Here is a 144,179-nt window from a genome sequence, read left to right as displayed (position 1 = left end):
GATCTGATGGCTGATCTAGAATCCTACATGGGTGGGACTCAGTGATCAAGAATCAGGATTCTCTGATCACAAGTTCCACACATTATGGGTACCGGGGTCAAGAGTCCCATTGGTTGGGACTTTTCGATCAGGGTTACATATCGATGAATTCTGATGTCCGATTGCCCATCGAATTTGGACTCAGTATTTATGAGAGATTTAATTAGTGATTTGATCATTAATTAACTCAATTTGATTGAGTAATTATTTTTGGATCAAGTCCAATTGAATTAGATTCAGTTGGGTTTGACCCGATTAGGTTAAGAGTTGACCTAATCATCGAGATGGTTTGGTCCCTGATTTGATCAGGGGTTGGGCTTAGTCAATTCCTGATTTGATTAGAATTTTATTGAGCCTAATTAAGCCTAATTTAGTTAGATTTAAATTAGTCTAATTGGACCTAAATTATTTGGTTCAATTAGGTTGGTTTAAATAATTAAACCACCTTGACCCAATCTCCATGCGCCACCTCACTTCCATTGCACCCATTTGAATTCATGAGAAGGAACTTCTCATGAATTATTTTCTGATGCCAAGCCCTCTCCACGCCCCACTTTAATGTGCCATATGAATGGATAAAGATGATTGGTTGGCCATTCAAATTCAAAATAAAGTTTGAATTTGAATGGGCAATCAATCTTTGCACCTTATCCCTTTTTTTACGCCCCATTTATTACATGAGAAAAGATTTCTCATGAAATCTCTCCATGCATAATTTAAGTCATGTCTCATGCCTTTAGTGGATAAGGGATGAGTTGGTGTCCATTTGAACTCAAAATTTGATTTGAATTCAAATGTGCAATTACTCATCTTTATCTTTTCTTTTGGATAAGACATTTGATGTTGTTATAAAAAGAGAAGAAGAGTGGGGCGTGCAACAAGAAGAAGATTTTTGGAGAAAAATTTTGGGGCGTGAGAAGTCTTGTGCGTGAGAAGGAAGTCCATATCCTTCCAAGGGAAAAAGAAAGAAAAGAAAGAAAAGTAGGTGCAAGGTTTTCGGTGAGTTCCCTAGAGTTTTAGCCTGGGGTTCGGAAAGAGAGAAAGTGAGCTACGAGTGTCGTGAGCCCACAAAATCTTAGAGAGATCTTCAACATCCTCTCAAGCACATCTGTTGATGATCCAGAGTATCCAAAGAATCGACAGACATCGATCGAAGGAGTTCGATCAGCATCGACCGTCAAAAGGGCTCTACAACGAGCTAGCACTCGTGAGGAGTCGATCAGATCAGGAGCTTCGTGTGGATGATCCGTAGAGGTCAGACACACTGTGTGACTGTATTGCAATGGTCAGACTCTCCCGACAGTGATCACATTACGGCAATCTACTATCCGCACAAAGGTATTGTGTTCTGAACACATTACAGTAAAGTGTTTACTGTTTGAATTTGAAATTCAAATTTAAATGAATGCATACTATATATCATATTTAGATCCTAGTGTAGGATAAATTTATGTTAATTAATTAGATTAATTAATATTTTTTTACTATAAAATCATAATTTTGAAAAAGTTTTAAAATTATCATTTTACCCCTGCACTGAATTTTCCCCACAAATGGTATCAGAGCGGGTTCTTAGATATGATATATATTTGCATGCGTAGATTGTAATCTAAAAGTTTAAATTTAAATTTTGAAATTTAAAATTTAAAATTTGAATTTTGAAAGTTGTTCAAAATTCAAAATTTAAAAATTTAAAATTCAAAATTTAAAATTTGAATTTTGAAATTTGAAATTTGAAATTCAAAATTCAAAAATTTGAAATTTAAAATTTGGTTGAAATTTCAAATTTGAATTTCAAAATTTAAAATTGAAAATTTGAAATTCAAAATTTGAAATTCAAAATTTGAAAATTTAAAATTTGAAATTTGTTTGAAATTTGAAATTCAAAATTTAAAAATTTAAAATTTGAAATTTAAAATTTAAATTTTAAAATTGGTATATTTAGATATACTGGATCCAAGTAGTAAGTAATCGAATTGGGTTGGTTGCCATGGCCGTTCAGTCATAGGAGAAAAGTAGGGTTTAAAGGCCCTCTCCTCCCATTCGATGGGGTCTCCTATGGTGGTAGGGGTGCCGCTGTAATTATATCCCATGCAGATGAAGCAGCGAAAGGAATTAATTGTAAAGGTTCAATTATGAAATTTATCATGAATGTGTTAGATTAGATCTAAAGAAATATTCATGATTTATTTTGATTGAGTTATTTTCTGTTATGTAATTAGCAATAGGATTGCTATTTACGAAATGTGTTGATCTATTTGTGAAATGAGTCAACATATTTGGTGAACAGAAAATAAAACCTTTCAAATTTAAAAATTATTTTCAAAATACCAAACCCTGACCCATCAGCCCAAATACTTAATTAAAAGAATTAAGTATTGTCTAGTAAGTCTAAAATTGTGAATTAAGACCTAAGACAATTGCATAAACTTGTGGGTCAATGGGTTAGATGGATTAGGTCCATAATTGGGTTAGACCTAAGGTTAGCTTAAAGAAATGGACTAAATTAGAGTAATTGGTCAAATCTAATCAAAAGTTGAATTAGATTAGGTCAAGGATACTCTAGACTCAACTCCAATAGTTGTAGTTGAATGGGTCCATATTTTTAACTAGACCAAGATGGACTTAATTCATGGCTACGCGGTGGAACCCTATTTACTAAGTTGATCAAATTAAAACTAATGAACCAGTTGGTGTCTAAGGTAAGTTTGGCAGTTTGACTAGTGGTTTTTAAGCAGGAGCTACTCGCAGTGATTTGATCTCTGACGAGTTAATGGCTTATCCCCACCACTGATCTCACTTACCTGGCAACCTGGTGAATTAGGTTTTGATTAGATCACTTGGTGATTAGGGCTCACCCATGTCATTAGGTAAATCAGTTTGACTGATTTAGGTGCTCCTAATGCCAGCTTTAATTAAATCTTTTTTTTAATCTGACTTGGTGAAGTCAGTGGGAGGATTGAAATTGGTTGGATATTTTTTTCTCATCTATCTTTTAATAAAATCTTCAAAAATTATTAGGTCCCTAAAAATGATTAAGTTATATTGATAACTAAGTCATAGCCTCCCATTAAGTGAGTGATAATGAGTCCATTAGTTTAATAATCATTGGAGGCCCAAAGGCCTGGTGCTTATTGACTAATGGAATTATCATTCATAATATGATAATTTGGTTTGAGTCTTTCTGATGGTGGTCAGGTTGGCCAGCCAAAGTCGGGCCTGATCATTATTGGTCTAATTCACTAAATCAAATCATGTTAATGGTTGGACCTAACCAGATCTTTTCAGTGGAGGCCAAAGCCTACTGATTAGGTTTTGGGGCAAAATCAATTACTAGAAGTTGTTTAGAGAAACAACTGGTTATGAACCTACCCATAGATGCATATGGGTTGACCAACCAAAGTTGGGCTCGTATGTAGTTTGTGTGGATTCTAGTACCCACTAAGGAATTAAAGTAATTCCTCGAATTGGAGGTTGAGGCTACCAGTTCGTAAACATACTGGGAGAAACTTGAGACTAAAGTCCAAGTCTTTAGTATTTATAATTTATGTACTAATAGAGGTCTGATTTTCTTTTATGTAGCTATGGCCACTACCCTGTCGCTCCGGTCATTATTAGATAATGACAAACTCATGGGACCTAATTCAATAGTTGGAATTGAAAATTAAAAATCATCATTGAGCATGAGCAGATCCTTTATGTAGTAACGGATCTGGCACCTGAGGAGCCAGTCCCAAACGTTAGAGGGACGATCCGAGATACTTATCAGAAGTGGCTCAACGACCACACCATCGTTCGGTGCATAATGCTGCGACAATGAATGATGAGTTCAGCCGCAGGTTCGAGAATGCCCAACCTCAGAAGATGCTTCAATTGTTGAACGACTCCTTTGGCACGCCTGATGATGTTGAAAGGCACAAAACTAGTTGTGCCATTTTCAATGCTCGGATGAGGGATGGAGTCTCAGTCACTGATCATGTACTGTACATGATCGAAATGATTGAGCACCTAAGTAAACTGGGTTTTTCCTTGCACGAGCAGCTCGGTAAGGATGTGATCCTTAATTCATTGCCCAAGTCCTTCCTCCCCTTCCTTACTCATTTTCGGATGACAAAGCCTGCAGTGAACTACTACGGATTGTTGGGGTTGCTGCAGAACTTTGAGAAGGATCACCAGCTCCATAAGGAGTCAGTGAATGTTGTGGGAGGATCTTCTTCTGGTTGTCGACTCTTTAATAAAGGAAAGAAGAAGAACAAGAAGAAGAAGAATAAGAAGGTGCAGCTACATGCTGGGATGTCTGCACAGGATCAGACCAAGAAGCGCAAGCCCGACCAGAGCCAGACAGAGTGCTTCTTTTGTAAGAAGCAGGGGCACTGGAAGAGGAACTGTCCTCTATACATTGCCTCCCTGGATCCGAACAGGCCGAAGAAGAAGCAAGGTACTTATATGATAACATCTTGCAATTTTTTTATTTGTGATACTACTGCCTGGGTATTGGATACCGAAAGCCCTTATCATATTTGCAATTTGATGCAGGGTCTGTAGGTCAGTAGGAAATTTGATGAAGGCGAGAGGTTCCTAAACGTTGGAGATGGAAGCAAAGTTCCAGTTCTAGCATTAGAAATCATGAACCTTGTAATCAATTCTCGAAACATAATTCTGAGTGAATGTCACTATTGTCCAAGCTTTTTATTAAATATTATTTCTGTAGGCCTTTTGGCCATGAACGGTTATCAATTTTTAATAAAAAAAAATGTTTGCAATATCATTTTGAATGGTGTTACAATGTTTGTTGGACAACTTAATAATAGAATTTACTTTCTATCACAACCTGTTAATGTGGTTCAAACCTTCGGTAAATGCCCTAGAATAGATAATGTGTCAGAAGTTTACCTTTGGCACTGTAGGCTAGGTCATATCAATAAGAACAGGATAAACAGGTTGGCTCAAGAAGGAATTCTTGAAGTAGGTGATTGTGAATCACTTCCAACCTGTGAGTCCTGTCTTCTTGGTAAAATGACCAAGTCACCTTTTACTGGAAAAGGTGAGCGAGCCAGTGAACTCTTGGGTTTGGTACATTCTGATGTATGTGGACCCCTGAGCTCAAGTGCAAGAGGTGGATATTTCTACTTCATAACCTTCACAAATGACCTATCGAGGTATGGGTATGTCTATTTAATGAAGTATAAGTCGGAGTCATTTGAAATGTTCAAACTATTCCGAAATGAGATAGAAAAATAAACTGAAAAGTGTATTAAAACTCTTCGATCAGATCGAGGAGGTGAATATCTTTCCAATGATTTTCTGACATATCTTGAGGAGAATGGGATTCTCTCTTAGTGGATACCTCTTGGAACACCACAGCATAATGGTGTGTCTGAAAGGAGGAATCGGACCTTGTTGGATATGGTTCGATCCATGATGGGGTTTGCTAGTCTGCCAATCTTCCTCTGGAGATATGCACTCGAATCGGCTTGTTACCTTCTAAATAGAGTTTCAAGTAAGTCTGTAACCAAAATGCCATATGAGATATGGATAGGACGTAAGCCAGTACTCTCGCACCTTAGGGTTTGGGGGTATCCGGCTTATGTTAAACGTTTAATTATGGACAAGCTTGGACCTAGGTCTGACAAGTATAATTTTATAGGGTACCCAAAAGAGACCAAAGGGTATTACTTCTACCTAGCTGATGAGCAAAAAGTATTTGTCAACCTTAAGGCAATCTTTTTGAAAAAGAAGTTCCTTGGTGAAGGGACTATTGCCTCTAAGGTCGAACATGATAAAGTTCGACAGGTGGAAAAACCGACACAAGTTACTGAATCTGAACCGGATTTGATTAGTCAGATCCAGAGCCCATTGTTCAAGCACCCTTAAGGTGATCTGGTAGAGTACCACGTCAACCAGACAGATACTATGGTTTCTTGGTCTGGAATGACGATCCTATCAAACTTGATGAAAATAATGAGGATCCGATCACCTACATGGATGCAATGCAGAGACCCGACTCTGAGAAATGGCTAGAGGTGATGAAATCCAAAATGGAGTCCATGAAGGTCAACGATGTGTGGACATTGGTTGACCCACCCGAAGGAGTAAAACCCATAGGGTGTAAGTGGGTCTTCAAGAGGAAGAGAGGTGCAGACGGAAAGGTGGAAACCTATGAAGCACGTCTGGTTGCCAAGGGATATCGTCAACGTTATGGTATAGACTATGATGAGACGTTTTCTCCTGTGGCAATGTTCAAATCCATTCGGATTATGTTTGCAATAGCTGTTCATCTGGACTATGAAATCTGGCAGATGGATGTGAAGACAGCTTTCCTAAATGGAGAGCTGGATGAAGAGGTGTATATGATACAACCTGAAAGATTCATATCCATAGATGAGTCTAAGGTGTGCAGGCTACAGAGGTCCATTTATGGACTTAAGCAGGCATCACAGAGTTGGAACATACATTTTGATAAGACGATCAAGACGTATGACTTTGTTAAGAATGGAGAAGAGCCCTGTATTTATAAGTGGGCTAATGGTCCAGTAGTAGTTTTCTTGTATTGTATGTGGATGACATTCTCTTAATCAGGAATGATGTCCCTGCATTACAGGGAATAAAGATTTGGCTGTCGTCACAATTCTCTATGAAGGATCTGGGAGAAGCTTCCTACATCCTAGGGATGAGGATCTATAGGGATAGATCTAAAAGGTTGCTTGATTTATCACAGTCCACGTACATTGATACTATGCTGAAGAGGTTCAGCATGGATAATTCCAAGAAAGGCTATCTTTTGATAGGCCATGGAATTTCTCTCTCGAAGAGGGATTGTCCGACAACACCTCAAGAGAGAGAGCGTATGGGTAGGATTCCATATGCTTCGACAGTGGGATCTATCATGTATGCCATGACATGTACACGATCAGGTGTGGCGTACTCACTAGGAGTAGTGAGTAGATACCAATCTGATCCAGGGGAGAATCACTGAAACGTTGTTAAAACCATCCTGAAGTATTTAAGAAATACTAAGGACCAGTGGCTTATTTATGGTGAATCAGACTTGAGACTTATAGGGTTTACAGACTCTAATTTCTAGTCTGATCACGATGACAGCAAAAGTGTATCAAAATTTATTTTTACCTTTAATGGTGGGGCTATCTACTGGAAAAGTTCCAAGCAGCACACAGTGGCTGATTCAGTTTGCGAGGCGGAGTATGTCGCTGCATCAGATGCTGCCAAAGAAGCGGTGTGGCTGAGAAAATTCATCACCGAGCTCGGAGTAGCACCCTCTCTTGTTGGTCCAGTTCTGCTCTACTGTGACAGCTCTGGAGCCATTGCTCAGGCGAAGGAACCAAAGGCACACCAGCGGACGAAGCATATTCTGTGCCGCTACCATCTCATCCAAAAAATTATGGATCGAGGTGACGTCGATCTTCAGAAGATCGATGGGAAGGAGAACCTGACCAACCCATTCACTAAAGCCATTGCGGTGAAGGAGTTCAACAACTATAAGTCGAAGATGGGTATTAGATACTGCACCGATTGGCTTTAGGCCAAGTGGGAGATTGTTGGGAATAGTATCCCAAAGCCAATCGTCAGCCTGTTGATGGTTGTGCTTATTTTTTGTATATATACATGAATTATGAATTAATAAAAATTATTTTATTATTTTTCATCGTAAAATATTTCATCTTCTAATGAACTCCTATATTGTGGTGAAGTCCTTAGGACTATTTAGACTCGACAAAGGAGGATTTGTTGTTTAGTCCTTAAATCTGTTCACGATCAAATGATACGTTGTTACCAAGGATGACAATGTTTATCAAGCATAGGTCGTTGTGTGCCATATAGGTTGGTTGTCCTCTTAACCAATGAGTGTGGAGATATTGGTATGGCATACAGGTGAGATGTAAGGGTACATCTGCACTGAACATGACCGACTCCGAAGCTTTTTCTGCTGTCAAGATTTTCTCCGATGGAATATGGGTATAAATGTCCCTCCGACCTGAGACCGCCACGGTGACTTGCAAATAACTCACTGCACTTAGGCACTGGACTACCTGAATTTCTAGTTCAGTGATGGAAGGCTGCTGGGTGTAGTCAAGTACTTGACTTGTCGGTGCATGTGTCAAGATTGGATTGACCACTTCAGTTTAGGAGCTGTGTACAGTCATGTTTCAATTTAGCAAAACTTTGACCAGGGTAGTCCTTGTGAGGAGTCACAGGACTGTTTGAGTTGAGCATGATTCGGATGATCTGATCAGGGTTGACAGTTTAACCCTGAGTCATCCTAAACACAAGGGTCAAAAGGATGAATTATATAGTAACCATATTCATGTAGGTTCTGAGTGTTGCGATTGTGACTCTTCGACCTATTCGGATGTCGGGTACCATTGCTAGATGGTCGCTTCGATTAGTACAGGAATTGGTTCCTGTGCTACAGGCTTAGGTTCGAACCTGCGGGGTCACACACATTAGAGGTTCTTATCTGATCTGATAGTTGATGTAGAATCCTATATATTTGGGACTTAGTGATTGAGAATCAGGATTCTCTAATCATGAGTTCCACACATTATGGGTACCTGGGTCAAGAGTCCCATTGGTTGGGACTTTTCGATCAGGATTACATATCGATGAATTCTGATGCCCGATTGCCCATCGAATTTGGACTCAGTATTTATGAGAGGTTTAATTAGTGATTTGATCATTAATTAACTCAATTTGATAGAGTAATTATTTTTGGATCAAGTCTAATTGAATTGGATTCAGTTGGGTTTGACCCAATTAGGTTAAGAGTTGACCTAATCGTCGAGATGGTTTGGTCCCTGATTTGATATTGGGTTGGACTTAGTCAATTCCTGATTTGATTAGAATTTTATTGAGCCTAATTAAGCTTAATTTAGTTGGATTTAAATTAGTCTAATTGGACCTAAATTATTTGGTTCAATTAGGTTGGTTTAAATAATTAAACCACCTTGACCCAATCTCCATGCACCACCTCACTTCCATTGCACCCATTTGAATTCATGAGAAGAAACTTCTCATGAATTATTTTCTCACGCCAAGCCCTCTCCATGCCCCACTTTAATGTGCCATATGAATGGATAAGGATGATTGGTTGGCCATTCAAATTCAAAATAAAGTTTGAATTTGAATGGGCAATCAATCTTTGCACTTTATCCCTTTTTTTACGCCCCATTTATTACATGAGAAAAGATTTCTCATAAAATCTCTCCATGCACAATTTAAGCCATGCCTCACGCCTTTAGTGGATAAGGGATGAGTTGGTGTCTATTTAAATTCAAAATTTGATTTGAATTCAAATGTGCAATTACTCATCTTTATCCTTTCTTTTGGATAAGACATTTGATGTTGTTATAAAAGGAGGAAAAGAGTGGGGCGTGCAAGAAGAAGAAGATTTTTGGAGAAAAATTTTGGGGCATGAGAAGTCTTGTGCGTGAGAAGGAAGTCCATATCCTTCCAAAAGAAAAAGAAAGAAAAGAAAGAAAAGTGGGTGCAAGGTTTCCGGTGAGTTTCCTAGAGTTTTAGCCTGGGGTTCAGAAAGAGATAATGTGAGCTATGAGTGTCGTGAGCCCACAAAATCTCAGAGAGATCTTCAACATCCTCTCAAGCATGTCTGTTGATGATCCGGAGCATCCAAAGAATCGACAGACATCGATCGAAGGAGTTCGATCAGCATCGACCATCAAAAGGGCTCTACAACGAGTTAGCACTCGTGAAGAGTCGATTAGACCGGGAGCTTCATGTGGACGATCCGTAGAGGTCAGACACACTGTGTGGCTGCATCGCAATGATCAAACTTTCTCAACGATGATCAGATTATGGCAATCTACTATCCGTACAAAGGTATTGTGTTCTAAACATATTACAGTAAAGTGTTTACTATTTGAATTTGAAATTTAAATTTAAATGAATGCATGCTATATATCATATTTAGATCCTAGTATTGGATAAATTCATGTTAATTAATTAGATTAATTAATATTTTTTTGCTATAAAATCATAATTTTGAAAAAAATTTAAAATTACCATTTTACCCCTGCACTGAATTTTCTCCACAAATAGATACTCATGGTGAAGACATTCTTTGCCTTTCTTCTCTTGGGAGATGCTAAAGATAAAACTTGAGAGAGTTAGCAGGATCAAATCCTAGATTAACTCACCATCCATGATATTGACTTAATCGCATGATTAAGTTAATCAGGATACACTTGACAGTCATACTGTCATCCCCACCATATCTCATATGTAATTTTTTTTTCTTTATAGTATTATCTCTGATCAAATCAGAATCAGAAGAATAGAAGACTATCTTCTATGAGAGAACTATTTTCAAGTTTCTCAACCATTTCATGAAGTTCGATCATTTTAAAAAGTATCAAACATAGCATGCAGTGATAGTGAAGATGCAAATGAATATATAAGAATATAAAAAGACTACTCATGATAAATTTAGATGAGATCTTTTATCTAATTATGTCTCTCACTATTTAGCAAATTTCATAGCTCTCATGTATAAAAAATAAGAAAACCTATCATTTAGTTTCTTAGTAGGGTTGAGATCTCAATTTCTCATAAAAAATCTTGTGGATAGCACAATAAACTTTTATGAGTTTAAAGGTAGGTAACTCTTTACCAATTACATCTCACGGAACTCTCAACATAACTTTTGCCTCTAAAATACCTACAGTCTTGTGGATAGCACAACAAACTATAGTATTTTAGTTAAGTCATATTCTTCAATCTTATATGGTCATATCTGAATAATACTATCCTTGTGGATAGCATAACAAGGTAGCACTACCAAAATATGCCATAAGCATCACTAAATCAACATTATATCAATCCCTATAGCAAGTTTTGTGGACAGCACAATAAACTCACTACAGTTTTTGATATACTCTATTGATTTAGTATGAGCTAAATACTATTAGCTTCATTATACACCAAGATAGTATCAAATCAGTCTCCACAGCAAGCTTTGTGGATAGCACAACAAGCTTACTATGGTTCTGTTGGATGTATGCCCTAGAAGCCAATCTTGATTGACACATATCATATTACTAATACATGATTTTGTACTTATTGGATATTTATATTATCATTTATATTTTATGTGTCCAAGAATCATCCAAGAGATTAATAAGATGATGACGTATATTCTCAAAGAGTTAAAAATTTGAGACATGCATCATTGATGGTTGTTGGGTATAAAATACCCCCCAACCGAAGTTCGAGTCAGGAGTGACCCTCCAGGGATTCTACCGACGTCTGACCTTCGGCGACATCTTTCCGAACCTCTCCAGCGGCCGAGCCTCCGCAACGTTCCCGAGTTTTGTCGATGGATAAACCTCCACCAGTGTCGATCGGATTCTCCACGATGGACAAACTCCATCCAAGTTTCTACGGTGGTCGACCACCTTCTAGACTTCATCCGGGCTCCTACAGGAGCCGGACTTCTTCTCCGAACTCCGACTGCAGGTAGACTTCATCCGGGCTCCTACGGGAGCCAGACTTCTTCCCTGAACAGGTAGACTTCGTCCGGGCTCCTATGGGAGCCGGACTTCTTCCCCGAACAGGTAGACTTCATCCGGGCTCCTACGGGAGCCGGACTTCTTCCCCGAACTTCGACTGCAGGTAGACTTCATCCGGGCTCCTACAGAAGCCGAACTTCTTCCCCGAACAGGTAGACATCGTCCGAGCTCCTACGGGAGCCGAACTTCTTCCCCGGACTCTGGCTGCAGGTAGCCTTCGTCCGGGCTCCTACGAGAGCCGAACTTCCGCCCTGAACTCCTGTTGCAGTTAAACCTCATCCGAACTCCTACAAGGGCCGGACTTCGAGCTTCTACTGCAAGCGATCTACTTCGATCTTCTACTGCAAGCGATCTACTCCGAGCTTCTACTGTAGACTTCGATCGAGCTTCCTCAATAAATGATCCCCATCTGGGCTTCTACGGAGATCGGACTCCAACCGAACTTCTGTAACGGACAGATTTCGGACGAACTCCTACGACACATGGACTCCAGCAGCCAGACCGCTCCAGCGGATGAACCTCTCCAGTGCCGTCCGACATCCACTGCCGGTCGACCCTCTACCGAATTCTGTGTGAAATCAAACTTCATCTACGGAAAGCCTCTGACCGAGCTCCTACAGCAAATGACCCTCGCCTGCAGCATTAACGCCCAAGGCACCCAACGGTAGAAGGCTCGCCAACAACATCCGAGCTCCCCCCAGAGGGATAGCTACCTCTCTCCGCTAAACATCTCAATCGAGCTTCGGCCGACAGGTCTGGACTCCCTGGCAGGCCACAGTAATGGCCACGACTCTGCTCCACTTCCTGCGACAGATTTCGTGCGGCTCCACCACTCTCTGGCAAGTCGCGACAACGGATACTGCTCCACTCCCAGCAACAGGCTCCACGTGGCAGGCCACGGTGATAACCACGACTCCACTCCGCTATTCTTCATAACAAACTCCTCCTGGCCCGAACGGCCCACTACCAGATGGTTACAAATGTCGCTATCAGTCTGTTGCACCCACCACCTATAAAAAGGGGATCCCAGATACGTTGTTCTCTAAGCTCTAATTTCTATCTCAAAACTCTGCTAAAATTTTTGTTCGAGCACTCCATTCTTGTTGAAGCAGAGAACTGACTTGAGTGTCGGAGGGTCTTGCCGGAGCACCCCCAACTCTGATTTAGACTTTCTTTGCAGGTCCCAGCGGAGATCGCGACTCCCTCGACTCCAGCTTCTCCGATGTCAGTGGATTTTTGTACCAACAGGATTGGCGCTAGAGGAAGGGCTTGAACCTTCGCAGTACCCTTGTTCTTAAAGGAGTGCTCAATGGGACCGCCTCCAGTCATCTTCTCCGATATCTTCTCCTCTGATTTCCTGCCTGATCTCCACCTGATGCCTCCTCAAAGGGCATCCTCCAGGCAGTCAATGGCCTCCGCAGCCAGATCCCAGCGAGCTCCGCAAGCCCTGGGCCCATCTTCGATTTTCCAAGCTCCTCTTCCTCCGGCGACAGCAGTCGGCATGGAGCAGTCCGATGATCGGCCTCCGACCGATTTCACCAACACCATCTCGAGAGAATCTCGACAGGGAACAACTGGTGTATTAGCCGGACCTCCCAAGCAACAAAGGATTCAGGAATCCATAACCTTTTCTGAGGAAGATGCTCGGGGAGTTCAATTCCCCCACAATGATGCGGTTGTAGTTTCTTTAAATATAGCTAATTATGATGTGCGCCGTATTCTTGTCGACAATGAAAGTTCGGCCCATATTTTATTCTTCGACTCCTTCTCAAAAATATCCATCCTTGATGGTCGTTTGGGGCCGATTAGCTCCCCTCTGGTAGGGTTTACCAGCGATGCTATCCCGGTGGAGGGGGTAATAACTTTGACTGTAGCTGCGGGTCAATATCCAAGACAATCCAAGGCTTTGGTGGATTTTCTGGTGGTGAAGGCGCCGTCAGCCTACAATACAATCCTCGGCCGAACTGGCCTCAACGCCCTCCGAGCTGTGGTGTCGACCTACCATCTGAAATTGAAATTCCCTACTAACCAGGGGGTCGAAGAAGTCAAGGGAGACCAAGCCCTGGCCAGACACTGCTACAGCATAGCCTTGCAAAGAAGTGACCAATCTGACCTCTGTCCGATCGATGGATTGGACGCCCGCGACGATCTCGCTGAGGAAAGGGGTGGGCCAATCGAAGATCTGGTTTCGATCCCTTTGGGTGATGGAAATACAGAGCATGTGGTGAAGATCGGCTCCAACCTGGGGGAAGAGGTGCGGATGCAGCTCATTGATTTCCTACGAAAGAATGCGGATGTTTTCGCTTGGGTTCCAGCGGACATGCCGGGGATTGACGCAGAGGTCATGGAACATCGTCTGGCCGTTGATCCAAAGCATCGACCGATGAAAGAAAAAATCTGAGGTCATGCACCGGAAAGGCAAAAAGCGATAGCCGAGGAAGTGGATAAACTCTTGAAAGCCGGATTCATTAGAGAGGTCAATTATCCTGATTGGATTTCCAATGTTGTCCTAGTCAAAAAGGCAAACGGCAAGTGGAGGATGTGTTTAGATTTCAAAAAGCTGAATAAAGCCTGCCCAAAGGACAACTACCCTCTACCCAGAATTGATCAACTGGTGGATGCAACCTCGGGCCATGAGCTTCTAACCTTTATGGATGCATTCTCTGGCTATAATCAAATCAGAATGGCACCAGAAGATGAAGAAAAGACTGCTTTTATTACTAACCGTGGTCTTTACTATTATAGGGTCATGCCTTTCGGCCTCAAAAATGCAAGTGCGACCTATCAGTGGCTGGTGAACAAAAGCTTCAAGGAGCAGATCGGCCGCAACATGGAGGTCTACGTGGACGACATGCTCGTGAAAAGCAAATCTTCAACGAACCACGTCGCCAACCTCGAGGAGACCTTCGGCACCCTTCGAAAATATAAGATGAAGCTGAACCCGACTAAGTATGCTTTCAGAGTGACCTTGGGGAAGTTCTTGGGCTTCATGGTATTGGGGTGCGAGATTGAAGCCAATCTGGAGAAAATTCATGCCATCCAGGAGATGGCCGTCCCGAAGTCGATAAAAGAGGTTCAGTGCCTTACAGGGAGGGTGGCAGCCCTGAATTGCTTCATTGCGAGATCGGTCGAACGGTGCTTACCCTTCTTCCAAACCCTCAAGCGATCGAAGAACTTCTATTGGACCGCTGGCGTCAATAGATGTTTGAAGAACTAAAGAGCTACCTCGGCTCGCCTCCGCTATTAGTGAAGCCCGAGCCTGGGGAGGAGTTGTTCTTGTACCTGGCGGTCTCCCCTATGGCCCTCGCAGCAGTTCTTGTCAAGGAAGAAGCAAAAATTCAACGGTCGATCTACTACATCAGTCGCGCGTTGAGAGATGCCAAAACCAGGTATACTAAATTAGAGAAACTAACTTATGCCTTGTTGATTGCAGCCTGGAGGCTCCGACCTTACTTTCAAGGGCACACCATAATGTTGCTCACCGACCAGCCGATTAAGGTGATTCTACACCGGGCGGATGCTTCCAGGAGGATAGTGAAATGGGCGATCGAGCTCACAGAATTCGACATCAACTATCAACCTAGGCCGACAGTAAAAGCCCAGAAATTGACAGATTTTATAGTAGAATGCACTATCTCGGAGGAGGTCAAACCTGAACAAGGTGAAGTTGACGGCCTGAAGTCCCGACTGAACTCCTCTGAAGAAGAAACAGACCCCCCTGATTGTTTTGGGCCCTCTATGCGGATGGATCCTCCAACATATCGGGCACAGGCACGGGCCTGATTTTGATTAGTCCGGAGGGGACCGTCGTGGAGTACGTGCTGTGCTTCGAATTTTCCACAACGAACAATGGAGCGGAATACGAAGCTCTGATCGCAGGATTGAGGATCGCCAAAGAATTAGGGGTAGATCGGCTCCAAGTTTACAGTGACTTCCAATTGGTAGTGGGACAAGTCAGCGGAAACTACGAAGCACGGGAGGACAGCATGGCTAAATATCTTGAAAAGGTAAAGAAGCTCATCTCCGCCTTTAGTAGCTTCAACATCAGGCAGATTCTAAGAACGAAAAATACTAGGGCCGATCTTCTCTCCAAGTTGGCTACGCTGGCTCTGGCTGAATTGCCCAAGGGTGTTCTCTTTGAAGTTCTGAAGTGCCCAAGTACGGAAGAATCACGGCCCGTGATGCAAATTGGCCATGAACCCAGTTGGATCGATCCACTGGTGGTATATCTCAGAGACGGGGTTCTCCCTCATAATGCAAAAGAGGCTCGGAAGCTCAGAAATCAAGCCTCCCGATACATCCTTTATGAGGACAAGTTGTACAAGAGATCATACTCTTTGCCCCTTTTAAAATATCTTCAGCCTTCGGAAGCTGATTACGCCTTGTGGGAGGTGCACGAAGGAATCTGCGGAAGCTATTTGGGGGCTAGATCCTTATCCCACAAGTTGCTCCGCCAAGGGTATTACTAGCCGATAATGTATTATGACTCCATTGAATACGTCCGAAAGTGTGACCGATGTCAGAGATATGCCAACATCTAGAGACAGCCCACCTCCGAGCTTACACCCTTGAGCACCCCATGGCCGTTTGCGCAATGGGGAATGGATATCCTTGGACCCTTTCCCGTGGCATCGGGGCAGAGGAAGCTCCTCCTGGTAGCAATTGACTATTTCACCAAGTGGGTTGAAGTCGAACCGCTGGTGAAAATCACAGAAGCTAAAGTGCAAGACTTCGTCTGAAAGTCCATCATTTGCAGGTTTGGCCTACCGAGAATCCTAATTACTGATAATGGATGGAAATTTGTGGGAGCGAGATTCATCGAATTTTGTGAAGACCTAAACATCTCCCACAACTTCACATCGGTAGCCTATCCTCAGGCCAACGGCGAAGCCGAAGTGACCAATAGAACTCTGCTGCAAGGAACCAAGACAAGGCTCGAAAAAGCGAAGAGAACTTGGGCAGACGAACTTTATCATGTATTGTGGGCATTCCGAACTACTCGAAGATTGCCCACAGGGGAAACCCCCTTCGCTCTAGCCTTCGAAACGGAGGCTGTTATCCCAATTGAGCTCAAACTCCCGTCGGCATGAGTCGTGGCATTCAACGAACATCACAATTCACAAGGTCTTAAAGCCAACCTCGACTTGTTAGAAGAAAAGCAGGAGGTAGCTCAAGTTCGGATGGCAGCCTACAGATAGAAAGTCGCCTGCTATTACAACTCCCGGGTCAAAAACAAAGTCTTTAGAGCAGGAGACCTGGTGCTTCGATGAGCCACTGTCTCGCAACCTCATGATCGATGGAAGCTTGCCCCAAATTGGGAAGGCCCGTACGAAGTCAAGGAGGTAGTCCAGCCTGAAACTTACTACCTCAAGGAGCTCGGAGGAGCAGACCTCCCACGACCATGGAGCTCGAAAAATTTACGAATGTATTATCGATAACTTTACTTTAAATAAAAATTTTATATCCACATGTCTTCTCTCTTGGCACGAGCCTATACCGACAGGACAATCGAAACAAATCATGTCGGGAGCAGGAGGAGAACCTCATCTCGACACAATCAAAGGCCCGATTACCCTTAGACCGGATGGGGGGAGAGGCCCTACAACGCCCATATGTGCCCCCACAGCCCTATTAGGGACAGGAGGAGAACCTCACCCTAACAGGAGCAAAGTCGAAGGTCCGGTTACCCTTAGACTGGATAGGAGGAGAGGCCCTGCAACTCCCATATGTGCCCCCACAGCCCTGTTAGGGACAGGAAGAGAACCTCGCCCTAGCAGGAGCAAAGTCGAAGGCCCGATTATCCTTAGACCGGATGGGGGGAGAGGCCTTGCAATGCCCATATGTGCCCCCACAGCCCTGTTAGGGATAGGAGGAGAACCTCACCCTAACAGGAGCAAAGTCGAAGGCTCGATTACCCTTAGACTGGATGGGGGAAGAGGCCCTGCAACGCCCATATGTGCCCCCACAACCCTGTTAGGGATAGGAGGAGAACCTCACCCTAACATGAGCAAAGGCAAAGGTCCGGTTACCCTTAGACTAGATGGGAGGAGAGGTCCTGCAACGCCCATATGTGCCCCCGCAACCCAATTAGAACAGAAGGAGAACCTCATCCTAACCTGAGCTAAAACCGATTACATCAGAAATAGAGGAAGGACCTCATCCTGACACCAATTAAGGTCTGGTCATTCAAGACTAGATAAGAAAAAGAGAACCTTCTCAGCGGCCCCTCCGCACTCCCGCGACCCCACTAAGAGCAGAGGGAAAACCCTCACTCGAGAAAAGAAAAAGAAAAAGGGGAGGGGGGTTAAAAAGGAAAGCGACGAACTGCATCAGCGACAAATGGAAAATAAATTACATCAAAGATACAGGGAGCCTCGTCTCAGCGAGGATCGGGGTTCTTATCAAAATCTTCGATCTCTAAGAGAGCTCTCAACACAGGCCAAGGATAAGACGGCTTCCTCAGGGCGACGAGAAGCTCAGACCTCCGAGCTCAAACTCTGAAAGGAGGTGTCAAACTCGAATGGTCCCAGACAAATCTGCGGCCATAAACAAAAGGATGGGTCAATGCGACAGTGATCGGATACCTCCGAACGGCATCGATATCAAGCAAGGCAAAAGCTGAAAGAAGCTCGGCAAACGATAATTCAACACGTGAGTAAAAGAGGTAATGGAAAATTTTCTTCTCATATCATTAACTAAGTATGCATTACAGAGCCCTTGAGGCTGAAGAAGAAAGATGACAAGAAAAGCAAGCCGACATGGCGACGACCAGGAACCTTCAAACAACATCGGCATCGAAAAAAAAAAGGGGGAATACAACAATAACAATAGTGGATGAAAGAAGTTTGACAGGCGACAATTTGACGCAAAGTGCGGATAAGGTAACAAAAATCTTCTTTTCATTCTCGATTAACTAGGTGTACGTTACAAAGCCCTGAGGACCGAGGAAAAAAAAACATTACTATAAGACTTGAAAAGAATACATTAGAGACCAATTCAAGCTTTCGACTTCTCCTTCTGGTTCCATCCTTCTCAGCAGTATTTCCCAGTGCGTGTGATGGATCCGTCGGCTCTCACCCCCCCGCCTCGTTCCGCACCATTGCCGAAACCCCAACCCTAGGGGGAAAAGGGGGGGATAGAATTTAATGGGCGGTGGCAGTGACGACAGCGGCAACGACGACCTATATCGGGAAGAACTGAAAGTACACTGGAGGCCGCGATGATGTCGGAGGCATGCACCACCACCGTGTGCTCCCCGACAACCACCATCCTAGGTACTTCGACAAGGTTGGCATGCGCTACTTCCACCGCCCCCGCAACAAGCTCTACTGTCCCGCCGTCAGCGTCGATTGCCTCTGGTCCCTCGACCCCGACGACGTCAAGAAACCTGCCACAGCTTATGACGGCAACTCTACCCCCTTGATCGGTGTCGCCCCATTCAACTACTTCAAAATTCTCAGGCAGGATGCGCTCGCTAGCCGGTTCTGTTATTAAATCCCTGTTGTTCAAGGAATTCTCCCTCGAACCCCCTTCGAAGCTGTGGGAACCCTCGGTGGCGGTTCGACAGCCGTGAACTTGCAGGCCACTGTTCCCCCCCTCCTACTTTTCTCGATCCATAGCATCCTCTCGAGATTGACCTCTGGGGCAGAAGCCTCGGTGGGAGAACTCCTCGAAAGGGCTCGAAAGACTGAAGGCGGCGGGGAGCCAGCGGAGATGGCGAAGATTGGTGCGAAGAATGCTTAGGGTCGAAAAGGGCACCGATGGGTGGCTAAACTCTCAAGCAGAAGAAAGGCGTCGTCTGGACTCTCAGGCGAAATGAAGTCCCTGGAGGGAAGGAGGAGATTTAAATAAGCAACGGGGCCTGGCACAGTTATGGTGGCGGATATCCCTAGGTCAACCAATGCCTGCCATGTGTCCCACTCACCGCGGCGTAGGGCTGGCTGCTGGCGGGACCATTATGGTGTGGTGCTTGGGACTACGCTCCAGCAGAAATTTCGAAAGGACTCTTCGGATCGCCCTAATTGAAAAAAGACTCCAACACACACGCATTAAATGCCAGGATTTTCGAGGGCGGTCGTGCGCAGGATTCAAGGGAGCAACTTCGGCTATAAAAATTTTTCTTTACTTCCTTCATTCGAAACTCAAACTCGAAAGTAGGGGGACTGGTGTTGGGTATAAAATACCCCCCAGCCGAAGTTCGAGTCAGGAGTGACCCTCCAGGGATTCTACCGACATCCGACCTTCGACGACATCTTTCCGAACCTCTCCGACGGTCGAGCCTCCGCAATGTTCTCGAGTTTTGCCGACGGATAAACCTCCACCAGGTTTCTATAGTGGTCGACCACCTTCTAGACTTCGTCCGGGCTCCTACGGGAGCCGGACTTCTTCCTCGAACTTCGACTGCAGGTAGACTTCATCCGGGCTCCTACGGGAGCTAGACTTCTTTCCCGAACAGGTAGACTTCATCCGGGCTCCTATGGGAGCCGGACTTCTTCTCCGAACAGGTAGACTTCGTCCGGACTCCTACGGGAGCCGGACTTCTTCCTCGAACTCCGATTGCAGGTAGACTTCATCCGGACTCCTACGGGAGCCGGACTTCTTCTTCGAATAGGTAGACTTTGTCCGAACTCCTACAGGAGCCGGACTTCTTCCCCGGACTCCGACTGCAGGTAGCCTTCGTCTGGGCTCCTACGGGAGCCGGACTTCCACCCTGAACTACTGTTGCCGGTAGACCTCATCCGAACTCCTACAAGGGCCGGACTCTGAGCTTCTACTGCAAGCGATCTACTCTGAGCTTCTACTGCAAGCGATCTACTCTGAGCTTCTACTGCAGACTTCGACCGAGCTTCCTCGACAAATGATCCCCATCTAGGCTTCTACAGAGATCAGACTCCGACCGAACTTTTGTAACGGACAGATTCCGGACGAACTCCTATGACACATGGACTCCAGCAGCCGGACCCCTCCAACGGATGAACCTCTCCAGCACCGTCCGACATCCACTGCCGATCGACCCTCTGCCGAATTCTGCGTGAAACCAAACTTCATCTACGGAAAGCCTCTGACCGAGCTTCTACAGCAAATGGACCTCGCCTGCAGCATTAATGCCCAAGGCACCCAACGGTAGAAGGCTTGCCAACAACATCCGAGCTCCCCCTAGACGGATAGCTACCTCTCTCCGCCAGACACCTCAACCGAGCTTCGACCGACAGGCCTGGACTCCCTGGCAGGCCACAGTAATGGCCAGACTCTGCTCCACTTCCTGCAATGGATTCTGTGTGGCTCCACCACTCTCTGGCAAGTCGCGACAACGGACACTGCTCCACTCCCTGCAATAGGCTCCATGTGGCAGGCCATGATGATAGCCATGACTCCACTCCGCTATTCTTCATAACAAACTCCTCCTGGCTCCGAACGGCCCACTACCAGACGGTTACAAACGTCGCTATCAGTCTGTTGCACCCTCTGCCTATAAAAAGGGGACCCCAGATACGTTGTTCTCTAAGCTCTAATTTCTATCTTGAAACTCTGCTAAAATTTTTATTCGAGCACTCCATTCTTGTTGAAGCAGAGAACTGACTTGAGCATCGGAGGATCTTGTCGAAGTACCTCCAACTCTGGTTTAGACTTTCTTTGCAGGTTCCGACAGTGACCGTGACTCCTTCGACTCCAGCTTCTCTGACGTCGGTGGATTTTTGTACCAATAATGGTTAATTTCTAAATTACAGTGTAGTGATAGTGGAGCGAGAGTGCAGGTGGTTGTCAGAAAATAACTAGCACTGGACATGACCAACACGAGAAGTCACATGATTGTTTGCTTACTCATTAGTGACTTTCTCGATGCCACAGTAGTGTGACTGGTCCTTTGACCAATGGTGCTACAGCTAATCGTAGTGAGACCGCTGGAGTTTGACTACACATAAATATTGACTTAATGAGTTCTTGTAGTGGATGTTGGCGACAGTTGGTCCACTACAAGAGTAGGGTGTGCATCTTGATGGAATCTATCGAACCTCGCAGAGGAGAGTAGTCCTATAAGATTTAAGAAGCTGAGTTCTTAAGTTTATGACCATAGCAGTGTGATTGATGAAAAAGAATTTTCATCAGAATCATACATAGACTCGAGCTAATTAAATCTATCATATGACTGATGATGAGGTTTGATGATTCATTCATAACCTATCATCTGATCGGAACTCACAATAGAGGGACTGTATCATACGTTAACTGCACCTAAAAGTTCATCACCTTTTATTCTATTGGGTTGCCACTACATACTATTAGGTATCACTGATGGATTGTGAGACCCACTAGCATTATCTCAATGGTCAATGATCTTTGATAGGTAGAGTTGGAATGGATCCCACCTTTTAAAAAGTGTTTTAATGATATTGTGATAGAGATCACAATATATCTCACTACTTGATAAAATAGAATCTATGAGATCACACACAAAGAGACTTTTGACTGATCAGATGGTTGAATTACGATTATGAATCGTGATAGGATTTGATTATCAATTTGATTGATAATTAATCCAATACAAAATTACAATTAAGTAACTCGCTAAAGAGTTAGTGAGTTATAGGAGGATTAATTAGCAATTGGATTGCTAATTGGTTCAATTTGATTGAGTAATAGACTTATATCAAGTCTAATTAAATTAGATTTAATTTAACTCGATATGAGTTTGATTTGATCAAGCCTAATTGGGTTATGAGATAATCAAATCATATGAAAGAATAATTTTTTATTTGATTAGGATTTGGATTGGACTTAATTCTTAGTTAGACTAAGATCTAATGAAGAATGTTTAAGTTTCTATTTAGATTAAGAATTTTTTTCTTCATGGGTGCACTAAATCCTAATTGGATTAGGATTAAATTGAGTTTGACTCAAGCACTAAGAGAGAGTCCAAAAGGACTAGGACTCGTCTAATTAGGTGACATCTAATCTAAATAGTTTGAGCTCCTAATCAGATTTGGATTTCAATATATTTAGGTCTAATCAATTTTTAATATGATTAAAATTGGTTAGAATTTAAATTGATTTAAATCAGCCTCCTAAAGAGGAGTCCCATGTAGATTAAACTCACCCTTTCCATGCACATAAACCAGCCCCATGCCATACCAGATTTTGGACACCTATTTTTCCCTCTTTTGCATGAAGTTTTGTGCATGAAAGGAGTTCATGCCATCTCTTATTTTCGTGTGATATGGGGCACAAATAAGGAGTTGTGGGTGGCATCAAAAAAGCTAGAGTCCACTGGAGTTTGGACTCTTATCTCCTAACTTAACACCTTATCTCTTCTCCTATTTAAACATGGAACATATGAGGGGCATTAGATGGATGATGTGATCAGATTTTGGATGCCCAAAAGGAGAGGAGCATGCATGAAAAATCAAAAGGGAGAGGGCACGACATATGAATGCATGGCGTGAGGTTAGATGGCTTCTATCCCTTCATTCTTACTAACAACCAAAGGTTGGTTGTTAGGACCTCTTCTCTCTCTCTTTTGTCTTAGTTTGGATACAAGTTTTTCTCTTCTCTTTATCCAAAAGTTGGACAAAAATTCTTACATCTCTAGCATAGAGATTTGGTGCATGAATTTTAAAAAGAAAAGAGAAAAAATGGTTCTTCTCATGATCTCTAGCATAGAGATCATCATTCTTCTATTTTTTTCTTCTTCTATAAGATTGTCTTGAGAGAAAAGAAGATTGTTCAATCGTCAAGATGCGATCTCTATAAGGGAGCTAGCATCTCGATGAGATCAAGAATTTTTTAATTAGATCGAAGTCTCATATGGATATCTGTAGAGGTCGGACACTTGTGCAGTTTCAAGAGATCTTCGGATGACATCCATGATCATCAATTCGTGGTGTAGATCGACCCGTGTCAAGGTATGAACTCTATTTATTTTTTTTATTTAATTTTTATATCTGAATCCTATCTCACATATGTAGATCCTATTTATGATTTTAAGATTTGATCTTATGCATGCTTAGATTAAATCAGATTTAATCTAAATTTTTAAAATTTTTATTATGAATTTATTTCAATATTTTTACATGTATGAAATCATAAAATTTTAACAGTGGTATTAAAGCCACGTCATATGCATGAGATTAGGATTTAGATCTAAAATTTATAGGAAAAAATTTTAGATCTAAAAATTTTTGATGTTGTTCTAATATAAGGTTGCTTTGGCATAACTTGTTATGCTGTATGGTTATCCTAGAATGATATTAAAATTTTTAATTAAAATAAAATTTTAAATCTAATTTTTTAATATATATGATATATATTTTATTGTTTAGATCTGAAAAGAGTTTTGAGATATATTTTGATTTGTATATATGATATATGGTAGCATGTTTAGGGCTGAAGTTTGTTTCTATGACCTGAACTTATTCATGTATATGATATATCTTTGTATGTATGATCTGAAAATTATTTTGAGATCAAAACATACTTTTCATGCAAAGAATTTAGATCTAAAAATTTAGATTTAAAATCTGAAATTAGTGTTTGTGCATGAGAGATTGATCATGGGTAGATCAAATTAGGTCATGTAATTGGTTTATATTTAGAATTTTTGATTTGATCATATTGGGTCTAAATCAATTTAGCATTTGATCACATCGAATCATGTATTGATTAGAGTTAGGTCAATAGAGCTTAAGATCATATAATTATTGTTGATCGAATCGATTGACGCTCATATATAGAATCGATTAACCTAAGAACCTAATTCGACTCTATGGCTCGAATCTGATTCACCTAAGCTAACCTATTTAGACCAATTAACTAATTAGTGTTTAAAAAAATAATTAAAAAATAATTATTTAATTAGTTTTGTTTGGAGACCTGGCTAATTTATTGGTGTCTAAGAAAAACAACGGGGGGACCCCCATCGATCTTCACTTACCTGATCAATTTGAAAGATTGAGTCTCAAATATGGTTGCTTGGTGATTTGGTTTAGCCCATGCCAATTAGATTAGTTATGTAATGATTGATTAGATGAGACCTAAATCTAAAATCTCTCTATTAATATTAAGTCCAATGATCTTTCACTATTGTAGATGTGCAGGCGAGCTACTGATGTTGATTGTTCTTGACTGATCACAGTAGTTCAGTTATATCAAGAACACGCAACCACTCTATTAACAAAGAGTTACTCCAGGATAAAGATGGGGTTGGGCCCAATAATTGTTAGGTGAGAAACTCAATGACAGCTTTGCACTTGCTTATGAATGGTGGGTCTGACTTAACTAAGGAGTATGGGCAATAACTGTTAGGTGAGCCCACATGACTTAGAGATCAAGTAGCTACAACATACTTAGAGAAGCATCTGGGCAAAGAGTTGTCCATGCATCGGTGTGCATTTTACTAATAACTGTTAGGTGAGATGCACGGCATCGGTGGGATCACAGCACCTACTAAAAACTCAGTTGTTGCATTAGAATTTTTATTTCTCCACCTAGAGAGTGTGAGAGATCTGATAAAATAGTGAGAGTCTTTTTACATCTAAAAATTTTTAGAATAAATTATAAAATAAGTACAAATATCTAATTAGAATATTTGCTTTCTGCTATTTATTATGTCAGCTTCCAACCCTCTAGCTCAGATTTTAGATATCAACTATTTAACTAAAACCAATTACATAGACTAGCTCACCAACCTAAAAATCATTCTTAATTTTAGAAAATTAAGTAATATTCTCTATTAGATTATTCGAATGTTAACAACCTGTTCAACCCAAAGTCAATGAGCTATACTTGATGAGTGGATGGACAATGACAATAAAGATAGGTGCTATATATTAAAGTCCATGTTAGATGAACTCCAACGTATGCATGAGCACATATTCTCTGCCAATGATGTATAGATTCATCTACAAGTGTTGTGAGGTGATCAGCGTCTTATAGCATATGGGATATACAATGGGTAATCAGTCTATGATCATTATTTGATGATAACTAAGGATATTAAGGAGCTTAAAAGGCTTGACATGACCATGCACAAGAAAAATTGCTTATAGATTTGATCCTGTGATCCCTTTTTAGTTTATATGAATAGTTTATGGTAAATTACCATATAAATGACCTTCTAGGAATCTTATCTGAATTGGTCAAATTGTTGCTAATAAATGAATCTTGAAAAATTCAGAGATATATACTTGGAGAGCTTAAAGAAACAAGGACATACCTTGAGTAGGTATGTCAAAATTGCTCAATACTATTCTTATATTTTTTACTTCTCCCAGTTGAGTTTAGATTCTAGTATTTTTATGCACTTTAGTATAGAGTCTATGGAAAGGTAGAGGGCTAAGAAAGTAACCCTTATAATTGGCAATAGGACAAGAGTTGCTGCTGTGGCCATGGGCATCTATCTTTTGTGATTATCATTTGGATTTAGTTCTTTGAGATGGTCTCTATCATTTGCATGGTGATGCATCTGAGAACTTAATTGAGCAAGCACTGAATGCCATTAGATCTGAGAGATCTAAAATTAAGATAAATCCTTGAGTATTTGTGGAGCCTTAGGCTAAGTCATAAAGAAGAAGAAGAAATTAATTTATAATCATAAATTTTAATCACATTAGATCAATGAATTATAGTTAAAACAAATCCATCAATAAAAATCCTAATCCTTGTTTGAAGCATCCTTTCTATGATTAAAAAATTTACGACCCTACACATATCTAGGTCAACAACCAAGATGGAAGACCCACAATGGCAAATATCTAATAAAATGGTGGTCAGCCCTTGGATCTTGGGTGCATGTATTATATGCAAAAAACTCTAAGTCTTGGCAATATACTTCCAACATATCATTCCAAGGCTTCGCACATCACATGTACTGAATTTACTACTCCATAGAAAATCAGATCATAGGATCTAACTTAAAATTATCTCACAAGTCTAAAGATCATGGAAACTCAAATCCAAGTTTGATCATGGATTGATAACATTTATCGTTAACAAAAGATGCATCAAAAAATATCAATTAAATATCAATCAGCAAATCTGATTTTAACATAATCTGAACTGGATCTTATCCATATCACAATAATAACAGATATTTGATTGAATCAATCAAGGATGGCTCTGATACTACTGTAGGATTTTGATGATGTAGCAAAATATAGATTTCAAAAAAAATTTATTCATTCAACTATTGAAAATAAGTTTACCAATTAAACAGGACTACCGAAACACAAAATCCTAGGATCACCTTGATGATTACAATCAAACAATATAAGCATGCATATTAACAAGGGATCAGATGTCATATATCAAATATAAAGATGAGGATCTAGTAATCGAGTGATCTCCACAAGATTCCAAAGTAGAAGCCCTCCAATGATAATCCGCATGGGATTGATCAGGGATCCTTCCAATTCGATGTAGTGCTACAGCCATCTTCGCAAGTTTACTGCTGATTGTTCTTCTCAAGAATGGATTGCACCACTGCTTGTATGCCTTCGAAACCTCCACTAGGATTACACTAGAAACCATTCTTTACAAGAACTCACCACCTAAACTAGATTTAGATGTTCAATACTTGAACAAACTAAATCTTAGGACAAGCAACAATTGCTTTCCATTTCCCTCTTGATCTCCTTTCTAATTTTCCTCTTCTTTTCTTGTTTTTTCTTTTAGATTTCTTTTCTTTCTTTTCTCACATAATCCCATGCCTAAAGCCTTTTTGGATGAGATCATATCCCATATGGGGCACCCCTTAAATAAGGAAACAAGGGGTGCCACAAACATTCCCAAGGGGAGCTAACTCTTGGCATCCCTAATTCTTTACACGGTGAAAATAAATTCCAGTGTAGAAACCAAAAAGGAATGAGTTAGGCATGAAAAAAGGAGAGTTTCATAAGTAAAAGGACTCCTCTTCTATGCACAAAAACCAAACCACCATCTGATGGTGCTGGGATGAGGGAAAGGGCGTGAAACCAAGAGTCCAAAACAAGATGGACTCTTCCAAAATTTAATGCACAAATGAATGGGGTGTCCCATTTATTTTTAGTGTGTGATTTCCTTCACAGATTAAGAAACTTCCTTCTCTTCTGTGCCCACATATTCTCAAGAGCCATCTGATGGCGTGTGGAATAATGCAACATATGGAAAGATAAGAAGGAATTTAAGAGGAGTAAGCCAGAAGGACTTCTCTATCTTAATGCAAAAATAAATGAGGCACCATTTTCATTTTGGCATGGGACTTGGCATGGATGTAGTAGACCTCTTATGGAACACTTTCATAAAATCAGATAAGCCACCTAATAATTTGATGGATCAAACCTAATCACATTAGGTCAAGGCAACAAGCTTGGGTTTAGCACAAACACCTTTGCATTGAACCAAATTGGAAACTTGAGTTAATTCATGTGCTAGTAATTTAATTGATGCATAAGATTTACAATAAATCTAAATAAATTAGATCAAGATCAAATTTCTATTGTGTGTGATCTATTGAGTTCCATATCTAGCCAGCAATAGACTCAAACTCATGACCTAATCTAATTAGGTCAGCCCAAAGATATCAATCAATCAGAACACCTTCTAATTAATTTTTGAATTAAACTCTTTTAATTCTTACAAGTTTACAAGTCAAAATTGATATCTAGCAATATATCATGACTATCCAGAAGATATGAAATTTGATAAAAATATCAAAATTATCCTTCCATGATGAGTTATCGTGCAATTCAATCCTTCGATCACATAACATCCCAGACAGGCCATGGACATGAAATCATGTCGAGCCCAAATACCTATCTATATGTATCTCAATTTGATGATGATGACTCAGTTGATAAATCAGTAGAAATTTTTTTTACTATTCATCCCTATTCTGACTAGAGACTCTCAGAGTTATCATTCTATGAGATCACATAGGATATTCTCTCCTCCTACAAAGAGTGACCAATTTCTTATTGACCACTCATAATCTCTATGCAAACTTTATCTGATCTAGAATATCCCACACACATCTCAAAATGATATGCTAGGGAACAAACTAAAGTAAGGATCTATATACATAAGGTACCATGGTCATATCAAATCAAAGGATCACTTGCACCACTCTCACTGGAGAATCATTTATCGACATGCTATAAGGCTCCATCAGATGTTCTTCCCATAGATCAGTTTAGTGAACTCATTCTTAAATGAGCATTTATATCCTTGCATTAATATCACCACACAAGTGATTGTGAGATCACCACCCTTTCTATCGAACATACATAGGATGTATCAGTCTTACCAGTATCATCGATCTCCGATTCAATGATCCAATGACTGAGAATATTTTAGATTAAGACTATCAAGATTTTAGATCTCACTAGTATGATCTCATCATGGTCCTAAAATTATTACTCTAATCTATGAGATTTATCATAATCATAAAAATATGATGCAACAAATGATAAAATACAATATCTCATGAATAAAATAACTTATGTCATGTAAATAGTAGGAAGATAACACAAAAAAGTTTCTATCGCATCACCCATACGATTGACTTGTAGAGCACTATTCTTTCAATCTCTCACTTACACTAAAGTCAATCGTCCCTGTACTTGATGTCCATGCAATCAAGATGGCGAACACACTACTGCTATGTTAAGGCTCAGTGAATTGGTCCATTATGCTGTTCTTTATATGAACTCATTTTATGATCAGATCAAGAATGAAATGAAAATGCCATAGGATGTGCGTGGGTTCCTGGAGAGACCACATCTAACTCAGTGATGAACACTTTCATTAGGCAACTTTTCTTAGCAATCTTTACTAACAGCAATTAGCTGAGTCAAGTACAGTTTGCTGTTTGGAACTCTTCCAATTCACTACTCCTCTAGTACTTCTCAAGTACTTTGAGAATACTTTTTATAATTTTCAAAAATCTTATCATGGATCTGCCTGAAATCAAGGATTATATACAAGGAATAAAATACATCAGGCTTGATCAACATGAAATCGATCACTCCTAGTAAGAAGAGATCGCATTCCATGTATTCTCATCCTTAGATGACTTAGAAAAAATCTTTTGGCCAAAAGTAAGAAGAAAATTAGAAAGAGTTTCTAATGCTCCATCATCAAAGTTATCATTGATTAATTGAGAATCAATATGAATATGTATTTGAGTTTGACATTATTCCAAACTTATGAACATATTCAGGATACAGGGATGATTAAAGGATTGAATTGTATGGTAACTTGCCACTGAAGGATATATTTGGTATTTCTATCAAATTTCATATCTTATGGATAGTCATGATACATTACTAGATATCAATCTTGACTTGTAGATTTGAGCGAATTAAAGAGTTGAATTCGATCGTCAATTGGAAAGGATTCTAATTGTTGAACTGGGTTAGCTCGATTGAACTTAAATCAGTTAGATTGAAATCTAATCAAATTCGGTCAACTTACATCTGACCTACTACTAGCTAGATGTAGAACCCAATGGGTCACACATATATAAAAATTGACTAAGAATCCTTTTGATAAGGTTGATTAAAATTTTGGACCTAATCAGGGTTTTCGATAAGCATGCAAGCACATGTGAAAACTCTAGCTCCTTGGGAGATCAATTTGGTCTCATACCTTGCTAATTTGCTAACCCAATTTGGTGAGCAAATGGGTTAGGTCGTGCCACCTAAAAGTAATCCAAAATGAGGTGCCACATCTCAAGTTAACACCATAAATCAAGAGTCCTCTTGGATGAGAACTCTTGGCATAAAAAAGAGTTTATGTGCGCATGTTGGTGTGAGCAGAAGGAAGAGTCCTTCTGGCATAGGATTCAGATGCATGTGATAGCCCATATCACCCTCCATCCTCTGGTACACATCTCAAAGCATGAGATGAATTTTTTTAAAAATTATGGGGTGGAGAAAAAATTGGAAAGGAAGGATCTCTCGCACGCACGCAATGAAGCCTCACGTCTCTTCACATTTTGGAGAGTCCTTCTACAGATCAAACATATTTAAATTAGAATGCCACCTATCAAGTATTGTTCCATATTTAATCAGCTATTTTATGGATAATTTTTTGGAATTTTTCTAGACTTATCAGGAGATCAATCGGATGCAAAAACTCCTCATCCACGCACACATAGTGATAAGGTCTCACGTCAAGAGATGCGAGAACACATCCTTCCATGGGATTTTTTTCTTCCTTATTAGGTGTTCTAGAATTATAATTAAGTCTTCTATCCACATGAAAAATTGTGGATTTTTCTAATTCAAGAAGGGATATGAAAACATCCCTTCTCTGGATGCGCGCGCAGGTGGAGGTGCTAATCAACATATCATTGATAAGAGTCCTTCTGCTTGAAGGATCTCTTATCTTTGATATTTAGATCAGATAAACCTTTTGGATAGGGCATGTCCTTGCATTTGGGTGTCCCTCTGATGGCTATAAAAAGGCTTGGGCATTGGGTGTTTGAGGTATTCAGATCTGCTTTCCAATTCCTCTCCATTGCTCTTCCTTCTTTCTTACAACCTATCTTAGTTTTAGGACAAGGCTTTGGAATTTTAGATAAAGCCTAATCTAACCTAGACAAGGATTGTGAAAGTTCTAAAGAAGGGGATTCAAAAGTTTAGAGGAGGTTCTAAGAGAGTCGAGTTAGGTTTTTGGAGAAATTTGATCGATACAAGACTAGTCGAGTTTTAGGGGCTAGAATTCTTGAAGTAAGGTGAAGGAGGAGTGCTGTCTTTGATTCAATTTCTATGTGGATCATTATTGGAGGGCATACACTTGGATATTTTGTAGAATTTGGATTAGCTCTATAAGTATTCTTCTTATCCAATTTTATATTAATTATACTTTGATTGATATAGTTAAGGATTTCTGGGCATTAGGTTTTCCGGTGCACTAGATATTTTGAATGAAAATTTGAAATACCTAGCCCTTCCGCTACACCATCGGATCCCAATAGTCTTTAGTATTTCTCTAATACTTAAGGATGATCTTTACAACCTTTCAGTAGTTCTCACCTGGATCGGACTGGTATCTACTCACTATCTCTAGTGAGTATGCCATGTCCGATCTCATACATGTCAAGGCATATATAATAGATCCCACCATTGAATCATATGAAATTCTACTCATATGCTCTTTCTCTTGAGGAGTTATCGAACAATCACTCTTTGAGAGAGAAATTCTCTGACCTATCTAAAGATATTCTTTCTTAAAATTCTTCATGCTGAATCGTTTCAGCACAGTATCGATATACGTGGACTGGGATAATCCAAGCAACTTCTTAGATCTATCTTTATAGATTTTCATCCTAAGGATGTAGGATGCTTCTCCCAAGTCCTTCATGAAAAACTATGATGACAACTAAATCTTTATTCCCTGTAATGCAGGGATGTCATTCTCGATTAAGTGAATATCATCCACATATAAAACAAGAAATATTACCATAGAATTATTAACCCATTTATATATGCAAAGTTCTCCATTCTTAATGAAGCCATACGTTCTGATTACTTTATCAAAATACATGTTCCAACTCCGAGAAGCCTGCTTAAGTCCATAAATGGATCTCTGAAGCTTACACACCTTAGACTCATCCATGGATATGAAACTTTCAGGTTGTATCATATACATCTCTTCTTCCAGCTCTCTATTTAGGAAGACTATTTTCATATCTATTTGTCAGATTTTATAGTCTAGATATGCTGCTATCACAAGCATGATCTGAATAGATTTGAGCATTGTCATAGGAGAAAATATCTTATCATAGTCAATACCATAATGCTGACGATAATCCTTGACAATAAAATAGACTTTATAGGTCTCCACCTTCCTGTTTGTGCCCCTCTTCCTTTTGAAGATCCACTGACACCCGATGGATTTTATCCCTTCAGGTGGGTCAACCAATGTCCATACATCGTTGACCTTCATGGACTCTATTTCAGATTTTATGGCTTCTAGCCACTTATCGGAGTCAGACCTCTACATTGCATCTATGTAGGTGATCGGATCCTCATTGTTCTCATTGAGTTCAACTGGATCACCATCCCAGATCAAAAAATTATAGTATCTATCCGACTGATGTGATACTCTATCGGATCTCCTTAAAGATATCTCCACAATTGGTTTTGGATTTGATCTAATCAAATCTGACTCTATGGATTTACTAGATTGTGTCAGTTCTTTTACCGATCGAATTTTATCAAATTCAATCTTAGAGGCATTAGTTTCTTCCTCAAGGAACTCCTTTTTCAAAAAGACTGTCCTATTACTGACGAACATTTTTTGTTCATCAACAATGTAGAAGTAACATCCCTTAGTCTCTTTTGGGTACCCTATGACTAGACATTTATTGGATCTAGGTCCAAGCTTGTCAGTTTTTAAATATTTGACATAAGTCGGACACCCCCAAATCCTAAGATGAGAAAGTACTAGCTTACATCCTGTCCACATCTTATGTGGTATTTTACTTATGAACTTACTCAATTTTATTTAGAATATAACAAGCCAACTCGAATGTATATCCCCAAAAGGAGATCGACAAATTTGCAAAATCCATCATGGGCCGAACCATGTCCAACAGGATTCGATTTCTTCTTTCTGACGCACTATTATGCTATGGTGTTCCAAGAGGGGTCTACTGCGAGAGAATCTCATTCTCTTCTAAGAATGTCAGAAACTCACTGGAGCGCTATTCTCCTCTTTAATCAGATCAAGAAGTTTTAATACTCTTCCCAGTTTGTTTATCTACTTCATTATGGAATTGTTTGAATATTTCAAATGATTCAGACTTATGTGTCATTAAATAGACGTATCCATACCTCGATTGGTCATCTATAAATATAATAAAATAATAATATCCACCTCTAGCACTCTTGTTTATGGATCCACATACATCAATATGTATCAGACCTAGAACTTCACTAGCTCACTCATCTTTTCTAATAAAAGGTGACTTGGTCATTGTTGGGTATAAAATACCCCCCCAAGCCGAAGTTCGTGACAGGAGTGACTCTCCAGGGATTTTACCGACTCCCGACCTTCGGCGACATCTTTTCGAACCTCTCTGGTGGCCGAGCCTCCGCAACATTCCCAAGTTCTGCCGACGGATAAACTCCCACCAGCGTCGACCGAATTCTTCACGACGGATGGACTCCACCCAAGTTTCCACGATGATCGACCACCTTCTAGACTTCATCCGGACTCCTACGGGAGCCAGACTTCATCCCGACTCCAATTGCAGGAAGACTTCATACGAACTCCTACGGGAGCCGGACTTCGTCTCCAACTCCGAATGCAGGTAGACTTCATCTGGACTCCTATGAGAGCCGGACTTCATCCCCGACTTCAACTGCAGGAAGACTTCATACGGACTCCCATGGGAGCCAGACTTCATCCCTGACTCAGAATGCAGGTAGACTTCATTCGGACTCCCACGGGAGCCGGACTTCATCCCCGACTTCAACTGTAGGAAGACTTCATCCGGACTCCTACGGGAGCCGGACTTCATCCCTGACTCCGGCTGCAGGAAGACTTCATCCGGACTCCTACGGGAGCCGGACTTCATCCCCGACTCTGACTGCAGGTAGACTTCATCCGGGCTCTTACAGGAGCCGGACTTTCGCCCTGAACTTCTGTTGCAGGTAGACCTCACCCCGAACTCCTACAAGGGCTGGACTCCGAGCTCCTACCGCAAGCGACCCACTCCGAGTTTCTGCTACAAACGATCTACTTCAAATTTCTACCACGAGCAGTCCATGCCGGATTCCCACCGTAAGCCTTCATCCGAGCTTCCATTGCGGACGAACCTCTCCAGCGCCATCCGACATCCACCACCGGTCGACCCTCTACCGAAGTCTGCGTGAAACTGGACTACGTCTGCGGAAAGCCTCTGACCGAGCTCCTACGGCAAGTGGTCCTCGCCTGCAGCCTTAACGCCCAAGGCACCGAACAGGATTTGCAGCATCTGAGCTCCTCTCAGATGGATAGCTACCTCTCTCCACCAGGCACCTCAACCGAACTTCGACCGACGGCCTGGACCCCCTGGTAGGCCACAGTAACGGCCACGACTCTGCTCCACTTCCTGCGACAGATTCCGCATGGCTCCATCACTCCTTGGCAGGCCACAGTAACGGCCATGACTCTGCTCCACTTCCTGCGATGGATTTCGCATGGCTCCATTACTCCCTGGCAGGCCACAGTAATGGCCACGACTCTGCTCCACTTCCTGCGACGGATACCGCGTGGCTCCTCCACTCTTTGGCCAGTCACGACAACGGATGCCACTCTGCTCCCCGCAACAGACTCCACGTGGCAGGTCATGGTGATGCCACAATTCCACTCCACTACTCTTCATAACAAACTCCTCCTGGCCCCGAACGGCCCACTGCCAGACGGTTACAAACATCGCTATCAGTCTGTTGCATCCTCCGCCTATAAAAGGGGGACCCCAGATACGTTATTCTCTAAGCTCTCATTTTCTATCTCAAAACTCTGCTAAAATTTCCGTTCGAGCACTCTGTTCTTGTTGAGGCAGAGAACTGACTTGAGCGTCGGAGGGTCTTGTCGGAGCACCCCCAACTCCAGTTTAGACTTTCTTTACAGGTTCCGACAGCGACCGCGACTCCCTCGACTCCAGCTTCTCCGACGCAGGTGGATTTTTGCACCAACAAGATTGGCACTAGAGAAAGGGGGCCTGTGTCTTCGCAGTACCCTTGTTCTTAAAGGAGCGCTCAATGGGACCACCTCCTGTTATCTTCTCCGACATCCTCTTCTCCTTCCTCCGCTAGATCTTCGCCTGATGCCCCCCGCAAAGCATCCACTCGGCGATCCACAGCCTCACGGCCAGATCTCAGGCTCCGACCTCACCTCCAGTTTCCCAGGCTCCTCCTCCTCCTCCGGCAATGGCGGTTGGCATGGAGCAATTCGACCTACTGGTTCAGTAGGTCAGAGGCCTCACTGAAGCTGTGCAGGCCATACAGCAGTAGCAGCAACCGTAGGCATCAGTGCGACTGGAGAGAGCATCGCCAGAACTCCAAAATCCGATGGTAGGATGGGCCACTTGGGCCAGTCGCCCCATCTTTCCCGGAAAGATGAATCCGAGGGTGGAGAGCCCTCAGTCGGATCATGATTCTACACCTGAAAGATCTCTACCTCCATTCTGTCAGAAGATCCTCGAGACCCGCAGTCGAGAGGATTTCCTGGATCAAAGGCTCCAGGAGATGAACCGGCGGATCGAGGAACTCTGCCACGCACCCCCCACTTACGGTGAGGACATTTATACTGACCCTCCCTTCTCTCAAATGATCATGCAGGAACTGATCCTGCCAAACTTCAAGCTCCCTCAATTTGAAAGCTACGACGGAACTTCGGACCTAGTTGACCACCTGGAGGCCTTTCAGACGATGATGCTGCTCCACGGCGCACCTGATGCCATCCTTTGCCGAGCTTTTCCATCCACCTTGAAGGGAGCGGCGAGAAACTGGTACTCGATGCTGAAGCCAGGTACCATCTTTTTTTTGATCAGATGAGCCACCAGTTTGTAGCTCATTTTGTTAGTAGCCGGCATCCCCAGAAGGGTTCGAAATCCCTCATCAACATCAAGCAAAGGGAGGGGGAGTCCATTCAGGCTTACGTCAACCGTTTCAATATCGTCGCATTGGAGGTCTGGAACTTGGACCAATCGATCGTGATGGCCGCTCTGAAAGGTGGCCTTCAGAAGAATGACCTTTTATTCACCCTGGAAAAGAAGTACCCCAGGGATTTTGTTGATCTGCTGGCTCGGGCCGAAGGGTACGCTTGAGCAGAAGAAGCCTTCAAAATGAAGGATGAGGAGACCGCGAGAGAGCGGCAAGCGGGAGACTTGAGTAAGCCCGCAGTCGAAAGAGGGCCGAGAGAAGCTTGGCCACATTCTCGAACTTCTCCCAGGCACAAGCGCACCCAGACTCCTCCCCGAGCACGCAGGCAGGGAAGCCCGGAGCGTCGGGTTCGATGGGGCTCTCCCCCAGGAAGATTCTGCAGCTATACCCCCCTCAACGCATCGAAAACCCAGGTGCTGATGGAAGTCAGAGAGCAGCTCCCAAGGCCAGAAAGGATGCGCACGCACCCTGGAAAGTGCAATCCTAATAAGTTTTGCCTCTACCATCGTGACCACGGCCACGACACGGAGGAATGCATTCAACTCCGAGACGAGATCGAGGAGCTCATCAGATGAGGTCGGCTCGACAGGTTCATTCGACGTCAGTCTAAGGGTAGAGAGGATCGACCAAGGGCCCTACCGCAGCCTGAGCCACTGAGGAGGGAAGAGCAGCCTGGAGATCGACCACCAATCGGGATCATCAACTCCATCTCTGGAGGACCTTGACAGGAAGCAGACCTTCTACATCCCTGGGATTTGAAAACTTATAAATGTATTACAAATGACCCCACTTTAAATCAAGAATCTTTTCAGATCTGCACATCTTTCCCTTTTTGGCATGGACTTGTAACGACAGGGGACGACCCCTTCGGACAACAAAAACAAACCCTAATGTGGGCAAAGTTGAAGCCCCGGTTATTTGTAGACCGGATGGGGGGAGAGGCCATACAGCACCCATACAGCACCCATATGCACCCCCACAGTCATGTTAGGGACAGGAGAAGAACCTCGCCCTAACATGAGCAAGGTCGAAGGCCCGGTTATTTGTAGATCGGATGGGGGGAGAGGCCATACAGCGCCCATATGCACCCCCACAGCCATGTTAGGGACAGGAGGAGAACCTCGCCCTAACATGAGCAAGGTCAAAGGCCCGATTATTTGTAGATCGGATGAGGAGAGAGGCCATACAGCACCCATATGCGCCCCCACAGCCATGTTAGGGATAGGAGGGGAACCTCGCCCTAACATGAGCAAGGTCGAAGGCCTGGTTATTTGTAGATCGGATGGGGGGAGAGGCCATACAGTGCCCATATGAGCCCCCGCAGCCCCGTTAGGAACAGAAGGAGAACATCATCCTAACCTGAGCTGAAACCGATTACATCAAAAATGGGGGAAGAACCTCGTTCTGACACCAATTAAGGTCCCGCCATTCGAGACCTAACAAGAAAGAAGAAAATCTTCTCGGCGGCCCTCCTATGCTACCGCGACTCCGTAAAAAGCTCGAGAGAACCCTTGCTTAAAAGGAGGAGAGAGATGTGAAGGAACAGCGGTGGGCTATCCCAGTGAAAAATGGAGGCCGAACTACATCAAAGACACAAAAGACCTCGTCTCCATGAAGAAGGAGAAAGAGAAAGAGAGATCTACGGGCACGAGCGGAAAGGCGAATCGACACGGCAATGACTAGGAACCCTCAAATGGTGTCGGCGTCGAACAAATTAGAAAACAACAAGAAATTCGATAATGATGACCTAATATGAAGATGAATGAGGAATCCTCGGACAACATCGACATCGTACGGGACAAAAAATGAAAGAAGTCCGGCGGACGATAATTCAACACGACGCACGGGTAAGGTAACGAAGATCTTCTTTTCATTTCAAAATGTGCGTTACAGAGCCCGAAAGGCCAAAAAAAAAAAAGCAACAACAACAAACAAACAGGCGACAAAAGAAGACACATAGAAGGACAAAAGGCAAAAAGAGCCCTAAGGGGGCCCGGCTTCCTCCGACTTCGAACTTTCGGCTTCAATCCTCATCAGGGAGCACCTTAAGCTCTCGACTTCTTCTTCCAATTCTTTCTCCCTCATTAGCATCTCCACATACCTCCGATAAAGCCGCTGGCTTTCATTCTCCGCCTCTCGTCGCCTCTTTCTCAGGACCTCGGATTCCACCTCCGCGTCCTTGACTACCTGCTGCTCGTATACCAGCTGGATCTTCAATTGCTGTAGCTCGACCTTTCCCTCTCCGAGGATGATAGATAGCTCTTCTACGGTTCCTCTCAAGGATTGGAGTTCATCGGGATCCCAAACGGGAGCAAGCGGAGCTCCTTCAGATAATTGCTTTTGAAGGTGGGCAACCTCGTCGGTCGCCATCCTGAGCTTTCCTCTGTAATCGTCCACCTGCTTGCACCAGCCGGTCCGGTATGCATTATAATTCACCTCAGCCTCCTGGAGCTGTTGCTGAAGGTTGGAGACCTTCTTCGACCATTCTCGATCGCAGTCAGCCCGAGTCGAAAGCCAAGATGAGCTTCCTTCCAGCTGGCTGATCCTCTCCTGTGCAGCCGACAGCTCCGCTCTGAGAGAGTTGATCTTGGAAGCTTGAGCCCAAGATCATCGCTGGCATGCTTCTTATGTTCCTTGAGCTCCTTCTCTAAGTTCACTTTCCTCCGACTGTACTCCATGACCCCCTTCATGTGGAGGTTCCGAAAGTAGGTGGCCTCCGCGGTGGCCTCAGAATGACTCTCCCTCAACCTGCAAAGTTCGCCATCCATCTCCTTCGACCATTTTGTCAAATGACGAACTTTCTTCTTCAATCATTGGATCGTGGACTTCAGCAAAATTCCTTGTGGCAAGGGAAGTGCTTGGGCAGGACACTGCCACTGGGAGACAAAAGTGTCAAGGCGCGTCTCATTGCAGAGAGAAAAGAAAAAAAAGGGGGGAAGAGGAGTGGAGAAGCCCTCCATAAGGAGAAACCCAATTTTATTGATTGAATGTTTTTTAAAGACAAGAGGAAAAAGAAAAATTGCAATAAAAGAAAAATACAAAGTCAGAGGTCTCAGACCTCTGAAATAGGAGTTGGGGAGCTCGGTGTTCCCGGAAGGGGGGCTGCAGTGGCAGTGGTAGTGGGAGAGGGCCCAGCTTCATCTTTAGATGCCTCATCCAAGAAGCTGAGATCGAGCTCGGAAAATTTCTTGACCACCTTCTCTTGATAGAGCTCGAATCCTTTGATGAATGCTTCATGGCCGAACTTGACGTTCAGGTCCCTCATCTCCATAGAGGCCTTAAACTCCTCCACTGCTAGAACCCTGGCCTCCAAGATCAGAACCGGAATATGCTCCGTCAAATTTGCGACCTCGGCCTCCACCTTTCTCACTGTCTCCTCCGAGGCCTGCTTTTCCTTCTCAAGGGCCTCTTGGAGGTTGGCTACCTCAGCAGCCTTTTCTTTAAGGCGGGCGACTTCGGCCCAGCGACCCTCCTCCTCCTGGATGGCATCCCACCTCGCCCGGTTCGTCGCCTCGATGTTGGCAAGGAGCTGGTGCCCGATCTGCAAGGGTAGCTAGGAGGTCAGAATGAAAGTTGGGAAGCTAATTAAATGAAGGTGCGAGGGGAAGGAGGAAAGGGAACCTGTTTACCTCAAGAAAGAACCCTAGAGAGTCCCAAACCCGCTGTTCAGGATCGGTGCGAACGATCCTCTGGATGACTTCGGGCAGGATGCAGCCATCGACCAGTCACTTTATCAGGTCCTTGTCATTAAAAGGATTCTCCCCCGGCTCTTCTTCGGAACCGTGGGACTCTTCAATGGTGGCCCGACGGCTGCTCACCCTGCGGGCCATCGTCTTCCTTCTCCTCCCCCTTTCAACCCCTGGCACCTCCTCGAAGTGGGCCCCTGAAGCGGGAACCTCAGCGGGAGAACTCCTTGAAGAGGCCCGAGGAGCCGGGGGCTCAACGTCTGAAGGAACGTCGACCGCGAGTGCAACCTGGGCAGGCATGGCCGAGTTCGTCTCCTCCATTCTGGCCTTCTTTGTCGATCCGGAGGCCGCGGTGCCTTTTCTTTTGTGAGCCTTGAGGCCCCTGCTGAGCATCCGTGCTACTTCAGCATCCATTCCTAAAAAAAAAAAAAAAAAAAGAGAAGAGAGAAAAAAAAGAGATCAGTAATGGAGTGAAAAAGGAAGAAGTGACATGCAAAAAAAAAAAAAGAGTGAAAAAAGAGAGAAGAAGAGCAGGAGAAAAGAAGAGGAAAGGAAAGATGGGATACTCGCAGGATCCAAGGGGCTCAAGCCAATGTTGAACAAAAACTACTCCTTCAGAAGGTTGGGAAGGGAAGGAGTCGAATAACTAAGAAGCTTCCGGGCGGCCTGAAGGTCGTCCTCCCCCAGGCTGGGGGCCCAATGGATAGAGTCCCTCAGGGAACCCCAAGGGGGCAATCCCAGCTTCAAAGTCGGGCACTGGATGTAGAGGTACTTCCCCTTCCAATTATGGATTGAAAAGGGAGCACCCTTCAGTAACCCCTTCTTGCCAAACTGGGGGGAGAAGTACCACTAGTCCTTTGCAGAGGGGTGGCGCTTGAAGGTGTAAAAATACCTAAACAAAGAAAGAGATGGCTGAACTTCGACTACGTGGCAAAGGGAGAGGAACTCTATCAGAAACCTAAAGGAATTTGGCGCGACTGAAGCCAAAGAAATATCTAAAAAATGAGAAAGAGCGACGATGAAGGGCGGAAGAGGTAGACGGAGCCCGGCACGGAAGGCCTCCTGGTACAGGCAGAAATGGCCAGGTGGAGGGGTGCTGGCCCGGTTGGCGAGATCAGAAAGCTCCAGATCATACTCCAGAGGAACTCCGTACTGAACCCTTATCAGTAAAAGCTCATCCGATGTCAGGGAACAAGGAATGGTGCCCGACGCAAAAACCGAGTGAGGTCCAGCTCTAAATGAGGGTTCGTCTACAGTATGGGGGTTCTGGTGGGCTGAGACGGACGAACTCCTGGAACCACGAGAGGCAGAGGTGCCAGAAGACATTCCAAGCAAGGACCCTATGAATCCTGGAGAAATCAGGCGAAAGATTCGCGGGGAACTAAACCGGGGGAATGCGGTGGAAGAAAAATGGAGGAGAAAGGGCACCTAGATGGCAAGAAGAGAAACGAAAGTTCCAGGACTAACCTAAGTCGCTCTGAAGGATGAAGAGGTGCGAGGACAGGGATGACTCGAAGAACGCTTAGGGCCAAGGTGGATGCCAAGGAGGGTCAGATCTCTCAGAGAGAAGACAGACACCGACAGAACTTTCAGGCAGAATGAGACTCTTGAAGGCGGAAAGGCGGGTTTAAATAGACCCTGAGATCTGGCGCTATAATGATCGTGGATCTCCCCAGGCCGACCCACGCTCGTCATGTGTCCCACTCACCACAGCAGGCGGCTAAAAGCGGCTGACAGCTGATAAAGCCATTACTGCACCGTACCTGGGCCAACGCTCCAGCGAGAATTTCGAAAGGTCCCTTCGGATCGCCCCGATTTGAAAAGACTCCAGCACGCGCGCATTAAATGCCAGAATATCTGAGAGCGATCGTGCACAGGATTCAAGGGGACAACTTCGGCTATGAAAATTTCTCTGTACTTCATTCGAAACTCGAACTCGAAAGTAGGGAGACTGGTATTGGGTATAAAATACCCCCCCCCAGCCGAAGTTCACGACAGGAGTGACCCTCCAAGGATTCTACCGACTTCCGACCTTCGACGACATCTTTTCGAACCTCTCTGACGGTCGAGCCTCCGCAACATTCTCAAGTTCTGCCGACGGATAAACCCCCACCAGTGTCGACCGAATTCTTCACGATGGATGGACTCCACCCAAGTTTCCACGATGATCGACCACCTTCTAGACTTCGTCCGGACTCCTACGGGAGCCGGACTTCGTCCCTGACTCCAACTGCAGGAAGACTTCATACGGACTCCTATGGGAGCCAGACTTCATCCCTGACTCTGAATGCAGGTAGACTTCATCCGAACTCCTATGGGAGCCGGACTTCATCCCCGACTTCAACTGCAGGAAGACTTCATACGGACTCCCACAGGAGCCGGACTTCATCCCCGACTTGGAATGCAGGTAGACTTCATCCGGACTCCCACGAGAGCCGGACTTCATCCCCGACTTCAACTGCAGGAAGACTTCATCCGGACTCCCACGGGAGTCGGACTTCGTCCCTGACTCCGGCTGCAGGAAGACTTCATCCGAACTCCTACGGGAGCCGAACTTCATCCCCGACTCCGACTGCAGGTAGACTTCATCCGGGCTCTTACGGGAGCTAGACTTTCGCCCTGAACTCCTGTTTCAGGTAGACCTCACCCCGAACTCCTACAAGGGCCGGACTCCGAGCTCCTACCGCAAGCGACCCACTCCGAGTTTCTGCTACAAACGATCTACTTCAAATTTCTACCAGGAGCGGTCTGTGCCAGATTCCCACCGTAAGCCTTCATCCGAGCTTCCATTATGGATGAACCACTCCAGCACCATCCGACATCCACCGTCGGTCGACCCTTTGTCGAAGTCTGTGCGAAACTGGACTGCATCTGCGGAAAGTCTCTGACCGAGCTCCTACGGCAAGTGGTCCTCGCCTGCAGCCTTAACGCCCAAGGCACCCTACAGGATTTGCAGCATCCAAGCTCTTCTCAGATGGATAGCTACCTCTCTCTATCAGGCACCTCAACCGAACTTCGGTCGATAGGCCTGGACCCCCTGGCAGGCCACAGTAACGGCCACGACTCTGCTCCACTTCCTGCGACAGATTTCGCACGGCTCCATCACTCCCTGGCAGGCCATAGTAATGGCCACGACTCTGCTCCACTTTCTGCGATGGATTTCGCACGGCTCCATTACTCCCTGGTAGGCCACAGTAACGGCCACGACTCTGCTCCACTTCCTACGATGGATTTCGTGCGGCTCCATTACTCCCTGGCAGGCCACAGTAATGGCCATGACTCTGCTCCACTTCCTACGATGGATACCGTGTGGCTCCTCCATCTCTGGCCAGTCACGATAACGGACGCTGCTCCGCTCCCCGCAACAGACTCCACGTGGCAGGTCGCGGTGATGGCCACGATTCCACTCCACTACTCTTCATAACAATCTCCTCCTGGCCCCGAACGGCCCACTGCCAGATAGTTACAAACATTGCTATCAGTCTATTGCATCCTCCGCCTATAAAAGAGGGACCCCAGATACGTTATTCTCTAAGTTCTCATTTTCTATCTCAAAACTTTGCTAAAATTTTTGTTCGAGCACTCCATTCTTGTTGAGGCAGAGAACTGACTTGAGCGTCGGAGAGTCTTGCCGGAGCACCCCCAACTCTGATTTAGACTTCTTTTGCAGGTCCCGACAGTGACCGTGACTCCTTCAACTCCAACTTCTCTGACGCAGGCGGATTTTTGCACCAACAGTCATTTTTCTAAGAAGACAGAATTCACAGATTGAAAGTGATTCATAATCACTGACTTTAAGGATTTTCTCTTGAGTTAACCAGTTTATTCTATTCTTGTTAACTTGACCTAACTAATAGTGCCAAAGGTAGATATCGGTGACATGATCAATTCTAAGGTATTTATCAGACGTGTACATTACATTAATAGATTGTGACAATATATAAATTTCATTATTTAGCTATCCACTCATTATATTAACACCATTCATAATAATATTAAAAATATTTTTTTTATTGAAATCTCATAACTGTATATGGCTAATGTTGAAAATTATATTTCAAAGTCAATTGTTAGCCTGTTGACACTTGCACTAATTATTGTAATTGTATATGAATTATTGAATTAATAAATATTATTTGATTTTCTCATCACTCTGTGTACATCTTATTTGAATCTTATTTTATGATAAAGTTTTTAGGACTATTTGAATTGATATAGGAGGATATATCATTTAGTCCTTAAATCTTATTTCATGACCAAATGATATGCTATTATTAGGGTGATAGCTATATCAAGTGCAGGTCATTGTATGCCATGTACATTGGTTATCCTCTTAATTAAGGAGTGTGGAGACACTGGCATGACATGCAAGTGAGATGTAGGAGTACATCTCACTAAACGTGACAAACTGTTGAGTACTTTATTATCAAGAGTAGCTTGTTGGGTTTCAGTTATGCAACGGAAGAGTTAGATGTTTTAAAATTTTCATTCAAAATACTTGATGCACTGAATCCTAATATCCAGAAATCCTTGACTATAATAATCAAAATATAATTAAATTAATCTTAGATAAGAAGAATACCTCTTGCAATAATCAAAATTTTTATAAAGTGTCCAAGTGTTCATCCTTCAATGGTGATCCACATAGAGATCGGATCAAAGATAGTGCTCCTCCTTCACCTTGCTTTAAGAGTTCTAGAGCCTAGAACTTGACTAGCCCTGTATCGATCAGATTTCTCTAAAAATCTAACTCGATCCTCTTAAAACTTTCTCTAAACTTCTGAATCCCCTTCTTTAGGACCTTCACAATCTTTTTTTGGATCAGATAAGGCTTTATCTTAAATCCCAAAGCCTTGTCCTAAAACTAAGATAGATTGTAAGAAAAAAGGGAGAGCAATAGAGAGAAATTAGAAAGCTGATCTGAATGCCTCAAACACCCAACACCCAGACCCTTTTATAGCCATCAGAGGGGTGCCAAAAAGGAGGGACACACCTCATCCAAGAGGCCTATCTAATCTGAATATCAGAGATAAGAGATCCTTCAAGCAGAAGGACTCTTATCAATGATATGTCGATCATCACATCCACCCGCATGGGCTATCAGAGAAGGGATGTTTTCACATCCCTTCTCAAATCAAAAAAATCTAGAAAAATCCATGTGGATAGAAGATTTAAATTTGATCTCAGATCACCTAATAAGGGAGTAAAAAGTCCATGAAAGGATGTGCTCTTGCATCCCTTCATGCGAATGCCTTATCACCATGCATGTGCATGTGAGGGAAGTTTCTAGCATCTGTTTGGCACCTTGATAAGTCTAGAAAAATTCCAAAAAAATATCCATAAAAGAGCTGATCAAATGTGAAAGAAAATTTGATAAGAGGCATTCCATTTTAAATGAGTTTGATCAGTAGAAGGACTCTCTAAAATGCAAAGAAACATGATGCTTCAATGCACACGCGTGAGTGATCCTTTTCTTTCCAATTTTTCTTTGCCCCATATTTTTGAAAAAAATTCCATCTCATTGTTTGAGATGTGCATAGAGAATGGAGGGTGATATGGGCTACCACACACATCTAATCCCAAGCCAGAAGGACTCCTCCTACTCACGCCAACACGCACATGCAAATTATTTTTTGCGCCAAGAGTCCTCATCCAAGAGGACTCTTCATATATGGTGTTAACTTGAGATGTGGCACCTCATTTTAGACTACTTCTAGGTGGCATGACTAGACCCAAATGCCTACTAAATTGAGCTAGCTAATTAGTAAGGTATGAGATCAAATTGATCTCCCAAGGAGCTAGGGTTTCCATATGTGCTAGCATGCTTACCGAGAATCTTGATTGAATCTAAAATTTCAATCAACCTTATCAAAAAAGTCTTTGGCTAATTTTATATGTGTGTGACCTATTGGATTTCACATCTAGCCAGCAGTAGGTCCGGATGTAAGTTGATCAATTTTGATTAGATTTCAATCTAACCGATTTAGATCCAATCAAGCAAACCCGAGTTCAACAATTAGAATTCTTTCTAATTTGTAATTGAATTAAACTCTTTAATTTGATCAAATCTACAAGTCTATATTGCTAACAATGTATCATGACTATCTAGAAGATGTAAAATTTGATAAAAATATCAAATATACCCTTCAGTGGTAAGTTACCATGTAATTCAATCTTTCGATCATCTCTGCATCCTGAATATGTTTATGAGTATGGAATTATGTCAAACTCAAATACATATTTATATTGATTCTTAATTAATCATTGATAACTCTAATAATAAAGTATTAGAAACTTTTTCTAATCTCCTTCCTGCTTTTGGCCAAAAGACTTTTTTCGAGTCATCTAGGGATGAGAATACACAGGATGTGATCTCCTCTTACTAGGAGTAATCGATTTTATATTGACCTACTCATAACCTTCATACATACTCTATCATATCCAGAACATCCCGTATATATCTAAATATCATACCTAGGTATGAACCAAAATATGGGTTCATGTGCATAAGATTCCATAGTGATCTCAGGTCTAAGGATTACTTGCACAACTCCCACTTAGAAAACCATCTTTGACATACAAGTAAGGCTTCCATAAAATATTCTCTATCATCAAGTCAATTCAGTGGACTCATTTTTAAATGAGCACCAACATCCTTGTATTAGTGTCCTATACATAAGTGGCTAGTGAGATCTGCCACCCTCTCCATTGAGCATACATAGGATGTGCTAGTGTATCCAAAATATTGATCCCCGACTCCATACTCCTATGATCAGGAATATTTAAGATTAAAATTTTAGAATTTTAGATCTCACTAGTATGACCCATTTATGTTTCTAAAATTATTACCCTAATCTTTGAGGTTCATCATAATTTTAGACAAAATAAGATATAGCTAAAATGATGAATCAATACTTTATTTTTATTATCAACTAATAAATGTCATTACATGAGTTGAAAAATTATAAAAAAAAAATTTATCGCAACACACTTGTGATTGACTTATAGGGCACTCTTCTTTCATACCTCGTAAAGGATATGGGTATAAATGTCCCTCCGACCTGAGATCATCACGGTCACTTACAAGCAACTCACTGCACTTTTTATTGGAGCACGATCCCAGCTCCTCCCACAGACCTTGGGTGCAGCGGAACCAGCAACGAATAGATCTGGAGTCGTCTGGACACGATCCAAGGCCCTTGACAAAATCAGCCTGGTTGCTGTCTTCTTCATCAGCCTTTCATTCCAGATGAAGAACACCTCTGAAACTACCTCTAAAAAATCTAAGATCTGGTACCCAACTAGATCAGACCTGGACTGAGGTCCTCCAATTCATAAATCTTGAATCGGGGCATTCTATATGGGGAAGAAGATAGATGGAGACAGACCTCACAGATCTATCCTGCTGCAGCCTTTCTTGTAGATCTGTTGATGGAGATCTCACCCATGCCTCAAACGACCTCAGATCAACTCCAGATCTGAGAGAGACTTGTACCAACCTCTTCTCAAGAGATTTCAGGTCCTGGACTTGGTGTTTGGGCACTTGAAAGAGGGGGAGAGCAGATCTGGTAGGCGGCTGCAAGGGGGAAGGGGCTAGCGCCTCCCCTTCTTCTCTTTCCTTTTATGGACTGGCGGCAAGAAACCCTAGGATTTCTTGCTCCTGGGGCTTGGAGAATTACTGGAGAGAGAGGGAAAAGAGAGAGAGAGAGACTTGGGAGAAAGAGTCTTGTATTTTCTTGGCTTAATCAAACCTATACATGTACATGTATATATAAACACTGGGTCAAGTGACCCAAACCCAAAACTCCCTTGACCAACTCTATGGGAGATTAGGTTAACCCAAGCCCATGTACACCCACGACTCGACCTAATCTCACCTATCCTGGACTCAAACCTGGTCCATAAAGAGTTGGTTCCTTGAGGCCCACATAACCTAGACCTCAAGAACCCGAAAGGCCCACAACCTTTCAACCTAGGGACCAACTAGCCCTAGAGCCTCCATGAAGCCCTCATGAATGATGGACCTTGGCCTTAGCCTTGGTCCCTTGGGCCTTGGGCACACCACCTGGATCATAACATTCTCCATCTTGGTATCCCAAGGCCTCAACCAGCTCCACTCTGTCCTTGCGACTGTAGACCCATTTGCAGCCAATGGGCCTCTTCTCCTATGGCAACTGCACCAATCGCCACGTCTGGTTCTGGTGGAGAGACTGCATCTCCTCGGACATCGCCTGGACCCTCCACTCTCTTTCCTAGCTCTCAATAGCCTCTTAATTCATATATGGGTCTCCATTCGCTGTCACCAGGGCATATGACAGCGTCTCCTCGAAGCCATATCAGTCTGGTTGCCTGATGGTCCTCTTGGGCTTGTGTAGGGCAACACCGATATCAGTTCTCGGTCCAGCTCGCTCCTGCTGGACCTCTCCACCTCGATCATCCATCCGAGTCCTCTCCACCTGTGGAGACACCTTGGGTAGGTTCTCCACCTGAATGTCATGTCCTCCTGTAGTACTTGCAAGAGGCAAAATAAAAGAGGTAAGCTGTCCAGCAGTGCCCTGCTGGACCTCCTCCTGCTCCTGCTGCTCCTCCATGCCTGCTCGCCTCTATAGGACTGACTCCTCATCAAAAGTCATATCTCGACTAATGATGACCTTCTTCTCCAAGGGATCCCACAGCCTGTATCCCCTGACTCCTCGTGGATAGCCTAGAAACACCACCTTGCGTGATCTGGCGTCTAGCTTGCTCCGCTCACCAGCTCCAATGTGCACATAGGCCGTACACCCAAATACCCGTAGATGGCCCAGCCCAACTGTCCTCCCAGACCACACCTCCTCTGGAAGCCTGACATCCAACCTGGTATGAGGTGACCAATTGACCAAGTAATCCGCTGCGTCAACTGTGTCAACCCAGAACTCCTTTGGAAGCCCTGCCTGCAGCCTCATGCACCATGCCTTTTCCAAAAATATTCAGTTCATCCTCTCGACCACCCCATTCTACTATGGAGTTCCCCTAATTGAGAAGTGTCTCCTGATCCCACACTCCTCACAGTAATCCTGGAACTCTCTGCTGGTGTACTCCCCACCATTGTCTGACCTCAGACACTTCACACTCCTCCCCTGCTCCTTCTCCACCTCAGCTCTCCAGATCTTGAACATGGTGAAGACCTCTGACTTCTCTCTCATGAAGTAAATCTAGAGTTTCCTTGAGAAATCATCAATCAGGGTCATGAAGTATCTGGCCCCATTCCTAGCTAAAACTGGGGCTGGTCCCCACACATCCGTGTATACTAACTCCAGAGGGGCTGCACTGCGGGCTGTACTGATGGTGAACTGAACTCTCCTCTGCTTTCCAATCTGGCAAGGCTCACAGATTTCTCCTGTAGCACCATCCTCCAGATCAGAGATGAGTCCTCTCCTGCTCAACTCCCTCAGCCCCCTGTCACCCATGTGGCCTAGGCGGTAGTTCCACATCTTGTAAGTCCCCTCCTGGTCCTGTGCTGCAGCTGCTGCATCAGACTCTCCGGTCACCACAGATCCCTTCATGCGATAGAGGTTATTGTCCAACCTCCTGCCTCTCATCACCACCATAGCTCCATTGGAGATGTTCAGTACTCCACTTCTAGCCCTACTGCTGAAGCTGTATCCACTGCACTCCAAGTAGCCAAGTGACACCAGATTCTTTTCCAGCTTCGGGATGTGCTTTACATTTGTCAATGTCCTCACAACTCTATCAAACATCCTCACCCTGACTGTCCCTATCCCAGTTACCTTGGAAGGATGATTGTCGCCTAGAGTCACTGATCCCTCATCTGTCTTGGTGTATGTCGCAAACCAAGACCTGTGTGGTGTGTAGTGATGTGAGCACGCAAAGTCTAGTGTCCACTCCTCTGTGTACTGCCTGTGACCATCTGATACCACAAGTAGATCATCCTCCACCTACTGCCCAGCAACTGCACTCACTGATTCTGAGCCACTTCTTTCTCCCTTCTTGCTCTTCCATAGTGGACATTCTCGCTTGAAGTGCCCGAACTCGTTACACTTGAAGCATTTCACCTCTTTCTTTCCCTTTCTGGACATGGACCGCCCCCTGGACTTGCTTCTGCCTTGCCTCTACCTATCCTCTCCCCTACTGCCAAACCCTCCTGGGGAGTCCGATCTCTGGTCAACTTTTTCCTCTGCTCATTAGACCTCAGCACTGAGACCATATTCTCATACTCCAGAGTCTCCTTGCCATAGAGCAGTATAGTCACCAAAGAATCATATGATCCTGGTAGTGAACACAAAAGCAATAGGCACTTGTCCTCCTCATCCAGCTTCACCCCGATATTTATCAACTCCATGCACAATTGGTCGAATCTCTGAATGTGGCCAATCACATCAGATCCCTCCTGCATCCGAAGACTGTACAACCTCTTCTTCAGCATCAGCTTGTTGCACATATTCTTTCCCATATACATGGTGTGCAACTTCGACCAAAGGCCCTTTGGGGTCTTTTCTTCCAGCACCGAATACAACGCCGCATCCACCAAATATTCTCTGATCACCGAGCATGCTTTCTTCTCCAACGATGCCCACTGTCTATCTGTCATTCCCTCAGGCTTCTCATCCAAAACCTGATCCAGATCTGCTTGCACCAGAAGATCCTCCACCCGAATTTTCCACATAGAAAAATTCCCCTTGCCATCAAACTTCTCGAACTCAACCTTCATATTGCTGCCTATAACTGGATCCAAGCCAAACAAGCAATATAAAATCAAGAAGTGTAGAATATACCTTGATGGTACCTTGCTAAAAATTTTCAGCACTTGGGATCTTCAACTTCTCGTGCTTGGAACCGCTTCCTCACCATCGTGGCTCTAATACCAACTATTAGAGTATGATCCCGGCTCCTCCCATGGATCTTGGGTGCAGTGGAACCAGTAATGAATAGATCTGGAGTCATCTGGATACAATCCAAGGCCCTTGACGAAATCAGCCTGGTTGCTGTCTTCTTCGTCAGCCTTTCGTTCCAGATGAAGAACGCCTATGAAACTACCTTAAAAAAATCCAAGATCTAGTACCCAACCAGACTAGATCTGGACCGAGGTCCTCTAATTTGTAGATCTCAAATTGGGATATTCTAGATGGAGAAGAAGATAGATGGAGACAGACCTCGCAGATCTGTCCTGCTGCAGCCTTTCTTGTAGATGGAGATCTCACCCACACCTCAAACGACCTCAGATCAACTCCAGATCTGAGAAGGACTTGTACCAACCTCTTCTCAAGAGATTTCAGGTCTTGGACCTGGTGTTTGGGTACCTGAAAGAGGGGGAGAGCAGATCTGGTAGGCGGCTGCAAGGGGGAAGGGGCTAGCGCCTCCCCTTCTTCTCTTTCCTTTTATGGACTGGCGGCAAGAAACCCTAGGGTTTCTTGCTCCTGGGGCATGGAGAATTGCTGGAGAGAGAGGGAGAAGAGAGAGAGAGACTTGGGAGAAAGAGTCTTATATTTTCTTGGCTTAATCAAACCTATACATGTACATGTATATATAAACACCGGGACAAGTGACCCAAACCCAAAACTCCCTTGACCAACTCTATGGGAGATTAGGTTAACCCAAGCCCATGTACACCCATGACTCGACCTAATCTCACCTATCCTTGGCCCAGACCTGGCCCATAAAGAGTTGGTCCCTTGAGGCCCACATAACCTAGACCTCAAGAACCCGAAAGGCCCACAGCCTTTCAACCTAGGGCCCAACTAGCCTTAGAGCCTCCATGAAGCCCTCATGAATGATGGACCTTGGCCTTAGCCTTGGTCCCCTGGGCCTTGGGTACACCACCTGGATCATAACACTTTTGTGCTAGACTATCTGAATTTTTAATTTAGTGATGAAAGATTTTTTAGCACAGTCAAGATAAAATTGACCCCTCTGAATAAGTCAGAGTTAATGAATCATTATGTTTCAATTCAGTAAAATCTCGATTGAGGTAATTCATGTGATGGATTTAAAAAATTGAAATGCAATATGGATGACCTTTTCAGGGTTGACAGTTAAACCCTAGGTCACCTTGAGCATTTAGATCAAAGGGATGAATTACATGATAACTATATGCCAATAGGTTCTTGAATGTTGCCTTACAATCTTTCGATCTATCCGAATGTTGTGTACCATTGCTAGATGGTCATTTTGATTGGTATAGAAAGATTGTTTCTATACTACTAACTTAAGTTTAAACCTATAGGGTCATACTCAAAAAAAATTTCTGACTGATCATATGGTTGATCAATGATTAAGAATCATTCTAGGGTATAATAGTTAATTTGATTGATGATTAACCCTGTGTAAGAGTTACAACAATTAATTTGCTAATTATTGATGAATTATAGGAGGATTAATTAGTAATTAATTATTAATTATCTCAATTTAATTGAGCATTGAGATTTAGATCGAATCTAATTGAATTGGATTTAATTTGGTTTGATCCAATTAGGTTATGAGGAGACCGAATCGCTAAGGATGTTCGATTCCTGATTTGATTGAAACTTGAGATCGATTAATTTTTAATTTAATTAGAATTTAATTGAAGCTATTTAATATCAAATTAGATTAAGTTCAGTAGTCTAATTGGGTCTAACCTAATTTAGTTGGGTTAAAAATCTAATTGGATGAGAAATTAAATTCAAATTCAAACTGGACATATCCTTTGTGCCTCCTTTCTCTGCACCCACCTTTTCTTCATGCAAGAAAAGTTTTTGCATAAATTTTTTCTCATGCCTAGAGGAGGATTAATGCACACTTTTGATCTCCTTTTATTTTAGATGAGGTTGGTCTTAAATTTGAGTTAAAAAAGATTTGAACTTGAATGAGAAGTTAGAGTTCAAATCGAGTTGGACTCTTCCCTTAAACACTGACCACTTTTCTCCATGCATAAAATAGGTTCTTGCATGATTTTTCTCCATACCAAGAGGTGTTTGTCATCCACTTTCTACGTTCCATGAATGAGAATAATGTTTGGTTCAAGTTTGAATTCAAATTTGATTTGAATTGATGATGAGGATAAACTATCATTGGAACTTGAACCAAACCACCTCAACTTATCCTTATCTTTCATGGGACGCCACCTTAAGAAGGGATGTTTTTTTGGTGTGACAAAGAAGTTTAAGGTGTGCATGAGAAACTTCTAAGTTTGGGGCATGAAAAATTTGAGTGAGGGGTAGGCTTCTATGCATGAGAAATAGAGGAATTAATCTTTCTCTTGGATGCAAGGTCTAGGGTGGATTGTAGGGTTTTTCGGCTCTAGTTTTTTTGTGGGAGAAAGATATAAGAGGATCTTGTTTCAATCTCCCACACCATCACCTCCTCATAAAGTTCTATCTTTTGATCTAAAAGAGTTCAGGTGATCCAAAGAAAGAAGCTTGAATCAGCCATCCAAAGCCTGCAATGCGAGCTAGCACTTTCAGGATGGACGATTCGATTAGGACTTCGAATGGACGACCTGTAGAGGCCGGATGATCTGTGCAGCTACTTAGCATCTGAAAGAGCCTCATACCATGCCTATCAATAGTGGAGATCATCAACCCATGCAAAGATAATGAGTTCTGAACTCAATCAATGAGATCTAACAGTTAGATCTCATTCAGAGCATCGATGTGATCGATGCAGTTTTTCATTTACATCAGATTTTAGTATGCAAAATTTCATGTCATAGATCTTTAAAGATAGTTTAGATTTGATCTAAAATATGTGTAAGAGATTAAAGTACTTAATCTATCATCTTCTGCTATAAAAATATTAAAAATGCATACTTTGAACTACTTGTTTCTCCTTTAATTGGTATTAGAGCTTCATTTCTCTTGACATGAATGTTTTGCATATAATCTGATTTTAATTATTTAGATTAGATCTAAATAATTAATTTAAAATCTAAGTAGTGTAATAATCGAATTGGATAGATTCTCATAGCCATCCGATCATAGGAGAAAGTAGGGTTTTACGGCCCTCTCCTCGAATTCGATGGGGTTCTCCTATGGCATGTAGGGGTGCTGCATGATCTTTTCTATGAAGATGAACAATGAAAAAATTTAAAAAAAATATATTTTAAATCTGATATGTTGTATGTTAGATCTGAAATTAAAGTTTATTTGATTGTATGATAGCTTGTAAAAATATTTTACAAAATTTGAAACTTTTTTCAAACACCGAACCCCAATCCATGTTAGCCCAAAACTTAATTATGAATTAAGTGATCTAGATTTAAGAATCAAAGAATTAAGACATAAATTTCATAATTCATGAGTTTATGGGTTAGCTCGAGTCAAGTCCATTTAACTGGATTAGACCTAGGGTTAGAAATTATTGATAATGGAACTATATAAGTAATTGATCAAATCTAATTAATAGTTAATTCTGATTGGGTCAATTCTTCTCTTGATCAATTCTCAATAGTTATAGTTGGTCAAGTCCATTCCTTTGATTAGACTAAGATGGACCTTGATCATAGCTCCATGGTCAAACTCAAATTTATAAGTTGATCGAATTGAAACTGACTAACCAGTTGGTGTCTAAGATAAGTTTGGCAGTCTTGCATAGATTGAGTCTATGGCGAGTTAATGGCATATCCCTTCCACTGATCTCACTTATCTGGCCAACATGGTGAATCATGTTTTGATCAGATCACTTAATGATGGGGGTTGACCCATGCTAACTAGAAAATTAGTATGACTAATTTAGGTGCTCCTAGTTTAACTTGTCTAAAATCTTCTTCATGACTTGATAAAGTTAGTGGAAGGATTTATGACTAGTTGGCTAGACCAGCTTATACCTAGTCTTCTTTGATCTGACTTGGTGAAGTCAGTGAAAGGATTAAGATTAACTGATCAAATCTTTTCTAATCTTTTATTCCATCTAATTAAATCTTCTAGAATTATTAAGTCCCTAAAAATAAAATAGTTATGGTGGTAACTAGATCATAGCCTCCCATTAAGTTGGATGATAATGGGTCCAACAATTTAGATGATCATTGGAGGTGCCACACACCTGGTGCTCATTTGGCTGTCGGGATTATCATTCATAATATGTTGATTTAGTTATGTATTTCTGATGATGGTTAGGTTGGCCGACCCCCATTCGGGCCTCGTCACTCATTTGTCAGATGTACTAAATTCTGATATGTTAATGGTTGAATCTAATCAAAATTTTTAGTAAAAATACCACATGCCTGCTGAAGAGGTGTCTGGGATAAAATTGAATACTAAAAATTATTTGATAAAATAATTGATTAAGAACCAATCCATGGGTGCACAGGGGTTGGTCGAGCCACACTCAGGCCCATGTGCAGCCTGTGAGGATTCTGGTACCCACTAAAAAATTAGTGTAATTTTTTGAATTGGAGGTAGAGGCTAACAATTCGAATAAAATAGTAGGAGAACCTTTAGACTAAAGTCCATATCTTCAATCTTAATCAATCATATACTAATTAGGTTTTGGTTTTCCTTTTGTAGTTATGGCCACCACCTTGTCGCTCTGATTACTATTAGATAGTGATAAATTGATGGGATCCAATTTCAATAGTTGGTATCGAAAGTTAAAAATAGTCCTAAAGTAGGAATAGATCTTGTACGTGCTGACAGATCCAACATCCAAGAAGCCAGCTCCAAATGTCTACAGTATAGTTCGAGATACTTATCAGAAGTGGCTCAACGATCGAACTATGGTTCGTTGCATTATGCTAGCGGCAATGAATGATGAGTTCAGCCATCAATTCGAGAATGCTCAACCTCAGGATATGTTATAAATATTGAATAAGTCCATTGGCACACCTGACAACATTGAAAGGCACAAGACAAGTTGTGCATCTTTAATGCTTGAATGAGGGATGGAGCATTAGGCACTGATCATGTACTATACATGATCGAGATGATTGAGCATTTGAACAAGCTCAATTTTCTCCTACATGAGTAGCTAGAGAAGGATGCCATCCTGAACTCTCTACCTAAATCCTACCTCTCTTTTCTTACTCATTATCGAATGACAAAGCCTGCAGTCAACTACCACAGTTTGTTGGGGTTGCTGTAGAATTTTGAGAAGGATCACCAGCTCCACAAGGAGTCAGTGAATGTGGTGGGAGGCTCTTCTTTTGGACGTCGATTCTTTAAGAAAGAAAAGAAAACAAGAAGAATAAAAAAAAGGTATAAAGTACTGGAGCACCCAAACCCAATCAAATCAAGAAATCCAAGTCCAATCAGAGTCAAGCAAATTGCTTCTACTTTAAGAAGCAAGGGCACTGAAAGAGGAACTATCCTTAATACATTGCCTTTCTGGATCTGAATAAGCCGAGAAAGAAGCAAGCTATTGCTAAACAAGGTAATTATATGATAACACCTTATAATTTTTTAATTTATGATTCTACTACCTGGGTATTAGATATTGAAAGCTATTTTAATATTTGCACTTCGTTGCTGGGTCTGCAGGTTAGTAGAAGATTTGAAGAAGATGAAAGATTTCTTAATGTTGGAGATGAAAGACAAGTTTCAGTTGTAGCGTTAGAGATTATTAAGCTTGTATTCAAGTTCAATGTAATTATTCTTTGTGAATGTTACTTTTGTCTTTCTTTTTTATTGAATATTATTTTTGTAGGCCTTTTAACCATATACGATTATAAAATTTCAATAAAAAGAGATATTTTTAATATCATTATGAATGGTATTAATGTGTTGAATGGATAGCTGAACAATAAAATTTATATATTGTCACAACCTGTTAGTGTAATGTACATGTCCGACAAACGTCCTTGATTTGATGATGTCTCCGATATCTACATTTGGCACTGTAGGTTAGGTCATGTTAACAAGAATAGAATAAATAGATTGACTCAAGAGGAAATACTCAAAATTAGTGATTGTGAATCACTTCTAACTTGTGAATCTTGTCTTCTTGAAAAAATGATCAAGTCATCTTTTATTGAAAAAGATGAGCGAACTAGTGAAGTTCTAGATCTGATATATACTGATGTATGTGGACCCATGAACATGAGTGCCAGAGGTGGGTATTATTATTTTTTTATATTTACAGATGATGTATCAACTATGGACACATCTATTTAATGACATATAAGTCAGAATTATTTAAAATATTCAAACGATTCTGTAGTGAAGTAGAGAAACAAACTGGAAAGAGTATTAAGACTCTTTGGTCTAATCGAGAAGGTGAATATCTCTCAAGTGAGTTTCAGATATACTTAGAAGAGAATGAGATTCTCTCGTAGTGGATCCCTTTTGGAACACCATAGCATAATAGTGTGTCAGAAAGAAGAAATTGAATCCTATTAGACATGGTTCGATCCATGATGGGCTTTGCAAGTTTGTCGATCTCCTTTTGAAAATATGTACTTAAGTTGGTTTGTTATATTTTAATTAAAATTTTGAGTAAGTCCATAAGTAAAACATCACATGAGATGTGGACAGGACATAAGCCAATACTCTCTCACCTTAGGGTTTGGGGGTGTCTGGCTTATATCAAACATTTGAAAACTGATAAGCTTGGATCTAGGTCTAACAAGTGTCTATTTATAGGGTATCCAAAAGAGACCAAAAGATATTACTTCTATCTTGTTGATGAACAGAAGGTGCTCGTCAGTAATAGAATAGTTTTTTTAGAAAAAGAATTTCTTGGAGAAGAAACTAATGCCTCAAAAATTAAACTTGTTAAAGTTCAATCGGTAGAATAATTGACACAGTCTAGTAAATCCATAGAGTCGGATCTGATTAGATCAAATTTAGAACATATTGTAGAGATATCTTTGAGAAGATCTGGTAGAGTACTGCATCAATCGAATAGACACCATGGTTTTTTGATCTGAGTGGGTGATCCTATTGAACTTGATGAGAACAACAAGGATCCGATCACCTACATGGATACAATGCAAAGGTCTGACTCTGATAAATGGCTAGAAGCCGTGAAATTTGAAATAGAGTCCATGAAGGTTAACAATGTATGGACATTAGTTGACCCATCTAAATGCATAAAATCCATAGGGTGTAAGTAGATCTTCAAAAAAAAGAGGGGCACAGACGAAAAAATGGAGACCTATAAAGCCTGTCTGGCTGTCAAGGGTTACCGTCAATATTATGGTGTAGACTATGATGAGATATTTTTTTCTGTGATAATACTTAAATCCATTCAAATCATACTTGTGATAATAGCACATCTGAACTATGAAATTTAGAAAATAGACGTGAAAACAGCTTTCCTAAATGGAGAGCTGGAAGAAGAAGTGTATATGATACAACTTGAAGGTTTCATATCTATATGAGTCTAAGGTGTGCAAACTTCAGAGATCTATTTATGGACTTAAGCAGGCATCTCAGAGTTGAAACATGCATTTTGATATAGTGATCAGAACGTATGGCTTCATTAAGAATGGAGAAGAATCCTGCATATACAAGTGGGTTAATAACTCTATGATAGTATTTCTTATTTTGTATGTGGATGATATTGTCTTAATTGAGAATGACATCCCTACATTATAGAGAATAAAGGTTTGGTTGTCATCATAGTTCTCCATGAAAGACTTGAGAGAAGCATTCTACATTCTTGGGATGAAGATCTATAGAGATAGATCTAAAAGGTTACTTGGATTATCCCAATCCACGTACATTAATACTGTGCTGAAATGGTTCAGCATAGAAAATTTTAAAAAAATCTATCTTCTGATAGACCAAATTTTTTTTTTTCTAAGAGTGATTGTCTAATAACTCCTAAAGAGAGAGAGCATACGAGTAAAATTTCATATGCTTCGACAGTGGGATCTATTATGTATGTCATGATATGTACAAGATTGGATGTGGCAAACTCACTAGGGGTAGTGAGCAGATACTAGTCCGATCTAGGTGAGAACCACTAAAAGGTCATAAAGATCATCCTTAAGTATTTAAAAAATATTAAGGATCAATGGCTTATCTATGGAGAAATCAACCTAAAACTTGTGAAGTTTACAGACTCTAATTTTCAGTCAGATCATGACGACAGTAAGAGTCTATCAGGATATATTTACACTCTGAATAGTGGAGCAGTCTGCTGGAAGAGTTTCAAGCAGTACACTATGGCTGATTCTACTTGTGAGATAGAATATATCACGGCATCCGATGCTGCGAAGGAAGCTATGTGGTTACGAAAGTTCATCGGCAAGCTCAGAGTGGCATCCTCTCTCAATGACCCTATTTTGTTGTATTGTGACAGCACTAGCACCATTGCTCATGCGAAGGAACCAAAGTCACATCAGTGGATCAAGCACATTCTGCATCGCTACCACCTGGTCTGAAAAATTATGGATCGAAGTGACATCGAGTTGCAGAAGATCGATGGAAAGAAAAATCTAACCGATCTATTTACTAAATCTCTCGGTGTTAAGGAGTTCGAAGATTATAAATCAAAGATAGATATACGATACTGTACCGATTGGTTTTAGTCCAAGTGGGAGTTGTTGGAAATTATGCCTCAAAGTCAATAGTCAGTCTGTTGATAGTTGTACTAATCATTATAATTATATATAAATTATTGAATTAATAAATTTTATTTAGTTTTCTCATCACTCTGTGTACATCTTATTTGAACTCTTATTTTGTGATGAAGTCCTTAAGACTATTTGAATCGATATAGGAGGATATACTGTTTAGTCCTTAAATCCTAGTTCACGACCAAATAATATGCTATTATTAAGACAATAGCTATATCAAGTATAGGTCGTTGTGTGTCATGTGCATTGGTTGTCCTCTTATTCAAGGAGTGTAGAGATACTGACATGGCATGCAAGTGAGATATAGGAGTACTTCACTGAACATGACCAACTATTGAGCATTTTGCTATCAAAAGTAGCTCATGAAGGATATGGGTATAAATATTTCTCCGACCTAAGATCATCATGGTAACTTGCAAGCAACTTATTGTACTTTGGTGTTAGACTACCTGAATTTTTAATTTAATGATGAAAGATTTTTGGGCATAGTTAAGTACTTATGAAGTCGTTGTGTGAGTCAAGATGGAATTGATCCTTCGAATAAGTAGGAGTTAATGTATCACTGTATTTCAATTCAGTAAAACCTCAGTCAGGATAATCCGTGTGATGGATTTAAAAAATTAAAATGCAATGTAGATGATCTTTTCAGGGTTGACAGTTAAACCCTAGGTTATCTTGAGTATTTGGATTAAAGGGATGAATTATACAGTAACCATATGCCAATAGATTCTTGAATGTTGTTTTAAAATCTTTCGATCTATCTGGATATCGGGTACCATTGCTAGATTGTCACTTTGATTGGTATAAAAAATATAGAAAAATATATTCTAAAGCCAATTGTTTGATGATTGTGCTAATTATAAATGTATATGAATTGATCAATAATAAAAGTTATTTGGCCTTTTTTATCACAAGATTACACCTTCTAATAAACTTCTATGTTGTAATGAAGTTCTTAGGATTATTTTGATCGATAAAAAAAGATTTATAACATAATCTTAAACTGATTCGTGACCAAATGATACACTATTATTAGGACGATAGCGATATCAAGTGTAGGTCGTTGTGTGTCATATGCATTGGTTGTCCTCATAACCAAATAATGTGAAGACACAGGTATGGCATGTAGGCGAGATATAGGAGTACATCATCACTGAACATGACCAACTACAGAGCACTCTGCTGTCAAGGATAGCTTGTGAAGGATATGGATATAAGTATCTCTCCGACCTGAGATCACCATGGTGACTTGTAAGCAACTCACTATACTTTGATGCCAGACTAACTGAGTTTCTAACTTAGTAATGAAAGATTTCTGGGTGCAGTCAAGTACTTGTCAAGTCAGTGCATGAGTCAAGATAGGATTGACCCCTCCGAATTAGTAAGAGTTAATGTATCAATATATTTTAATTTAGTAAAATCTGAGCCCGACTAATCCATGTGATGGGTTTGAAAGATTAAAATATAATGTGGATGACTCATCTAGGATTGACAGTTCAATCATAGGTCATCTTCGAGTATTTGGATCACAGGGATGAATTATATGGTAACCATACGCTAATAGGTTCTTGAATGTTGCTTCGCCATAATTCAACCTCTTCGGAAGTCGGGTCACCATTACTAGATGGTTACATCGATTGATTTAGAAATTTATTTCTGTACTATTAGCTTAGGTTCGAACCTATGGGGTCATACTCAAAAGAAGTTTTTGACTAATCATGTAGCTGATCAATGATTGAGAATCGTTCAAGGGCTTAATTGTTAATTCGATTGATGATTAACCTTATACAAAAGTTGTAATAAATTTATTCATCAAGTGTTAGTGAATTAGTAAAAAATTAATTAATAATTAGATTATTGATTAGCTCAATTTGATTAAGTAAAGAGGATTAAATAAAATCTAATTGAATTAGATTCAATTAGGTTAGACCCGATTAGGTTATGAGATGACCTAATCGCTAAAGGAGAAATATCCCTGATTTGATCAGGATATTGGTTCAATCAATTTTTAATTTGATTAAAATTTGATTAAAAATTTATGAACTTAATTAGATTGGATTTTATATATTTTATTTGGGCTAAACTAGATGTGATTTGGTTTGGATTCAAATAAGGAAACCTAGAGTCCATATGGGATTGGACTCTTTTTCCCCATGCTCCTCCCACTTTGATGCCAAGTTTCTCCATGCTTAAGAGGTTTTTGCATGAGATTTTTTCACATGAAAGAGTTCTTTTTCTTTTCTATCTTATGTCCAAATTTGGATAGGATCAGATTTTAAATGTTATATTCAAATTTGATTTGAAAGAGGATACCATATAGATAATGTTTGACATTATCTCTAAGACTTTGCCACCAATTTTTTTTCCTCTTTATGTGTGTAATATTTTGAGGAAATTTTTTATGAAAAATTAGTTGGAGAATTAATTTAACATAAAAAAATATGGGAAAGGGTGTCCCATATTTTTTTGGGCATGTTTTGGGCATGGGAATTGTGAGGAGGCGATATCTCTTGAAAGAGTCCAAGATTTCTAGGACTCTTCTCCCCTACTCCTTACATGCCATAATAAAAGGGTTTTATTTGTGTGTTTATGTAAGAGAGAAATCAGAGAGAGCTTTACATGGTGAGGAGTCCTTGGGGGTGGTTCATGGCATGAAAAAGGAGGAGGAAAGTCCTCTCTCTTTGGGTTAGCACAAAAGCTGAATTCTAGGATTTCTTCTTTTGGGTTTGGGAGCGAGAAAAAGAAAAGAAAAAAATTATTTTATTCTCTATCTTTCTTCCATCTCTTCATCTCCTTCAGAAGTCTATCTTCAATCTCTAAAAAAATTTTAGAGATTTAAAAAAAAGATCCAGATCAGTCAAGAAGAAGGTCTTCGTGTGAGCTAGCACTCCTGATAAGATCGATTGATTGGGACTTTGAGTGGACTTTCTGTAGAGACTGGACACTATGCGGCTGTAATAAACTAGCAAGAATTATCTCTACCATATCTCTCAGTAGTGGCAATCATCAATCCATACTTAGGTATCGACTTCTAAACTCAAATAAGAAGTAGATATGATCTACTGCTCACATGCATGCATGCTGATTTTATCTTTAGTATTTTCTAGATTTTATATGCAACATATCATATCATAGATCCTAAAGTAGGTTGATTTGATGATTAGATCATATACATATTAGATTAATTTGATTAATTTAATTATCTTCTACTATAATTTAATCAAAAAAGTTTTAAAGTACATGCATAAAATCACCTCCATTTTTCACCAATGGTGTTGGTGCAGAATTCCACCGATGTCGGAGAAACTGGAGTCGAGGGGATCACGGCCGCCGTCAGGACCTGCAAAGAAAGTCTAAACCAGAGTTGGGGGTGCTCCGATAAGACCCTTCAATGCTCAAGTCAGTACTCTGCTTCAACAAAAATGGAGCACTCGAATGAGATTTTAGCAGAGTTTAGAGATAGTGCTTAAAGCTTAGAGGAGAACATATTTGGGGGGTCTCTTTTATAGATGGAAGAGTGTAACCGATTGACAGCGACATCCGTAACTGCCTGGTAGTGGGCCATTCGGGGCCACATGGAGTTTGTTACGGAGAGTAGTGGTGTCCGTTGTCATGACTTATCGGAGAGTGGTGGGGCCATGTGGAGTTTGTTATAGAGAGTGGAGTGGTGTCCATTGTCGCGACTTGCCGAGGGTTCGAGCCGGACGACTGAAGCTCAGTTGGGACGTCTGGTAGAGCAGAATAGCTCTCTATCTCAGCAAACTAAGAGAACATCGGATGTTTTTGCGATTGCTGACGGGTTAACTGTTGTTGGGTGCCTTAGGCGTTGATGCTGCAGACGGAAGTCATCTGCTGTAGAAGCCAAGATGGAAACTTTCTGTTGGAGAAATCCGACTGGAGTCTGATTGCTAGAGAAGTCTGTCTAGAATTTATCTGATATAAAAGCTTATCTGAAGACTGTCTGCTGGAGAGGTCCAGTTGCATAAGGAATCTGACAGAAGGTCGACCGATAGTGGAATTTAGAAGGCATTGTGGAAGTTCGTCCGCTGGAGGAGTCTGGAGGACACTATGGAAGGTCGACCGTTGGAGGGGTTCGGAGGGAATTTATCCATTGGAGGGGTTTGGTTGGCACTGTTGAAGTCTGGTTGGGACTGTTGAAGGTTGATGGCTGGAGAGGTATGGAAGACACAAGAGACAGTCGATCACTGTAGAAATTTGACTGCTGGAACCTGTTTGTTGTAGAAGTTCATCTGGAATTCATTCGCTATAGAAGTTCGAACAGAGTTCGATTCTTGCAGAAGTTTGGAAGGAGTCCGCTTACTGTAGAAGCTCGGATGGAGACCGGTTGCCGTGGAAGCCCGGATGGAGACCGCTTATGGTAGAAGCTCAGATGGAGACCGATTGCCATAGAAGTTCGGATGGAATTCGCTTACTGTAGAAGCTCGGATGAAATTCATTAGGCAATCGACCATTGTAGAAACTTGGATGGAGTCTGGTTACTATAGAAGTCCTGCTACTGGAGAAGCCCAGACATTGATGAAGTCTGGAAGAAGCTCGGAGTAAAGTCGATCGTGACAGGAGGAAGTCTGGAAGAGATTTGGAGAGTAATCGATCACTATAGAAAATCAACTGATAGTTGAAATCCAGAGAGCATTTGGAGTAGTCCGATAGATGACTGAAAGAGCTCATTATTGGAGAAGTCCGAAGGGTACGATAGAAGTTCGTTCGTTGGAGGAATCTGGAGGACACTATGGAAGGTCGACTGCTGGAGGAGTCCGGATGGTATTGTAGAAGCTCGGATGGTCGGGGGAGTTCAGAAAGACACCGCACAAGGTCGGAAGTCGAAAGAGTCCCGAGAGGGTTGGCCTCTTCCGAACTTCAGCTGGGGTTATTTTATACCCAACACTAGTCTCCCTACTTTCGAGTTCGGGTTTCGAATGAAGGAAGTACAGAAAAAATTTTATAGCCGAAGTTGCCCCCCTTGATTTGAAAATTCAGTTGACCTATGAGCAGCAGGCGGTCAAGGATGTAGAAGCGGAGTTCGAAGTTCTGAGGAAGAGGCTTCGGGAATCGGAGGGTGAAAGTCGATGGTTTCACCAAATGTATCGGGTGGTGCTGCTAAGAAAGAAGGAACTGAAAGAAGAAGTTGAGAACTTAAAGCAATCCCTGATAATGGTTGGAACCGAGAGTCTGAAGTCAGAAGAAGCTGAGCTTCCTTAGAGCTTCTTTTACCTTTTGTTCTATGTATTCTTTTCTTTTCTTGTTGTTGTTTTTTTTTTTGGCCTTCAAAGGCTTTTGTAATGCTCTCTTTACTAATAAAATGAAAAAGAATTTTCTCATTACCTTGTCTATTCTTGCTTTGAGTTGTCATTTACCGAGCTTCTCTTGTCTTTTATCTTGTTCAATGTCGATGTTGTTTGAAGGTTCCTGATCATCGCTGCATTGATTCGCCCTTTTTGTTCATGATCAAAGATCTTTTCGAGGCCATTCGAATTTGATGCTTTCTCTCGATGTTCGAGCTTGGAGCCCGAACTTCTCATTATTTTGAGGAAGTCTATTTTCTTCTACTAATGTTGGGTTCCCCCTTAGAGACTGAGAATTTTTGAGACGAAGTCCCTTGTGTCTTAGATGTAGTTCATTTTTTTCTTATCTCTGGCATAGCTCGTCGCTTTCCCTTTTTCTCTCCTCCTTTTTTTTATGTTTGGATGAGGATTTTTTCTCTGCTGCTAATGGGGTTGTAGGGGTGTAGAGGAGCCATTGAGAAGGCTTTTCTTCTCATCCGATCTTAAATGACCAGATCTTTGTTTGTGTCAGGATGAGGTTCTCCTCCTATTCCTGACACAGTCAATTTCAGCTCATGTTAGGATGAGGTTTTCCTCCTATTCATAACAGGGTTGTGGGAGCACATAAGGGCCGTTGCGAGGGCCTCTCCCTCCCATCCAGTCTCTTAATAATCGAGTCTTCAACTTTGCTCATGTTAGGATGAGTTTCTCCTCCTGTTCCTAGCATGGCTGTGGGGGCGCATAAGGGCTGTTGCAAGGGCCTCTCCCCCCATCTGATCTCTTAATAATCAGGTCATTGACTTTACTCATATTAGGATGAAGTTCTCCTCCTATTCCTATCATGACTGTGGGGGCGCATAAGGGCCGTTGCAGGGCCTCTCCCCCCATTCAGTCTCTTAATAATCGGATCTTCGACTTTGCTCATGTTAGGACGAGGTTCTCCTCCTGTTCCTAACATGACTGTGGGGCGCATAAGGATCGTTGCGAGGGCCTCTCCCCCCATCCGATCTCTTAATAATCGAGCCTTCATTTGCGTCGGGATGAGGTTCTCCTCTTGTTCCTGATATGCTTAGTTTCGATTGTCTGAAGGAGCTACTCCCTGTCGTTATAAGCTAATGCCAAAAGAAAAGATATGCGAATATGAAACTTTTATTTAAGGCAAAGTTATCAGTAATACATTCGTAAATTTTTTGAATTCTATGGTCGCGGAAGGTCCACTCCTTTGAGCTCTTTTAGATAGTATGTTCCAGGCTGGACTACCTCTCTGACCTCATACGGGCCTTCCCAGTTTGGGGCAAGTTTTTCTTGGTTTTGAGATTGTGAAACAGCGGCTTGCCGAAGTACTAAGTCTCCCACTCTGAAATAGCGGCTTGCCAAAGGTTCGGCTTCGACCCACTTGGTGAAGTAGTCAATGGCCACCAGGAGGAACTTTCACTGCCTGGAAGCTATGGGAAAAGGTCCAAGGATATCCATCCCCCATTGTACAAATGGCCACGGGGCACTCAAGGGTGTAAGTTTGGAGGTGGGCTGTCTTTGGATATTCGCATATCTCTGACACCAATCACACTTTCTGACATATTCAATGGAGTCATGGTACATTGTAGGCCAGTAATAACCTTGTCGGAGCAGCTTATGGGATAAAGATCTGGCCCCCAGGTGACTTCCACAGACTCCTTCATGTATCTCCTATAAGGCAAAGTCAGCTTTAGAAGGCTGGAGACATTTCAGGAGGAGCAAAGAGTACGACCTCTTATACAGCTTGCCCTTATAAAGGATATATCGGGAGGCCTAGTTTTTAAGCTTTCAAGCTTCTTTTACATCATGAGGAAGAACTCCATCTTTGAGGTATGCAACCAGTGGGTCAATCCAGCTGGGTTCATGGCTAATCTCCATTACAAGCTGTGGTTCTTCCGTACTTGGATATTTCAGAACTTCGAAGAGGACTTCCTTGGGTAGTTCAACCGGAGCCAGTGTAGCCAACTTGGGGAGAAGATCGGTCCTGATATTTTTTGCTCTTGAAATCTGCTTGATGTCAAAGCTGCCAAAGGTAGGGATGATCTTGTTTACCTTTTTGAGATACTTGACCATACTGTCCTCCCAAACTTCATAGTTTTTGATGACTTGTCCCACCACCAATTAGGAGTCACTGTAGACTTGGAGCCGATCTACTTCTAATTCTTTGACAATCTTCAATCCTGTAATCAGAGCTTCATATTCTACTCCATTATTTATCGCAGGAAATTCGAAGCGCAGCACGTACTCCACGATAATTTCTTTCGGATTGACCAAGATCAGACCCACGCCCATGCCTGACATGTTGGAGGAACCGTCCACATAGAGGGCTCAAAAACCATCAGGGAGATCTGTTCTTTCCTCAGGATAGTTCAGCTAGAGTCCTGGGTTGTCAGCTTCACCTCGTTCAAGTTTGGCTTCTTTCGGGATAGTGCATTCCACTAAGAAGTCTGCTAATATCTGAGCTTTTATCGTTGGCTTGGTCGATAGTTGATGTTGAATTTTGTGAGCTCGACTGTCCATTTTGCTATCCTTTCGAAAGCATCCACTCGATGCAGAACTGCTTTAATCGGCTGATCGATGAGCAGTGTTATAGTGTGCCCTTAAAAGTAAGGTCGGAGCCTTCGGGCTGTAATCAATAGGGCGTAAGTTAGTTTCTCTAACTTAGTGTACCTAGTTTCGAAGTCTCTCAGTACTCGACTTAGTGGATGTAAACTTTCTGTTGTAGAAGCTCGGACGGAAACTTTCTGTTGGAGAAGTCCGATAGGAGTCCGATTGCTAAAGAAGTACTTCTGAAATTTGCCTGATGTAGAAGCTCGTCTGAAGATTGTCTGTCGGAGAGATCCGGTTTCATTAGAAATCCGATAGAGGGTCGACCGATAGTGGAGTTCGGATGGCATTGTGGAGGTTCGTCCGTTAGAGGAGTCTTGAGGACACTGTGGAAGGTTGAACGTTGGAGGAGTTCGGGATTCAATTCTGTTGTAGAAGTTCGGACGGAGTCTGGCTCTTGTAAGAGTCTGAAAGGAGGCCGCTTATTGTAGAAGCTCGAACGAAGACCGATTGCCATGGAAGCTTGGATGGAGACTTCTTATTGTAGAAGTTTGGATGAAATTTGGAAGGTGGTCGACCATCGTAGAAACTTGGATGGAGTCTGGTTACTGTAGAAGTCTCGCTGCTGGAGAAGCTCGATCATTGACGAAGTCCGAAAGAAGTTCGGGATAGAGATTCGACTGGTGGAGCCCATCCGTTGTAGAAGTTCGTCTGGAATCCATCCACTGTAGATGTTCAGACAGAGTCTGGCTCTTGTAGGAGCTCGGATGAAGTTTGCTTGCAATAGAAGTTCGGAGTAGAGTCGATCGTGGCTGGAAAAGATCTGGAAGAGATTCGGAGAATAGTCAATCACTGTAGAAAATTGATTGATAGTGAAGCTCAGAGAGCATTTGAAGCAGTCCGGTAGATGAATAGAGGAGCTCATTATTGGAGAAGTCCAGATGGCACGATAGGAGTTCATCCATTGGAGGAATCTAGAGGACACTGTGGAAGGTCGACTGCTGGGAGAGTCTGAATGGTATTATGAAAGCTCGGACAGTCGGGGGAGTTCAGAAAGATGTCGCACAAGGTCGGAAGCCGGAAGAGCCCTGGGAGGGTCGGCCTTTTACGAACTTCGACTGGGGTTATTTTATATCCAACACCAGTCCCCCTACTTTCGAGTTTGGATTCTGAATGAAGTACAAAGAAATTTTTACAGTCGAAGTTGCCTCCCTCGATTTTCGTACTCGATTGTTTCCAGATATTTTAGCATTTGGCACGTTGGTGCTGGAGTCTTTTCAAATTGAGGTGATCCGAAAAGATTTTTTTGGAATTTCCGTTGGAGCGTTGCTCTAGGTACGGTGCAATAATAATTCTATCAGTTGTCAGCTGCCTTCAGCCGCCTGCCATGGTGAGTGGGACATGAGACGATTGTAGATCAGTCAGAGAAGATCTGCAATCATTATTATGTCGGATCCTGTTGCCTGTTTAAACCCGTCCCCCTCCTTTAGGGGTTTCACTTTGCCTGAGAGTTTCTTCGGTCCCTTCTTCTTCCTGAGAGTTTCGCCCTCCTCCAGCGTCCCTCTCGGCCTTAGGCGTTCTTCGGGTCGACCCCCATCTCTGCATCTCTCGGACCAGCTTAGGTTAGTTCCAGAACTCCCTTTTCTTTTTTGCTATTCTTTCATTTTTTCTCCTTTGCATTCCGTCTGTTCGGTTTTCTACGAGCGTCCTGTCTCTTATTTTTCTCAATTTTTTCAGGTTTTTTAGGATTTTTGCTTGATTCATAATGTCCTCCAACACTTCCTCCTCAAGCAGTTCTAGGAGTTCGTCCGTTCCAGTCCCACAAAATTCTAGTTCTGTAGATGAACCTCATCCGATCTTTGTACCAGACACCATTCCCAGCTCTCTAACTTTGGACGAACTCTCACTGATTAGGATTCAGTACGGGATTCCTCCAGAGTATGAGTTGAAGATTCCCGAACCAACTGGCTGGACTAGCACCCCTCCCCCCGGCTGCTTCTGCCTATACCAAGAAGCTTTCCGCGTCGGGCTTCGACTTCCACTTTCACCTTTTGTTATTACTCTTTTTTGCTTCTTAGATATTTCTTTAGTTTCTGTAGCGCCGAACTCCTTTAGATTTTTGATAGGATTTCTTTCCCTCTGTAGTTTGGCTAAAGTTCGGCCAATCCTTTCTTTGTTTAAAAATTTCTATACCTTCAAGCATCACCCCTCGGCAAAGGACTGGTGGTACTTTTCCCCCCAGTTCGGTAGAAAGGGATTGCTGAAAGGCGCCCCCTCTTCTATCCACAACTGGAAGGAGAGGTACTTCTATGTTCGATGCCCGACCTTGGAGCTGGGGTTGCCCCCTGGGGCTCTCTGAGAGATTCCGTCCGTCGGGCTTCTAGCCTGGAACAGGATGACCTTGAAGCCTCCAATAAACTCGAGACTTATCCAGCTCCTCTCCTCTCCGACCTCCTAAAGGAGCAACTCTTGTTTAATATCGGCCTAAGCCCTCTCAACCCTGTCGGTATTTTTTTTTTTTTTAGTCATTTGCTGTTTCCCCTTTCTTCTTGTTCTTTTTCTAAGCTATGCCGATCTTCTTTCATTGCAGATATGAATGCTGATGCAGCTCGAATGCTAGCTCAGGGTCTCAAGGCCCATAAAAGGAAAGGCACCGCATCCTCAGGGCGGCGAAGAGGGCCAGGGTAGAAGAGACTAGCTCGATCGTGCCTACCCAGGCGACCATTGCTGTCGATGCCCCCTCTGATGTCGAGCTTGCAGTCCCCCGAGCCTCTTCAAGAAGCCCCCCGATCGAGGTTCCCGCTCTAGAGGCTTATCTCGAGGAGGCACCAGGGGCCGAAAGGAGGAGGAGGAAGAAGACGTTGGCCCGCAAGAGCCACAGCAGCAAGGCTGCCATCGAGGGGGCCGACGGCTCCGAAGAGGACCTAGGGGAGAATCCCTTCAACAATAGGGATTTAATAAAGAAATTGGTCTGAAGTGAAGGTCCGTGCAGGGGTAAAATGATAATTTTAAAACTTTTTAAAATTATAATTTTATAGTAAAAATTATTAATTAATCTAATTAATTAACATGTATTAGTCCTACACAAGGATCTAAATATGATATATATAGCATGCATTTAAATTTAAAATTTAAACTTCTATAATAAATATTTTACTGTTATGTGTTCAGAACACATTACCTTCATGTGGGTAGTCGATCACCGTAATTTGATCACCGTCGGAAGGATTTGATCATCATAATATAGTCACACAGTATATCTGGCCTCTGTGGATCATCCACACAAAACTCCCGATCTGATCGGCTCCTCACGAATGCTAGTTTGTTGCAGAACCCTTTTGATGGCCCATGCTGATCGAACTCCTTCGATCTTGATCTGTCGATTCCTCGAATGCTCTAGATTATCAGCAGATATACTTGAGAGGTTGATGAAGCTCTCTCTGAGATCTGGTGGGCTCATAACACTCGTAGCTCACTTTCTCACTTCCCGAACCCTAGGCAGTAACTCTAGGGTACACACAGAAGACCATGCACCCACTCTCTTACTTTTCTTCTCTCAGAGTTTTTGAACTTTCAACTCACGCACAAGACCTTCTTCGTGCAACCTTTTTTTTCTCTAATCAGATGTGCGCATACCCTATCTTCTCTTCTTTTTAAAATGATGCAAGATCGTATTTTTTCAGTGTTTTCACTGCGTGAGAGGATAAAGATAAGTGGTTACTCACTTGAATTCAAATCGAATTTGAATTCAAATGCCAACCAACCAATTTTATCCACTCTTGGTGTGAGAAGGGAAGGGCGTGGGCTTCTTTGTGCATGGAGAGTTTACACGAGAAACCTTTTCTCATGTGGAGGAAGTGGCGCACAAATGAAAGGGGTGGCACAGGGATTTGTTAACCATTCAAATTCAAACATCCTTTGAATTTGAATGGCCAACCAATTTATTTTTATCATTATCCATTCAAAATGGCACACAAAGAAGGGGCATGGGAAGGCTTCTGCATGGGAGAAAATTCATGAGAACTTGTTTCTCGTGAATTCAAATAGGCGTAGGTGAGTGAGGTGGCGCAGGGAGATAAATCAAAGGTGGTTTCAAACCTAATTGAACCAACCTTATTAAAATAGGTTAGGCACAATTAGACTAAATTAAATCTAACATAATTAAGCTTAATTAGGCTCAATAAAATTCTAATCAAATCAGGAATTGACTAAGCCCAACCCCTGATCAGATCAAGGACCAAACCACCTCGGCGATTAGGTCAACTCTTAACCTAATCGGGTCAAACCCAACTGAATCCAATTTAATTGGACTTGATCCAAAAATAATTATTCAATAAAATTGAGTTAATTAGTGATCAAATCACTAATTAAACCTCTCATAAATACTGAGTCCAAATCCGATGGGCAATCGAGCATCAAAGTCCATCGATATGAAACATTGATCGAAGAGGACTCTTGACCCCGGTATCTAAAATGTGTGGAACTCATGATCAGAGAATCCTAATTCTCAATCATAGAGTTCTCGAACATTAGGACTCTTGGTCGAAGAGTCTCAGCCCAGTGGGACTCTTCACCAGCCATCAGATCAGATAGAAACCTCTAATGTGTGTGACCCCGCAGGTTCGAACCTAAGCCGGTAGTACAGGAACCAATTTTGTACTAATCGAAGTGATCATCTAGCAATGGTACCCGACATCCAGATAGGTCAAATAGTCACAATCATAATATTTAGAACCTACGTGAATATGGTTACTATATAATTCATCCCTTTTGACCCCTGTGTATAGGACGACTCAGGATTAAACTGTCAATCCTGATTAGATCATCCGAATCATGTTCAACTCAAACAGTCCTGTGACTCCTCACTAGGACTACCCTAGCCAAGATTTTGCTAAATTGAAATACGACTGTACACAGCTCCTGAACTTGAGTGGTCAATCCCATCTTGACACATGCACTGACAAGTCAAGTACTTGACTACACCCAGCAGCCTTCCGTCACTGAATTAGAAATTCAGGTAGTCCAGTGCCTAAGTGTATTGAGTTGCTTGTAAGTCACCATGGCAGTCTCAGGTCGGAGGGACATTTATACCCATATCCCATCGGAGCAAATCTTGATAGTAGAAAAAGCTCCGTAGTCGGTCACGTTCAGTGTAGATGTACCCTTACATCTCACCTGTATGCCATACCAGTGTCTCCACACTCGTTACGAGGACAACCAACTCATATGGCACACAACGACCTATGCTTGATAAACATTGTCGTTCTTAATAATAACGTATCATTTGGTCGCGAACAGATTTAAGGACTAAATGATAAATCTCCTTTGTCGAGTCTAAATAGTCCTAAGGACTTCATCACAACACAGGAGTTCATTAGAAGATGAAATAATTTGTGATGAAAAATATCAAAATAACTTTTATTTATTTATAATTCATATACTAATACAAGAAAGAGCTCAACTATCAACAGGCTGACGATTGGCTTTGGGACATTATTTCCAACAATCTCTCACTTGGCCTAAAGCCAATCGATGCAGTATCTAATACCCATCTTCGACTTGAAGTCGTCGAACTCCTTCACCGCAATGGCTTTAGTAAATGGGTCAGTCAGGTTCTCCTTTCTGTCGATCTTCTGAAGGTCGATGTACCTCTATCCACGATTTCTTGGATAAGATGGTAGCGGTGCAGAATATGTTTCGTCCGCTGGTGTGCCTTCGGTTCCTTTGCCTGAGCAATGGCTCCAGAGCTATCACAGTAGAGCAGAACTGGACCAACAAGGGAGGGTGCTACTTCGAGCTCGATGATGAATTTTCTCAGCCACACCACTTCTTTGGCAGCATCTGATGCAGCGACATACTCTGCCTCGCAAACTGAATCAACCACAGTGTGTTGCTTGAAACTCTTCCAGCAGACAGCCCCACCATTAAGGGTAAAAATAAATTCCGACATACTCTTGCTGTCATTGTGATCAGACTGGAAACTAGAGTCTGTAAACCCTATAAGTCTCAAGTCTGATTCACCATAAACAAGCCACTGGTCCTTAGTATTTCTTAAATACTTCAGGATGGTTTTAACAACCTTCCAGTGATTCTCCCCTGGATCAGATTGGTATCTACTCACTACCCCTAGTGAGTATGCCACATCTGGTCGTGTACATGTCATGGCGTACATGATAGATCTCACTGCTGAAGCATATGGAATTCTACCCATACGCTCTCTCTTGAGGTGTTGTCAGACAATCCTTCTTCGAGAGAGAAATTCCATGGCCTATCGGTAGATAGTCTTTCTTGGAATTCTCCATGCTAATCCTTTTCAGCATAGTATCAATGTACGTAGACTGGGATAAGCCAAGCAACCTTTTAGATCTATCTCTATAGATCCTCATCCCTAGGATGTAGGAAGCTTCTCCCATATCCTTCATGGAGAACTGTGATGATAGCCAAATCTTTATCCCCTGTAATGCAGGGACATCATTCCCGATTAAGAGAATGTCATCCACATACAATGCAAGAAATACCACTACTGGACCATTAGCCCACTTATAAATGCAAGGCTCTTCTCCATTCTTAACGAAGCCATACGTCTTGATCGTCCTATCAAAATGTATGTTCCAACTCTGGGATGCCTGCTTAAGTCCATAAATGGACCTCTGTAGCCTGCACACATTAGACTTATCTGTGGATGTGAACCCTTCAGGTTGTATCATATACACCTCTTCGTCTAGCTCTTCGTTTAGGAAAGCTGTCTTCACATCCATCTGCTAGATTTTATAGTCCAGATGGGCAGCTATCGCAAGCATAATCTGAATGGATTTGAGCATTGCCATAGGAGAAAACATCTCGTCATAGTCTATACCATAATGTTGACGATATCCCTTGGCAACCAGACGGGCTTTATAGGTCTCCACCTTTCCGTCTGCGCCTCTCTTCCTCTTGAAGACCCACTTACACCCTATGGGTTTTACTCCTTCGAGTGGGTCAACCAATGTCCACACATCATTGACCTTCATGGACTCCATTTCAGATTTCATGGCCTCTAGCCATTTCTCAGAGTCAGATCTCTGCATTGCATCCATGTAGGTGATCGGATCCTCATCATTTTCATCAAGTTCGACAGGATCATCGTCCCGAACCAAGAAACCATAGTATCTATCCGGTTGACGTGGTACTCTACCAGATCGCCTTAAGGGTGCAGGAACAATGGGCTCCGGATCTGATCTAACCAAATCCGGTTCAGGTTCAGCAACTTGTGTTGGTTTTTCTCCCTGTCGAAGTTCCTCAAGTTCGACTTTAGAGGCAACAGTCCCTTCACCAAGGAACTCCTTTTTCAAAAAGATTGCCTTAAGGCTGACAAACACCTTTTGCTCATCAGCTTGGTAGAAATAATATCCTTTGGTCTCTTTTGGGTACCCTATAAAATAACACTTGTCAGACCTAGGTCCAAGCTTGTCTGTAATTAAACGTTTAACATAAGCCAGACACCCTCAAACCCTAAGGTGCGAGAGTACTGGCTTACGTCCTATCCATATCTCATAAGGCATTTTGGTTACAGACTTACTCGAAACTCTATTTAGAAGGTAACAAGCCGATTCGAGCGCATATCCCCAGAGGGAGATCAACAGACCAGCAAACCCCATCATAGATCGAGCCATGTCCAACCAGGTCCGATTCCTCCTTTCAGACACACCATTATGCTGTGGTGTTCCAGGAGGAGTCCACTGAGAGAGAATCCCATTCTCCCCAAGATATGTCAGAAACTCATTGGAAAGATATTCACCTCTCGATCAGATCGAAGAGTTTTAATACACATCCCAGTTTATTTTTCTACCTCATTTCAGAATAGTTTGAACATTTCAAACGACTCCAACTTATGCTTCATTAAGTAGACATACCCATACCTCGATAGGTCATCTGTGAAGGTTATGAAGTAGAAATATCCACCTCTTGTACTTGAGCTCATGGGTCCACATACATCAGAATGTACCAGACCTAAGAGTTCACTGGCTCGCTCACCTTTTCTAATAAAAGGTGACTTGGTCATCTTCCCAAGAAGACAGGACTCATAGGTTGGAAGTGATTCACAATCACCAACTTCAAGAATTCCTTCTTGAGCCAACCTGTTTATCCTGTACTTATTGATATGACCTAGCCTACAGTGCCAAAGATAGACTTCTGACATATTATTCATTTTAGGGCATTTACCGGAGGTTTGAACCACATTAACAGGCTGTGATAGTAAGTAAATTCTATTATTTAGTTGTCTAACAAATATTGTAATACCATTCAAAATGATATTGCAAATATTTTTTTTATTAAAAATTTATAACTGTTCATGGCCAAAAGACCTATAAAAATAATATTTAATAAAAAACTTGGACAATAGTGACATTCACTCAGAATTACATTACGAGAGTTGATTATAAGGTTCATGATTCCTAAAGCTAGAACTGAAACTTTGCTTCCATCTCCAACGTTCCGGAACCTCTCACCTTCATCAAATCTCCTACTGACCTACAGACCCTGCATCGAATACAGATATGATAAGGGCTTCCAGTATCGAATACCCAGGCAGTAGTATAACAAATGAAAAAATTACAAGGTGTTATCATATAATTACCTTGCTTCTTCTTCGGCCTGTTCGGGTCCAGGGAGGCAATATATAGAGGACATTCTTCTTCCAGTGCCCCTGCTTCTTGCAAAAGAAGCACTCCGCCTGGCTCTGGTCGGGCTTGCGCTTCTTGGTCTGACCCTGTGCAGACATCCCAGCATGCGGCTACACCTTCTTGTTCTTCTTCTTATTGTTCTTCTTCCCTTTCTTAAAGGGTCGACGACCAGAAGAAGACCCTCCCATAACATTCACCGACTCCTTATGGAACTGGTGATCCTTCTCAAAGTTCTGCAGCAACCCCAACAAGCCATGATAGTTCACTACAGGCTTTGTCATCCGAAAATGAGTAAGGAAGGGGAGGAAGGACTTGGGAAAGAATTAAGGATCGCATCCTTACCGAGCTGCTCGTGTAAGGGAAAGCCCAGTTTACTTTGGCACTCAATCATTTCGATCATGTACAGTACATGATCGGTGACTGAGGCCCCATCCCTCATCCGAGCATTGAAAATGGCACAACTAGTTTTGTGCCTTTCAACATCGTCAGGCGTGCCAAAGGAGTCATTCAACATTTGAAGCATCTCCTGTAGCTGGGCATTCTCGAACCTATGACTGAACTCATCATTCATTACCGCCAGCATTATGCACCAAACAGTGGTGCGGTCATTGAGCCACTTTTGGTAAGTGTCTCAGACCGTCCCTCTTGCGTTCGGAGCTGGCTCTTCAGGTGTCGGATCCATTACTACATAAAGGATCCACTCATTCTCAAGGATGATTTTTAATTTTCGATACCAGCTATCAAAATTAGGTCCCATGAGCTTGTCATTATCTAAAAATGATCAGAGTGACAGGGTAGTGGCCATAGCTGCATAAAGAAAAATAGACCTTTATTAGTACATAAATTATTAATACTAAAGACTTGGACTTTAGTCTAAAGTTTCTCCCAGTATTTTTACGAACTGGTAGCCTCAACATCCAATTTGAGAAATTACTTTAATTCCTTAGTGGGTACTAGAATCTACATAGACCACATACGAGCCCAACTTTGGTTGGTCAACCCATGTGCATCTATAGGTAGGTTCATAACCAGTTGTTTCTCTAAACAACTTCTAGTAATTAATTTTGCCCCAGAACCTAATCAGTAGGCTTTGGCCTCCACTGAAAAGATCTGGTTAGGTCCAACCATTAACATGACTTGATTTGGTGAATCGGACCAATAAATGATTAGGCCCGACTTTGGCCGGCCAACCTGACCACCATCAGAAAGACTCAACCAAATTATCATATTATGAATGATAATTCCATTAGTCAATAAGCACCAGGCCTTTGGGCCTCCAGTGATTATTAAACTAATGGACTCATTATCACTCACTTAATGGGAGGCTATGACTTAGTTATCATTATAACTTAATCATGTTTAGGAACCTAATAATTTTTGAAAATTTTATTAAAAAATAGAAGAAAAAAAATTAACCAACCAATTTCAATCCTCCCATTGACTTCACCAAGTCAGATTAAAAAATATTTAATTAAAGCTGGCATTAGGAGCACCTAAATCAGTCACACTGATTTACCTAATGACATGGGTGAGCCCTAATCACCAAGTGATCTAATCAAAACCTAACTTACTAGGTTGGCCAGGTAAGTGAGATCAGTGGTGAGGATATGCCATTAACTCGTCAGAGATCGAATCAATGCGAGTAGCTTCCACTTAAAAACCACTGGTCAGACTGTCGAACTTATCTTAGACACCAACTGGTTCATTAGTTTTAATTTGATCAACTTAGTAAATAGGGTTCCACCGGTAGCCATGAATTAAGTCCATCTTGGTCTAGTTAAAGACATGGACCCATTCAACTATAACTATTGGAGTTGAGTCTAGAGTATCCTTGACCTAATCTAATTCAACTTTTGATTAGATTTGATCAATTACTCTAATTTAGTCCATTTCTTTAAGCTAACCTTAGGTCTAACCCAATTATGGACCAAATCCATCTAACTCATTGACCCACAAGTTTATGGAATTGTCTTAGGTCTTAATTCATAATTCTAGACCAACTAGACAATACTTAATTTTTTTAATTAAGTATTTGGGTTGATGGGTCAGGGTTTGGTATTTCGAAAATAATTTTCAAATTTGAAAAGTTTTATTTTCTGTTCACCAAATGTGTTGACTCATTTCACAAATGGATCAGCATATTTCATAAATAGCAATCCTATTGCTAATTACATAATAGAAAATAACTCAATTAAAATAAATCATGAATATTCTTTTAGATCTAATCTAACACATTCATGATAAATTTTATAATTGAACCTTTATAATTAAGTCCTTTCGCTGCTTCATCTGCATGGGATATAATTGCATCGGTACCTCTACCGCCATAGGAGAACCCCATCGAATGGGAGGAGAGGGCCTTTAAACTCTACTTTTCTCCTATGACCAGACGTCCATGGCAACCAACCCAATTAGACTACTTGCTACTTGGATCAAGTATATCTAAATATACCAATTTCAAATTTTAAATTTCAAATTTTAAATTTTAAATTTTGAATTTTAAATTTCAAACAAATTTCAAATTTCAAATTTTTGAATTTCAAAATTTAAATTTTAAATTTTAAATTTTGAATTTCAAATTTAAAATTTTAAATAAATTTCAAATTTTAAATTTTAAATTTTGAATTTTAAATTTTTAAATTTTGAATTTTGAATTTCAAATTTTAAAATTTAAATTTTAAATTTTAAATTTTAAATTTTAAATTCAAATTTCAAATTTAAATTTTTAGATTACTACTTAATCTACGCATGCAAATGTATATCATATTTTAGAACCTGCTCTGATACCATTTGAAGTGAAGGTCAGTGCAAGAGCAAAATGATAATTTTAAAACTTTTTCAAAATTATAATTTTATAGTAAAAATTATTAATTAATCTAATTAATTAATATATATTAACTCTCCATAAGGATCTAAACATGATATATATTGCATGCATTTAAATTTAAAATTTAAACTTCTATAGTAAATATTTTACTGTTATGTGTTCAGAACACATTACCTTCATGCGGGTAGTCGATCATCGTAATCTGATCACTGTCAGAAGAGTCTGATCATCACAATGCAGCCACACAGTATGTCTGGCCTCCATGGATCATCCACACGAAGCTCCCGATCTGATCGGCTCCTCACGAATGCTAGTTCGTTGCAGAACTCTTTCGATGGCTGATGCTGATTGAACTCCTTCGATCTTGATCTATCGATTCCTTGGACATTCCTGATCATCAGCAGATATACTTGAGAGGTTGATGAAGCTCTTCCTAAGATCTGGTGGGCTCACGACACTCGTAGCTCACTTTCTCACTTTTCGAACCCTAGGCAGTAACCCTAGGGTTCACACAGAAGACCCTGCCTGCACCCACTCTCTTACTTTTCTTTTCTCTTGGAGTTTTTGAACTTTCAACTCATGCACAAGACCTTCTTTATGCAACTTTTTTTTTCTCTGATCAGATGTGCGCATGCCCTATCTTCTCTTCTTTGTAAAACGATGCAAGACCGCATCTTTTTAGCATTTTCACCACGTGAAAGGATAAAGATAAGTGGTTGCTCACTTGAATTCAAATCAAATTTGAATTCAAATGCCAACCAACCAATTTCATCCACTCTTGGCATGAGAAGGGAAGGGCGTGGGCTTCTTTGTGCATAGAGAGTTTACACGAGAAACTTTTTCTCGTGTGGAGGAAGTGGCGCACAAATGAAAGGGGTGGCACAGGGATTTGTTAACCATTCAAATTCAAACATCCTTTGAATTTGAATGGCCAACCAATTTATCCTTATCAATATCCATTCAAAATGGTGCACAAAGAAGGAGCATGGGAAGGCTTCTGTGTGGGAGAAAATTCACGAGAACTTGTTTCTCGTGAATTCAAATAGGCGCAGGTGAGTGAGGTGGCGCAGGGAGATAAATCAAAGGTGGTTTCAAACCTAATTGAACTAACCTTATTAAAATAGGTTAGGTATAATTAGACTAAATTAAACCCAACACAATTAGACTTAATTAGGCTCAATAAAATTCTAATCAAATCAGGAATTGACTAAGTCCAATCCCTGATCAGATCAGGGACCAAACCACCTCGATAATTAGGTCAACTCTTAACCTAATCGGGTCAAACCCAACTGAATCCAATTTAATTGGACTTGATCCAAAAATAATTACTCAATCATATTGAGTTAATTAGCGATCAAATCACTAATTCAACCTCTCATAAATACTAAGTCCAAATTCGATGGGCAATCAGGCATCAAAGTCCATCGATATGAAACCTTGATGGAAGAGTCCCAAACTAGTGGGACTCTTGACCTCGATATCCAAAATGTGTGAAACTCATGATCAGAGAATCCTAATTCTCAATAATAGAGTCTCCAAGCATTAGGACTCTTGGTCAAAGAGTTTCAGTCCAGTGGGACTCTTCACCAGCCATCAGATCAGATAGGAACCTCTAATGTGTGTGACCCCGCAGGTTCGAACCTAAGCCGGTAGCACAAGAACCAATTCCTGTACTAATCGAAGTGACCATCTAGCAATGGTATCCGACATCCAGATAGGTCGAATAGTCGCAATCACAACATTCAGAACCTACGTGAAGATGGTTACGGTATAATTCATCCCTTTTGACCCCTGTGTATAGGACAACTCAGGGTTAAACTGTCAACCCTGATTAGATCATTCGAATCATGCTCAACTCAAACAGTCCTGTGACTCCTCACTAGGACTATCCTAGCCAAGATTTTTCTAAATTAAAATATGACTGTACACAGCTCTTGAACTGGAGTGGTCAATCCCATCTTGACACACGCACCGACAAGTACTTGACTACACCCAGCAGCCTTCCATCACTGAATTAGAAATTCAGGTAGTCCAGTGCCTAAGTGCATTGAGTTGCTTGCAAGTCACCATGGCGGTCTCAGGTCGGAGGAACATTTATATCCATATCCCATCGGAGCAAATCTTGACATCAGAAAAAGCTCCGGAGTCGATCACGTTCAGTGCAGATGTACCCTTACATCTCACTTGTATGCCATACCAATGTCTCCACACTCCTTGGTTAAGAGGACAACCAACTCATATGGCACACAATGACCTATGCTTGATAAACGTTGTCGTTCTTGGTAACAACGTATCATTTGATCGCGAACAGGTTTAAGGACTAAATGACAAATCCTCCTTTGTCGAGTCTAAATAGTCCTAAGGACTTCACCACAACATAGGAGTTCGTTAGAAGATGAAATAATTTATGATGAAAAATACCAAAATAACTTTTATTTATTTATAATTCATATACTAATACAAGAAAGAGCACAACCATCAACAGGCTGACGATTGGCTTTGGGACACTATTCCCAATATGGTCGATGGGTGCGTCCTACCCGAGGTCATCCACAAGATGTCCACACCGATCCTAAGCAGCGGGTCTGGGACTCTCTGGGGTCCTTTCTTGAGGTAGGTCAATTTACTTCTTTCTTCTTCTCGCCTCTTTACTTAGTTATTCCTCAGCTTTTATATTGACTCTTTGGCCGCTCTTGCAGATTGGACACGAGCTCATCGCCAACATCGAGGCGATGAAAAATGCTAAGAAGGAAGCGGTCCAGGTGAAGGAAGGTCATCTGGCCAAGGCCGTCCGCCTCAAGGAGAAGATCGTCGAAGTCGCGAGTCTCCAAGAGGTGCTGCAGAAGGAGGGACAAACCTCGGCAGATCTGAGGGCCGCCTTGGAGGAGGAAAGAAAGAAGGTGGAGGCTGAGGTATTCGAGCTGAAGGCGCAGATCCTGACCTTGATCTCGGAGGTAATGGTCTGAGCAGTGGAGGAGTTCAAAACCTCCTTCGAGATGAGGGATTTGAAGATCCAGTTTGGCCAGGCTGCCTTCATCAAGGACCTCGAGCTCTGCCAGGAGAAGGTGGTCGGAAAGTTTTCTAAGCTGGACCTCGGCTTCCTGGATGAGGCGTCCAACGATGAAGCCGAACCTTCTGAAGCCACTGCCAGTCTTCCTCCAGCTGGGACTTCTTCGACTGTCGTGGCTGCCGCGGTCGACCTTTCGGGGACGTCGAGCTCCTCCACTTCTACCCCAAAGGTCCGAAACCTCTAATTTTGTATTTTTTTTTGTTGCAACTTTTTCTCGTTCTCTTGTCCTTAGAAACTATTTAATCAATGAAATCAAATTCTTCTTTACAGAGAGCTCCTTTTTTTCTTCTCTTTTGTTTTCTTGCACTGATTTGTGTCGTGACGCTCTTGTCTCCCAACAATAGTGCCCTACCGAAGCTCTTTCCCTACCACAGGGAATTCCTCTGAAGTCGATGATCTGGGACCTCAGAAGGAAAGTTCATCACCTAACGAAGAAATCAAAGAAGTTGGATGACGAACTTCATGTAGGAACCAGATCTAGGATTTCAGGGTTAGATCTTGAAACTTTTTCAAGATCATACAGCGGAAGACTAAAATAAATCAAAATTATTTTTTAAAATCAGAGAATCCCTAGATCTAAGATCCTATTACATGATTATTACATAGCATTAAATCAAAAATTAAAATATATAAATATAGCATGAACTACATGTTGATCATATCAACATGTTTCTATACTACATCTAATGTATGTATTAAACAATAGATCAGATCTATTACCTTGCATGTTAGACATTTTAACCTCGCTGATCCGGGCTTGAGGATGATGTTGCAAGCCGCACATGCATCTGGACTCTAGGAGTCGTTCACACGAGCCCACGAATCTCGATCAGAAGTTCTGCTTCAGAAAATCAGCACAGTATGCTAGTACTGCGCTGATCCTTCTTTGATGGTTGATCAGGTGCCTCCTTCTTCTTGATTTGGACTCTTCCAAAGATGGAAAGTAAAAGGAGAAGTTTTAGATCTGAGACGCTCTCAGCAAACTCAAGATGGAGGGAGGAAAGATATGAAAACAAACAACCCTAGAAGAAGACCCTCTTCTTCTTCTCGTTTCTCTCTCTAGACACCCTAACTTGTATCTTTTATATCTCCATGATCCAAAGGTATTTCTCTTTAATTTTTAGATTACCCAAAGGTCTTTCAAATCTATATCTTCTCTAAAAATTTCAAGATGAAACACATTTTATACAGAGAGATATGATAGAGTCCTTGTCTAGGTCAAATACCTAGTCAAGGCTTATCCAAACATGGCAAGATAAGGGGCACCCAACTCTTGAGCATCTTTTCCTTATTTTCATCCATAGATCATCAGAAAAGGATGTACAATATGTACCCTAAAAGCCACAAAAATTTTAAAAAAATTTGGATAAATTCGGTGCAAAATTGAAAGAGTTTTGGATTTCTAAAACTCTATCTCATAGAATTCAAAATCCAAACTTATTCCTTTTTTATTTGATCCAAACCACCTTCCATGTAAGAAAGAAGAGGGAGACATTTTATGAACATGGGAGAGACCTGGGAGAGGGCTTTTGTCACACAAAATAAGAGGAGATTGGCGTTGAATGAGAGAGAGGGCATGGGGAAGGCTTATGTGGTGCAAGGTGGAATCCTAGTCTTACTAGGATTCTATCTTATGACTTGTTTTAATTTGGTTTCTCAAATCAAATCAAACCAAAATTAGATCAATCTAATTAAAATAAGTTTTAACTGAATTAAGAACCTAATTTAATCAGATTAAATTATATTTAAATCTAATTTAATTTTCTAATCAAATTAGAAATTAGATTGACCCAAGTCCTAGTTGAACTAGGACTAGTTTTTTCTTGCACTTGGCTTATCCAATAAACCAATTGGACTTGATCCAATCAAGCCCAAACCAAATCTAATTAAATCATATTTAATTAGACTTAATCTCAGCCCATTGGCTTAATCAAATTAAGCCAATTAGCAATCGAATTGCTAATCGATCCTCCTGCAACACTTGTACTGGGTTAAATGTCAATCGTATTGATCATTTAACCCTAGAACGATTCTTAATTGTTGATCAACCATCCGATTGGATCATGAACTCTAATGTGTGTGACCTCATAGGTCCGAACTTAAGCTGATAGAATAGGAATAAATTTTTGTACCAATCATAGTGACCATCTAGCAATGGTACCCGACGACCGGATAGGTCGAATGTGTAGAACAACATCCTTAGAACCCATGCGGATATAGTTTTCATATAATTCATCTCCTTGACCAAAATGATCATAGGACACCCCAGAGTTCAACTGTCAACTCTGATCAGGTTGTCCACATTGTATTTCAAAATATCAAATCCATCTGATGGATTACCCTGGCCAAGATTTTGCTAAATTGAAATACAACGACTCATTCTTCTCCAACTCTTAGAGTGGTCAATCCTATCTCGATCACACTCTGACTTCGCAAGTACTTGACTGTGCCCAGAAGTCTTCCATCTCTGAATTAGAAATTCAGTTAGTCCAGTACCAAAGCACAGTGAGTTGCTTGCAAGTCACTGAGGCGATCTCAAGTCTAAGGGACACTTATACCTATATCCCATCAGAGACATTCTCGACAGCAGAATACTCTGGAGTTGGTCACGTTCAATGATGATGTACCAGTACATCTCACCTGTATGCCATACCAGTGTCTCCACACTCTTTGGTTAAGAGGACAACCAACCCATATGGCCTATAGTGACCTATGCTCGATAGAAGCTGTCGTCTTTATTAACAGCCTATCATTTGGTCGTGAACAGTTTTAAGGACTAATCGATAAATCCTCTCTTTATCGAACTTAAATAGTCCTAAGGACTTCATCATAACAACGGAGTTCATTAGAAGATGAAAACTTATGATAAAAAAGCCAAATATATTTTATTTATTAACAAATCAGTTACAATACTTGGTTGCTCAACCGTCAACAGCTTGATGATTGGCTTTTTGGGACACATTTCCCAACAACTCCCACTTGTCCTAAAGCCACTCAGCACAGTATCTAATACCCATCTTCGACTTGTGGTTGTCGAACTCCTTTATCGCCAGGGCTTTAGTGAAGGGGTCGGCCAGGTTCTCCTTTCCATCGATCTTCTGAAGGTCGACATCACCTCGATCCACGATCTCCCGGACCAGGTGGAAGCGGCGCAAGATGTGCTTCGTCCGCTGATGTGCTTTGGGTTCCTTCGCCTGAGCTATGGCACCAGTGCTGTCGCAGTAGAGCAGGACCGGACCATCGAGGGAGGGTGCTACTCCAAGCTCGTTGATGAATTTCCTCAGCCACACAGCTTCCTTCACGGCATCCGATGCTGCGATGTACTCCGCTTCACAAACAGAGTCTACCATAGTATGTTGCTTGGAACTCTTCTAGCAGATGGCTCCACCATTCAGGGTAAAGATATAACCCAACACGCTCCTACTGTCATCATGGTCAGATTGAAAGCTAGAGTCTGTGAACCCCACAAGTTTCAGATCTGACTCGCCATAAACCAACCATTGGTCCTTAGTATTTCTCAAATACTTAAGGATGGCTTTAACCACTTTTCAGTGATTTTCTTCAGGATCAGATTGGTATCTACTCACTACTCCTAGTGAGTATACCACATCTGGTCTTGTACATGTCATGGCGTACATGATAGATCCCATGGCTGAAGCATATGGGACTCTACTCATACGCTCTCTCTCTTCAGAAGTTGTCAGACAATCTTTCTTAGAGAGAGAAATTCCTTGGCCTATCGGTAGATAGCCCTTCTTGAAATTCTCCATGCTGAACCTCTTCAGCACAGTGTCTATGTACATGGACTGGGATAACCCAAGCATCCTTTTAGATCTATCCCTATAGATCTTCATCCCTAGGATGTAGGATGCTTCACCCAAGTCCTTCATGGAGAACTATGATGACAACCAAACTTTTATTTCCTGTAGTGCGGGGATGTCATTCCCGATTAAGAGAATGTCATCCACGTACAAGACAAGGAATACCACAACTGGACCATTTGCCCATTTATAAATGCAGGGCTCTTCTCCATTCTTAATGAAGCCATACATTTTGATCACCTTATCAAAATGCATGTTCCAACTCCGAGAAGCTTGCTTCAATCCATAAATGGATCTCTGAAGCTAGCACACCTTGGACTCATCTGTGGATGTAAACCCCTCAGGTTGTATCATATACACCTCTTCAGTCAGCTCTCCAGTTAGGAAAGCTGTCTTTACATCCATCTGTCAGATCTCATAATCCAGATGGGCAGCTATTGCAAGCATTATCCGAATAGATTTGAGCATTGCCACAGAAGAAAATGTCTCGTCATAGTCAATACCATAACGTTGACGATACCCCTTGGTGACCAGACGGGCTTTATAGGTCTCCACCTTTTCGTCTACGCCCCTCTTCCTTTTGAAGACCCATTTACACCCAATGGGTTTAACCCTTTCAGGTGGGTCAACCAATGTCCATACATCGTTGACCTTCATGGACTCCATTTCGGATTTTATGGCTTCAAGCCATTTCTCGAAATCAGGTCTCTGCATTGCATCCATATAGGTGATCGGATCCTCATTATTCTCATCAAGTTCGATGGGAACACCATTCCGGACCAAGAAACAGTAGTATCTGTCTGACTGATGCGGTACTCTACCGGATCATCTTAATGGTGCAAGTACATTGGGCTTCGAATCTGATCTAAGCATATCCGACTCAGGTTCAGCTATTGGTGTCGGTCCTTCTACTTGTTGAACTTCACAAGTTCAACCTTAGAGGCAACGGTTCCTTCACCAAGGAACTCCTTTTCTAAAAAGATTGCCTTAAGGCTGACGAACACCTTTTGTTCATCAGCATGGTAGAAAAAATATCCTTTTGTCTCTTTGGGGTACCCTATGAATTAGCATTTGTCAGACCTAGGTCCAAGTTTGTCTGTGACTAATCGTTTGACATAGGCCGGGCACCCCCAGACCCTAAGGTGTGAAAGTGCTGGCTTACGTCTCGTCCATATCTCATATGGAGTCTTAATTATAGACTTACTTGGAACCCTATTTAACAGATAACAGGCCAATTCGAGTGCATATCCCCAGAAGGATATCGACAAGCTAGCAAAACCCATCATGGATCGGACCATGTCTAACAGAGTCCGATTCCTCCTTTCAGACACACCATTATGCTGTGGTGTTCCTGGAGGAGTCCATTAGGAGAGAATCCCATTCTCTCTTAGATATGTGAGAAATTCACTAGAAAGATATTTTCCTCCTCGATCAGATCGAAGAGTTTTAATACTCTTCCCAGTTTATTTTTCTACTTCACTTCAGAATCATTTGAACATTTCAAATGAATCCGACTTATGTTTCATCAGATAGATATATCTATATCGGGATAGGTCATCCGTGAAAGTTATGAAGTAGAAATATCCACCTCTAGCACTGGTGCTCATGGGCCCGCATACATCAATATGTACTAGGCCCAAGAGCTCAGTAGCTCTCTCACCTTTTCCAGTAAAAGGTGACTTGATCATTTTACCAAGAAGACAGGACTCACAGGTTGGAAGTGATTCACAATCACTGACTTCGAGGATTCCCTCTTGAGTCAACCTGTTTATTCTGTTCTTGTTTATATGACCTAGCCTACAGTGCCATAAGTAGATATCTGATGCACTATCTAATCTAGGGTGCTTGCCAGTAGAATAGACTCTTATCAGGCTTGATCTTTTTGGTCGGCTCTGCACTGATGTCCCAGCCTAAACTTGTACCTTCTTCACTTTTTTCTTCTTGTTCTTCTTTCCTTTCTCAAAGGGTCGAGAACCAGAAGACGATCCTCCTACTAAGTTCACCGACTCCTTATGGAGTGGGTAATCCTTCTCAAAGTTCTGAAGCAACCCCAGTAATCCGTGGTAGTTTACTTCAGGCTTTATCATTCTATAATGAGTGAGGAATGGGAGATAAGACTTGGGCAGCGAGTTCAGTATTGTATCTTTCCCAAGCTACTCATGCAAGGAAAAGCTGAGCTTACTCAATCATTCCATCAGCTTAATCATGTACAATACATGATCAGTGACAGAGGCACCATCCCGTATTTTGGTGTTGAAGATGGTACAACTAGTCTTGTGCCTCTCCACGTCATCGGGTGTGCCAAAGGCATCCTCCAACACTTGAAGCATGTCCTTTGGCTGAGCCATCTCGAATCTGCGACTAAACTCATCGCTCATGGCAGTCAGCATGATACAGTGCACTGTGGTCCGGTCACTGAACCACTTCTGGTAAGTGTCTCTGAATGTTCCACGTGCATTGGCAGCTGGCTCCTCAGGTGCAGGATCCATTATCACATATAGGATCCGTTCATGCTCTAGGACTATCTTCAACTTTCGGTACTAGCTACCGAAGTTGGGTCCCACCAACTTATCATTGTCCAACAATGATCGGAGCGATAGGGAAGTGGCCATATTTGCACAAAGGAGAACCATAACCTAATTAGTAATTGATTCATTAAACCTAAAGATTTGGACTTTAATCAAAAGATTTCTCCCACTATTTTATTCGAATTGGTAGCCTCTACCTCCAATTTGAAGAATTACCCTAATTCCTTAGTGGGTACTAGAATCCACTTAGACTGCACACAAGCCCAACTTTGGTTGGCCAATCCATGTACATCTAAGGGTAGGTTCATAACCAATTGTTTCTCTAAATAATTTTTAGTAATTTTAATTTTGCCCCAGAAACCTAATCAGTAGGCTTTGGCCTCCACTGTAAGGATCCGGTTAGGTCCAACCATTAACATGATCATACTTGGTGTATCTAACCAATGAATGATTAAGTCCAACTTTGGTTGGCTCACCTAACCACCATTAGAGAGACACTTCCAAGTCATCATATGATGAGTGATAATTCCATTAGTCAACAAGCACCAGGCCATTGGGTCTGCAATGATTATTGAGTTAATGGACTCATTATCAAATACCTTAATGGGAGGCTATGACTCAGTTATCTCCATAACTTTATCATTTTAAGGACCTAATAATTTTAGAGGATTTAAATAATTTAGAGGATGAGGTCAGATGATCCTCCCTCTGGCTTCACCAAGTCAGCTTAAGGGAGACCATTAAAAGGGCTGTCTAGGAGCACCTAAATCAGTCACACTGATTTACCTAGCTGACATGGGTCAGCTCGAATAGTCAAGTGATCCAATCAAAACATAATTTCACCAAGAGGCCAGGTAAGTTCGATCAGTGGGAGGGTCTGCCAAAGCTTGCCTTAGACACCATCAGAAATGGCTAGGTAAGCGGGCTCCCAATTAAAAACCACCGATCTGGTTTACCTTAAACATCAACTGGTTTAATTAGTTTCAATTAGATCAACCTAACAGTTCATGCTAGACCGCTTAGCCAAGAATCAAGTCCATTTGGTTCTCGTTAAAGACATGGACTTGACCAACTACAACTATTGTTATTGATCTAGAGAATCCTTGACCTAATCTAAGATAACAATTGATTAGATTTAGTCAATTCTCTAATTAAGTCCATCTTCAATCTAACCATAGGTCTAACCCAATTAATGGACCTAATTTCCACTAACCCATTAACCCAATGTGTTATGGTTTGTGTCTTAGGTTCTTCAATTCACAATCCTAGAACCTAATCAAACAACTTCTTAATTCTTAATTAAGTTTTTGGGCTGAGGGTTGGGTTTGGCTTTTCAAAAAATAATTTTCATATTTATAAAATAATTTTACAATGTGATTCTACCAACCATATTGCATGTTTGATTCATAATCAACATACAAGTGAATTAAACATGAAACTACTTTAGATCTAATCTAAACAGGTTCATGTAATTGAAACAGTTTCAACTTTAAATAATTTCTTTGCACAAAAATTATTAACAAAAAGATTTTATTTTAAATTTAAATATCTTTTAAATCTAATAAATTATAAATTTAATCTAGATCATATCTAACAAATTTATGATTAAAGATAGATCTACACAAACTAGAACAACCTTTGCACTGTAAGGGGTAAACCTTACAGCAGGACAACCTTGCAGTTTGTGATTGATCTAAAATTTTAATTTTAGATTTAATAATCAGATTATAAATTAGATCTAATCTAAGAAATAATCTAAGCATGTATAAATAATCATGTAATAAAGAACCTTGCTCTGATACCAATTGTAGGAACTAGATCTAGGGTTTCAGGGTTAGATCTTGAAACTTTTTCAAGATCATACAGCGAAAGACTAAAATATATCAAAATTATTTTTTAAAATTATAGAATCTCTAGATCTAAGATCTTATTACATGATTATTACATAGCATTAAATCAAAAATTAAAATATATAAATATAGCATGAACTACATGTTGATCATATCAACATATTTCTATACTACATCTAATGTATGTATTAAACAATAGATCAGATCTATTATCTTGCAAGTTAGATGTTTTAACCTCACTGATCCGGGCTTGAGGATGATGTTGCAAGCCGTACATGCATCTGGCCTCTAGGAGTCATCCACACGAGCCCACGAATCTCAATCAGAAGTCCTGCTTCAAGAAATCAGCACAGTATGCTAGTACTGTGCTGATCCTTCTTTGATGGTTGATCAGGTGCCTCCTTCTTCTTGATTTGGACTCTTCCAAAGATGAAAAGTAAAAGGAGGAGTTTCAGATCTGAGATGCTCTCAGAAAACTCAAGATGGAGGGAGGAAAGATATGAAAACAAACAATCCTAGAAGAAGACCCTCTTCTTCTTCTCGTTTCTCTCTCTAGACATCCTAACTTGTGTCTTTTATATCTCCATGACCCAAAGGTCTTTCTCTCTGATTATTGGATGGCCCAAAGGTCTCTCAAATATCTATTTTATCTAAAAATTTCATGAAAAAACTCATTTTATACAGAGAGATATGATAGAGTCCTTGTCTAGGTCAAATACCTAGTCAAGGCTTATCCAAACATGGCAAGATAAGGGGTGCCCAACTCTTGAGCACCTTCTCTTTATTTTCGTGCATAGATCATCAGAAAAGGATGCACAATATGTATCCTAAAATCCATGAAAATTCCAAAAAAGAATTGGATAAATTCGGTGCAAAATTGAAAGAGTTTTGGATTTCTAAAACTCTATCTCATAGAATTCGAAATCCAAACTTATTCCTTTTTTATTTGATCCAAACCACCTTCCATGTAAGAAAGAAGAGAGGAGACCTTTTGTGAATGTGGAAGAGACCTGGGAGAGGGCTTTTGTCGCACAAAATAAAGAAGATTGGCATTGAATGAGAGAGAGGGCATGGGGAAGGCTTATGTGGTGCAAGGTGGAATCCTAGTCTTACTAGGATTCTATCTTATGACTTATTTTAATTTGGTTTCTCAAACCAAATCAAACCAAAATTAGATCAACCCAATTAAAATAAGTCTTAACCCAATTAAGAACCTAATTTAATCAGATTAAATTAGATTTAAATCTAATTTAATTTTCTAATCAAAATATAAATTAGATTGACCCAAGTCCTAGTTGAACTAGGACTAGTTTTTCCTTGCACTTGGCTTATCCAATAAACCAATTGGACTTGATCCAATCAAGCCCAAACTAAATCTAATTAAATCATATTTAATTAGACTTAATCTCAGCCCATTGACTTAATCAAATTAAGCCAATTAGCAATCGAATTGCTAATCGATCCTCCTGCAACACTTGCACTGGGTTAAATGTCAATCGTATTGATCATTTAATCCTAGAATGATTCTTAATCGTTGATCAACCATCCGATCGGATCATGAACTCTAATATGTGTGACCTCATAGGTCCAAACCTAAGCTGATAGTACAGAAATAAATTTCTGTACCAATCAAAGTGACCATCTAGCAATGGTACCCGACGATCGGATAGGTCGAATGTGTAGAACAACATCCATAGAACTAATGCGGATATGGTTTTCATATAATTCATCCCCTTGACCAAAATGATCATAGGACACCCCAGAGTTTAACTGCCAACTCTGATCAGGTTGTCCACATTGTATTTCAAAATATCAAATCCATCTAATGGATTACCCTGGCCAAGGTTTTGCTAAATTGAAATACAGCAACTCATTCTTCTCCAACTCTTAGAGTGGTCAATCTTATCTCGATCACACTCTGACTTTGCAAGTACTTGACTGTGCCCAGAAGCCTTCCATCCCTAAATTAGAAATTTAGTTAATCCAGTATCAAAGCACAGTGAGTTGCTTGTAAGTCACTGAGGCGATCTCAAGTCTAAGGGACACTTATACCTATATCCCGTCAGAGACATTCTCGACAGCAGAATACTCTGGAGTTGGTCACGTTCAATGATGATGTACCAGTACATCTCACCTGTATGTCATACCAGTGTCTCCACACTCTTTGGTTAAGAGGACAACCAACCCATATGGCCTACAGCGACCTATGCTCGATAGAAGCTGTCGTCCTTATTAACAGCCTATCATTTGGTCGTGAACAGTTTTAAGGACTAATCGATAAATCCTCTCATTATCGAACTTAAATAGTCCTAAGGACTTCATCATAACAATGGAGTTCATTAGAAGATGAAAACTTATGATGAAAAAGCCAAATATATTTTATTTATTAACAAATTAATTACAATACTTGGTTGCTGAACCGTCAACAGCTTGACGATTGGCTTTTTGGGACATATTTCCCAACACTTCACCGACTGAGGAAGAGCCATTCGGAAGCCACCGCAGAGGTTACTCGCCTTCGGGACCTCCACAAAAAGGGCTTCATGGACTACACCCGGAAGAAGGCTGACTTCGTGAAGGAGCTTGAGGAACTTCGAAAATGTGCCAGCGACCGATCTTGGACTGAGGCTTCCAAAATCAGCTCCTTTGAGGTTGAGCTGGCAGCTGCACGGGAGAAGATCGGTCAGTTGGAAGGGAGCTCGTCCTGGCTCACGACTCAGGCTGACCACGATCGGGACTGATCGAAAAAATTCTTCGACCTTCAAAAGCAGTTGCAGGATGCCGAGGCAAACTACAATGCCTACTGAGTCGGCTAGTGCGGGCAAGTGGATGACTACCGAAGGAGGCTCAAGATGGTGATCGATGAGGTTGCTGGCCTTCAAAGGCAGTTATCCGAGAGAGTCCAGGCCATTTCGGTATAAGGCTCCGACGAGCTCTGCTCCTTGAGGGAGACCATGGAAGAACTGTCCATGGCCCTTGGGTAGGAGAAGGCCGAACTGCAGTGGCTAAAGATTCAGCTGGCCTACGAGCAGCAGGTGATCAAGGATGCCGACGCGGAGTCTGAGGTTCTGAGGAAGAGGCTTCGGGAGTTGGAAGGTGAAAGCCGGTGGTTCCACCAAATGTATCGGGAGATACTTTTAAGGAAGAAGGAACTGGAAGAAGAAGTTGAAAACTTAAAGCAATCCCTGATAATGGCTGAAATTGAGAGTCTAAAGTCTGAAGAAGCCGAGCTTCCTTAGAGCTTTTTTACCTTTTATTCTATGTATTCTTTTCTTTTCTGGTTGTTTCTTTTTTTTTGTTGGCCTTTAAAGGCTTTTGTAATGCATTCTTTACTAATGAAATAAAATAGAATTTTCTCATCACCTTATATACTATTGCTCTGAGTTGTCACTTATCGAACTTCCCTTGTCCTTTGTCTTGTTTAATGTCGATGTTGTTTGAAGGTTCCTGATCATCGCTGTGTTGACTCGTCCTTTTTGTTCATGACCGAGGATCTTTTCAAGGTCATTCGAGTTTGACACTTTCTCCCGTGTCTGAGCTTGGGGCTCGAACTTCTCGTTACTTTGAGGAAGTCTATTTTCTTCCACGTTAAGATAAGGTCTCTTGAGTCTTAGGCATAGTTCATTTTTTTCTTATCTCTGGTGTAGCTCGTCACTTTTCTTTTTCTCTCCCCCTTTCTTTATGTTTGGGCGAGGGTTTTTCCTCTACTCCTAACGGGATTTAGGGGTTTAGAGGAGCTGCTGAGGGGCTTTTCCCCTCATCTGATCTCAAATGACCAGATCTTCATTTGTGTCAGGATGAGGTTCTCCTATTCCTGACACAATCAACTTCAGCTCATGTTAGGATGAGATTTTTCTCCTATTCTTAACAGGGCTGTGGGGGCACATAAAGGCCATTGCAAGGGCCTCTCCCCCCATCCGATCTCTGAATAACTGGACCTTCGACCTTGCTCATATTAGGACGAGGTTCTCCTCTTGTTCCTAACATGGCTGTGAGGGCGCATAAGGGCCGTTGCAAGGACCTCTCCCCCCATCCGATCTCTAAATAACCAGGCTTTCGACCTTGCTCATGTTAGGACGAGGTTCTTCTCCTATTCCTAACATGGCTGTGAGGGCGCATAAGGGCCGTTGCAAGGGCCTCTCCCCCCATCCGGTCTATAAATAATCGGGCCTTCAACCTTGCTCATGTTAGGACGAGGTTCTCCTCCTGTTCCTAACATAGCTATGAGGGCGCATAAGGACCGTAGCAAGGGCCTCTCCCCCCATCCGATCTCTAAATAATCGAACCTTCATTTGTGTTAGGATGAGGTTCTCCTCTTGTTCCTGACACGCTTAATTTCAATTATCTGAAGGAGCTACTCCCTGTCGTTATAAGCTCATGCCAAGAGAAAAGATATGCGAATATAAAATTTTTATTTAAGGCAAAGTTATCGGTAATACATTCATAAATTTTTCGAATTTCATGGTCGTGGAAGGTCTGCTCCTCCGAGTTTTTTTAGATAGTATGTTCCAGGCCAAACCACCTCCCTGACTTCATATGGGCCTTCCCAGTTAGGGGCAAGTTTTTCTTGATTCTGAGGTTGTGAAACAGTGGCTTACCGAAGTACTAAATCTCCCACTCTGAAGGCCTTGCTCTTGACCCGGGAGTTATAGTAGCGGGCCACTTTCTGCTTGTAGGCGGCCATCCAAACTTGAGCTGTCTCCCACTTTTCTTCTAACAAGTTGAGGTTGGCCTTGAGATCCTATGAGTTGCGCTGCTCATCGAATGCCACAACTCGCACCGATGGAAGCTTGAGTTCGATCAGGATCACGGCTTCTGTTTCGAAGGCTAAGGCAAAGGGGGTCTCTCCTGTGGATAGTCTATGGATAGTTCGGTATGCCCATAACACATGATAAAGCTCATCTGCCCAAGTTCCCTTTGCCTTTTCAAGTCTCACCTTGATTCCTTGCAACAGAGTCCTGTTAGTAACCTCGGCTTTGCCGTTTGCTTACGGATGGGCTATTGACGTCAAGTTATAGGAGATGTTTAAGTCCTCACAAAATTCAGTAAATCTTGCTCCAGCAAATTATTGCCCATTTTCAGTAATGAGAGTTCTGGATAAGCCAACATATAGACAATTAACTTTCAGACGAAGTCCTGCACTTTAGCTTCTGTGATTTTCGCCGAAGGTTCAGCTTCGACCCACTTGGTGAAGTAGTCAATGGCCACCAGGAGGAACTTTCGCTGCCCGAATGCCATGAAAAAAGGTCCGAGGATATCCATCTCTCATTGTGCAAACGATCATGGGGCACTCAAGGGTGTAAGTTCGAAGGTGGGTTGCCTTTGGATATTTGCATATCTCTAACACCGATCACACTTTCTGACATATTCGATGGAGTCATGGTATATTGTAGGCCAGTAATAACCTTGTCAGAGCAGTTTGTGGGATAAAGATCTGGCCCCCAGGTGATTTTCGCAGACTCCCTCATATACCTCCCACAAGGCGAAGTCGGCTTCAGAAGGCCGGAGACATTTCAGGAGGGGCAAAGAATACGACCTCTTGTACAGCTTGCCATCATAAAGGATATATCGGGAGGCCTAGTTCCTGAGCTTCCGAGCTTCTTTTGCATCATAAGGAAGAACCCCGTCCTTGAGGTATGCAAGCAGTGGGTCAATCCAGCTAGGTTCATGGTTGATCTCCATCACAAGCTGCGGTTCTTCCATACTTGGATGCTTCAGAACTTCAAAAATGACTTTCTTGGGTAGTACAGCCGGAGCCAGTGTAGCCAACTTGGAGAGAAGATTGGCCCTGATATTTTCTGCTCTTAGAATCTGCCTGATGTCAAAGTTGCCAAAGATGGGGATGATCATTTTATCTTTTCGAGATACTTGGCCATACTATCCTCTCGAGCTTCATAGTTTTCACTGACTTATCCCACCACCAATTGGGAGTCACTATAGACTTGGAGTCGATCTACTTCTAACTCTTTGGCGATCCTCAGTCCTGCAATCAGAGCTTCATATTCTGCTCCATTATTTGTTGCAGGAAATTTGAAGCGCAGTGCGTACTCCACGATAATTCCTTCTGGATTGACCAAGATCAGGCCTGTGCCTGTGCCTGACATGTTGGAGGAACCGTCCACGTAGAGGGCCCAAAAACCATCAGGGAGATCTATTCTTTCTTCAGGGGAGTTCGACGGAAGCCCTGGGTTGTCAGCTTCACCTCGTTCAAGTTCGGCCTCTTTCAGAATAGTGCACTCCACTATGAAGCCTGCTAATATCTAGGCTTTTATCGTCGATCAAGGTCGATAGTTGATGTCGAATTCTGTGAGCTCGACTACCCATTTCGCTATTCTTTCGGAAGCATCTGCTCGATGCAGAACTGCCTTAATCGGCTGGTCAGTGAGTAGTGTTATGGTGTGCCCTTGAAAGTATGGTCGGAGCCTTCGAGCTGCAATCAACAAGGTGTAAGTTAGTTTCTCTAACTTAGTATACCTAGTTTTGGCATCTCTCAATACTCGACTTATGTAGTAGATCGACCGTTGAATTTTTACTTCTTCCTTAACCAGAACTGCTGCGAGAGCCACAGGGGAGACCGTCGGGTACAGAAAAACTCCTCTCCAGGTTCGGGCTTTGCCAATAGCGAAGGTGAGCCGAGGTAGCTCTTTAATTCTTCGAATGCTTGCTGACATTCAGTGATCCAACAGAAGTTCTTCGACTGCTTGAGAGTCCGAAAGAAAGGCAGCCATCATTCGACTGACCTTGAGACGAAGCGATTCAAAGCTGCTACTCTCCCAGTAAGGTGCTGAACTTTCTTTATTAACTTCGGGGCGGTCATTTCTTGGATGGCATGAATCTTTTTCAGATTTGCTTCGATCCCGCACCCCGATACCATAAAGCCCAAGAATTTTCCTGAGGTTACTCCAAAGGCGCACTTGGCTGGGTTCAGCTTCATCTTATATTTTGGAGGGCGCTGAAGGTCTCCTCAAGGTCGGCGACGTGGTTCATTATGGATTTGCTTTTTACAAGTATGTCGTTCATGTAGACCTCCATGTTGTGGCCGATCTGCTCTTTGAAGATCTTGTTCACCAGTCGTTGATAGGTCGCCCCTACATTTTTTAGGCCAAAAGGCATGATCCTGTAACAATAAAGACCACGGTGAGTAATAAAAGCAGTTTTTTCTTCATCCTCCGGTGCCATCCTGATTTGATTGTAGCCAGAAAATGCATCCATGAAAATGAGAAGCTCATGGCCTGAGGTTGCATCCACTAATTGGTCAATTCTGGATAGAGGGTAACTGTCCTTCGGACAGGATTTGTTTAGCTTTTTGAAATCTATACACATCCTCCACTTGCCGTTCACCTTCTTGACGAGAACCACATTGGAGACCCAGTTCAGGTAGTTAACTTCTCTGATAAACCCAGCTTTCAAGAGTTTATCAACTTCCTCAGCTATTGCTTTCTGCCTTTCCGGTGCATGACCTCGGATTTTTTCCTTCATTGGTCGATGTTTGGGATCAACAGCTAGACGGTGTTCCATGACTTCCGCATCAATCCCCGGCATGTCCGTCAGAACCCAAGCGAAAATATCTGCATTCTTTTGTAGGAAATTGATGAGCTGTATCCGTACCTCTTCTCCCAAGTTGGAGCCGATCTTCACCACATGCTCCTCATTCCCATCGTTCAAAGGAATTGAGATGAGATCTTCAATTGGCTCACCCCGTTCTTCAGCAAGGTCGTTGTGAGTGTCTAATCCATCAACCGGACAGGGGTCAGACTAACCATTTCTTTGTAGGAATGTGTTATAGCAGTGTCTTGCTAGGATTTGATCTCCTCTGACCTCTCCAACCCCTTGGCTAGTAGGAAATTTCAACTTCAAATGGTAGGTCGATACCACAGCTCAAAAGGCGTTGAGGTTGGGTCGGCCGAGTATTACGTTGTAGGCAGATGGCGCCCTTACTACCAGAAAATCCACTTGCGCTCTTGATTGCTTCGGATACTGACCTGCAACTATGATTAAAGTTATTACCCCTTCGACTGGCACAGCATCGCCAGTGAACCCTACCAATGGGGAGCTTATCAGCCCTAATCGACCATCCGGAATGGATATTTTCGAGAATGCATCGTAAAACAAAATATCGATCGAGCTTTCACTATCAATAAGAATGCGGCGTACATCATAGTTAGTAATATTTAAAGAAACTACAACCGCATCATTATGGGAGAATTGAATCTCTCGAGCATCTTCTTCAGTAAAGGTTATAGATTCTCTAGTCCTCTGCCGCTTGGGCGGTCCGGTCGATCCACTGGCTGCTCCCTGTTGGGGTCCTCTAAAGATGGTGTTGATGATCTCGATTGGAGGCCGATCTTCAGGCTGTTCCTCCCTCTTTGGTGGCTCTAGCTGTGGTAGGGCCCTCGGCTGATCTTTCCTGCCTCTAGATCGACGTTGAATGAATCTGTCAAGCCGATCTCATCTGATGAGCTCCTCGATCTCATCTCGGAGCTGAATACACTCCTCCGTGTCGTGGCCATGGTCACGATGATAGAGGCAGAACTTGTTATTGTTGCACTTCTCGAGGTGTGTGTGCATCCTTTCCGACCTTGGCAGCTGCTCCCTGACCTCCATCAGCACTTGAGCTTTTGGAGCATTGAGAGGGGCGTAGCTATGGAATCTTCCTGGGAGGAGCTCCATCAAACTCTACGGTCTAGGTTCCTCTGCCTACGAGCTCAGGGGGGAGTTCGGACACGCTTGTGTTCGGAGGGAGTTCAAGAACGTGGTCGAGCTTCACTCGATCCTTTTTCAATTGCGGGCTTGCTGGAGTCACCCGCCTGTCGCTCCTTTGTGGCCTCCTCATCCTTCAGCTTGAAGGCTTCCTCTGCTCGGGCATATCCTTTAGCCCGAGCCAGCAAATCAGCGAAGTCCCTGGGATACTTTTTTTTCAAAAAAAATAGAAGATTATTTTTTTGAAGACCGCTCTTCAGGGAGGCCATTGCAACTGATTGGTCCAAGTTTCGGACCTCCAATGTGGCGGCATTAAAATGGTTGACGTAAGTTCGAATGGATTCTCCCTCCTTTTGCTTGATGTTGATGAGGGACTCTGAACCTCTCCGGGGATGCCGACTGCTGATGAAATGAACCACAAACTGATAGCTCATTTGATCAAAGAAGAAGATAGTACCCGGATTTAGTGTCGAGTACCAATTTCTCACTGCTCCCTTCAAAGTAGATGGAAAAGCTCAGCACAGGATGGCGTCTGGCGCACCATGAAGTAGCATCATTGTTCGGAAGGCCTCTAGGTGATCAACCAGATCTGAGGTCCCTTCGTAGCTCCCAAATTGGGGGAGCTTGAAGTTTGGCGGGATTCATTCCTACATAATCATTTGAGAGAAAGGAGGGTCATTACAAATATCTTCACCGTAAGTAGGGGGAGCATGGCGGAGCTCTTCGATCCATCGATTTATCTCTTGGAACCTTTGATCCAAGAGATCCTCTCGACTGTGAGTCTCAAGGGTCTTCTGGTAGAAAGAGGTAGAGATCCTCTGGGGGTGGAATCATGATCAGATGGAGGGTTCTCCACCTTCTGCTTCTCCTTTTCGGGGAAAACAGGGCGACTGGCCCAAGTGGGCCGCCCGATCTTCAGATTCTGAAACTCCGACGATGCTCTTTCCAACTGCATGGATAACTGCAGCTGCTGCTGCATGGCTTGCACTGCTTCGGTGAGGCCCCTGACTTTCTGAACCAGTAGGTTGAACTGCTCCATGCCAACTGTCGTTGCCAGAGGAGGAAGAGCCTTGAAAACTAGAGATGAGATCGGAGCTTGCGGATCTCGCTGAGATCTGGCCACGGAGGTCGTAGATCACCTGGTGGATGCCTTTCAGGAGGCATCAGGTAGGGATCTGACAGGAGAAGAGGAAGAAAATATCGAAGAAGATGATCGGAGACAGTCCCGTTGAGTACTCCTTTAAGAATAAGGGTCCTATGAAGGCACAGTCCTTCCTCTAGTACCAATTCTGTTGGTGCAGAATTCCACCGATGCTGGAGAAGTTGGAGTCGAAGGGATCGCAGCCATCATCGGGACCTACAAGGGAAGTCTAAATCAGAGTTGGGGGTGCTCCGGCAAGACCCTCCGACGCTCAAGTCAGTACTCTGTCTCAACAAAAATGGAGCACTCGAATGAGATTTTAGCAGAGTTTCGAGATAGAGTTTAGAGCTTAGAGAAGAACATATCTGGGGGTCTCTTTTATAGACGGGAGAGCGTAACTGATTGACAGCGACGCCCGTAACTGCCTGGTAGTGGGCCGTTTGGGGCCACACGGAGTTTGTTATGGAGAATAGTGGTGTCAGTGGGCCATTCAGGGCCACGTGGAGTTTGTTATGGAGAGTGGAGTGGTGTCCGTTGTCACGACTTGCCAGAGAGTTCGGACTGGACGGCTGAAGCTCGGCTAGGACATCTGGTGGAGCGGAACGGCTCTTTGTCTCAGCAATCTAAGAGAAGCTCGGATATTTTTGAGGTTGTTGATGAGTCCACAGTTGTGGGGTGCCTTAGGCGCTGATGCTGCAGGCAGAAGTCATCTACTGTAGAAGCTCGGATGGAAACTTTCTGCTGGAGAAGTCCGGTAGAAGTCTGATTGCTAGAGAAGTCCATCTAAAATTTGTGTGATGTGGAAGCTTGTCTGAAGATTATCCGTCGGAGAGGTCTGGTTTCATGAGGAATCCGACAGAGGGTCGACCGACAATGGAGTTTGGATGGCGTTATGGAGGTTCGTCCACTGGAGGAGTCTTGAGGACACTGTGGAATGTTGAACGTTGGAGGAGTCCGGGATTCAATTCTATTGTAGAAGTTCGGATGGAGTCTGGCTCTTGTAGGAGTCTGAAAGAAGATCGCTTATTGTAAAAGCTCGGACGAAGACCAGTTGCTGTGGAAGCTCGGATGGAGACTTCTTATTGTAGAAGCTCGGATGAAATTTAGAAGGTGGTCGACCACCGTAGAAACTTGGATGGAGTCTGGTTACTGTAGAAGTCCCGCTGCTGGAGAAGCTCAGTCATTGACGAAGTTTGAAAGAAGTTTGGGATAGAGATCCGACTGGTGGAGCTCATTCATTGTAGAAGTTCGTCTGGGATCCATCCACTGTAGAAGTTCGAACGGAGTCTGGTTCTTATAGGATCTCGGATGAAGTCCGCTTGCAATAGAAGTTCGAAATAGAGTCGATCGTGGCTGGAAGAAGTCTAAAGAGATTCGAAGAATAGTCGATCACTGTACAAAATTAGCTGATAGTGAAGCTTAGAGAGCATTTGGAGCAGTCCAGTAGATGAATGGAGGAGCTCATTATTGGAGAAGTCTAGATGGCATAATAGGAGTTCGTCCGTTGGAGGAATCTGGAGGACACTGTGGAAGGTCAACCACTGGGGGAGTCCGGATGGTATTATGGAAGCTCGGATAGTCAGGGGAGTTCAGAAAGATGCCGCATAAGGTCGAAAGTCGGAAGAGCCCTGAGAGGGTCGGCCTTTTACGAACTTCGGCTGGGGTTATTTTATACCCAACAGGGATCAACAGCTAGATGGTGTTCCATGACTTCTGCATCAATCCCCGGCATGTCCGTCGGAACCCAAGCAAAAACATCCGCATTCTTTTATAGAAAATTGATGAGCTGTGTCCGTAACTCTTCTTCCAGGTTGGATCCGATCTTCACCACGTGCTCTTCATTCCCATCGTTCAAAAGAATTGAGACAAGATCTTCAATTGGCTCACCCCGTTCTTCAGCAAGGTCATCGCGGGTGTCTAATCCATCAATCGGACAGGGGTCAGACTGACCATTTCTTTGTAAGGCTATGTTATAGCAGTATCTTGCCAGGACTTGATCTCCTCTGATCTCTCTGACCCCTTGGCTTGTAGAAAATTTTAACTTCAAATGGTAGGTCGATACCATAGCTCGGAGGGCGTTGAGGCCAGGTCGGCCGAGTATTGCGTTGTAGGCAGATGGCGCCCTTACTACCAGGAAATCCACCTACACTCTAGATTGTTTCGGGCACCGACCTGCAACTATGGTCAAAGTTATTACTCCTTCCACTGGCACAGCATCGCCAGTGAGCCCTACCAATGGGAAGCTTATCGGCCCTAATCGATCATCTGAAATGGATATTTTTGAGAATACATCGTAAAACAAATATCAGCTGAGCTTCCATTATCAACAAGAATGCGACGCACATCATAGTCAGCAATATTTAAAAAAACTACAACCACATCATTATAGGGGAATTGAATCTCCTGGGCATCTTCTTCAGTAAAGGTTATAGATTCTTCAATTCTCTGCCGCTTGGGCGGTCCGATCGATCCACTGGCTGCTCCCCGTCGGGGTCCTCTAGAGATGGTGTTGATGATCTCGATTGGAGGTCGATCTTCAGGCTGTTCTTCCCTTCTTGGCGGCTCTGATTGTGGTAGGGCCCTCGATCGATCTTCCCTACCTTCAGGCCGGCATCGGATGAATCTATTGAGCCGACCTCATCTGATGAGCTCCTCGATCTCATCTCGGAGCTGAATACACTCATCTGTGTCGTGGTCATGGTCATGATGATAGAGGCAGAACTTGTTAGGATTATACTTCTCGAGGTGTGTGCGCATCTTTTTTGGCCTTGACAGCTGCTCCCTGATCTCCATCAGCACTTGAGTTTTTGGAGCATTGAGAGGGGCGTAGCTGTGAAATCTTCCTGGGGGAGAGCTCCACCGAACTCTATGGTCCGAGCTTCTCTGCCAACGAGCTCGGAGGGAGTTCGGATACGCTTGTGTCCGGGGGGAGTTCGAGAACATGACCGAGCTTCACTTGGCCTTTCTCAGCTGTGGGCTTGCTGGAGTCACCCACCTGCCGCTCCTTCGCGGTGTCTTCATCCTTCAGCTTGAAGGCTTCCTCTACTCGGGCATATCCTTCAGCCTGAGCCAGCAAATCAGCGAAGTTCCTAAGATACTTCTTTTCCAGGGAAAATAGAAGGTCATTTTTTTGAAGTCTGCTCTTTAGGGCGCCATTGCAACTGATTGGTCTAAGTTCCGGACCTCCAATGCAGCGGCGTTAAAATGGTTGACATAAGTTCGGATGGATTCTCCCTCCTTTTGCTTGATGTTGATGAGGGACTCCAAACCTCTCTGGGGATGTTGGTGTTGACGAAATGAGTTGCAAACTGGTGACTCATTTGATCAAAGAAGAAGATAGTACCCAGCTTCAATGTCGAGTATCAATTTCTTGCTGCTCTCTTCAAGGTAGATGGAAAAGCTCGACACAGGATGGCGTCTGGCACATCATGGAGCAGCATCATTATCCGGAAGGCCTCCAGGTGGTCAACCGGATCTGAGGTCCCGTCGTAGCTCTCAAATTGGGAGAGCTTGAAGTTCGACGGGATCGATTCCTGCATAATCTTTTGAGAAAAAGGAGGGTTAGTACAGACATCCTCACCATAAGCAGGGGGAGCATGGCGGAGCTTTTCAATCTGTCAATTCATCTCTTGAAACCTTCGATCCAGGAGATCCTTTCGATCATGAATCTTGAGAGTCTTCTGGTAGAATGGAGGTAGGGACCCTCCGGGGTTAGAATCATGATCAAAGAGAGGGCTCTCCGCCCTCTGCTTCCCCTTTTCGAGGAATACAGGGTGACTAGCCCAAGTGGGCCACCTGATCATCAGATTCTAGAACTCCAGTGATGCTCTTTCCAACCGCACAGATGCCTGCGCTGCTGTTGCTGCTGCTACATGGTCTGCACCGCTTCGATGAGCCCCTGACCTGCTGAACTAGCAGGTCGAACTACTCTATGCCGACTGTCGTTGCCGGAGGAGGAGGAGCCTGGAGAACTAGAGACGAGATCGGAGTTGGCGGATCTTGCTGAGATCTAGCCATGGAGGCTGTAGATCGCCTGGTGGGTGCCTTTCGGGGAGGCATCAAGTTGGGATCTGGTCGGAGAAGAAGAAGAAGAAGATGTCGAAAAAGATGATCGGAGACAGTTCCGTTGAGTACTCCTTTAAGAACAAGGGTCCTGCAAAGACACAGACCCTCTCTTTAGCGCCAATTCTGTTGGTGCAGAATTCCACCGATGTCGGAGAAGCTGGAGTCGAAGGGATCATGACCGCCGTCGGGACCTGCAAGGAAAGTCTAAATCAAAGTTGGGGGTGCTCTGGCTAGACCCTCCGACACTCAAGTCAGTACTCTGCTTCAACAGAAATAGAGCACTCGAATGAAATTTTAGTAGAGTTTAGAGATACTGCTTAAAGCTTAAAGGAGAACATATTTGGGGGGTCTCTTTTATAGATGGGAGAGCATAACCAATTGACAGCGACGTCCGTAACTGCCTGGTAGTGGGCCATTCGGGGCCATGTGGAGTTTGTTACGGAGAGTAGTGGTATCCATTATCGTGACTTGCCGAAGAGTGGTGGGGCCACATGGAGTTTGTTACAGAGAGTGGAGTGGTGTTCATTGTCGTGACTTATCGGGAAGTTCGGGCCAGACGACTGAAGCTCGGTTGAGACGTCTGGTAGAATGGAATAGCTCTCTATCTCAACAATCTAAGAGAAGCTCGGATGTTTTTGAGTTTGCTGATGGGTTAACTATTATTGGGTGCCTTCCGGGAAGGCATCAGGTTGGGATCTGGTCAGAGAAGAAGAAGAAGATGTTGAAGAAGATGACCGGAGATAGTCCCATTGAGTACTCTTTTAAGAACAAGGGTCCTGCGAAGACACAGGCCCTCCCTCTAGCACAAATTTTGTTGGTGCAGAATTCCATTGATGTCGGAGAAGCTGGAGTCGAGGGGATCACGGCCGCCGTCGAGACCTGCAAGGAAAGTCTAAACCAGAGTTGGGGGTGCTCTGGCAAGACCCTCCGACGCTCAAGTCAGTACTCTACTTCAACAGAAATAGAGCATTCGAATGAGATTTTAGCAGAGTTTAGAGATAGTGCTTAGAGCTTAGAGGAAAATGTATCTGAGGGGTTTCTTTTATAGACGGGAGAGCGTAATCGATTGACAGCAACGTCCGTAACTGCCTGGTAGTGGACCGTTCAGGGCCACGTGGAGTTTGTTACGGAGAGTAGTGGTGTCCGTTGTCGTGACTTACCGAATAGTGGTGGGGCCACGTGGAGTTTGTTATAGAGAGTGGAGTGGTATCCGTTGTCGTGACTTATCGGGGAGTTCGGACTGGACAACTGAAGCTTGGTTGGGACGTCTGGTGGAGTGGAATATCTCTCTGTCTCAGCAATCTAAGAGAAGCTCGGATATTTTTGAGGTTGCTGATGGATTAACTATTGTTGGGTGCCTTAGGCGTTGATGCTGCAAACGGAAGTCATCTACTGTAGAAGCCAAGACAGAAACTTTCTGTTGGAGAAATTCGGCTGGAATCTGATTGCTAGAGAAGTCCGTCTGGAATTTATCTAATGTAGAAACTTATCTGAAGACTATCCACTGGAGAGGTCCAGTTGCATGAGGAATCCAGCAGAAGGTCGATCGATAGCAGAATTCAGAAGGCATTGTGGAAGTTCGTCCGCTGGAGGAGTCTGGAGGACACTATGGAAGGTCGATCGCTGGAGGGGTCCGAAGAGAATTTATCTGTTGGAGGGGTTTGGTTAGCACTGTTGAAGTCCGATTGGTGCTGTTGAAGGTTGATGGGTAGAGAGGTACGGAAGACACAAGAGACAGTCGGTCACTGTAAAAATTCAACTGCTGGAGCCCGTCTGTTGTAGAAGTTCGTCTGAAATCCATCTGCTGTAGAAATTCGGATGGAGTCTGATTCTTGTAGAAGTTCGAAAGGTGGCCGCTTACTGTAGAAGCTCGGATGGAGATCGGTTGCCGTGGAAGCCCGGATGGAGACTGCTTATGGTAGAAGCTCGGATGGAGACTGGTTGCCATAGAATTTTGGATGGAATTTGCTTACTGTAGAAGCTCGGATGAAATTCGAAAGGCGGTCGACCACTGTAGAAATTTGGATGGAGTCTGGTTACTGTAGAAGTCCTGCTGTTAGAAAAGTCCAAATATTGACGAAGTCCGAAAGAAGCTCGAAGTAAAGTCGATCGTGACAGGAGGAAGTCTGGAAGAGATTCAGAGAGTAGTTGATCACTGTAGAAAATCGGCTGATAGTAGAAGCCTAGAGAGTATTTGGAGCAGTCCGATAGATGACTGAAGGAGCTTATTATTGGAGAAGTTCGGAGGGTACGATAGGAGTTCATTCATTGGAGGAATCTGGAGGACACTGTGGAAGGTCGACTGCTGGAGGAGTCCGGATGGTACTGTGGAAGCTCGGACGGCCGGGGGAGTTCAGAAAGATGCCGCATAAGGTCGGAAGCCCGAAGAGTCCTAGGAGGGTTGGCCTCTTACGAACTTCAGCTGGGGTTATTTTATACCCAACAAATGGTATCAGAACCTAGGTTCATTATGACATATTATATGTGCATATTAAATCTAAATTTTAATTTTATTTAGATCTGATATATGATATTTTGATTTAAATTTAATTAATGGTTGATCACACAAACTAATATAAGGTTATCCTGTTATAGGATTTATCCCTTACAGTGAAAAAATTATCCTAATTTGTGCTGATCTTTGATAAAATCTGATTTAGATTATGATCAGATCTGATGTAATTTAGAATAGATCTAAATTCAAGCATATATAATATGTGATTAGATTAGATGGTTCGATTAGCAAGCACTTGCATTGGGTTGATCACCAGACCATCCGATCATAGGAGTAAAAAGGATTTAAAGGCCCTCTCTTCTCATTCGATGGGATGCTCTTATGGCATGTAGGGGTGTTATGTGATTAGATCTCATGAAGAAGAATACGAAAAAAAGAACTTATTTTTCTACAAAATTTTATTTCTTGAACCCTAGGTTTAGTGTATGTGATATAAAGTTGCATGAAAAATAAAACATCTAATCTATATGATTAAAATTATTTTAATCATGAAAAAATAAAATCTCGAATCATAACAAGTTTAGATATGATTTAAAAAGGTGTTTATGATTGATTTTATTTTAGGATTATGCAATTTTTGTAGATCTGAAGCATGCTCGCATAATTACTGAGCTGATCCAGTTTTGAACTGAGTTGATCCAGTTGGAGCACAATCCTGACACCTCCCACGGACCTTGGGTGCAGCAGAACCAGCAACGAACAAATCTGGAGACTTCTGGACTCGATTGAAGGCCCTTGACGAAATTAGCCTGGTTGCTGTCTTCTTCATCAGCCTTTCGTTCCAGATGAAGAACGCCTCTAAGATCACCTCTAAAAAATCTAAGATCTGGTACCCAACCAGATCAGACCTGGACTGAGGTTTTCCAATTTGTAGATCTTGAATCAGGGTATTCTAGGTAGGGAAGAAGGTAGATGGATCCAAACCTTGCAGATCTATCCTACTGCAGCCTTTCCTGTAGATCTGTTGATGGAGATCTCACCCGTGCCTCAAACGATCTCAGATCAACTCCAGATCTGAGAGAAACTTGTACCAACCTTTTCTCAAGAGATTCTAGGTCCTGAACCTAATGCTTGGGTTGCTGCAAGAGGGGGAGAGCAGATCTGGTTGGCGGCACACAAAGGGAAGGGGCTAGCGCCTCCCTTCTTTTGTTTCCTTTTTGGGACCTGGCGGCAAGAAACCCTAGGGTTTCTTGCTCCTGGGGCATGGAAAATGGTTGGAGAGAGAGGGAGAAGAGAGAGGGAAAATGGTTGGAGAGAGAGAGAGACTTGGGAGAAAGAGTTGTGTATTCTCATGACTTGATCAAACCTATACAAGTACATGTATATATAAACACAGGGTCAAGTGACCCAAACCCAAAACTCCCTTGACCAACTCTATGGGAGATTAGGTTAATCCAAGCCCATGTACACCCATGACTCAACCTAATCACACATAACCTGGGCCCAGACCTGGCCCATAAAGAGTTGGTCCCTTGAGGCCCACATAACTTAGACCTCAAGAACCCGAAAGGCCCACAGCCTTTCAACCTAGGGCCCAACTAGCCCTAGAACCTCCATGAAGCCCTCATGAATGATGGACCTTGGCCTTAGCCTTGGTCCCCTGGGCCTTGGGCACACCACCTGGATCACAACAATCTCCACCTTGGTGTCCCAAGGCCTCAACCAGCTCCACTCTGTCCATCAGCCGCATCAGCTCAACACATCTCTGAAAGCTGTCCCGTGGAAGTACCTTCGTAAGTGCATCAGCTGGGTTCTCCTTGGTGTGTATCTTTACCAGCTCCACCTCGCCATCCTCCACAAGCTCCCTGATTTGATGATACCGAATGTCGATGTGCTTTGTCCTTGCATGATAGACTGAGTTCTGTGCTAATAGAAGTGCACTCTGGCTGTCACAGTGCACTCTAATGGCCTCCTGAGTAAGGCCCATCTCTGTCAACAAATCCTTCAGCCAAATTGCCTCTTTAGCTGCTTCTATCAGCCCGATGTACTCTGCCTCTGTAGTGGATAGGGCCGTGATAGGCTGCAGAATCGATCTCCAAGAAATAGGACCTCCATTCAGGCTAAAGATAAAGCCTGTCATAGACCTCCGGGTATCCACATCTCCACCGAAGTCTGCATCTACATAACCACCAATCAGCCCTTGACCCTCCCTGGACATGTCAGAGTATCCCACTGCACCTCCTCGCTGTCCGTAGCAGATGCCAACTCCAACTGAACCCGCCAGATATCTGAATATCCAGTTCATAGCTCTTCAGTGCTCCCTGCCAGGCTGCGCCATGAACCTGCTAACCTGACTCACTGCATGAGCGATGTCTGGCCTACAACAGACCATCGCATACATCAAGCTCCCAACTCCTGAAGCATAAGGAACCATCTCCATCTCCTGAGCCTCCACCTCAGTCTGTGGCGCCATGATCTTCGAGAGTCTGAAGTGACCAGCAAGTGGCAGCTCCACCGGCTTTGCTCCCTTCAACCCGAACCTCTCTAAGATCTTCTGTATGTAGCCCCCCTGAGATAGATGCAGCACCCTCCAGGCTCGATCTCTGAAAATCTCCATGCCTAGGATCTTCCTTGCAGGGTCCAAATCCTTCATCTTAAACTCCCGAGATAAGGATGCCTTCAGATCCTACACAACCTTCCTACTCTTGCATGCTATAAGCATGTCATCCACATACAGAGTAGGAACACCCTAGAACCATCCTCAAGAGACTGAACATAAATACAGGGATCAAACTCGCACCAGGAAAGTTCAATGCTGCACACATTGGAGTCGAATCGCTTGTACCATTGCCTCGACGATTGCTTCAGCCCGTACAGTGACTTCTGCAACGAACAAACCTTTCCCTCTGATCCTGGATCCCTGAAACTGCATGGCTGCTCCATGTAAATCCTCTCCTCCAAATGCCCATGGAGGAATGCCATCTTGACATCCATCTGCTCCAGCTTTAAATCCTGAGTTGCTACAATGCTCAGCAATACTCTGATGGAAGTATGTCTGACGACGGGAGAGAAGACCTCGCTGAAGTCGATGCCTTCCTTTTGAGAGTATCCCTTGGCCACTAACCTTGCCTTGAATCTGATACCTCCCTGCTCTGAAGGCCCTTCCTTGCGATTGTAGACCCATTTGCAGCCAATGGGCCTCTTCCCCTGTGGCAACTGCACCAATCGCCACGTCTGGTTCTGGTGGAGAGACTGCATCTCCTCGAACATCATCTGGACCCACCGCTCTCTGTCCTGGCTCTCAATAGCCTCCTGATACGTATATGGGTCTCCATTTGCTGTCACCAGGGCATATGATAGCATCTCCTCGAAGCCATATCAGTCCGGTTGCTTGATGGTCCTCTTGGGCTTGTGTAGGGCAACACCGATATCAATCCTTGGTCCAGCTCGCTCCTGCTGGACCTCTCCACCTCGATCATCCATCCGAGTCCTCTCCACCTGTGGAGACACCTTAGGTAGCTGCTCCACTTGAATATCATATCCTCCAGTAGTACCTGCAAGAGGCAAAATCAAAGAGGTTAGCTATCCAGCAGCGCCCTGCTGGACCTCCTCCTGCTCCTGCTGCTTCTCCATGCCTGCTCGCCTCCGTAGGACTGACTCCTCATCAAAAGTCACATCCCAACTAATGATGACCTTCTTTTTCAAGGGATCCCACAGCCTGTATCCCTTGACTCCTCGTGGATAGCCTAGAAACACCGCCTTGTGTGATCTGGCGTCTAGCTTGCTCCGCTCACCAACTCCAATGTGCACATAGGCCATGCACCCAAATACCCATAGATGGCCCAGCCCAACTGTCCTCCCAGACCACACCTCCTCTTGAAGCCTACCATCCAACCTGGTGTGAGGTGACCAATTGACCAAGTAACCCACTGCTCTACTGTGTCAATCCACAACTCCTTTGGAAGCCCTGCCTGTAGCCTCATGCATCATGCCTTTTCCAGAAGTATTCTATTCATCCTCTCGGCCACCCCATTCTGCTGTGGAGTCCCCTTAACTGAGAAGTGTCTCCTGATCCCACACTCCTCACAGTAATCCTGAAACTCTCTGCTGGTGTACACCCCGCCATTGTCTGACCTCAGACACTTCACACTCCTCCCCTGCTCCTTCTCCACCTCCGCTCTCCAAATCTTGAACTTGGTGAAGACCTCTGACTTCTCTCTCATGAAGTAAATCCAGAGTTTTCTTGAGAAATCATCAATCAGTGTCATGAAGTATTTGGCCCCATTCCTAGCTGAAACTGGGGCTGGTCCCCACACATCCGTGTGTACTAACTCCAGAGGGGCTGCACTACGGGTTGTACTGATGTTGAACTAAACTCTCCTCTGCTTTTCCATCTGGCAAGGCTCACAGATCTCCCCTGTAGCACCATCCTCCAGATCAGAGATGAGTCCTCTCCTGCTCAACTCCCTCAGCCCTCTGTCACCCATGTGGCCTAGGCGGTAGTGCCACATTCTGTAAGCTCCCTGCTGGTCCTGTGCTGCAGCTGCTGCATCAGACTCTCCGATCACCACAGATCCCTCCATGCGATAGAGGTTATTGTCCAACATCCTGCCTCTCATCACTACCATAGCTCCATTGGAAATGTTCAGTACTCCGCTTCTAGCCCTACTGCTGAAGCTGTATCCACTGCGCTCCAAGTAGCCTAGTGACACCAGATTCTTTTCCAGCTCCAGGATGTGCTTTACATTTGTCAATGTCCTCACAATCCCATCAAACATCCTCACCCTGACTGTCCCTATCCCATCCACCTTGCAAGGATGATTGTCGCCTAGAGTCACTGATCCCTCATCTGTCTTGGTGTATGTCGCAAACCAAAATTTGTGTGGTGTGTAGTGATGTGAGCACGCAGAGTCTAGTGTCCACTCCTCTGTGTAATGCCTGTGACCATCTGATACCACAAGTAGATCATCCTCCACCTGCTACCCAGCAACTGCACTCACTGATTCTGAGCCACTTCTTTCTCCCTTCTTGCTCTTCCATAGTGGACATTCTCGCTTGAAGTGCCCGAACTCGTTGCACTTGAAGCATTTCATCTCTTTCTTTCCCTTCCTAGACTTGGACCGCCCCCTGGACTTGCTTCTGCCTCTACCTCTACCTGTCCTCTCCCTTACTGCTAAACCCTCCTGGGGAGTCCGATCTTTGGTCAACTTTTTTTTTTGCTCATTAGACCTCAGCACTGAGACCATGTCCTCATATTCCAGAGTCTCCTTGCCGTAGAGCAGTGTAGTCACCAAAGAGTCATATGATCTTGGTAGTGAACACAAAAGCAATAGGGACTTATCCTCCTCATCCAGCTTCACCCCGATATTCATCAACTCCATGCACAACTGGTCGAACCTCTGAATGTGGCCAATCACATCAGATCCCTCCTGCATCCGAAGACTGTACAACCTCTTCTTCAGTATTAGCTTGTTGCACATATTCTTCCCCATATACATGGTGTGCAACTTCGACCAAAGGCCCTTCGGGGTCTTTTCTTCCAGCACCGAATACAACACCGCATCTGCCAAACATCCTCTGATCACCGAGCATACTTTCTTCTCCAACGATGCCCACTGTCTATCTGTCATTCCCTCAGGCTTCTCATCTAAAGCCTGATCCAGATCTGCTTGCACCAAAAGATCCTCCACCCAAATTTTCTACATAAAAAAATTTCCCTTGCCATCAAACTTCTCAAAATCGACCTGCATATTGCTTCCCATGACTGGATCCAAGCCAAACAAGCAATATAAAATCAATAAGTGTAGAATATACCTTGATGGTACCTTGCTGAAAATTTTTAGCACTTGGGATCTTCAACTTCTCAAGCTTGGAACTGCTTCCTCACCATCATGGCTCTGATACCAACTATTGGAGCATGATTCTGGCTCCTCCCATAGATCTTGGGTGTAGCAAAACCAGCAACGAACAAATCTGAAGACTTCTGGACTCGATTGAAGGCCTGGTTGCTGTCTTCTTCATCAGCCTTTCGTTCCAGATGAAGAATGCCTCTAAGATCACCTTTGAAAAATTCAAGATCTAGTACCCAACTAGATCAGATCTGGACTAAGGTTCTCAAATTCATAGATCTCAAATTAGGGTATTCTACATAGGAAAGAAGGTAGATGGATCCAGACCTTGCAGATCTGTCCTGCTGCAGCCTTTCTTGTAGATCTATTGATGGAGATCTCACCCGCATCTCAAACGACCTCAGATCAACTCCAGATCTGAGAGGAACTTATACCAACCTCTTCTCAAGAGATTTCAGGTCCTAGACCTGATGCTTGGGTGGCTGCAAGAGGAGGAGAGCAGATCTGGTTGGCGGCACACAAAGGGAAGGGGCTAGCGCCTCCCTTCTTTTGTTTCCTTTTTGGGACCTGGCGGCAAGAAACCCTAGGGTTTCTTGCTCCTGGGGCATGGAGAATGGCTGGAGAGAGAGGGAGAAGAGAGAGAGAGACTTGGGAGAAAGAGTTGTGTATTCTCTTGGCTTGATCAAACCTATACAAGTACATGTATATATAAACACAGGGTCAAGTGACCCAAACCCAAAACTCCCTTGACCAACTCTATGGGAGATTAGGTTAACCCAAGCCCATGTACACCCATGACTCGACCTAATCTCACATAACCTGGGCCTAGACCTAGCCCATAAAGAGTTGTCCCTTGAGGCCCACATAACTTAGACCTCAAGAACCCGAAAGGCCCACAGCCTTTCAACCTAGGGCCCAACTAGCCCTAGAGCCTCCATGAAGCCCTCATGAATGATGGACCTTGGCCTTAGCCTTGGTCCTCTGGGCCTTGGGCACACCATCTGGATCACAACAGATCTAGTCCTCTTGTGTAGCCAACTCAATGTTGATTGAGTCAACCTAGATTCAAAATAGAAAATCTTTGTATAACATTTATTGTAAATTATTTATAAAATAAAAAATTAAAATTATTTCAAACTTAAGCCTAAATCTATGTTGATGCTAAACTTAATTGAGAATTAAGTAAAGAATTGATTAGATCTAAAATTATGAATTAAAGATCTAATATTATTCTTATAAAATATGGGGGCATGGATTAGCTCAAATCAGGTCCTCTTAATTGGATTAGACCCAAGGTTAGAATCGAAGAGTTAATGGGCTATATAGAGGAATTGATTAAATTTAATCAAATATAAATTAGATTAAATAAAAATTTCTCTAGAACCAATACAATAGTTGTAGATGGTCAAGTCCATATCTTTTATTAGACCAAATGGACCTTGATTGTGACTCAGTGGTTGAATCCAAATCATTAGTTGGTCAAATCAAAATTAGTTAACTAATTGGTGTTTAAGATAAGTTTGACATTTCGATCGAAGGTTTTTAATTGGGAGTGGCTTACTTGGCCATTTGGATAGTATCTAAGATAAGCTTAGCAGATCCTCCCATCAATCTTACTTATCTGGCCAATTTGATGGATTATATCTTGATTAGACCGCTAAATGATTCGAGTTGACCTATGCCATTAAGGTGGATCAGTGTGACTAATCTAGGTGCCAATTTGATCAGCATGACCCTAATCTGATTAAGCGACTTGATAAAGTCAGTGGGAGGATTGTGGTCTACTGATTGATCTCTTCTCATCTCTTCTTTAAATGGATTAAATCTTTTAAATTATTAGATCCATAAAATGATCTAGTTATGGGGATAATTAGATCATAGCCTCCCATTAAGATGAATGGTAATAGGTCTATTATTTCTAATTGACATTGCAGGCACCATCCGTCTGGTGTTCTCTTTGAATGATGAAATTATCATTCATCATATGATGACTCTATTGTACTATTTGATGATGGTTGGATTGACTGAGCCATCCTCAGACTTGATCATTTATTAGTTAGAATCACTGAGTAGGTTCATGTTAATGGTTTTGACCTAACTAGAACTATCAGTGGAGGCCCATCGCCTACTAAAATAAAATCTGGGGCTAAATTAACTATTAAAAATTATCTGAAGAAATAATTGGTTAAGAACCTACCCATATGTGCATATGGACTGATCGAGCCATCCTCAGGCCTATATGTAGTCTGTGTAGATTCTAGTACCCGCTAAGGGATTAAAATAATTTTTTGAATTGCAGGTAGAGGTTACCAATTCGTATAAAATAATGAAAAAAATTTTAGACTAAAGTCTAAGTCTTTAGACTTAATCAATTCATAAATATTGAGATCTTATGTTTTTCTTTCAGTTATGGCTAGATATCCGTTGCTCCATTCACTGTTCAACAGTGACTTATTTATAGAACCCAACTTCAATTGATGGTATCGAAAGTTGTAAATAGTTCTAGAGCACTAATGGATCCTAAATATGATTATGGATCCAGCACCTAATATTCCAATATCTAACACACATGATGCGATTAAAGACACTTATCAGAAGTGGCCAAATGATCATATCATCGTGTGGTATTTTTTGAGAGCAGTAAAAAATATGAATTTAGTGGTAAATTTGATGATGCTCGATTGGAGAAAATCTTTCAAATATTGAAGGAGTTCTTTTGCACCTCTGAAGATGTGTCTTCAATAGGGCAACAATCCTTTGAGAAAAGAAAAGAAGATCCTAAAGAGTCGTGCTTGGGCTGAGAAGTCTGAACTGACAAAAGAGTCTAAGATTAACCTAGTTTGGCAGAGTCCCTTGATCCGAACAGGCAAAGGAAGAGAAATCAGCAAGGATTGCTGGACAAGGTACTTATATGATAACACCTTGTGATTGTTGGAAAATATGTCCTAAAACTAATCATTTGACGATTGTACTAATTATAAATGTATATGAATTGATAAATAATAAAAATTATTTGATCTTTTTTATCATATGATTATATCTTCTAATGAACTCTCATGTTGTGATGAAGTCTTTAGGACTACTTTGATCGATAAAGGAGGATTTATTACGTAATCCTTAAACTGGTTTACGATCAAATGATATGCTATTACAAGGATGATAGCGATATCAAGTGTAGATCATTGTGTATCATATGCGTTGGTTGTCCTCATAACCAAATAGTGTGGAGACATTGATATGGCATGCAGGTGAGATGTAGGAGTATATCATCACTGAACATGACCAACTGTGGAGCACCCTACTGTCAAGGGTAGCTCGTGAAGGGTATGGGTATAAGTGTCCCTCTGATCTGAGATCATCATGGTGACTTACAAATAACTCACTGTACTTTGATGCTGGACTAACTGAGTTTTTAATTCAGTAACGAAAGATTTTTGGGTACAGTTAGGTACTTGTCAAGTTGATGCATGAGTCAAGATGGGATTGACCCCTCCGAATTAGTAGGAGTTAATGTATCAATGTATTTCAATTTAGTAAATCTTGAGCCTGAATAATCCAGATGATGGATTTGAAAGTTTAAAATATAATATGGATGACTTATCTAGGATTAACAGTTAAATCCTAGACCGTTCTCGAGTATTAGGATCAAAGGGATGAATTATACGGTAATCATACGCCAATAGATTTTTGAATGTTGCTTCACCATCATTCGACCTATCCAGACGTCGGGTCACCATTGCTAGATGGTTACATCAATTGATTTAAAAATTTATTTCTATACTACCAGCTTAGATTTAAACCTATGGGGTCATACTTAAAAAAAATTTCTGATCGATCATGTAGCTGATCAATGATTGAGAATCATTTAAGGACTTAATCATCAATTCGATTGATGATTAACCTTATACAAAAGCTACAATAAATATATTCATCAAGTATTAGTCAATTAATAGAAAATTAATTAGTAATTAGATTATTGATTTGCTCAATTTGATTGAGCAAAGAGAATTAAATAAAATCTAATAGAATTAGATTTAATTAGGTTTGACCCAATTAGGTTATGGGATAACCAAATTGCTAAGAGATAAATATCCCTGATTTGATCAGGACTTTGATTCAATCAATTCATAATTTGATTAAAATTTGATTAAAAATTTATGAACCTAATTAGATTAGATTTTATATATTTTATTTGGGCTAAACCAGATGTGATTTGGTTTGGATTCAAATAAGGAAACCTAGAGTCCATATAGGATTCGACTCTTCCTCCCCATGTGCCTCCCAATTTGATGCCAATTTTCTCCATGCTCAAGAGATTTTTTATGAGATGTTTTCATGTCAAAGAGGTCTTCTCACTCCCTTTCTCATATCCAAATCTGATTTAGTTTTGATAAAAGAAAGATTTTGAAATTGGATTTCAAAATATTCCTTATCAAGAGAATCTATTCTTATCCAAATCACTCCACATGCCAACTTATTTTTTTCTCTTTATATGTGTGAGATTTTGAGAATATTTTTTATTAAAAATTAGTTAGAGAACTAATTTATCATTAAAAAATATGGAAAGGGGCATCCCATATTTTTTTTAGCATGTTTTGGCATGGAATTTGGAGAGGGTGCGACATATCTTGGAAGAGTCCAAGATCTCTTGGACTCTTCACCCAACTTATTACATGCTTATAAAAAAGGATTTGTTTCTCTCTTTTGTGCATGTAAGAGGCCAGAGAAAAGGGCTTTCATAGTAAGAAGTCCTTGGGCATGGATTCATGGCATGAAAAGAGAAGGAGAGTCTTTTCTCTTGGGTTTGTTCCTCAGGGTTTGGTTAGAGAGAAAAAATAAGAAGAAAATTATTTTTTTCTTTATCTTTCTTTCACATACTAATCTCCTCTAGAAGTCCATCTTCAACCTCTGAAAAGATTCCAAAGATTTGAAGAAAGGATCCAGTCAGTCAAGAAGAAGGTCTTCGCACGAGCTAGCACTCCTGAGAAAATTGATCTGATCGGAGCTTTGAGTGGACTTTTCGTAGAGACTGGACATGTGTGTAGCTGAGAGTGACCATCGAGAATCCTCTCTACTATATCTCTCTCTAGCGACGATCATCGACCCATGCTCAGGTATTGAGTTCTGAACTTAGATAGATGTAGATATGATCTACTGCTTACATCCATGCATGCTGATTTTATCTTCTGAATTTTCAAATTTTATATGTAATATATCATGTCATAGATCCTAAAGTAGGTTGATTTGATGATTAGATCATATGTATGTTATATTAATATGATTAATCTATTTACTTTTCACTGTAATTTATTCAAAAAGTTTTGAAATACATGCATTAAATCATCTATGTCTTTCAATAGTGGTATCAAAGCCTAAGTTCGTAATAACATGTTATATATGCATATTAAATCAAAAATTTAATTTTATTTAGATCTAATATATGATATCTTAGATGTAAATTTAATTAATAGTAGATTTCACAAACTGAAATAAGATTGTCCTGTTGTAGGATTTATCCCTTACAGTGAAAAGGTTATCCTAGTTTGTGCTGATCATTAATAAAATCTGATTTTATGTCATGCATGTGATGTTTATGATCTGATTTAGACGTAATTTAAGGTTGTGATCAGATCTAATATAATTTAGATTAGATCTAAATCTAAGCATATGTGATATGTGATTAGATTAGATGATCCGATTAGAAAGTACTTAGATTAGATTGATTATCAGACTGTCCGGTCATAGGAGCAAGAAGGATTTAAAAGCTCTCTCTTTTCATTCGATGGGATACTCTTATGGTGTGTAGGGTGCTATGTGATTAGATCCTATGAAGAAGAATGTAAAAGAAAGAACTTATTTTTTTGCAAAATCTTAGATCTTGAAATCTTAGGTTTGTTGTATGTGATACAAAGTTGTATAAAAAATAAAACATCTAATCTATATGATTAAAATTATTTTAATCATGAGAAAATAAAATCTCAAATCATAAAAAGTTTTAGATATGATCTAAAAGGATGTTTATGATTGATTTTATTTTAAGATTATACAAGATTTTTTAGATCTGAAATGTGCTCGCATAATTACTGAGCTGACCCAATTTTGAACTGAGTTGACCCAGTCCCCTTGTGTAGCCGGCTCAATATTGATTGAGTCCACCCAGTTTCAGAATAAAAAATTTTTGCATAATATTTGTTGTAAATTATTTATAAAATAAAAAATTAAAATTATTTTAAACCTAAATCTAAACCCATGTTGATGCTAAAGTTAATTAAGAATTAAGTGAAGAATCGATTAGATCTAGAATTATGAATTAAAGATCTAATGTCATTCGTATAAATTATGAGGGCATAGGTTAGCTCAAATCAAGTCCTCTTAATTATGTTAGATCTAAGATTAAAATCAAAGAGTTAATGGACTATATAGAGAAATTAATTAAATCTAACTAAATATTAAATTAGATTAAATCAAGATTTCTCTAGAACCAATACAATAATTGTAGATGGTTAAGTCCATATCTTTGATTAGACCAAATGGACCTTGATTGTGGCTTAGTGGTTGAACCTGAATCATTAGATTGATCAAATTGAAACTAGTTAACCAATTGATGTCTAAGGTAAGTTTGGCATTTCAACCGATGATTTTTAATTGGGAGTGGCTTACCTGACCATTTTGATTGTGTCTAAGGCAAGCTTAGCAGACCCTCCCATCGATCTCACTTATCTAGCCAATTTGATGGATTATATTTTAATTAGACTGCTAAGTGATTTGAGTTGACCCATACCATTAAGGTTGATCAGTGTGACTGATCTAGGTGCCAGTTCAATCAGCATAACCCTAATCTGATTAAGTGACTTGGTGAAGTCAGTGGAAGAATTATGGTCTACTGATTGATCTCTTCTTCTCTCTTCTCTAAATTAATTATTTTTTTTAAATTATTAGATCCATAAAATGAGTTAGTTATAGAGATAACTAGATCATAGCCTCTCATTAAGGTGAATAGTAATGGATCCATTATTTTTGATTGACATTGTAGGCGCCATCCGTCTGGTGTTCTCTCTGAATGATGGAATTATCATTCATTATATGATGACTTTATTGTACTATCTGATGATGGTTGTGTTGATCGAGCTATCCTCAGATCTGATCATTCATTAGTTAGAATCACTGAATAGGTTCATATTAACGATTTGACCTAACCGAAACTTTCAGTGGAGGCCCATCACCTACTGAAATGAAGTCTGAGGCTAAATTAACTACTAAAAATTATTTAAAAAATAATTAGTTAAGAACCTATCCATAGGTACATATAGATTGATCGAGTCATCCTCGAGTCTGTATGTAGTCTGTGTGGATTCTAGTATCCACTAAGAGATTAAAGTAATTCCTCGAATTGGAGATAGAGACTACCAATTCGTATAAAATAGTAAGAAAATTTTTAGACTAAAGTTCAAATCTTTAGGCTTAATCAATTTATAAACATTGAGGTCTTGTATTTTTCTTTCAGTTATGGCTAGATATCCATTGCTCCATTCACTGTTTGATTGTGACTTATTTATAGGTCCCAATTTCGATAGATGGTATCGAAAGTTGTAAATAGTTCTAGAGCACAAATGGATCCTAAATATAATTATGGATCCAGCACTTGATATTCTCACATTCAAAACACATGATGCGATCAAAGATACTTATCAGAAGTGGCCAAATGATCATATCACCATGTGATATTTTTTTAGAGCAGCAAAGAATATAAATTTAGTTGTAAATTCGATGATGCTCAGTGGGAGATATCCTTCAAATGTTGAAAGAATTTTTTTGCACCTCTGAAGATGTGTCTTCAGTAGGACAACAATCCTTTAAGAAAGAAAAAGAAGGTGCAAAGAGTCATGTTTGGGCTAATGAGTCTGAACTAATAAAAGAGTCTAAGGTTAATCTAGTCTGGTAGAGTCTCTTGATTCGAACAGGCTAAGGAAGAAAAATCAGTAAATAGTTACTGGATAAGGTACTTATATAATAACAACTTGTGATTTCTCTATCTGTGATACTACTACTTGGATATTGGATATCGAAAGTTCATGCAAATTGTTGCAATGGCTTCAGGTTAGTAGAAAGTTTGAAAACAACAAGAGATTCCTGAATGTTGGAGATGAAAGTTATGTTCCAATTCTGATTTTAAGAATCGTTGAGCCTATTTTCAATTCTAACAAAATCATTTTAGTGATTGTCACTATTGTCTAATAATTTTGTGATATCATTATGAATGATGTCAAAATCATGTGGACAACTAAGAAATGATATTTACACAACCTATTAGGATATTGTATATAACAAACAAACTCCTTAAAGTAGATAATGTAATAGAAGCCTATTTTTGGCAATTTAGGCTCGGTCATATAAATAAGAATAGGATCAATAGGAGATAATTTTCGAAGTCAATGATTGTGAATCATTATCAACTTGTCAATCCTATCTCTTTAGTAAGATGATCGAATCATTTTTGCTAGAAAAGATGAATGAGCTAATAATATTCTGAATCTAATACATATTGATGTATTGGATCTACGAACATATTTATCATAAATTTGAATTATTTGAAATGTTCAAATAATTTTTTAATAAGATAGAGAAATGAACTGAAAAGAGCATTAAACTCTTTGGTCAGTCCAAAGAGGAGAATGCTTTTTCGATAAGTTTTTGACATATCTAAAAGAGAATAGGATTCTCTCTTATTGAAATTAACTTTTGTAGACATAATACGATCCATGATGGGGTTTACAAGTCTGCCAGTCTTTATTTAGGATTATGCTCTTAAGACTCATGTTATATTTTGAGCTGGATTTCAAATTAATTAGTCACAATAACTCCATAGGAGATATGGACTAGGCATAAGCCGAAACCCTCTTACCTTAGGGTTTGGGAGTGTTTGGTTTATGTCAAGTAATTGCAAATAGATTAGCTTGGATCTCGATCTTATATGTATTATTTTGAAGGATAATCCTAAAGAATCTAAGGGGATATTACTTCTACCATCCTAAGGAATAAAAGTTGTTCAGTATTCCTTTTTGAAAAAAAAAGTACCTTGATGAAAGAACTGATACCTCTAATGTGAAACTTATGAAGTTCGATAGGTAGAAGAACCGATACAATCTAGTGAACCCATGAAACTGAATTTGATTAGATCAAATTCAGAATCCATTGTAGAGGCACCATTAAGGAGATCTAGTAGAGTACCGCATCCATCGGATAGATACTTCAATTTTTAATTTTGGGATGTAATCCTGCTGAACTCGATGAGAACAACAAAGCTTTGATCACCTACATAGATGCCATGCAGAGGTCTGACTCTGATTAATGGCTTGGAGCCATAGAGTCCGAAATGAAGTCCATAATGTTCAACGGTGTATGGACACTCATTGATCCACTCAAAAGGATAAATCTCACAAGATGTAAGTGGATCTTCAAAAGGATCAGAGAGCACAGACGAGAAGGTGGAGACCTACAAAGCCCATCTGGTTGCCTAAAGATATTGTCAATGTTATGGTATTGACCATAGCGAGATATTTTTTCTTATAGCAATACTAAATATTTCAAAGTTGGAACATGCATTTTGATAAGTGATCAAAATGCATAGCTTCATTGAGAATGAAGATAAACCCTACAAATACAAATGGGTTAATAGTTCTGTGATTGTATTTTTTTATTTTGTATGTGAATAAATTTTTTTTAATCGAAAATGATATTTCTTATATTACAGGGAACAAAGAATTATCATTGTTCTCCACAAAGGACTTGAAAAAAATATTCCTCATCTTAGGGATGAAGACTATAGAGATAGATCTAAGAGACTGCTTGGATTATTCCAGTCCAACGTACATAGAGTGCTTATGAGTAGAAATTATTCTATCATGTACACCATGTATGAGATCGGATATGGTATACTCACTAGGGGTAGTGAGTGGATACCTATAAGATCCAAATGAGAATCACTAGTAGGTCATTCTTAAGTATTTCAGAAATACTAAGGACCGATGACTCGATTATGAAGAATCTAACTTAAAAACTTGTGAAGTATGACTCTCATTTTTAGTTGGATATAATAATAGTAAGAATGTGTCGGAATACATTCTTATCCTAAATAATGGAGTAATCTACTGGAAAGGTTCCAAGCAGAGCAATATAGCCAAATTTCAATTGCAAGGCAGAATGTATTGCAGCATTCGATGCTTGCAAGATAGCTATGTGATTATATAGGTTTATTGGCAAGCTAGGAGTGGCACCTTTTGATGATGGTCCTGCTGTATTGTACAGCACTGGAGCCAAAGCTCATGCCAAGGAGCCAAAGTCCCATTAGCTTATCAAGCATTTTGTATTGCTACTATCTTATTCGAGAAATATGTTAAGATAACGTCAATCTTTAGAAGATCGATGGAAAGGAGAATTTGACCAACCCATTTACTAAAGCCTCGATATCTAAGAGTTTTAAGATAATAAATCAAAGATACATATATGATACTATACTGATTGGCTTTAGTCCAAGTGAGAGTTGTTGGAAAATGTGTCCTAAAGCTAATCGTTTGATGATTGTGCTAATTATAAATGTATATAAATTGATAAATAATAAAAATTATTTGACTTTTTTTATCATAAGATTACATCTTCTAACGAACTCCTATGTTGTGATGAAGTCCTTAGGACTACTTTAATTGATAAAGGAGGATTTATCGCATAATTCTTAAACTTATTTACAACCAAATAATACACTATTGCTAGGAAGATAGTGATATCAAGTGTAGATCATTGTGTGGCAAAATTCAATGCAGGGGTAAAATGATAATTTTAAAACTTTTTCAAAATTATGATTTTACAGTAGAAAATATTAATTAATCTAATTAATTAACATGTATTTACCCTACACTAGGATCTAAATATGATATATAGCATGCATGCATTTAAATTTGAAATTTGAATTTGAACAGTAAATACTTTACTGTAACGTATTCAGAACACAATACCTTTATGCGGGTAGTCGATCTCTGCAATCTGATCACCATCGAAAGGCTCTGATCACCGCAATGCAGCCACATAGGGTGTCTGGCCTCTACGGATCGTCCACATGAGGCTCCCAATCTGATCGGCTTCTCACGAGTGCTAGCCCGTTGTAGAGTCCTTTTGACGGCTGATGCTGATCGAACTCTTTTGATTGATGTCTGTCAATTTTTTGGATGCTCTGGATCATCAGCAGATGTACTTGAGAAGATGTTGAAGATCTCCCTAAAGTTTGGTGGGCTCACGACACTCGTAGCTCACCTTCTCACTTCCCGAACCCCAGGCTGAAACCCTAGGGTACACTAAGAAAAACTCTGCACCCTTTTTTCTTTCTTTTCTTTCTTTTTCTCTCGAAAGGTTTTGGACCTTCACCTCATGTAGAAAGGTTCCTCACACCCCAAACTTTCTCTCCAAAAATTTCTACGCACGCCCCATCTTTCTCCCTTTTTAAAACAACATCGAACGTGTCTTATCCGCGTGAGAGGATAAAGATAAGTGGTTGCACATTTGAATTCAAATCGAGTTTGAATTCAAATGCAAACCAACTCATCCCTATCCACTTATGCCATGAGAAGAGAAGGGCATAGACTCTTTATGCGTGGAAAGGTTTCATGAGAAACCTTTTCTCGTGTAAGTTATGTGGCGCACAAGATGGATAACCATGAAGGCACATGAGATAAGTTATCCATTCAAATTCAAATATGCTTTGAATTTGAATGGTTAACTAATCAGCTTTATCCATCCATATGGCACACAAATTTGGGCGTAGGGAGGGCTTTGTGTGAGAAAAAATTCATGAGAAATTCCTTCTCGTGAATTCAAATGGGCGCAGTGGATGTGAGGTGGCGCAGGGAGTTTGGGTCAAGGTGGTTTCATTATTTAAACCAACCTAATTGAACCAAATAAGTTAGGCCCAATTAGACTAATTTGAATCCAACTTAATTAGGCTTAATTAAACTTAATAAAATCCTAATCAAATCAGAAATTGATTAAGCCCAACCCCTGATCAAATCAGGGACCAAACCATCTCGATGATTAGGTCAACTCTTAACCTAATCGGGTCAAACCCAACTGAATCCAATTCAATTAGAGTTGATCCAAAAATAATTATTCCATCAAATTGAGTTAATTAGTGACCAAATTACTAATTAAACCTCTCATAAATATGGAGTCCAAATTCGATGGGCAATCGGGTATCAAAGTTCATCAATATGAAACCTTGATCGAAGAGTCCCAAATCAGTGGGACTCTTGACCCCGGTATCCAAAATGTGTGGGACTTGTGATCAGAGAATCCTGATTCTCGATCATAGAGTTTCAGACATGTAGGACTTATAGTCCACGAATATTAGGACTCTTCATCAGCTATCAGATCAGATAGGAACCTCTAATGTGTGTGACCCCGCAGGTTCGAACCTAAGCCGATAGCACAGGAACCAATTCTTGTACTAATCGAAGTGACCATCTAGCAATGGTACTCGATGTCCGGATAGATCGAATAGTCACAATCGCAACACTCAGAACCTATGTGAATATGGTTACTGTATAATTCATCTCTTTTGACCCCTGTGTTTAGGATGACTCAGGGTTAAACTGTCAACCTTGATTAGATCATTCGAGTCGTGCTCAACTCAAACAGTCCTGTGACTACTCACTAGGACTACTCTGGCCAAGGTTTTACTAAATTGAAATATGACTGTACACAGTTCCTGAACTGGAGTGGTCAATCCCATCTTGACACAATGCACCGACAAGTCAAGTACTTGACTACACCTAGCATCCTTCCGTCACTGAATTAGAAATTCAGGTAGTCCAGTGCCTAAGTGCAGTGAGTTGCTTGCAAGTCACTGTGGCGGTCTTAGGTCGGAGGGACATTTATACCCATATCCCATTGGAGCAAATCTTGACAGTAGAGATAGCTCCAAGTCGGTCACGTTCAGTGCAGATGTACCCTTACATCTCACCTGTATGCCATACCAGTGTCTCCACACTCTTTGGTTAAGAGGACAACCAACCAATATGGCACACAATGACCTATGCTCGATAAACATTGTTGTCCTTGGTAACAACGTATCATTTGATCGCAAACAGGTTTAAGGACTCAACGACAAATCCTCCTTTGTCGAGTCTAAATAGTCCTAAGGACTTCACCACAACACAGGAGTTCATTAGAAGATGACAATTTGTGATAAAAAATACCAAAATAACTTTTATTTATCTATGATTTATGTACTAATACAATAAAGAGCACAATCATCAACAGGCTGATGATTGGCTTTGGGACACTGTTCCCAACAATCTCCCACTTGGCCTAAAACCAATCGGTGCAGTATCTAATACCCATCTTTGACTTGAAGTCATCGAACTCCTTCACCGCAATGGCTTTAGTGAATGGGTCGGTCAGATTCTCCTTCCCATCGATCTTCTGAAGGTCGACGTCTCCTCAATCCATGATTTTCCAGATGAGATGGTAGCGGCGCAGAATATGCTTTGTCCGTTGGTGTGCCTTTGGTTTCTTCGCTTGAGCAATGGCTCCAGAGCTGTCACAGTAGAGCAAAACTGGACCAAAAAGGGAGGGTGCTACTCCGAGCTCGGTGATGAATTTTCTCAGCCACACCGCTTCTTTGGCAGCATCTGATGCAGCGACATACTCCACCTCGCCAACTGAATCAGCCACTGTGTGCTGCTTGAAACTCTTCCAGCAGACAGCCCCACCATTAAGGGTAAAAATAAATCCCGACACACTCTTGCTGTCATCGTGATCAGACTGAAAACTAGAGTCTGTAAACCCTATAAATCTCAAGTTCGATTCACCATAAAGAAGCCACTGGTCCTTAGTATTTCTTAAATACTTCAAGATGGTTTTAACAACCTTCCAGTGATTCTCCCCTAGATCAGATTGGTATCTACTCACTACCCCTAATGAGTATGCCACATCTGATCATGTACATGTCATGGCGTACATAATAGATCCCACTGTCGAAGCATATAGAATTCTATCCATACGCTCTCTCTCTTGAGGTGTTGTCGGACAATCCCTCTTCGAGAGAGAAATTTTATGGCCTATCGGTAGATAGCCTTTCTTGAAATTTTTCATGCTGAATCTTTTCAGCATAGTATCAATGTACGTGGACTGGGATAAGCCAAGCAACCTATTAGATCTATCCCTATAGATCCTCATCCCTAGGATGTAGGAAGCTTCTCCTAGATCCTTCATGGAGAATTGTGATGACAGCCAAGTCTTTATTTCCTGTAATGAAGGGACATTATTCCCGATTAAGAGAATATCATCCACATACAATACAAGAAATACCACAACTAGATCATTAGCCCACTTATAAATGCAGAGCTCTTCTTCATTCTTAACGAAGCCATACGTCTTGATCATCTTATCAAAACGTATGTTCCAACTCCGGGATGCCTGCTTAAGTCCATAAATAGACTTCTGTAGCCTGCACACCTTAGACTCATCTGTGGATGTGAATCCTTCAGGTTGTATCATATACACCTTTTCGTCCAGCTCTCCATTTAGAAAAGCTATTTTCACATCCATTTGCCAGATTTCATAGTTCAGATGGGCAGCTATCGCAAGCATAATCTGAATGGATTTGAGCATTGCCATAGGAGAAAACATCTCATTATAGTCTATACCATAACGTTGACGATATTCCTTGACAATTAGATGGGCTTTATAGGTTTTCATTTTTCCATTTGCGCCCCTCTTCCTCTTGAAGACCCATTTACACCCTATGGGTTTTACTCCTTCGGGTGGGTCAACCAATGTCCACACTTCGTTGACCTTCATGGACTTCATTTTGGATTTCATGGCCTCTAGCCATTTCTCAGAGTCAGGTCTCTGCATTGCATCCATGTAGGTGATCGGATCCTCATCGTTTTCATCAAGTTCGATAGGATCTCCATCCTGAACCAAGAAACCATAGTATCTATCCGGTGGACGTGGTACTCTACCAGATCGCCTTAAGGGTGCATCAACAATGGGCTCCAGATTTGGTCTAACCAAATCCGGTTCAGGTTCAGCTACTTGTGTCGATTTTTTCACCTGTCGAACTTCCTCAAGTTTGACCTTAGAGGCAACAGTCCCTTCACCAAGGAACTCCTTTTCTAAAAAGATTACCTTAAGGCTGACAAACACCTTTTGCTCATCAGCTAGGTAGAAATAATACCTTTTGGTTTTTTTTTGGTACCCTATGAAATTACACTTGTCAGACCTAGGTCCAAGCTTGTCCATAATTAAACATTTAACATAAGCCGAACACCCCAAAACTTTAAGGTGCGAGAGTACTGGCTTACGTCCTATCCATAACTCATATGGTGTTTTGGTTATAGACTTACTCGAAATCCTATTTAGAAGGTAACAAGCCGATTCGAGTGCATATCCCCAGAGGAAGATCGGCAGACCAGCAAACCCCATCATGGATCAGACCATGTCTAACAAGGTCCGATTCCTCCTTTCAGATACACCATTATGCTATGGTGTTTCAAGAGGAGTTCACTGAGAGAGAATCCCATTCTCCCCTAAATATGTCAAAAACTCATTGGAAAGGTATTCACCTCCTCGATCAGATCAAAAAGTTTTAATACACTTTCCAGTTTGTTTTTCTACCTCATTTCGAAATAGTTTGAACATTTCAAATGACTCCGACTTATGCTTCATTAAATAGACATATCCATACCTCGATAGGTCATCTGTGAAGGTTATAAAGTAGAAATATCCACCTCTTGCACTTGAGCTCATGGGTCCACATACATCAGAATGTACCAGGCCCAAGAGTTCACTGGCTCGCTCATCTTTTTCAGTAAAAGATGACTTGGTCATCTTTCCAAGAAGACAGGACTCACAGGTTGGAAGTGATTCACAATCACCAACTTCAAGAATTCCTTCTTGAGCCAACCTGTTTATCCTGTTCTTATTTATATGACCTAGCCTACAGTGCCAAAGGTAGACTTCTGACACATTATCTATTCTAGGGCATTTACCGGAGGTTTGAACCACATTAACAGGTTGTGATAGTAAGTAAATTCTATTATTTAGTTATCCAACAAACATTGTAACACCATTCAAAATGATATTGCAAATATTTTCTTTTATTAAAAATTGATAACTGTACATGGCCAAAAGGCCTACAGAAATAATATTTAATAAAAAGCTTGGACAATAGTGACATTCACTCAGAATTACATTACGAGAATTGATTACAAGGTTCATGATTTCTAAAGCTAGAACTGGAACTTTGCTTCCATCTCCAACGTTCAGGAATCTCTCACCATCATCAAATCTTCTACTGACCTGCAGACCCTGCATCGAATTGCAAATATGATAAGGGCTTCCAGTATCCAATACCCATGCAGTAATATCACATATAGAAAAGTTGCAAGGTGTTATCATATAATTACCTTGCTTCTTCTTCGGCCTGTTTGGGTCCAGGGAGGCAATGTATAGAGGACAGTTCCTCTTTCAGTGCCCCTGCTTCTTACAAAAGAAGCACTCTGCCTAGCTCTGGTCGGGCTTGCACTTCTTGGTCTGATCCTGTGCAGACGTCCCAGCATGCAGCTGCACCTTCTTATTTTTCTTCTTCTTGTTCTTCTTCTTCCCTTTCTTAAAGGGTCGATGACCAGAAGAAGACCCTCCCACAACATTCACCGACTCCTTATGGAGCTGGTGGTCCTTCTCAAAGTTCTGCAGCAACCCCAATAAGTCGTGATAGTTTACTGCAGGCTTTGTCATTCGAAAATGAGTAAGGAAGGGGAGGAAGAACTTGGGCAATGAATTAAGGATCGCATCCTTACCGAGCTGCTCATACAGGGGAAAGCCCAGTTTACTTAGGCGCTGAATCATTTCGTCAGAGATCAAATCACTGCGAGTAGCTCCCGCTTAAAAACCACTGGTCAAACTGCCAAACTTACCTTAGATACCAACCGGTTCATTAGTTTTAATTTGATCAACTTAGTAAATAAGGTTCCACTGCGTAGCCATGAATTAAGTCCATCTTGGTCTAGTTAAAGACATGGACCCATTCAACTACAACTATTGGAGTTGAGTCTAGAGTGTCCTTGACCTAATCTAATTCAACTTTTGATTAGATTTGACCAATTACTCTAATTTAGTCCATTTCTTTAAGCTAACCTTTAGGTCTAACCCAATTATGGATCTAATTCATCTCACACATTGACCCACAAGTTTATGCAATTATCTTAGGTCTTAATTCATAATTCTAGACCAACTTGACAACACTTAATTCTTTTAATTAAGTATTTGGACTGATAGGTCAAAGTTTGGTATTTCGAAAATAATTTTCAAATTTGAAAGGTTTTATTTTCTGTTCATCAAATATGTTGACTCATTTCACAAATAGATCAGCACATTTCATAAATAGCAATCCTATTGCTAATTACATAACAGAAAATAACTCAATCAAAATAAATCATGAATATTTCTTTAGATCTAATCTAACACATTCATGATAAATTTTACAATTGAACCTTTACAATTAAGTTCTTTCGCTGCTTCATCTGCATGGGATATAATTGCAGCGGCACCCCTACAGCCATAGGAGACCCCATCGAATGGAAGGAGAGGGCCTTTAAACCCAACTTTTCTCCTATGACCGGACGGCCATGGCAACCAACCCAATTCGATTACTTGCTACGTGGATCCAGTATATCTAAATATACCAATTTTAAAATTTAAATTTCAAATTTCAAATTTCAAATTTCAAATTTTAAATTTTGAATTTTAAATTTCAAATAAATTTCAAATTTTAAATTTCAAATTTTTGAATTTCAAATTTTGAATTTCAAATTTTGAATTTTAAATTTGAAATTTTAATCAAATTTCAAATTTTAAATTTTGAATTTCAAATTTTTGAATTTTGAATTTTGAATTTTAAATTTTAAAATTTAAATTTCAAATTTTGAACTTCAAATGTTTGAATTTTAAATTTCTAACAACTTTTAAAATTCAAATTTTAAATTTTAAATTTCAAATTTTAAATTTAAACTTTTAGATTACAACTTAATCTATGCATGCAAATTCATATATCATATCTCAAAACCTGCTCTGATACCATTTATGGCAAAATTCAGTGTAGGGCTAAAATGGTAATTTTAAAATTTTTTCAAAATTATGATTTTACAGTGGAAAATATTAATTAATCTAATTAATTAACATGTGTTTATTTTATATTAGGATCTAAATATGATATATAGCATGCATACATTTAAATTTGAAATTCGAATTTGAACAGTAAACACTTTACTGTAATGTGTTCAGAACACAATACCTTTATGCGGGTAGTCGATCTCTATAATTTGATCACCGTTGGGAGGCTCTAATCACTGCAATATAGCTACACAGAGTGTCTGGCCTCTACGGATTGTCCACATGAGGCTTCCGGTCTGATCGGCTCCTCACGAGTGCTAGCCCATTGTAGAGTCCTTTTGACGGTTGATGCTGATCGAACTCCTTCGATCGATGTCTGCTGATTCTTTGGATGCTCTGGATCACCAACAGATGTGCTTGAGAGGATGTTAAAGATCTTCCTAAAATTTGGTGGGCTCACGACACTCGTAGCTCACCTTCTCACTTTCCGAACCCCAGGCTGAAACCCTAGGGTACACTAAGAAAAACTCTACGCCCTTTTTTCTTTCTTTTCTTTCTTTTTCTCTCAGAAAGTTTTGGACCTTCACCTTATACAGAAAGGTTCCTCATGCCCCAAACTTTCTCTCCAAAAATTTTTATGCATGCTCCACCTTTCTCCCCTTTTTAAAACAATATCGAACGTGTCTTATCCACGTGAGAGGATAAAGATAAGTGGTTGCACATTTGAATTCAAATCGAGTTTGAATTCAAATGCAAACCAACTCATTCTTATCCACTTATGGCATGAGAAGAGAAGGGTGTGGACTCTTTGTGCATGGAAAAGTTTCATGAGAAACCTTTTCTCATCTAAGTTATGTGGCGCACAAGATGGATAAGCATGAAGGCACAAAAGATAAGTTATCCATTCAAATTCAAACATGCTTTGAATTTGAATGGTTAACTAATCAGCTTTATCCATCCATATGACACATAAATTTGGTGTGGGGAGGGCTTTGTGTGAGAAAAAATTCATGAGAAATTCCTTCTCATGAATTCAAATGGGCGCAGTGGATGTGAGGTGGCGCAGGGAGTTTGGGTCAAGGTGGTTTCATTATTTAAACCAACCTAATTGAACCAAATAAGTTAGGCCCAATTAGACTAATTTAAATCTAACTTAATTAGGCTTAATTAGGCTCAATAAAATCCTAATTAAATCAAGAATTGACTAAGCCCAACCCCTGATCAAATCAGGGACCAAACCATCTCGACGATTAGGTCAACTCTTAACCTAATCGGGTCAAACCCAACTGAATCTAATTCAATTGGACTTGATCCAAAAATAATTACTCAATTAAATTGAGTTAATTAATGATCAAATCACTAATTAAATCTCTCATAAATATTGAGTCCAAATCTGATAGGCAATCAGGTATCAAAGTTCATCAATATGAAACCTTGATCGAAGAGTCCCAAATCAGTGGGACTCTTGACCCCGGTACCCAAAATGTGTGGGACTTGTGATCAGAGAATCCTGATTCTCGATCATAGAGTTTTAGACATGTAGAATTCATAGTCCATGAATACTAGGACTCTTCATCAGCCATCAGATCAGATAGGAAGCTCTATTGTGTGTGACCCCGCAGGTTCGAACCTAAGCCGGTAGCACAGGAATCAATTTCTGTACTAATCGAAGTGACCATCTAGCAATGGTACCCGATGTCTGGATAGGTCGAATAGTCATAATCGCAACACTCATAAACATTATTGTCCTTGGTAACAACGTATCATTTTATCACGAACAGGTTTAAGGACTAAACGATAAATCTTCCTTTGTCGAGTCTAAATAGTTCTAAGGGCTTCACCACAACATAGGAGTTCATTAGAAGATGATAATTTATGATGAAAAATATCAAAATAAGTTTTATTTATTTATGATTTATGTACTAATACAACAAAGAGCACAACCGTCAACAGGCTGACGATTGGCTTTGGGACACTATTCCCAACACATTGTGTGCCATATGTATTGGTTGTCCTTATAACCAAATATTATAGAGACACAGGTATGAAATGCAGGTGAGATGTTGGAGTACATCATCACTGAATGTGACCAACTGCAGAGTACTCTGCTGTCAAGAGTAGCTCGTGAAAGGTATGGGTATAAGTGTCCCTCCGACCTGAGATCATGATGATGATTTGCAAGTAAATCACTGTACTTTGGTGTCAGACAAACTGAGTTTCTAATTCAGTAACAGAAAGTTTTTGAGTGCAGTCAAGTACTTATCAAGTCGGTGCGTGAGTCAAGATGTGATTGACCCCTCCGAATTAGTAAGAGTTAATGTATCAATATATTTCAATTTAGTAAAATCTAAGCTTGAATAATCCATGTGATGGATTTGAAAGATTGAAATACAATATAGATGACTTATTTAGGAATGATAGGTAAATTCTAGATCATCCTCGAGCATTAGGGTCAAAGGAATGAATTATACGGTAACCATACATCATTAGATTCTTGAATGTTGCTTCGCCATCATTCGACCTATCCGAATGTTGGATCACCATTACTAGATGGTTACATCGATTGATTTAAAAATTTATTTCTATGCTATCTGCTTAGGTTTGAACCTATGGGGTCACACTCAAAAGAAGTTTCTAACTGATCATGTGGCTGATCAATAATTGAGAATCATTCAAAGGCTTAATCATCAATTCGATTGATGATTAACCTAATGCAAAAGTTGTAACAAATTTATTCACCAAGTGTTAATGAATTAATGAAGAATAAATTAGCAATTAGATTACTGATTAGTCAATTTGATTGAGCAAAGAGGATTAAATAAAATCTAATGGAATTAGATTCAATTAGATTTGACCCGATTACGTTATGAGTGACCTAATCGCTAAGGAAGAAATATCCCAGATTTGATCAAAACTTTGATTCAATCAATTCTTATTTTGATTGGAATTTGATTAAAAATTTTTGAACCTAATTAGATTGGGTTTCATATATTTTAGTTGGGCTAAACCAGATGTGATTTGGTTTGGATTCAATTAAGAAAACCTAGAGTCCATATAGGATTGGACTCTTCCTCCCCATGCACCTCCCACTTTGATGCCAACTTTCTCCATGCTCAAGAGTTTTTTGCATGATATTTTTCCATGACAAAGAGGTCTTCTCCCTCCCTTCCTCACATCCAAATCTAATTTGGTTTTGATAAAAGAAATATTTTGAAATTGAATTTCAAAACATTCCTTATCAAGAGAATCAATTCTTATCCAAATCACTCCACACGCCAACTTATTTTTTTCTCCTAATATGTGTGACATTTTGAGGTGATTTTTCATAAAAAATTAGTTGGTGAACTGATTTATCATGAAATAATATGGCAAGGTGCGTCCCTTATTTTTTTGGGCATGTTTTGGCATGGAATTGGGAGAGGATGTGACATCTCTTGGAAGAGTCCAAGATCTCTTGGACTCTTCACCCAACTTATTACACACCTATAAAAAGGGGTTTGTTTCTCTCTTTTATGCATGTAAGAGGCCAGAGAAAAGGGCTTTCACAGTGAGAAGTCCTTGGGCATGGGTTCATGGAATGAAAAGAGAAGGAGAGTTCTTTCTCTTTGGGTGCGTGCAAAATCTATTTTTTCAAAGTTTGTTCCTTAGGATTTGAGGGGAGAGAAAAAATAAGAGAGAAATTATTTTCTTCTCCATCTTTCTTTCACATACTCATCCTCTCTAGAAGGTCCATCTTCAACCTCTGAAAAGATTCTAGAGTTTTGAAGAAAGGGTTTAGATCAGCCAAGAAGAAGGTCTTCGTGTGAGCTAGCACTCTCAAGAAGACCAATCAGATCGGGGCTTCGAGTGAACCTTTCGTAAAAGCTGGACACATGTGTAGCTATGAGCAACCAGCGAGGACCCATGTCTCTCAATAGCGGCGATCGTCGACCCATGCTCAAGTATCGAGTTCTGAACTCAGATAGGTATAGATATGATCTACTGCTTACATCCATGCATGCTGATTTTATCTTCCAAAATTTTTAAATTTTATATGCAACATATCATATCATAGATCCTAGAGTAGATTGATTTGATGATTAGATCATATGCATATTAGATTAATCTAATTAATCTATTTACTTTTTCTATAATTTATTTGAAAAAATTTTGAAATACATGTATGAAATCATCTAATTTTTCAATAATGATTTCTCTATCGATGACACTACTACCTGATATTGGATATCAAAAGTCCATACAAATTGTTACAATGACTTTAGGTTAGCAGAAAATTTTAAAATAGTAAGAGATTTCTGAACATTAGAGATGAAAGTTATATTCCAATCTTGATTTTAGAAATCATCAAGCCTATTTTCAATTCTAATAATATCATTTTAGTGATTGTCACTATTGTCTCATGATTTTGTGATATCATTATGAATAATGTCAAAATCATGTGGATAACTAAGAAATGATATTTACACAGTTTGTTAGTGTACTATACACAACAAACAAACTTCTTAGAGTAGATAATGTCATGGAAGCCTATCTTTGACAATTTAGGCTCGGTCATATAAACAAGAACAGGATCAATAGGAGATAATTCTTGAAGTCAATGATTGTGAATTATTATCAACTTGTCAATTCTATCTTTTTAGTTAGATGACCAAATTATCTCTTGCTAGAAAAGGTGAACGAACCAATGATGTTCTGAATTTGATATATACTGATGTATTGGATCTACAAATATGTTTGTCATAAATTTAGATTATTTAAAATGCTCAAATAATTTTTTAATAAGATAGAAAAAATAAATTGAAAAGAGCATTAAAACTTATTGGTCAGTCCAAAGAGGAGAATGCCTTTCCGATGAGTTTTTGACATATCTAGAAGAGAATAAGATTCTCTCTTATTGGAATCGACTTTATTAGATATAGTTCAATCCATGATGAGGTTTACAAGTCTGTCAGTCTCTTTTTAAGATTATGCTCTTGAGACTACTTGTTATGTTTTGAGCTGGATTCTAAATTAATCAGTTGCAAAGACTTCATATGAGATATGGACTAGGCATAAGCTGATACTTTCTTACCTTAGGATTTGAAAGTATTCAGTTTATATCGAGCATTTACAGATCAATTAGCTTGGATCTTGATCCTATATATATTATTTTGTAGGGTAATCTCAAAGAATCTAGGGGATATAACTTCTACCATGCTAAAGAACAAGAGTTATTCAATATTTCTTTTTGAAAAAAGAGTACCTTGGTGAAGGAACTAATGCTTCTAATGTGGAGCTTATGAAGTTCGACAGATAGAAGAACTGACATAATTTAGTGAACCCATAGAACCAGATTTGATTAGATCAAACCTGAAACCCGTTGTAGAGGCACCATTAAGGAGATCCGATAGAGTACCGCATATGTCGGATAGATACTTTGATTTTTAATGTCGGAACATGATCCTATTGCACTCGATGAGAACAACAAAGATTTGATCACCTACATAGATGTCATGTAGAGGTCCGACTCCAATTAATGGCTTGGAGCCATAGAGTCTAAAATGAAGTGCATAATGATCAATGGTGTATGGACACTTGTTGATTCACTCGAAGGGGTAAAACCCATAGAGTGTAAATGGATCTTCAATAGGATCAGAGAGAGTAGACAAGAAGGTAGAGACATATAAAGATTGTCTAGTTGCCTAAGGATATTGTCAACATTATGGTATTGACCATAATGAGACTTTTTCTCCTATGACAATGCTAAATATTTCAGAGTTAGAACATACATTTTGATAAGTAATCAAAATGCATAGCTTAGTTAAAAACAAAAAAAAATCCTGCAAATATAAATGAGTTAATAGTTCTGTGAGTGTATTTCTTATTTTGTATGTGAATGAAATTCTCTTAATCAGAAATGACATTTCTTATATTACAAAGAATAAAGGTTTCACTATTATCATAGTTCTCCATAAAGGACTTTGGAAAAGTATCTCATATCCTAGGGATGAAGATCTATAGAGATGGATCTAAGAGGCTGCTTGGATTTTTTCAGTCCAGCATACATAGGATGATTATGAGTAGAATTTGTTCTATCATGTACACTATATGTGAGACCGGATATAGTATACTCACTAGGGTAGTGAGTGTTAGATGTGTGCCCTAGAAGCCAATCTTGACTGATACATACCTTTTTCTAAGATATATTTTATACTTGATGGGCAGTCTTTATAACCAATCATGTCTTATGTGTCCATAATTTATCCTAAAAATTAACAAAGATGATTTTGTATATTCTCAAGGTGTTGAGAATTTGGTACATACATCATTAGTAGTTAATTTCTAAATGCTCCCGATCAAAAGATCGTCACAGAGAATAGTGATCAATCCATTCAAGATCGGTGCATAGATCACCTCCCTTTGGGGTAGATGAGTCTCGAGTCTGCGGTATAGAGACATTGGGATGAGAGTGCGGATGGTTGTTAGAGAATAACTTGCACTGAGCATGACCAATATGAGAAATTACTTGGATGTCTACTCACTTATCAGTGATTTTTTCTTGATGCTGTAGTGGTGTGACTGGTCCTTTGACTTATGGTATATTGGCTATTCGCAGTGAGGCTACTTAGTTTGACTGTACATTCTCTTGGTTCCTAGCCCTATGGGTCCTTGCTGTGGATGTTGGCTATGTTGGTCTAGGTTTGCTGTTTGGAATAGGATACACCTAGACGGAATCTATCGACCTTGATAGAAAAGGAGAAGTCCTATGTGATTTATAAGATTGAGTTCAGAAAAATCTCTAGTCAGAGTAAGTGTAAATACTGAAAAAAAAAATTTATGAGATTTACAAATGAACTCGAGTCGAGCCAATCTAGCATATGACAGACGATGGAGTTTGACGAGTTCTCCATGACCTCCATCCAGTCAAAACTCACGATAGAGAGATTGTATCACATGATAACTGCACCTAAAGATTTATTTTTTTATTTTGCTGGGTTGCCACTATATGTTGCTAGACGTTACTGGTAGATTGTGAGAACTCACTAAGATCATTTTCGGATCAATGATCTTTGTTGAGGTGAGTTAGAATCATTTCAGTCCATCGAAAAGAGTTTCGATAATACTGTGATAGAGATCATGGTATGTCTCACTACCAGACAAAATAGAATCTGAGGGGTCACACACAAAAGAAGCTTGACTTGATCAATAGCTTGGATCATATTTGAATTATCAATCGGATTGATAATTTGAATTTTAAAAACTACTAATATGTAAGCGTTATAATTTTGGCAACTGCTAATTATTAGCATAGGGATTTAATTATAAATATTATAATTTTTTAGAGATAATTAAATTATAAATTAAGTATTAATTAAATTTAATTTAATTTAATTTAATTATACTTAATTTAATTTAATATTAATTAGATTCAATTATCTAAATCAGATTTAGATTTCAGGTTTGATTGGATCAGGCTTGACAGCCTTTTCAAATTTGACTCGTTCGGACTTGATTTGAACCTGATTGAGGCACTACTTGAACCAAATAAACTATGACTCAGAGAGCCTAAGTTCTTTAGGACTCTCTCTCCAAAAATCATGCTAAAAGGAGAAGTAGGGCATTATTTTTTACATCCTTTTCTTCTCACGCACGTGAAAGGAGAGGTATTGGTGCCCCACCTTATCTGGAACTCTATTTCATCCAGATTTTTTTCTATTTGAATTTGATTCAAAATAGGATAGAAATCTCTCTAATTAGGGTATGGAAGCATTTTTTTTGTGTGACAAAAAAATTGGAGAAAGGAGGGAGTGCGCTAATTGTTGGTGTGAGACATCTCTCCTTCTTTCTTCCCTTATCTCAATGCATCTTATCCATTCTTTTTATTTTGGAAGCCCAAGATTAAATGGGATTTGATCTATTAAGGTGTTAAAAAGGTTTTGGGGTGTGAAAGATCTGATTGGAGCAATAAAAATAAAAGGAGGAGAGGAGACGTGCGTGAGATAGGAAGAACATCTTCTTTCTTATATCAAATCTTCCTTCCCAATGCCTCTTCCTCCCTTCTCCCCTTCATCTAACACCCAGATCTGATGGTGATCAGATCTAAGATAAGAAAAGGGAGAGAAGAAAAGAAGAAGAAGGATTTTTCTTCTCTTCATAGTGATCTGGTTCAGATCTCGTCGGATCTGCACGAAAGAGTTCACGCAGCGATCTCTTTCTTTAAGATCTAGAAGAAGAAATCTAGATCCAAAGATGAGAAGCGAAATCTGTAAGGTAGTAACACATCCATGATCTCGGTGCTCTAATCAGATGGCTCCGTGTGGATACTAACAGAGGTCAGGCACATGCGTGGCTACGATCAGAACTCGGGACATCTGCAGGATCCAAGATATGGAGATCTGATCTCCATTTGTTTTTTCTAATGGTTTGTTTTTCTATTTCAAATTTTAGATCATGGTTACATGTTCATATTAAGATCCTAACTATGGTTTTCAAAGATTAGATCTGGTATGTGTGTGAATTAAAATTATTTTAATTTATTTATTTTTTACTGCATAGATCTTTAGAAAAAATTTAAACTACACGTACGAAATCGTAGCTATTTTCTAACAGTAGTATTAGAGTACAGGTTCTGATATGAATATGAAATTCTCTTAGATCTGATATCTGATTTGTAAAAATTAGATCTGAAGGTTAGTTAGATGATCACATCATTCTAAAATAAGATTGTCTGAGCATAACCCCTATTATGCTGAATGGTTATCCTAGAATGATATAGAACATCGATATTAAAGTTAGATTTGATTTTTGTGCATGCTGTAATATGATTACAGATTTATTTTGGATCTAAAATTATTTTAGATCTAAAGTATATCATGAATTATTCAAATCTAAAATTAAATTTTAGATCTGAAAAATTTTAATTTGGATCTAATTGTTTGCTGAAATTTTTCTTACATGCATAGATTCAAAGTTATGGTTCATATGTTTGACATGTGAAAGATATTTTGATCTGATTTTTAATTGATTACATATGTGATATGTTAGACTAAATTCTTAGTAGCTTAGTAATCGAATTGGGATAGTCACCAAAGCTGTCCAGACATAAGATGATGAAGGGATTGAAGTCTTTCTCTTATCCATTCGATGGGTTCTCTCTTATGACATATATGGGTGCCGACTATGATGTTTCCTATGTAGATGAACAGTGAATGAAAAATTGTAATTGTTATATATTTTAGATTTAAATCAGATTATGCATATATTTTTATGTGTTTTAGATGTATTATTTTGATACATGATCTAAATCTTAATTTTTGCAAAATTCTAGATCTAAAACCTTAGGCTTTGTTTGCATGAAAATCATGAAATTTTGACTGGCATGCCTGTGGAGTTGACTCGATTCTCAATTAGATCAACTCAAGTTGTTGAGATGAGTTGACTCATTTTTGTTGGAGTCGAATCAAGACCCTCGTAGGTCAGCTCATTTGTTGATGAGCTGACTCAATTGTGCACCCTAGATTTATAGGTTTTTATTTGTCTCAGTGTATGCTGACTAACTGTGATAAGTCGATTCATGTACCAGGATAAATCTACTTGATTCTGCAAATAGCGATATTATATGAGATATAATATAAATGATTTAGATTAGAAAATATTTTGAGATCTAAACATAAACCTATATACATAATGCACTTAATTGAGAATTAAGATTTGAAATTATAAGACCTGAAATTATAAATTTAAGATCTAAATTTCAATGCATAAAATATGGGCTTCGGGTATGGGTTGAACAAATTAGGTATAGAGACTAAACTACAACTATGGTCATTGATTAGATCTGGTTAGAACCTTTTCCAATTTTGAGTAGTTGATCGAACCTAATCAAGAGTTGATTGGGATTAGGTCAAAGAGGCTCAAAATTGAATTTAGTTGTAGTTGATCAAATTGATTCACATGTGATGTGAATTGATTAAGTCAAGATCGAATTTGGCTCTGCAGTTCAAGCTCGGGTCTATAGGTTAGCCTAATTAATTCTAATCAACCAATTTGGTGTCTAAGACAAGTATTAGATAGTGGTTATTTAATTGGTTCCGTTGTCTGACCTGACCAATTCGTTGGTGTCTAAAGAAAGCAACGGGGGGACCCCCACTCATCTTTACTTATCTGGCCATCTTGGGAGATTATGTTTTGTATTAGGTTACTTGGTGACCCGAGTTCACCCATGCCGACTAGGTTGGTCAGATATGAAATGTGTTAATCCAAACCACATTAGTCATTACATCCGATGTATGTGACTAATTAGAAGAGATCTGAACCCAAATCTCCTCACTAAATATTAAGTCTACTGGTCTTCCACCATTGTAGAGATGTGGGTGCCTTTTCCGACATTGATCGTTCTCAGCTAGTTACAGTGATTCGGTTGTATTGGAAAGGTACAATCACTCTATTGGCATTAGATGTCTCGGGATAAAGATAGGGTTGGGCCCAATAACTGTTAGATGAGGGACCCAATAATGGCTTTGCACTCGCTGGTGAACGGTGGGTCAGAATTAACTATGGAATGTGTCATTAAATATTAGGTGAGGCCACAAACTTAGAGATCAAGTTGCTGCAACATGCTTGAAGAAGCATTTGGATAAAGAGTTATCCATGCATTGGTATATATGTCACCAATAACTGTTAGGTGAGGTACCATACATCAATGAGACTGCAGCATCCACTAGAACCATTTATCGCATTAGGGTTTTCATTTCTCCACCCGAGTGTGAGAGACTCAAAAAGTTAGTGGAAGTCTTTTGTTTGTTTTTAAAGTCCCTAGAACTAACTATTACAAGTACAAGCATCCAATTAAATCTTTACTCTCTGTGATCAAGTTTTCAGCTTCCAACACTCTAGCTCGAATCTTAGATATTAACTACTTAATCGAAATTAATTACATATTCTGGCTCAAAAATCTAAGAATAGTTCTAAGCTTTTAGAAATTAAATCATGTTCTTGACCAGATTAACCCAATGTCATCAGCTCGTCCAAGCCATAGTCAATGAGCTATACTTGATAAATAGTTGGACATTGGCAATTAGGTTAGGTGCTATAAATTAGACTTCATAGTTGATAAAATCCAATGTATGCATAAGTACATGTTGACTACCAATGAAATGCTAATTCATCTACAATAGTTGTAAGATGATCAGAGTCGCACAGTGCATGAGATGCGTGATGGGTAGTTTGTCCATGATCGATGATTAAGGACATTGAAGAGCTTAAATAGCTTGACATGACTATGCATAAGAAATTGCTAATAGATTTGATCCTGTAATTTTTGATTCATACGGATAGTTTATGAAACTATTATATGAATAAATATTATAGCACCTTAACTGAATTGATCGATATGCTGGTAACTAAGAGATCTTAAAAAGTTTAGAGGTACATACCTAGAGAACTTAAAAAAATATTTATATGCCTTTGGAAGGTATGTTGAATTGCTCAAAATTGATCCTATGATTTTTTCTTTTTCATTAGACTCTAGTGCATATTACATACTTTAATATAAAGTCTAAAGAAGGAAGAGGACTGAGGGAAGGTGAAGTGACTCTTTTGAGTCGACAATGATGCAAAAGTTGCACTGAGGCCGTGGGCACCTAATCTTGATGATTACCACTTGGATTGAGTTCATTATCATTTGCATGGTATGTATTTATGAACTCATTTGAGAAAATTATGAATGTCATTAGGTCTGAGAGATCCAGAATCAAATAACCTTAAGTATACAGATGGTTCTTTTGGTCAGATTATGTATGAGAAGAAATGATTTACCGACAGAAGAAAATGGGCCTTTGGCTCATTGACTGTTATGACCCAGCCCACGTTGGGCCACAAAGCTCATTAGGAAAAAAAAATAGAGAACCGAAGAAGACTCCCATAACAGAGTCTTCTCCTTCCTCCCGACCGGCTCCTAATCGGAGTCAAAAAATGCCACGACTCCTCCCTTCCGACCCTATTTAAAGGGGAGATCTCTTTTTTCTTCCTCCCATCAAGAAAATCAAGAGCCAAATGATGAGGATTGCCGGAGTTTTCTCACGGAAGCCTTCACCGTGTTTGCCTCGATTTCTCATCAGAGATGTCACCGGAGCTTGAGGTAAGCTCCAGCTTCTCTTCCTCCTTTCTTCTCCTTCCTTCCCTTGCCTGTGTGCATGATTGCTGGTGATCGGATTCGCTAGATTTTGTTACAAAAAATATCTCCTGTTTTTGCCCCTCTTTTTTTTGGTTTCTCAACGTCGGTGGGCACCACCGACCGTTGATTTGGTTTCTCTAGATTGTGGTGTCGTAGTCCTCCTACCAGCGGCCACCGTTGCACCAATCGTGGCCTTTGATCGATCGAACAAGGGAGGGACCACACGGTTCCCTATTTTTGTCGAAAAGAGCCATGGGAAGAAGAAGAAAGAAAGAAAAGAAAAAGAAAAAGAAAAAGAAAAGAAAAAGAAAAAGAAAAGAAAAAAAAAGAGAAAAAAAGAGACAAACTTTCTCTCTCTACTCTCTCTCCTCTGTTCTCTCTTTCTCTCTCTAGTTTCTCTCTCCACTTTCTCTCTATAAAATTTTCTCTCTCGTGATTATTTCTCTCTCCTATGATTTTTTAAAATTATGAGAAGAGTGATGATGAGTTTGAATAATTCTAGTGGAAGCATCCTAATCTGTGGTTGTCAAGTAGTATGCTAGCACCTTGATCAGACCATGAACCATTAGATATGATCATCCATGATCCTGATTTAACCATAACTTGATTAGATCATTTTGATTGGACTAATCATGTGTTGGGAATAGTGTCCCAAAGCCAATCGTCAGCCTGTTGATGGTTGTGCTCATTCTTGTATTAGTATATAAATTATAAATAAATAAAAATTATTTTGGTATTTTTCATCACAAATTGTTTCATCTTCTAATGAACTTCTGTGTTGTGGTGAAGTCTTTAGGACTATTTAGACTCGACAAAGGAGGATTTGTTGTTTAGTCCTTAAACTTGTTCGTGACCAAATGATACGTTGTAACCAAGGACAACAATATTTATCAAGCATAGATTGTTGTGTGCCATATGGGTTGGTTGTCCTCTTAACCAAGGAGTGTGGAGACACTGGTATGGCATACAGGTGAGATGTAAGGGTACATCTGCAATGAACGTGACCGACTCTGGAGCTTTTTCTGCTGCCAAGATTTCTGATGGGATATGGGTATAACTGTCTCTCTGACCTGAGACCGCCATGGTGACTTGCAAGCAACTCACTGCACTTAGGCACTGGACTACCTGAATTTCTAATTCAGTGACGGAAGGATGCTGGGTGTAGTCAAGTACTTGACTTGTCGGTGCGTGTGTCAAGATGAGATTGACCACTCCAGTTCAGGAGCTGTGTACAGTCGTATTTTAATTTAGCAAAACCTAGACCAGGATAGTCCTAGTGAGGAGTCACAGGACTGCTTGAATTGAGCACGATTCGGATGATCTAATCAGGGTTGACAGTTTAACCCTGAGTCATCCTAAACACAGGGGTCAAAAGGGATGAATTATACAGTAATCATATTCAAGTAGGTTCTGAGTATTGCGATTGCGACTATTCGACCTATCTAGACGTCGGGTACCATTGCTAGATGGTCACTTCGATTAGTATAGGAATTTATTCCAGTGCTACCGGCTTAGGTTCAAACCTATGGGGTCATAGACATTAGAGGTTCCTATCTGATATGATCGCTGATGAAGAGTCCTACATGTCTGAAACTCTATGATCGAGAATCAAGATTCTCTGATCACGAGTACCACATATTTTGGGTACCGGGATCAAGAGT

This window comes from Elaeis guineensis, chromosome 8 (assembly GCF_000442705.2).
Source record: "Elaeis guineensis isolate ETL-2024a chromosome 8, EG11, whole genome shotgun sequence".
NCBI classification, from domain to species: domain Eukaryota; kingdom Viridiplantae; phylum Streptophyta; class Magnoliopsida; order Arecales; family Arecaceae; genus Elaeis; species Elaeis guineensis.
This window is presented reverse-complemented; position numbering follows the sequence as displayed.